The 142,329-nt window shown below is 48.6% G+C and overlaps 4 protein-coding genes across 6 annotated transcripts; all 4 read right to left on the bottom strand.

Annotated features, from left to right (window-relative positions):
- Positions 1-467: 467 nt before the first annotated feature.
- On the bottom strand, positions 468-13,635 carry RFX5 (regulatory factor X5). Its single transcript, XM_056853542.1, has 9 exons — positions 13,511-13,635; positions 12,908-12,941; positions 10,877-10,959; positions 9,065-9,184; positions 8,503-8,619; positions 7,622-7,703; positions 3,145-3,343; positions 2,508-2,602; positions 468-1,697 (listed from the first exon to the last, which is right to left on the bottom strand). The coding sequence occupies exons 1-9, from the start codon at positions 13,633-13,635 to the stop codon at positions 468-470; spliced, it is 2,085 nt and encodes a 694-aa protein (XP_056709520.1).
- Positions 13,636-24,917: 11,282 nt separating this feature from the next.
- On the bottom strand, positions 24,918-46,866 carry LOC130479981 (methanethiol oxidase-like). 2 transcript variants are annotated; one of them, XM_056852354.1, is made up of 11 exons: positions 46,836-46,866; positions 44,670-44,782; positions 43,168-43,353; positions 40,723-40,843; positions 36,332-36,514; positions 34,667-34,845; positions 32,452-32,530; positions 29,744-29,865; positions 26,201-26,293; positions 25,169-25,287; positions 24,918-25,080 (listed from the first exon to the last, which is right to left on the bottom strand). In XM_056852354.1, the coding sequence occupies exons 1-11, from the start codon at positions 46,840-46,842 to the stop codon at positions 24,918-24,920; spliced, it is 1,365 nt and encodes a 454-aa protein (XP_056708332.1). In that variant the 5' UTR covers positions 46,843-46,866. The 2 variants fall into 2 exon arrangements, with proteins under 2 accessions (XP_056708332.1, XP_056708331.1); XM_056852353.1 differs by lacking the exon at positions 43,168-43,353.
- Positions 46,867-58,044: 11,178 nt separating this feature from the next.
- Positions 58,045-88,151, bottom strand: LOC130479980 (methanethiol oxidase-like). 2 transcript variants are annotated; one of them, XM_056852350.1, is made up of 11 exons: positions 88,121-88,151; positions 86,593-86,705; positions 80,078-80,263; positions 71,840-71,960; positions 68,579-68,761; positions 65,483-65,661; positions 62,271-62,349; positions 61,897-62,018; positions 58,704-58,796; positions 58,296-58,414; positions 58,045-58,207 (listed from the first exon to the last, which is right to left on the bottom strand). In XM_056852350.1, exons 1-11 carry the CDS (start codon positions 88,125-88,127, stop codon positions 58,045-58,047), a joined length of 1,365 nt encoding a protein of 454 aa, XP_056708328.1. In that variant the 5' UTR covers positions 88,128-88,151. The 2 variants fall into 2 exon arrangements, with proteins under 2 accessions (XP_056708328.1, XP_056708327.1); XM_056852349.1 differs by lacking the exon at positions 80,078-80,263.
- Positions 88,152-110,493: 22,342 nt separating this feature from the next.
- On the bottom strand, positions 110,494-142,026 carry LOC130480184 (methanethiol oxidase-like). Its single transcript, XM_056852626.1, has 12 exons — positions 142,023-142,026; positions 130,437-130,490; positions 129,803-129,915; positions 124,595-124,780; positions 122,497-122,617; positions 121,596-121,778; positions 120,614-120,792; positions 116,731-116,809; positions 115,354-115,475; positions 114,325-114,417; positions 113,346-113,464; positions 110,494-110,666 (listed from the first exon to the last, which is right to left on the bottom strand). Exons 1-12 carry the CDS (start codon positions 142,024-142,026, stop codon positions 110,504-110,506), a joined length of 1,416 nt encoding a protein of 471 aa, XP_056708604.1. The 3' UTR covers positions 110,494-110,503.
- Positions 142,027-142,329: the final 303 nt, after the last annotated feature.

Below are 142,329 nucleotides of genomic sequence, written 5' to 3'. Positions count from 1 at the left end.
CTATGTTTTTCCCCCCAAACTTTCACATGAAAATTTACAATCTAAGACGCGAAAACTTTTCCCTCCTCCCAGACATCCGCACAGGCTCTCGAGAGGAAAATTCGATCACAAAGGCGGTGGCGCTGAACTCGAGTTCGGTCTTCCTTTCCTGCTCTCAGCGAATGCTCCCTGCCCTCTGTGCGGCGAGAGAAGTTTCGATATCTGCATCTGTTGGGAGCCGAGTCCACCAGCTCTGGAATATCAGGGGCCGGCCCCGCTTCTGAGTAGGACAAAAGGTAGGATCCAACTATTGAGCGTAAGTACACATCTATTCAGAAACAAATGACCCCGCAAGATGATGTCGGATGAAAAGTGGTTCGGCAGCCGAGAGTGTTTTGCGTTTTCCTTCTATGCGCGTGCATTAGCAAAGCCGAGACAAGGAGATGAAAAACTGGGCTCAGCTGAGCATGGGGTGTGGGACAGGAGCGTCACCGGCTCGGGGCGTGCCCGGAAGTCACTGGGGGGCTCGCCGTCCCCCCTTTGTCCTGCTCAGTGCTGTTCCGATGCAAACGCATGACAGATCCCCGCAAACCAGCGGCGTCCAAACGATCCTTAGGAGGCAGCAAGTCGGATTTACTGATGGACAGGTCTTGGGGCTCACATTCAGATCCTGGCAAGCTGTCTCTTTCTGACTGGACATCTTCAAGGACGCGGCGGGAGGCTGAGTCCCTGGTGAGGGTCGCTTTGGTCCTGCCCCCTAGTGCTGAAGGGCCTTTGCCCGATTGTGCAGACTTCTGCGAGTCACTTCCCGCTTCCTTTGACAGATGCTGTGTGCCGGATTTGTGGCCCTGGATGACACTCACCTGAGAAGGCAAGGCGGCAGTTTTTGTGGGGTTGCTAACCACGTGGCTGCTAGCCATGGAGGGACCCGCTCCACAGGTGTCCCTGGGGGACAATCCCTTGGGGTCTCCAACACAAGGCGCCTCCACTTCCGAAACCTCTTCTTGGGACCCCCGGTGGGTGGAGGGTGACGGCTTCTGGTCTCCGTACCCCACGGTGACCACAATGATGTTGGGGTCTTCCTTGGTGTCAGGCGCCTCCTCTTCAGCAGCGGCCTTCTCCGACGGGAAGGACTCCGGCTCGTCTGGCTTCTTCCGGGGTCGCCCACGCTTCCTCTTCACTGTTGCCGCGTCCGCGGGCGAGTCCGCGGGCCGCTTGCTGGGAGCTTTGGCTTTCTGCGGGTCGGGGAGACTCCACCTGGGCTCGCCGCTTGCCGGACCCCCGCCACCGGGCGGGTTCTTCGGCTTGGCCGGGATCTCAGTCACGGGGGGCACTGCCACGCCAGGAAGAATCATGTTGATGACTGGCACGGCGCTCTGTTGGCCAAGCAGTCCCCCGGGCCCGTTCACAGCAGGTGCCAAGTTCAGGGGCAGCGGGGATGAAGTGGGGCCCACGGAGAGAGCCATCTTGACTGTGCCCCCTATGGAAGGGGCTGTGAGCTTGGGCGCCAGGATGGGCGGGGAGGAGTGGACTGCTGCCACCCCCCCGGACACCACAAGCCGCTCGAGGGGCTGCATGCGAGGCAAGAGCAAAGGGAGGCGAGCCATCAAGGCGCTCACTTGGGGGGCACTGGCCGGCTTGGCTGAAGCTTCCGCGGGCTTCTTGGCCTCGCTCCGTGGAGGGGCCGCGGGAGGCTTGGAGGGATTCTCCTTTTTGGTCTGAAAAGCAAGGCTCATAGTTAAATTGTGGAACGCCCTGCTTCAGGATGTGGTAATGGCTGCCAACTTGGAATGCTTTAAGAGGGGAGTGGACATGTTCATGGAGGAGAGGAGTATTCACGGTCACTAGTCAAAATGAATACAAGTCAGGATGCATACCTATTCTCTCCAGTATGACAGGAGCAGGCCTATTATATCAAATGCTGTGGAACACAGGCAGGACAATGCTGCTGCAGTCGTCTTGCTTGTGGACTTCCTAGAGGCACCTGGTTGGCCACTGTGTGAACAGACTGATGGACTTGATGGGCCTGGGTCTGATCCAGCATGGCCTTTCTTATGTTCTTATGTTAACTTGGAAGGTTTTAAGAGGGGAGTGGACATGTTCACGGAAGAGAGGGCTATCCATGGCTACTAGTAAAAATGGATACTAGTCATGATGCATACCTATTCTCTCCAGGATCAGAGGAGCATTTCTATTATATTGGGTGCTGTGAAACACAGGCAGGATAAATGCTGCTGCAGTCGTCTTGCTTGTGGGCTTCCTAGAGGCACCTGGTTGGCCACTGTGTGAACAGACTGCTGGACTTGATGGGACTGGGTCTGATCCAGCAGGGCCTTTCTTCTGTTCTTATCTTTTGGGCCGTGTCAAAAAGGCACAGCTTCTGACGAGTTTGCATGCAGCAGCCACATCGTAGCAAACAGCCCTTTGGATGCCACCTGGCGCCAGCCCCGCCTGAGTCCGTGGGCTTTCCCCCCACCCCAAACAGCGGCTCCTTCCCTCTCCCAGCCCCTTTCTCAGCTGCCTCTCACCTGAGGCGGTGGTTTGGCTGCATTCTCCGGGGCCTCGGCCTCATTCTTCTTCAAGCTTGGTGGTGGTCGTTTCTCCTTGGGAGTTTCTGCCGTTTCTGCAACAAGAAAGGCTGGATCAAGAGAGGGACAAGGAGGTAAAGAGAGAGTAGAAATATGCAAGAGGGGCCCTGAAGGTGCCCTGGAAGGCTGCTTCTAATGCTCACAGCCACCAGAAGCGGGGTCAGTTGCCAGCTTATTCATTTTGTTCATTTCTACCCTGCCAATGGAGGCCCACAACAACTCACTTCTTTCTCCTCTCTTCCATTTTATCCTCGCGACACCGTTGCGAGGTAGGTCTTACTGACCACGTGACTGGCCTGAGATCACCCGGCAAGCTTCCACAACACGAGCGGCAATTCATGCCAGCGTGGTGTAGTGGTTAAGAGTGGTGGTTTGGAGTGGTGGACTCTAATCTGGAGAACTGGGTTTGTATGGGGGTCACTGGGGATGTGTGGGGGAGGAGGTAGTTGTGAATTTCCTGCATTTTGCAGGGGGTTGATGACCCTGGGGGTCCCTTCCAACTCTACGATTCTATGTCTCCGGCACCCTTGGCCTGGAGTCGGGCACCCAAAGGCCTGAGGGGGAAGGGTTCGCCCACCTGAGACTACCGTCGCCATGACCAGGTCGGCGTGGGCGGAGCGGGGGTTGATAATGTGCTGCTGGATGAGGAACTGGGCCACCTCCACGATGTTGTTGAACGTCCGTTTGAGGATCTTCTCCGCCCAGTCGCAGGTGAGGGCACAGGCCGCCTCCATCACTTCGTCGTTGTACGCCTGGACAAGGTCGGTCCTTTCGGCCTGCGCGAGACGGGAGAGCCAGGAAGGTCAGGACACTCTGAGAGAGCGGCTGGCTGTCCCTGACCAGTTTTAGCCAAATTCCCATACCACCCACTCGACTGGTAGGACCAGCCTTGACGAGTGGAAAACTTGGTTTAGGGTAGCAGATTCTACAAGAGGGTTCCGTATTTTTCTGCTTCAGTTCTCCATCAACCCCCAATAAGATGCGGTCGGAGCCACTGGCTTAGAAGACTTTAACGAGAGAGCATGAAATTTTATGGAGAAGGTTGACTCAGGGGGTTTCAGCAAGGACAACTAAATGGAACCTCCTGTTCACAAACAGTATACCTTTAAGCACCATGTCCTGGGAACAAGCAACTAAAAGCAGCCATCTCAATCAAGAGTGATATTCCAGAGGCGATGTTCATTTCCTCATTTCGGGAAACAGGTTCCTAGATTAGAAGGACCAGTGGCCGGCTTCTGCAAGGATCAGTTCTTGTACTCTTTGCTGGAGATATCCATAGCTATCAACTATCGTAGATAAGCACAGAGCTTCCACGATCAGAGGCAATATACCTCTGAATACCAGATGCAGGAGAGGGCTTTTGCCTTATTGACCAGCTGGGAGCCTTCAGTAAGAGGCCTCTGGTTGGCCACTGTGGGAAACAGGATGCTGGGATAGAACAGCTTTTGGCTCAATCCAAGAAAGCACTGCACACAATCTTAAACAGCAGATGAACCAGCAAGTTAAATCTGCATCAGGTTTCCAGTTGTCATGCACGTAAACGCATGAACAGAGATGACGAGTCACCATAGGGAGAGGAGAGGGGCTGTGGCTCAGTGGTAGAGCATCTGCCCAGCATGCACAAGGGCCCAGGTTCAACCCCCGGCATCACCCGCTAAAAGGATATGGTTGCCAGGGCCCCCCTTGCCATTGGTGGGAGCTTTGGGGGGGTCCATTTGTGAGTTCGCAGCGCCTGCACGCAATAATGTCTCTTCCGGGATAAACCTGTGTTACAGGCTTTGACATATTAGGGCATATAAACTATTGTATCAATGTTGTACATGTGAAGAATTGTTCAATGTAAAACCCTAATAGCTCATAAAAGCCCTTTTAAAAAGATACAAGCCTGTGCATTCTTGGCCAAGGACAAATGTGACAAGCCAGAACAATGATTGCACCTTATCCTTGAAAGACTTAAATGTCACCAAGCTCAATGCTCGTCCTTTATCCTTGAAGGACCTAGAATACTGTTAGCCTTCTACCCTTGAAGTGTCATGCAGGAATTCCACTTGTATTCCTGTACCAAAAGGACATCACCTTCACAAATGCCTGTCATACAACCTTGTATTTTGCTAACTAATGAACTGTAACATTTTAATATGATAAAATGATGGTAGAACCTTATAAATAGGTTCACTTTATTCATATTATCCAGGAGATGAGAATAATGGTAAAATTAAAAATATATAGAGAAAACATGACTCAAAACGGACTGTTTAAGGTTTAGCAAAATAGCCTGGTGGAAGGGGAAGTCCTCATATGGTAGTCTAAAGGGAAGCCACAGAGCATGTGCAGTACAACTGTATCCTGCTCGAGCTCAATGTTCAAGCCCATTGAAGGTGACTTAAACAGTATAAATAAAGGCACAGAAGGGCTAGAATCTCAGACCTCTCTCAGAGGGTCTCAGAACATTGGCTATTGGGTATGTATGTGTAACCCTGCCAATATTGTGGGCTTTAGGACCCAGGGGGGGCTCACTGAGCATGGGCAGTTAGGTAGGTTACTAACTGCAACTTCAGCATCTTCAGCAGCATGCATCGAGAATGTAAAGCAGTGGTTCCCAACCTTTTTTTGACCAGGGACCACTAGGACTTTTTTGTTCGTTGCAGGGACGCCAAGGTTCAAAATAAAAATTCCGAGAATTTGAAAATAAACTTTAATCATAACTGTTAGTTAAACATTAAACTTAGAATAATATTTGAATATATATTTTTATAATAGAGAACTTTTAATTGAAAATATTAATTTATTATGGGTTTATAACTTTGTTTCGCAGACCTTAATTTAGTTCTTGCGGACCCCTGGGGGTCCACGGACCCCTGGTTGGGAACCAGTGATGTAAAGGGAAGCAACAACCCTGCAGTTAAACTTTAAGTTGTGGACTTTTCTTTCTCTCCTTGTTATTGCACTTGGTGTTGTTTACCAATGTACAGCGTGCCCTTCCTGAAGGGCACTGAAGATGTTGTGTATTGTGGTTGTGTTTGTAATTGTTTGGTTACTTGAAGTTATATGTTGTGCTTGGGTGTTATGTATTGGTTGAATATGTTGTATTATGTGGGACAGAACGGAACACTAAGTAAGAGCCTGTCGGCCCGCCGTTGAGCCGCCCAATCACAAGAGTGGGGGGGAGAAAGAAGGCGGGCCTTCTGACAGTATATAAGCCAGGCGGGGAGCCGGTATTCTCAGTTCAATGCAGTTACAGTGCGTTACTGTTAATAAAGGAGTTATCTGTTAACTGAGCCTCTTCAAAAGTCACGGATTTCCTGGACAGAAGACGGCGGCGGACCTTCTTGTCACTAAGGCCGATAACCAGCTGGTCACGGAGCCTATCTTTCACATCGGGGAACGCGCAGTATTTCGCGGCCTGCCTTAAAACGGCGATGTACTCGGTGACCGTTTCTCCCGGCGCTTGGCGTCGTTCCTGGAGTTCGGCGCGTCTCGCCAGTTGAGACGGTTTAGGCGCGAAGCGTTCGTCCAGGGCCGTTATAATGTCGTCGTAAGTGGCCGCGTCGATATCAGCGGGCGTCAACAATCCCTGAGCTACCTCGAAGGTGTCTTGGCCACAGAGGCTTAGGAAAGCCGCTTTCTTTTTTCCCACTGATGTGAGGTCGTTCGTGACCATATGGCAACTCATCCTCATAGCATATGAGGCCCATTTCTCGGGAGTGGCTGGATTAAACGGCTCCATATTACCCTGGGCCCGGCTAGCCGTTATCGTGGCTCTGTCTGTACCTTGGTGTTTCGTTCAGTTCTTCCCACGCTGGTGGCCTACCAGCATCGGGATCCCATCCTCGTCGCCACTATTATGTATCGTGGGTAACACCAAGAGGCCAGAGGCTCAGTTAACAGATAACTCCTTTATTAACAGAAATGCACTGTAATTGTAACTGCATTGAACTGAGAATACCAGCTCCGCGCCTAGCTTATATACTGTCAGAAGGCCCGCCTTCTTTCTCCCCCCCACTCTTGTGATTGGGCGGCTCAACGGCGGGCCGACAGGCTCTTACTTAGTGTTCCATTCTGTCCCACATAATACAACATATTCAACCAATACATAACAGTGCTGTTATATTAAATGTTTTGCTATTCTATTGTAAGCAATTTCACATCTGTCCACAAGTAGTGCTGTCATTTTATTGAATTCAGAACCCCCCCCCCCTTTATCCTCTAGTGGGGATTTGTATCAACAGGGTTACATATGGATTTAAATATATTATTCTAGATATTGTGAATCAGAATTTTTGAACTAAATCAGACTTTTAACTGTTATAAGTATTGGATTTTAAAACTGAATAGTATGTAGAACTTGCTTGCTTTATAGTATACATTGTTACTGAATTTTAAGGCTTTGTAATACTTGCATATACACATATATACATTAAATTACATTGAAGCAATTCAATAAAAAGACTCATTTTTATGTGAGTAAAGTAGTTGAGTCCTGCTTAGTGGGTGACTAACTGAATAAGATAACTGAATAAGAATCTCAGGAAGTGGTCGATTCTAGGAGTATAGTCATCTGAAACACACTGACCCGCTTCACCTGGATGCGACAGTGACGCTCTAGCACATCCCTTTTAAAAACTCTATGGAAATCATAGTGCTTTGGGGAGGAATGTGCTAGAGCGTCCCCATCAAACACAGAACTGACAGGGATGCTCTAGCATATTCCTCCAAAAACTCTATGGTTTCCATAGAGTTGGGTTTTTTTTATGGGCGTGCTAGAGCATCCCCGTCGCTTCTGGGTTTAACTCAGAAGGGACGTTATTGTGCCACCCTTTAGCTGGCCTGTTTCCCCTGCCGGCCAGCTGAGGGTTGCCAGGTGCCAGGTGCCCACCCTTAACAGGCACTTGGCAACCCTATAAAAGGACCAGACATGAAGTGATGTGAAAGGCCTCGACCTGAGACACTGGAGAACCACTACCAGTCTGAGTAGACAATCCTGACCTTGATGCACCTTCTGATTCAGAAGAAGGCAGCCGCATGAGCGTGTTCAGCGCTTCCGTGGGACTTACCGTCTCAGTTTCTTTAAGATCTAGGCTGGGAAGAGGAGGCATGTGGACCACCGTCTTTCTCCGGATCCCGCTGTAGCAATACGTTGGAGTAGAGTTAAGGCGTTCATCCAAAACACTAATATTCCCTAATCACATTTGGACACCAAGAACCATGTTCAGACAGTGAGAAAGGAGCTTGGCATTTGGGTTGCCTTCTCGGGCACGTGCCAATTCTCCCAAATTAACAGGTTCAGGCATTAGAATCATAGAGTTAGAAGAGACCACCAGGGTCATCTAGTCCAACCCCCTGCACAATGCAGGAAATTCACAACTACCTCCCCCACACACCTCCAGTGACCCCTACTCCATGCCCAGAAGATGGCCAAGATGCCCTCCCTCTCATCATCTGCCTAAGGTCATAGAATCAGCATTGCTGACAGATTGCCATCTAGCCTCTGCTTAAAATCCTCCAGGGAAGGGGAGCTCACCACCTCCCGAGGAAGCCTGTTCCACTGACGAACCGTTCTAACTGTTAGAAAATTCTTCCTAATGTCTAGACAGGGAAACTCTTTCAATTTAATTTCAACCCGCTGGTTCTGGTCCGACCTTCTGGGGCAACAGAAAACAACTCGGCACCATCCTCCACATGACACCCCTTCAAGTACTTGAAGATGGTTATCATACGCTTGCCTTTAAATGATGCTTTAGTTCATTTCTAAAAGGAAAGAGACTGTTCCTTAAAAGTGTAAAAGCTGCCTTGGGACAGTTCAAGAAGAAGCCTGTGGGATCCAGTTCAAAAAATCTGTGAGGCAACACGTCGCCCCCTTTAAGCTGCCCCGCCCCCACGTTCCATCACAACACTTCCAGTCCCCCCTGCCTTGACTCCAAGCACGGAAGGATATTTCGACTGTCCGCGGCCGCCCAACCGCCTCGCTTTGATGTTTGGGAAGATCTCCCGGATGATCTTGCCGAAATTTGCCGCGCTCAAAGAGCGGCTGCAAAGGTTATCGCAGTACCGCCTGCAAGAGAGGCACACAAAAAGGTTCTCGTACACCCCGGACTTGGCCACACTCAAACACCCTGTCCCTAGAAAGTGGCCATTTCAGAAAGAAGAAGAGCTGGGTTTTATATGCTGACTTTCTCTACCACTTAAGGAAGAATCAAACCGGCTTACAATCACCTTCCCTTCCCCTCCCCACAACAGACACCCTGGGAGGTAGGTGGGGCTGAGAGAGCTCTTAGAGAGCTGTGATTAGCCCAAGGTCACCTAGCTGGCTTCATGTGTAGGAGCAGGGAAACAAATCCAGTTCACCAGATTAGCCTCCACCGCTCATGTGGAGGAGTGGGGAATCAAACCCAGTTTTCCAGATCAGAGTCCACTGCTCCAAACCATCGCTCTTAACCACTACACCACACTGGCTCTCCAGAAAGAAACACCCGCTGACTCCCCAAACACATACTCACTTGTAGGCATCGTACACATCCTGTTTTGGCAAGCAGGTGTCCGGGTACTCCTCCAGGTGATTCCGGATCCACGTGCAGGCATGCATGTGTTCGACCGAGCTCAGCGAAGCGAGATCCAGGCTGCCGGGCCTAAGAGGAGGGTTACTTAGCCTTGGGACCATCATAGAATCATAGAGTTGGAAGGGACCACCAGGGTCATCTAGTCCAACCGCCTGCACAATGCAGGAAATTCACAACTACCTCCCCCCTCACACCCCCAGTGACCCCCTACTCCATGCCCAGAAGACAGCCAAGTTGCCCTCCATCAGGATTCCCCCCCTTTTTTTGGGGGGGTATTCAATCTCGCCAGCATACTGAACCACAGAACGAACCACCGTGCTGCAAGAAGCAAGGCCCTCTTCTCATGTTGCTAAGGCAGAATGGCTCCTTTCTTTTTCGGGAAGTGTAATTAATCTTTATTGTACAGAACATCCAATAGCCTGTTGCATTAATTTGGATTAAAATCAGGACAACGTCCTTAGAACAACGTTCTTAACATGAAAATCAAATAACAGAACTAACTTCTTAGTTAGTTGGCCGCCATTTGAACAGACACAACTAACTTCTTGATGGGTCTTGGTCAGACTTGATGGGTCGTGGTCTGATCCAGCAGGGGCCTTTCTTATGTTCTTGTCCAGCAGTGATGTCAATTTATGAGACATCATTATACACGTTAAGTAGAATTTTTAAAATTTCCATCAATGTAAGCAACAGTTTAATTCTCCATGAAATACGCATCTCTATAAACATGTTATGTTCAATTAAAAAATGTAACAAATGCTTTTTTGCACTTAAAAAAGGTGAAGGTAGCCCCGTGCAAGCACCGGGTCATTACTGACCCATGGGGTGACGTCACATTCTGACTTATACTAGGCAGACTATGGTTTATGGGGTGGTTTGCCAGTGCCTTCCCCAGTCATCTAGCAAGGTGGGTGCTCATTTTACCGACCTCGGAAGGATGGAAGGCTGAGTCAACCTCGAGCCACCTACTTGAAACCAACTTCAGTCGGGATCGAACTCAGGTTGTGAGCGGAGCTCGGACTGCAGTACTGCAGCTCACCACTCTGGGCCACGGGGCTCCCACAGTTAGAAAGGGTTCACTAAACCACAGCTTGGAGCTGGTTTTATGAGTCACTGTTAGTCTTCATTATGGTTTCACGTCATGGAAGAAGAAGGAGGAGGAAGAGAAGGAAGAAGAGGAGGAGCAGGAGTTCGTTTTTATATGCCGACTTTCTCTACCACTTAAGGAAGAATCAAACCGGCTTACAATCGCCTTCCCCTCCCCACAACAGACACCCTGTGAGGTAGCTGGGGCTGAGAGTTCTGAGAGAGCTGTGACTAGCCCAAGGTCACCCAGCAGGCACTTTAGAAAGCTATAAAACAAGTAGGGTTTCCAGACAGATATAGGAATCTTCTGAAAAGTTTGATCGACCGGTTAAGACTGAGGATCACTTTTCATGTACATGTTTTGGACACATTTTACCAGAAACGTCTCCTGATTCCTGTGCGTCCCACTGAAATGACTGGGAGCCCCCCTCTTGCCTGTGCAACACGAGAAGCCCCTGAATCACATGACAAAGGGGCGGACCAAAGTAAGGCCCATCACCAAGTATCACGGCCACACCTGCTGACCGATTTCCACCATTATTCTACACTACAGGGGAGAAAAAAGATAATTTCCTTCCAGCCATGACCCCATCCACCCTCTCCCCATGTCGTCGTCCCCCACCATGGTAACCACTGGCAGCTTTGCAGCCAGACTCAATTACTCACTTTTTTTCTCCTGAACTCGGGCCGGAAGGCAGCTGCAGGTAGAGGTAAAGCTTGGCGTAGTCTGAAAACCTTTGGACATCTTGCTGTTACCGCCGAGCACGAGAGTCCCCCCCACCCCGGATAAAGAAAAAAAGTTACATCCCAAGTTTAATTCACAAACTGGAAAGCAAGAAGCCTGAGCTGTCAATCCTACCAAACAGACTTTAGAAGAAGAAGAGTTGGTTTTTATATGCCGATTTTGTCTACCTTTTTTAAGGAGACTCAAACCGGCTGACAATCACCTTCCCTTCCTCTCCCCACAACTGACACCTTGCGAGGTAGGTGGGGCTGAGAGAACTGAGACCAGCCCAAGGCTTCAGGTGGAGGAGTGGGGAATCAAACCTGGTTCTCCAGATTAGAGTCCGCCACTCATGTGGAGGAGCAGGGAATCAAACCGGGTTCACCAGATCAGAGTCTGCCGCTCTTAACCACTACACCACACTGGCTCTCCATAAACGCTGCCATCAATAAACCTCCAAGACCTGACTAGGGAGGGAAAGGAGAAACTCGATTTGGGGGACATGTGAACTTTCGCCAAGGAGGAAAGACGTCAAACGTCACCCAGAAGGAACGATGTAGCATGAAAGGCCGGAAGGCCAATCTGCTACTTTGGCTTATGATACAATCTGCCTGTCCGAAAATTTGTACTGCCAAGCTGGCCCACGGGGCAGACTTCACTTGTAAGGCGCAATCATTCAGCCGCGGGGCCCCATGCTCTCATACGTTGGCTCATCTAAACTGGGCCCCCATGGGCTGCTGCCCAGTTTAAACAAGCCCCACAGAAACCCAATAGTTTGCCCCATGGCTGAGTGTTTCACCCTCGCTAGCGGCACCCGGCATTCGACAAAGACTGATCCATGTAGGTAATGTTACAGCAGATATTTTAAGATAGTGATTACATTAATGAGCAGTTTTGTTTACAGAATATTATTTTAGGTTACAATGTTTTTGTATCAGTATTAAAATGAATAATATTAACCAGAAAATAGAAATTAAAAGCAGCAATAATCAATATTAGTAAAGCATTTGAGATTTCCTAGTACAGTATTTTTCAAATGGATTTTACTATCAGTATTTAAGAGGTTAGTAATTGATGATTTGATAGGTGTAGGCACACTTTTAAAAGGTAAAAGTCCCCTGTGCAAGCACTGGGTCATTCCTGACCCATGGGGTGACGTCACATCCCGACATTTACTAGGCAGACTTTATTTACAGGGTGGTTTGCCAGTGCCTTCCCCAGTCATCTACGCTTTACCCCCCGTATGTATGGGTTGTATGTATGCATGTGGTATCTGTTCTGCTGTTTTATGTTTAAATCATAATAACATTTATTTATTTTTAAAGACTGATCTGTGTTACTTTCCTAAATGTTTTTTTTAGATTAATTGATTTATTTAAACCCTTATTTACTAAGGAAATTACTTCAAACCCACGACTTATCCAAACAAAATTCTTGGTTTAACCGTGAGCGCAGATTCCTCAAATGAGCAATATCCAGGAAACACAGAGAACTCAAAAGGAGCAATACTATTTCAGTATTGAAGGAGCTGCGAACCATTAAAAAGAACTACAAGAATTTGGTAAATCGGAGGGAAAAAGAGGCCTTATTTAAAAATTGGAGGAGCTTGACTACAGCTATAAACAACGACTGATCTGTGTAGGGTTTATTCTTCCTTAATGGAATTTGGTCCAGGAGGGTTTTTTTGTGTGTGGTGTGTAACAAGTTGCCAACTCTTCAGATCGCCGTTGCTCCTCTGCCTTTCACAGCAGCCAGAGGCGCAGATGACAGGAAGAGGATAACGTTTCTCTCTCCAACCTAAAAGAACACACACATACACACACACACGTACCCAAAAACTGCCTGTGTTGCTTTTGTGAAAAGGAAAGCTACAGCAGCTGGTAGAAAAGCAAGGACTGTCTTGCGTGCCCAAGGGGGCATTTCAGTGGATCAGGCCCTTAAGCGCAGCAGTCAGCACTGTCTAGCCTACTCACCAAGATGTAGTCGACTTTGATCTGGATGGTTTTCCTGTTTGGGACAAGAGAAGAAAAAAAAGTTTGTCACTCTCATCAAAGATTCATTTCTTCCCTATCCCAATCGGGCCTCCGTTGGCACCCTTCTTTGCTTCTGCCCAGCAGAAGGGCTGTAGCTCAGTGGTAGAGCCTCTACTTGGCATGCAGAATGTCCCAGGTTCAATCCCCAGCATCTCCAGTTAAAGGGACCAGGCAAGTAGGTGATGTAAAAGACCTCTGCCTGAGATCCTGGGGAGCTAGAGGAGGGTCATGGCTCAGTGACAGACCATCTGCTTGGATGCAGAAGGTCCCAGGTTCAATTTCCGGCATCTCCAGTTAAAGGGACCAGGCAAGTAGGTGATGTGAAAGACCCTCAGCCTGAGACTCTGGAGAGCTGCTGCCAGTCTGAGTAGACAATACTGACTTTGATGGACCAAGGGCCTGATTCAGCATAAGGCAGCTTCATTTGTTCATGTGTTCAGGTGCTTGGACGCCCTGGATCCACCCCCCTCCCCGGCCACCCCGCAGCATTTCAAAAAGAGGAGAATGAGCAGCGCAGAAGCGAGACCCGAACCCGGCCCTTACGAGATGGCGCCTTTCAGCTTGTGCAGCAAAGTGCTGGGCTCGGCCGCGGCACCGTGGGAATCCACCTCCAAGGATTCACTTCCGTTTTCGGCGATCTCGGCTAGCAGCCCATTGTCGTCCGCCATGGCATCGAGGGCCCTGTGCCCCAAAACGAGAGACGAGCCCTGCCCGCTTACGCCACAAAACCTCCGAGGCAGGCAGGAAAAAGGCCCGATCGTTTCACCCTCGCTCGATGGGTCTCAACAAACCGACTCTGTTTGGGGTGGGAGATTCAAATACGGCATTTTAAGTAACCAGGAATAGTCTAGGAGTAACGTTAAAACTTAAGGTTCCAGCATATGTTTTTAAAAAAATCATTTTATTAAATTTATTATTAACAAAATTACAATAAACAAAATAAAGAGAAAGAGAAAAATGAAAACAAACGAACACAGAGACAAAAAGATGCTTCCATTTTCGTTCGTATCGAATATAAATCTAATTAAGAAATTACAACCTGTTCTCTAGCTATATAAATCTAATGAAGAAATTTATAAATCTATACATCTAATTAAGGAATTACAACCTGTTCCAGCATATGTTTTTCATAATATGACATCAGATTTTAATGAGGGGTGAGACAAAAGCAAAAGTTGATTCTGGGCACGGAGGTAACAAATGACATGTTAAAATCCCTGTTTTCCCTCTCTTTTTTCTATACCCCTTTTATTATAAAAAAAAATTAAAGTATTTTTTTAAAAAAAAACCCGACTCTGGGAGTGCGCAAACAACTACCAGCGTGGTTTAGTGGTTAAGAGCCAGCGTGGTGTAGTGGTTAAGAGCGGTGGGGGTAAACGGCATGTTCGGTATTATCCCCATGGTTCAGGAATGGATTCCCAGAAGAAACCCGGCAGCTCCAAACCTTGCGGCATTTTAGGACAGTCTGGCCATTTTTGCACGGGAATTAGCAGCGCGTCCCAAGCTGAATTGCCCCGCAGATTTTTTTGAATTTTGCACGCCGAACCGTCATTCCGGAAGTGACTGCGAAGCCGGCGCACCGTGCAAAACAACAGCGGCGCATTAGAAGTCGCATTTTAAAAAAGAGCTTTGAACGAGCATCAAAACAGACCATGCACAAATGGCCTCTGAAAAACCCCGTATGGCTCCGAAGACGTGCTCAGGAGGGGTGTGGTTTGTGGGGTGGGGTGTAAACAGGGAAATTTAAACACTGATCATTTTGTTTCGTGATAGCTAGTTGTAAATTCAAATATTGTTGCACTTTTTAAAAAATGTTCTGAGCGGCTCTGAGCTCTGGAAGAGTGGGATATTAATATTTTAAAAACAGTGGATGTGCCAGAACCAACCGAGTTTTACCTACACAGGACTTTGGAGCGGCTTTTGTAACAGATTTCAATTTGCAGTTTGGATCATTGTTCTTAAAACATTCACCCTTTTTGATTTTTAAAGAATTTTTAGGCACTGCTTGGAAGTTCAGCAGAAAGCAGTAGGTGAAGAACTGCAAACTCTCCTCCCTACGACTCCTGGTGTACGTATGTGGGCACTCTGTACATGCTCACAAAGGTTTCAGATTCTCCAACACTGGTGATTTAAATAGTTAACTCTTCGAAAAAGGATTGCCTCCCACCCCGTCCGACATTACTCTGGAAAAAATCATGGTACACTGATAGGGTTGCCAGCCTCCAGGTGGTGGCTGGAGATCTCCTGGGATTACAACTGATCTCTAGATGACAAAGATCAGTTCCCCAGGCGAAAATAGCAGCTTGGGAAGGTGGACACTATGGCATTATACTCCATTGAAGCACCTCCCTTCCCCAAACCCTGCCCTCCTTAGGCTCCATCCCTCAAAACTTAGGGTTGCCAGCTCCAGGTTGGGAAAAAACATGGAGATTGGGGGGGGGTGGAGCCTGAGGAGGGTGGGGTTTGGGGAAGGGAGGGGCTTCAATGCCATAGAGTCCACCTTCTATTTTCTCCAGGTGATCTGATCTCTGTCGTCTGGAGATCAGGTGTAATAGCAGGAGAGCGCCAGCTACCGCCTGGAGTTTAAGGAACTCAGTACAGGAGCGAATATGTTAGAAAATAGTTCTCCAAGAGGATACGATCGTTTCAAAGTCACGTCTTCATCAGTCCTTCATTAGAAAAGTCTCATAATTTCCTATGTCATCATCCATATCAGACAGTCCCTGTGGGGTAAACTTTTCAAGGTATTGCAATAATAAATATCCCAAACAGGGTAAAATACAGAGATCCTTCCACCAGGGAAGTTCTCTTGGAGAACTTTTGTCTGCTGACATCCTTACATCCATCAATACCTGCTTCTGTGGAAAAAGAATATAATAGAAGGACTATTAATTAAAGTGTACTCACCTTTACTTACCACTTATTTGTTGCTGTTGACACTAACTGTCTGTGTATGTTGATGGTCATTGAGACAATTGTATATAGTTGCAATGTATTTTGCTATTTTCTAACATATTCGCTCCTGTACTGAGTTCCTTATCCTCCAGATATTTGTACAGAGGTGTCTTTTTTCCTCCCCCACCACCTGGAGTTTGGCAACCCAACCAAAATTCCAGGTATTTCCCAACCTGGAGCTGGCAACCCTATGCACAGACAAAACTGTAGTCATATAACAGATAACAACGCTGCAAATAACTATTTAGAAGGTCCTGTGCAGCTCTCATTCATCCCAGAATGCTAACCGCAAACTCCCCAGTAGGTTGCCAATTTTCCTTCTCTGCCCAAGCTCCTGTGCCTTTTAAGAGACATTCGGCCCCTGATCTTTCGGGAGATATTGGGGGTCAGCTTTATCGGACAATTCTCTTAGTTATTGCATGGCACTTAACTATTAGAATTTTTTAAAAAAGCAAATCCTGCCAGGGAGCCAAACAAAGGCCGGCCGCGACCTGGACCAGGCACAGAACCGCATTTTCCCCGCCCCAGAGCCCCCAATCTCTCAATACATCCCCCTTTTTAAAGATCTCTTTGAAATTTGCTGGGAGACCTTGGCCACATGCTCAGCTTGATCTACCACACAGGGTCGTTGTGAAGCTAAAATGGAGGAGAGGAGAACGCCGCAAGCAACTTTGGGTCTATAAGGAGGGAGAAAAGGGGCTATTAATGAAGCAAATATATGAATACGATAATTTTGACTCTTAATTTGATTTCCCACACTATGGTTGCAATCCTAAAAAACACGGGGAGGGACTGTGGCTCAGGAGTAGGGCATCTGCTTGGAATGCAGAAGGTCCCAGGTTCAATCCCCGGCATCTCCCTTTGACTAGGCAAGTAGGGAGTTGGACTAGATGACCCTGGTGGTCCCTTCCAACCCTATGAGACAACAAGGTAGACTTCCCCTGACTATGGAAGATCCACCGATTTAGCAATTTGTAATAATCTCTTTTCCTTTCTGTAAATGTATTGAAATGTATTAGGACAGCAAGGGAATAGCTTGTTGCTGGGCAGGATATCTCTGTGCGTCTATGTCTGTAGTAATTGGGGCAAGAGTCACGGAGGGTTACAGTGAACCATAACAAGAACTGGGTGAAACTGTTACTTTACTGCCGCCTCTATGTCTGTAGTGCTTATCAGCTTTACCCTGAATGGTGATGGGTTGTCACATCTTGAAGTTGGATAAATATCTCTCCCTCGGTACAATCGGGACTCAGAGATTTCTGCCCATTAGGGCCCCTGGGTCGCAGCTGCCAGAATAAACTGTTTTCTTGAAATAACTATTCGGGGGCCCCCTGAACCCCCGTTTAACATGTGGAATTCAAGGCTAATCTGCATGGCTATTGTGGGCTGTAGTCTTTGTTAAGTCTGGAGGTTTTCAGGACAGGAAGCCAAGCCAATGTGGATTTCACACATTAACAGATCACTTCAGGATACAATGGTTCCACATTTACACACCACACCCTCATTAGCACATTATCTTGATACTTACAGGACCATGATGAGCACATTACCTTTGATACTTTTTGCAGGACAATGATTCAGCTCAAACCCAACCCCCTTCTGACTATATATTACTCTTCCTACACACTTGACACTGAGAGACACTGTCCTTCAGTGTTACTCCTCTGAAGATGCCTGCCACAGCTGCTGGCGAAACGTCAGTGAGACAGCAGGGTAGACTTCCCCTGCCTATGGAAGATCCACTGATTTAGCAATTTGCAATAATCTCTTTTCCTTTCTGTAAAATGTATTGAAATGTATTAGGGCAGCCAGGGAATAGCTTGTTGCTAGGCAGAATATCTCTGTATGTCTGTGTGCTAAGGAATTGGGGCAAGAGTCATGGAGGGTTACAGTAAACCATAACAAGAACTGGGTGAAACTGTTACTCTACTGCCGCCTCGATGTCTGGAGTGTTATCAGCTCTACCCTGAATGTTGATGGGTTGTCATATCTTGAATTTGGATAAATATCCCTTCCTCAGTATGATCGGGGCTCAGAGATTTTTACTCGCTAGAGTGCTCTGGGTAGCAGCTGCTCCAAATAAATAACTGTTTTCTTGTACACAACGGTTTTGGGTCTCCTTCTCCTCCACGAACCATTTTACCATATCATCAGGAAAGAAAATACCAAGACCACGATTACACAGCCCGGATAACCTACAAGAACCAATGAACTCTGACCGTGAAAGCCTTCGACAAAACTGTTTTTCTTGATAACGGTTTTGGGTCTCTCTCTCCCTCCACGAACCCCGGTTTCCGCTACAGTAGAGCATCTGCTTGGCATGCAGAAGGTCCCAGGTTCAATCCCGGGCATCTCCAGTTGAAGGGACCAGGCAAGGAGGTGATGTGAAAGACCCCTGCCTGAGACCCTGGAGAGCCGCTGCCGGCCTGAGCAGACAATACTGACTTTGGTGGACCGAGGGTCCGATTCAGTAGAAGGCAGCTTCATGGGTTCATGAGCAGGTCCCATGCATGGGGCTTACTTCCAAGTAGCCCTGCCTAGGATCGCCCCCTTAAAAGAGAGGGAAGCAGAGCAAGAAAATAAATCATATATAGTGATGGGGGTTTGTGGGGGGGAGAGAGAGACCCGAGATCATTATCAAGAAAAACAGTTTATTCCAGCTGGTCACCCAGTCGCTCCAGCAAGCAAAATCACTGGGCCCCGATTATACTGGGGCGCACACTTTTAACCAGGTGTCAACATTTCACGCCTATCAGGCTGTTTACAAAGACTGGAGCCTCTCGAGCTCAGGCAGTTAGTTCCAGTTCCAGTTCTTGTTATTGTTCACAGTAACTTTCCCCTGACATTTACCCTACTAACTTAGCACTAGCACACAGCTAGCTAGTATCCAGGCAGACATTCTTCCCCTGGTAACCCAACACACACACACCTAGAGTTATCCTGCCCAGCAACAAGCTAATCCCTTGCTGCCCTAATACATTTACAGAAAGGAAAAGAGATTATTGCAAATTGCTAAATCAGTGGATCTTCCATAGTCAGGGGAAGTCTACCTTGCTGTCTCAAGAGAGAACCTTTCTGCGTCTCTCTCTCTCTCTCTGGGCAGCCCAGTTGCTCTCTCCATGCGGGCGGATTTTGCAGCTGTCTGTTCCTGCAGCTTCGCCTGGCATACGTGCCCACCCCAGCCCTGGGGGGGGGGGGCGATCTACCTCTTGCAATGCACCCACACACACACACACATGCACGCACAAACACAGCCCACGCTCCCTCCCTCCTGCTTGGATGGGTGGGAGGAAATGCACGAAATGCCCACGGGGCAGCACCCAAGATTTGCATTGCACAGGGAGGGAAATTCAAACGCTCGCCGCCATCCCTGCAAATGCCCGAACTGCATGGTTGGGGTGGGGTGGGGTGGAGATTTGCTTCCGCTTTAAGATCCGATTTGAGCAATAAATACCTATAATTCTAACGATTCTAATTCCAGGCAGAAACGGCCTTTCTCAGGCCCCTGGCTTTTGACCGGTGCAACTGGCTCCAGCCAGAAACCGGTGACTTTAGGAAGCCCCTTTCCCGCGCAGAATTAGAACCCACCACTTTCTCCGACGTCTTTTTAAAAAAAACACGTTTGTCAAAGTTTTTTGCATTAGCCAGGGCTCAAATGCACTCAGAGATGCGTGCAGACAGAGAGAAAACTTGATTTCTTTTTTTCCCCCTGCATTTAATTTTTTTTCCTTAAGCAAAACAACTACTGATTTCCTTCCTGGCAAAATAAATACATGCATGCATTTTGCTTTCGGGCGTGTTTCGAAACAAGAGGCTTACCTTAGCAAGATTTGGGGCTCCTTCCGTTTCTTAAAAAAGTGGGGTTAAAAAAAACAAAAACAGGAAGGCAAATAACTCCGAACCTCAAAGAGTTAACAGATTCCCCCAATGCAGTCTTGCAATCCCTGGATCCTGTTGAGTTTTTGCTCCTTGACGTTGTTTTGGAAATCCGGCTGCCTTTGAGGGTTTGCCTTGCGAAAATTACAAAATAAAAGAGAAAAAGAAAGTAATCCCCCCTCCAAGGAGAAAAAAAAACACCCGCTTCTGTTTTTCTAGGGTTTTTTTTCTCTGATTGGTCCGCCCGGTCTCGATCTGCCCGGATACTCCGCCGTTCTTTAATGCAAATGGCTGCAGAATCTTTTTTTCCCACCCGGATACAGCCCGGGCTGGCCCTCCGATTGGCTGCGGCGCTTGCGAAGTCTGCCTAGCAACACGTCCCTCATTGGGGACGAGCCTGCCAGTTTCGAGGCGGACCGGGAAGGGACGGAGGGGGGGGGGGCGAGTCCGACCTGACTTTTCTCTGCTCGCAAAGCCCCAGGATCCTACCTTGCAGGGTTGTGGGGAAGCATAGTGAAATCGTGGAACTCCCTGCCCCAGGATGTGGTGGCGGCTGCCAACTTGGAAGGCTTGAAGAGGGGAGTGGACATGTTAATGGAGGAGAGGGCCATTCATGGCTACTGGTCAAAATGAATACTAGTCATAATGCATACCTGTTCTCTCCAGGATCATAAGAACACATGAAAGGCCCTGCTGGATCAGACCAAGGCCCATCAAGTCCAGCAGTCTGTTCACACGGTGGCCAACCAGGTGCCACCAGGAAGCCCCCAAACAAGACGGCTGCAGCAGCACCATCCTGCCCATCTTCTCAGATAATAGGCCTGCTCCTCTGACCCTGGAGAGAATAGGGATGCATCACGACTAGTATCCATTCTAACTAACAGCCATGGATACCCCTCTCCTCCATGAACACGTTCACTCCCTTCTTAAAGCCCTCCAAGCTGGCAGCCATCACCACATCCTGGGGCAGGGAGTTCCACAATTTAACTATGCATTGTGTGAAAAAAATACTTCCTTTTATCTGTTTTGAATCTCTCACCCTCCAGCTTCAACAGATGACCCCGTGTATTATGGGACAGAGAGAAAAATGTCTCCCTGTCCACTCTCTCCAAACCATGCATAATTTTATAGACCTTTATCATGTCTCCCCTCAGCTGCCTTCTTTCCAAGCTAAACAGCCCTAAGCGTCTTAGCCGCTCCCCATAGGACAGTTGCTCTAGTCCCCTGATCATTTTGGTTGATCTTTTCTGCACCTTCTCAAGCTCTGTAATATCCTTTTTTAGGTGTGGTGACCAGAACTGTACACAGTATTCCAAGTGTGGTCTCACCATAGATTTGTACAAGGGCAGTATGATATCAGCAGTTTTATTCTCTATTCCTCGTCTAATTATGGCCAGCATGGAATTTGCCTTTTTTTTACAGCAGCCGCACACTGGGTTGACATCTTCATTGAGCTATCCACTACCACCCCAAGTTCCCTTTCTTGGTCTGCCGCTGCCAGCACAGATCCCATCAGTGTATATGTGAAGTTGGGATTTTTTGTCCCAATATGCATCACATTACACTTACTCAGAGGAGCATGCCTGTTATCTTAGGTGCTGTGGGACACAGGCAGGATGGTGCTTCTGCAATCGTCTTGCTTTTGGGCTTCCTAGAGGCACCTGGTTGGCCACTGTGTGAATGAACTGCTGGACTTGATGGATAGGGTTGCCAACCTCCAGGTACCAGCTCCTGCTATTACAACTGATCTCCAGCCGATAGAGATCAGTTCCCCTGGAGAAAAGGGCAGCTTTGGCAATTGGAACCTACAGCATTGAAGTCCCTCCCTTCCCCAAACCCCGCCCTCCTCGGGCTCCACCCGAAAAATCTCCAGGTATTCCCCGACCTGGAGCTGCCAGCCCTATTGATGGACCTTGGTCTGATCCAGCAGGGCTTTTCTTATGTTCTTATGTTAAGATGGCTGGCTCTCTGGTCCCGGATTCTAAAATCCTGGCCAAAAGACCTTGGCATGATATTGCAGTTGGAAAATATGGAAGGGACGAGGCTGCTTCCTCCATAAGCTGGACTTAAATGCCCGAGAATGTCTGAAAAGCCATGCAGGATCAAACCCTAGTTACAATTTAAGAAAGATGTAGACAAGCTGGGACGTGTCCAGAGGAGGGCAACCAAGATGCTGGGGGGTCTGGAGACCAAGACCTATGAGGAAAGGTTGAAGGAGCTGGGTATGTTCAGCCTGGAGAGGAGAAGACTGAGACGGGATATGAGAACCATCTTCAAGTACTTGAAGGGCTGTCATAGAGAGGAGGGTGCCGAGTTGTTTTCTGTTGCCCCAGAAGATCAGACCAGAACCAACGGGCTGAAATTAAATCAAAAGAGTTTCCGTCTAGACATTAGGAAGAACTTCCTGACAGTTAGAGCAGCTCCTCAGTGGAACAGGCTTCCTCAGGAGGTGGTGAGCTCTCCTTCCCTGGAGGTTTTTAAGAAGAGGCTAGGTGGGAGGGGCTGTGGCTCAGTGGTAGAGCCTCTGCCTGGCATGCAGAAGGTCCCAGGGTCAATTCCCGGCATCTCCAGTTAAAGGGACTAGGCAAGGAGGTGATGTGAAAGACCCCTGCCTGAGACCCTGGAGTCTGAGACCCTGCTGCCAGTCTGAGTAGACAATACTGACTTTGATGGACCAAGGGTCTTGTTGCAGTAAAACAGGGGTTCGCGGGGGAGAGGGAGACCCAAGCTCGTTATCAAGAAAACAGTTTATTTGCAGCTGCTGACTCAGAGGCCCGAATGGGCAGAAATCTCTGCGTCCCGATTATACAGGGGAAGAGATATTTATCCAAATTCAAGTTATGACGATACATCAACAAGTTATGCATATCTGATTGTATTACAGACGGAAAGGCAACTCAGTACAGTTGCAGTTTCTCCTATCGTTGTTTATCGTTCACTCTGACGCTCCATGACTCTTAGCCCAGTGACCCAGTGCACAGAGCAGGCTTGTAGCTAGGCAGAAATTCCTTCCCTGGCAATCTGGAAGCCAATTATTACTGGGAGATCTCTGGGGTACTGTTACAGTCTGATTTGGTATTGTTGTGCCTAAAAAAACCCCGTTATCCCAGAGAGGTCTGATCAAGGATACCGCTCTGGAGATCAGGAGTTAGTTTTACAGCTATGCCGTTTAATGGTACCAATTTAAACGATACAAGCTGGGATCAAATCTCTCCAGCTGAAAAGCAAAAGGAAGAATCACACTTGCAGTTCAGAATTGATCACTTATATACACTTCTAACAATAATGACACTTTTCTTGAATCACCGAATGTCATTCTGAAAACAAACAGTCTCTGTAAAACCAGTGCAAAGCAGTTCTCTTGCGAAGGTCGGCAGCGTTTTGCAATGTTGCAGACTCAGGAATGTTTGTGTGCTTATGCAGACTAAGTGAAGAAGGAAAGCAAGAGAAGACAGGAAGGAGGGTGATTCTTGACATGCGTTTGTCTACACGGGTGTTCTGTCTAAAAAGGAGATTCCTGCACCTGTTCATGTACACACAGGCAGTTAATAGTGCCATAGGTAAAATACCTTTATTGTGGGCACTTCAGTATAAGGCAGCTTCATGTGTTCATGGCCATCTGTCAGCAATGCTGATTCCCTGGCCTTAAGCAGAGGATGAGAGGGAGGGCATCTTGACCATATTCTGGGCACGGAGTAGGGGTCCCTGGGCGTGTGTGTGTGTGTGGGAGGTAGTTGTGAATTTCCTGCATTGTGCAGGGGGTTGGACTAGATGACCCTGGTGGTCCCTTCCAACTCTATGACTCTATTCTATGATCTAGACCAACATCCCATGTTCCACAGGGACCAACCACAAGGCAACCAGCAGGGTCATGGAGGCCAAATCCTCTCCTTTGTGGTTGCTTTGATGCTACTAGTGTTCAGCTGTATACTGCCTCTAAATATGGGGGCTCTATTTAGCCATCACAGGTAACAGCCGTTGGTAGAACTCTTCCCTGAATTTGTCTCCTTCTCTTCTTTGCCGTGGGTGTCGAATGTTTGCTTTCATTATTCTTTATCAAATTATGAATCAGATTAGTGAAGGAAGATACATGCTGAAAAACAGACGTATGTGCATAGCAAAAGAGCCAGTGTGGTGTAGTGGTGGGCCTCCAGAGGAAATAGTTGGTCATTGTTGTGAGAGGATGCTGGACTAGATGGACCTCAGGTCTGATCCAGCAGGGCTTATGTTCTTATGCTATGGGGACTAAAGGAACCTCCATGTTCAGAGGCATTCAACAGGGGTCACTGGGGGAATGGGGGGGAGGTAGGTGTGAAGTTCCTGCGTTGTGCAGGGGGTTGGATTAGAGGACCCTGGAGATTTATCAAATTTATATCCTGCCCTCATCCCCAGCAGGCTCAGGGTGGGTAACAACAATCAGAACACAAAATATATAAAATGCATAAAACCATCAACATCATTAAAACCATGATCTCTATAATCATTTATACACAGATGGCCATAAATGTACGTAGGTGCAATAAAATATCACAGTGAAATAGAATATCAGCAGTTCAGCCCCCCACAGATTTCAAGAATGGGGGGTGGGATGGGGAAGCCAATAAAGATGGATCTTCTCGTGGCTGTCCTCAGTTATAGGTCTGGCAGAATAGCTCTGTTTTGCAGGCCCTGCGGAACGCCTTAAGATCCCGCAGGGCCCTGATGTCACCAGGAAGACTATTCCACCAGGCCAGGGCCGGAAAAAGCCCTGGCTCTTGTTGAGGGCAGCCGTACATTCTTTGGGCCAGGGACCACCAGCAGATTATTACCAGCACAAGCATGCATTTAAAAAAATGACCTGGTTCTTAAACCTTGCTATACTTTTAGAAATATTAATAGTTCTCGTGATATGTATTAATATTTTACATTTTAATAATATTGGACTTTTATCTAATTTTGTAATTTGTATTAGTTTTGCAGTTCTATTGAGTCAGATAATTTTATGTATTAACTTTTGGCTGGTCAAACAGACCATATCAATAAATCAATCAGATGACCTGGTGAGCAGACCGCCCCCCCCAAGCCGCTGCGCGCATGGCCTTCTCCACAACCCTCCCCGAAAGCCGGCGTAGGAGCAGGGCTACAGCCAAATATCCGAAGTGCAGTCTCCCCCAGGGTAGTGCATCTCGTGAGCCCGGGCAGGACCGCAGGGCTCCTTCCCAAAATCCACCAGGAAGTCCTCGTTCACGCGCAGACCGCCACGTTCCGTGTCCACGTCAATCTGCAGCATGACGGAGCCTTCCCTAAAGGTGGAAGGAAACGGAGGCCGGGTGAGCAAGCAATGGACGAGAGGGCAGAGGGCCAGATGCAGCAGGGTGGAAGGTTTCTTACCTGACCAATTCGGGGTAAAACTGCTTGTCCAAAGGAGTGTAGATACCATTGCTAACGTAAAGTCTCTTGCCGTCCAAGCTGAGCTGAAGCATTTGAGGTCCCCCGTAGACTCTCCTTCCCTGAAAGACAGAGGAAATGGGAGGCAGGTTGAGGAGAGGCAGAGAGCAAAAACAGGAGAGACGGCGTGGAACGTATTTGACTGTTAGGATCTGCCGGAGTTGCCGGTACTGTGAGGCTCAGAGATGCAGCCATCACAGGCAATGGATTTGGGGGCTCCTCGGGGAAGCAGAGCAGGGATTCCAAGGCACAAACCAGCCTTGGATGGAAAAACAGCCTATCGAGGAGGACGTGAAAATGAATTCTGAGGCAAGTTTCATGCCCGGGAACGAAGATCACTGGGATCTCTTGACTCTCCAATTGACCAAAGAAGCTTGTCTGGTGGGTACACGAGACAGGCCCTTTTCAGTGGCAGCCCCATAATTACAGAATACCCTCCCCAGGGAGGTGCACCTGGCCCCCTCACTCTTAACCTGATGGCATTTGATTTGTTTCCATTCTTCTGCCTACTGACAGCTTTAAATCTTTGGTTTTGATTGGTGGTTTTTAAGTATTTTATTGTTTTGTTGCTCTGTAAGCAGCCTTGAGTTCCAGTAAGGTACAAAGGCAACTAATAAATGTATTCAATAAATGAAGAGTCTTCAAAGATTCATAATCCATCCTCTTCTTCATCTGAGGTAGCTGAGACTCGGGGCCCTAAGAATGATCATGGTGGGAGTTTTGCCCACCCACTAGGGTTACCAGCCTCCAGGTGGGGCCTGGAGTTCTTCCAGAAGACAACTTGTCTCCACACTACAGAGATCAGTTTCTCTGGAGAAAACGGCTGGACTCTCTAGCATGATACCCCGCTGAAGTCCCTCCCCTCCCCAAGCCCCACCCTCCCCCAAGCTCCACCCCCAAATCTCCAGGAACTTCCCAAGCCAGAGTTGGTAACTCTACCACCCACACCCTCTCCCCCCATTGTGATTTACTCACCTGGATAATAAAAGGATCAGGTTGGCAATCCATTTCTGGATCTTCAAGGACGGTGACCACCCCGCCTTTTGGGATGCTGCCCCCCACAAACACCTGCGAGGATACAAAGCCCCCAAAGAGAGAGGATCAGTCAGATGCAAGAGTGGGAGGGTCAGGGGGGCTGTCTGTAAAAACGTCACAACTAGGGTTGTGCATATCGATAAACCAGAACTGAAAATAAACCCAAAATTAGCCATTTTGGTAATTTTCGGGATTCAGGTTTACCAAATACCAAAACCTGGTGGTGTGCCTGAAGCCGAATAGGCAATTCCCAAAAATGCCAAATAAATATTTGACTTTTTTGGGTTCGGCTATTCGCCTTTGCTCAGAGGCACGGCTCTGTGCTTCCTCCCTTTTTTCTTTCTTTCTTTGAATGGTTTTAAGGCCCCATAGTTGGGGCCCTTTTGAGGTAGGGGTCATGTAATCGGAACCAACTTGGTCTGACCAACTTTCCAGGTATATCACCCAACGTAAGACTTGGTCTGACCAACATCCAACCACGCAGCCATCTGTCTGTTACCATTCAGTGGGTTAATCTGGATCAAGCAGATTTTTTAAAAGGGATTTTTTATAAGGGATTTTTTTTAAAAACGGGGCTCACCCATTCCCATCCGGAGGGATATACCCTCCAACTAAAAAGTGCCAGCTACGACCGCTGCTATCACCAGGCTTCCGAAGGAAACTGCTCATCCGCGTGACTGAGCACTATCCTTCAGATAGCCCCCACGGTCAAGACTTCAGCTGGCTCCGATATCACCCTCTCCCAAAAAACTGTTGTGAAACTGAAGGTCGCCCCAAGTAGAGGCTTCGTTTCCCCGCACCGTGACCATCTCTTGTAATCAGATTTTTGATGACCATCATAAAGGACTGTTCACAGGATGTCATTTGCCACCAAAAGAAATGTTTTTCATGCCTTATTTCTCTTGCAATTAAGTATTTTTCCTCAGTCTGGAAGCTAATTTGCATGGACATCACGCTATGAGCCCCAGATACGAAGGGAGCCCCCCAGACTTTGAGGCGCCAGCCTGGCAATCAGCTTTTTCCGCCAGTCCTCGGCAACGCTGAACCTCTGAACCTAAAAATCGATGGATAGCTCAGCTCGCAAATGCCTGGAAGATGGGGGGCGAACCCCTTGCGGGCCCATAAAATTGGACCTGCTACCCCAAAGTTCACCAAACTTCGGTGACCATCCGAGGAGAGTCCCTTGCAGCCATTCTGCAAATTTGGGGACCCGACCTCCAAAAATATCCCCCAGGAGCTTCGAAAAAAATCCCCATAGTGTATAATGGGCTCGAATTTTTCAGTAAGCCTGGAAATAAGCCGAATACTGAAATGTACCTGTATGGGTATTCGGCTTATTCTGGGTTTATCCAAAAAACTGGGCCCAATAAACCCAAATCCAAAATTTACCCCCCCCCCCATTTTTTTTTTGCACAACCCTAGTTGTAACAACTGGAGACAGAAAAGAATCTTAAATGTCTCGCCACCTCTGTTCTAGTGGAAAGAAGGGGTTAAAAGGATGTTCCGAAGGACGTTGCGTTCGGCTGATAACAACTTGTTGGTTGTTTCCGGTCCAAAGACAAGAGCCAGGGCATTTTCGGTCCTGGCCCAGGCCTGGTAGAATGCTCTCCCTAGTAACATCAGGGCCCTGCGGGACCTTAAGGAGTTCCACAAGGCCTATAAAATCTCTTCCACCAAGCCTACAACTGAGGGCAGCCACAGCTGGTATATATGCTGGCCTCCCCCTCCCCACTCCTTTTACAACTGGGTGTATCTATGGGGGAATGCCCGCAGGCTTGGTTTTGACATCTACTATACAGCAGCAGGTACTATGTTAATTTTGTGTGCCATCTTTTTCTTAATAATTTATGAGTTGATATATTGTCGAAGGCTTTCATGGTCAGAGTTCATTGGTTCTTGTGGGTTATCCAGGCTGTGTAACCGTGGTCTTGGTATTTTCTTTCCTGACGTTTTGCCAGCAGCTGTGGCAGGCATCTTCAGAGGAGTAACACTGAAGGACAGTGTCTCTCAGTGTCAAGTGTGTAGGAAGAGTAATATATAGTCAGAAAGGGGTTGGGTTGAGCTGAATCATTGTCCTGCAAAAACTATCAAAGGTAATGTGCTCATCATTGTCCTGTAAGTATCAAGATAATGTGCTAATGAGGGTGTGGTATGTTAATATGGAACCATTGTATCCTTTAACAGATCACTTCAGGATACAATGGTGTTGGATCCAACAGATCCATGAACACGTGAAGTCAGTTTATACTGAATGAGACCTGGAGAGCAAGCCCTACGAGGAAAGGCAGAGGGACCTGGGAATGTTAAGTCTGGAGAAGAGGAGGTTGAGGGGGGACAGGATTGCTCTCTTGAAGTATCTGAAGGGCTGTCACTTGGAGGAGGGCAGGGAGCTGTTCCTGTTGGCACAGAGGAGAGGACCCACAATAAAGGGTTTAAATTATGGGCAGAAAGCTCATACCCTGCCAGAAATTTTGTTAATCTTTAAGGTGCTACTGGACTCTTGCTCTTTTCTACTGCTTTAGGTGTTATAAAAGGTAAAGGTCCCCTGTGCAAGCACTGGGTCATTCCTGACCCATGGGGTGACGTCACATCCCGACGTTTACTAGGCAGACTTTGTTTACGGGGTGGTTTGCCAGTGCCTTCCCCAGTCATCTCCCCTTTACCCCCAGGAAGCTGGGTACTCATTTTACCGACCTCAGAAGGATGGAAGGCTGAGTCAACCTTGAACCAGCTACCTGAAAACAACTTCTGTTGGGATCGAACTCAGGTCGTGAGCAGAGCTTGGACTGCAGTACTGCAGCTTACCTCTCTGCGCCACGGGGCTCCTTAGGTGTTATATACCATGCAAAATACATTTTATACATTTGACATTCTGTATGTTTAATTTCTTTTGACCATAAATTCTCCCACTATCTATGACAGCTCCAAGATTTTGCATCCATTTTATCATACAATCCTTTACTTGTTCTGTTTCAGTCTCATACTGTAATAATATTTTATAAATTTTCCCTGATGGGTGTCCCGAATCTTCCATTTTTTGATGCTCATAAGTTGTCCTTTCTCTTAAATATCCACCCTCCTTTTTCATCTGCTCTTTCATTATTGAAGCCATTTGATGACATAGTAGCCACTGAATATTCTTTCCTTCATCTTTATTTTTGCAAAGTTTTTACTTTACCCCCCTTATCCATCATATTTTCAAAAGGTAATGTGTTTATCTTTGTGTAGCATTATTTCAATATGCATCAACTGGTGGTATCAATGGTGAAATTGGGAGACTTATCCTATTTCTACATTGAAACCACGTTGTAAAGTAGTCCATCTCTTAAGATATGTTTTCCATCTTGCTTTCGGATTGTTTTTAATGATTTCTTGAGCCACAGGTAATTATGAACCAGAGGATTTTAACTTTGATGCACCACCTCATATGCCTGGCTGCCTCTCCCACCAGAGAGAGAAGGGCCCCCAAGTGAATGGGCTTACCTGGCCAACCTGCCTGGGGCAGAAAGGGTCAGTGATGTCATACTGACGGATATCACCATGTAGGACGTTGCTCGCATACAGGAACCGGTCGTCCAATGAAATGACAATGCTGGTGGTAAAGGCTGGAGGAAAAGAGAGAAGAAATATTTATTTCTCTTCCTTTATTCTAATTGCTAGCAGCTCTTCAAGGCAAGGTACAAAAACCCCACTGCATACTGGGTTTTGTAGTGAATCAGTGGGAAGTACAGCACTCAGCTGAGCTTCTTTTTAAAAATTAACTGTTCGATATTTAAATGCATGAATCTTTTTAACTTAAATAAACGAATTTTTAAAAAACAAGAAACAGCGGCCCTGATTCTCTGCTTTGAATGCATTGCTTCTGTGATAGAAATGGGGCTGCCAAAACCGAGTTAGGAAATTGTTGGAGATTTGGGGTTGGAGCCTGGGGACGGCTGGGTAGAGGAGAGACCACAGTGAGGTGTAATGCAGTAGAATCCACTCCCTCAAAGCAGCCATTTCCTCCAGATCTCTGTAGTCTGGGCTTCAGTTATAATTGCAGGAGATCTCCAGGCCCCACCTGGAGGTCAGCAACACTACAATGAAGAGATGTTCACAGTGGTGATGGAGCATCCAAATATAGGTCTCTTATGTTCTTTCCTCCCTGCATGGCTGCCATTCCTCCCCCTGCCACCAGAGGGCTGTCTTTTTAAAAAAATGCCAGCTGCTGAACTGCTATAGCATTATAATGCTATAGCAATACTGTAACTACCAATTCTCTTCAAAAGCCAGCCCAAAGAGCCAGTGTAGTGTAGTGGTTAAGAGCGGAGGTTTAGAGTGGTGGACTCTGATCTGGAGAACCGGGTTGGATTCCCCACTCCTCCACATGAGCGGCAGAGGCTAATCTGGTGAACTGGATTTGTTTCCCCACTCCTACACATGAAGCCCACTGGGTGACCTTGGGCTAGGCACACTCTCTCAGCCCCACCTACCTCACAGGGTGTCCATTGCGGGGAGGGGAGGGGAAGGTGACTGTAAGCCAGTTAATTCTTCATGTGGTAGAAAAAGTAAGCATATAAAAACCAACTTCTTCTTCTTCAAAGCCCTCTGGTGGCGCAGCAGGGGAAATGGTGGCCCCAGAGGGATGACAGAGAGCCAGCATTATATACCGTATATACTCGAGTATAAGCCGAGTTTTTTAGCCATGATTTTTGGCTTAAAAAACTCATCTCGGCTTATACTCGGGTTAATACGGTAATTCGCCTGCCAGGCCCTCTCCCAGCACGCTCCCGCCGGCCAGCTGATGGGCAGGCTGTCCCGCCTTCTCCCCCCACCCCACCCGATCGCGCCTTCTGTGCGGCGGCGGCGGTTTCTTCCCCCCCCCGATCGCGCCTTTTGCGCGATCGCACCTTCTGCTGGGTGGCAGCGGTTTCTTCCCCCCCACCTCCCCCACCCCCCCCACCTCACCCGGGCCGGTCCTCCCGCTTGCCAGCTGACCCTGCGGGGCCTCCTGCGTGCAGGGAGGGGACCGCCGCCACCGCCTGCCTGCGCGCCTGGAGCCCGGTCAGGTAAGCCTGGGGGGGGGTGCATTTCCCCCTCGGCTTATACGTGGGTGCCTAATTTTTCCCCATTTTTGGGGTGAAATTAGGCACCTCGGCTTATACTCGGGTCGGCTTATACCCGAGTATATACGGTAGCGGTTAAGAGTGGTGGATTTTAATCTGGAGAACCGGGTTCTATCCCCCACTCCTCCACATGATTCCTGCTGGGTGACCTTGCGCCAGTCACAGTTCTCTCAGAACTCTCTCAGCCCATGTGCAGGCAAGCAATGGCAAACCACCTCTGATCGTCTCTTGCCTTGAAAACCGTACAGGGATGCCGTAAGTCAGCAGTGACTTTACACAGACATAAAGGGATGACACCAGGAAAATGTTGCCGAGGTGGGCAGAAGGTTCGAAATGCATACTTCCCATCCAAGAGGCATGCAAAGGTGCTTGGACTACATTCTTGCCAGCAAGAGCATACCCAAGCAGGCATGGGAAAGATCGTAGCCCAGTGGGGGACCGCCTAGAACGTGGGCAGCTGGAGGACGACATCATGTGGATGGTCTGAAAAACACCACTTGAGTTGGGAAGCCGAAACCAAGCGCGAGCAAAACAGTGCCGTGGATGCAACCTGACCCCCGCGCATAGTGTGCGTTGCAAAGAGACCAAAGGCATGAACGACACAGGCCAGAGTATCTGCTCTTCCAGCGGGGGGCACAGCTGCCTGTCTCCTCCACCTGAGCCAGGTGTCCCCAACCTTTTTGAGCCTGTGGGCACATAGGAATTCTGACATGGCTGCCACAAAATGGCTGCTACAGGAGGTGGAGCCAGCCACAAAATGACTGCCGCAGCTTAATTTCAGTAATAAAGTGTAGATCCTTGTGTTGTGGTAGCAGCTGCTGCCAAAGCAATATTGTTTTAAAAATCTGCACAGCCAATCAAATCTCTAATGGCCAATCAGAAGCCTTGCTGGGCAAATGCCCTACTTGGCCCCGCCCACTTCCTAAAAACACTTAGTGGGCGCCAGAAAGGTGTTGGCAGGCACCACAGCGCCCATGGGCACTAATTTGGGGACCCCTGACCTAAACTAACAATTTTTTTTACTAAAACCAGTTGCAGGTTGCAAAGAGAAGGGATGGGGAAAAGGACTCCATCCTTTTTACTGACCTGGCATTTCGGGTAATAACCATCCTGACACTTTCTTGTTTGGAACCTGGATCACTTTCTCTGCAGTCCAACATCCATCCTGTGGAATAAATACATACAATTTGAAGTGAGGGGCTGCCAGATATAGGCCTTTTATGCATTCCTAGTTTCCCGTCATCTAACTTCCTGTTTCTTTGGGGGGGGTGTCAGTTCCGCACACGTTTGGCTCCCTCTGATGGTCGATTCAACATCACACAGCTTTGCATGAAGCGTTTCTCCCTGTAGTTTAAATCAGCAGTTTTTTTGTGCTTGATAAAAACTGGTGTTGTATTGAATTGACCACTAGAGGGAGCAAATTGCATGAGGAACTTGAACCCCCCCCCCCCAGAAGAAACAGGAAGTTACATGCCAGGAAACTGAGGTCATTTATGCATGGTTAGACCGTCTTTGGTGTATCCCATTTCTTGTCTCACACTTTTATATCCCAAGCTTGGAAAACCTTATGCACAGGTGTTGCTTGTTGCGAAGAAAGCCCTGGGAGTATCAGGAGTAAAACGTAATCACAAGCCAAAATCAGGAATCACCTGAGTCCCTGTCCCTTTAAACGCTGCTTTGTCGTTGGCAGTAGTGCTTACTCTGAGAAAAACGTTTTAAGCATGTTTGTATTTTAAATAAAAAATGAAGTGAAAATAATATCATTATTGTCTTTGCCTGTGTCTTCGATAAAATGTGTATTTCTGGTCCCTGGCATCATTTTTTTTAAAAAAAAATTAAACTGGGGTGAGGATAGCTGCCTTGGCTGGTGAGCCTGCAGCATACCCCCCAGTTCAGAAAGACAGGGAGAAAGAGAGAGAAAGATAAGAGAAACAAAATGAGGGAGAGAGGAGAAAGAGTGATGGGGAAGGGTGTTTGGCTAGGCTCGCGGGATGAGCGAGAAGGGACCTGGGGGATGCAGAAAAGCCCTCCACAGTTGCACACACAAACTTGCTGAAAGAAGCCTCCTTCTCTGGGGCCCCTCACCAGGTTTTTTAAAAAAATTCTGCTGCTCTGCTGTAATATCGATAGATCATCAAATACTAATCAGAATTGCAGAGAGAGCCAGTGGGAGGGGCCATGGCTCAGTGGCAGAGCATCTGCTTGGCATGCAGAAGGTCCCAGGTTCAATCCCTGGCATCTCCAGTTAAAGGGTCTAGGCAAGTAGGTGATGTGAAAGACCTCTACCTGAGACCCTGGAGAGCCGCTGCTGGTCTGAGTAGACAATACTGACTTTGATGGACCAGGGGTCTGATTCAGTATAAGGCAGCTTCATGAGTTTGTGTGTTAGGATAGTACACTTGCTCCCTCTCCCCTTGTTAAGTCATCTCCAAAATGTGGGAGGAAAGCGAATATATGATCCAAGCTTCCGCCACCTCTCTGTGATTTTGAATAATATTTTGAGTGATTTTATGATATATCGATATAACATCAGAGCAGTAGGAATTTTTTTTTTTAATGTGGCAAAGAGCCCAGACATCATGGCCGTCTCTATCCCCGATATGCCTTCCTGGGGCATTGCGGGGGGGATGGCAGAAGGAGGAGTTGGAGTTGGAGATTGGGGGCATGTCGGGACGTGGGAAGATCGACCCACGGCTGACCTATGCACCTACTCCCATCCAAGATAAACTCGGAACTTAACTTAATTTCGGGATAAAACCGGGATTGGAAAGCCCAGGGAAGTTGCAGGACGGAGGTGTCCTGAGCCTACAGCGAAGAAAGCAACACGCATAACCCCGACAGAGAACCCGGACTCTGGTGGAATTCTAACACAGCTTGGACCACAAAATGGCTTCCACGGGAGACTGAGCCAGCCACAAAACTGTCTCAGTCACACAGGCAAGATCCTTGGGCTGTGGTGGCAGCTCCTGTCAAAGCATTTTAAAAAAATCTGCACAGGCAATTAAATCACCAATGGCCAATCAGAAGCCTTGCTAGGCAAAAGCCCCACCTCGCCCCACCCACTTGGCAGGCATCAGAAAAGGTGTGGGTGCAGGCACTAAGGCACCCATGGGGACCCCGCTGGATACCCCTGCCCTACACGATTCAGGAACTCAGTCACAGGCTAAAGAGCAGCTAAAGACCAGCTCTGAAATCCTCATTGCTGGTGAACTCGGGTTACTGCGCCTGCCCACAACACTTTAGGCAAGAAAACACAGCCGGCCATTTTTACTGCAGTCCCAAAACAGCCGCCGCCGTTCACCTGTCTCTTGAAGACGTGAAAGATGCAGCCCTGAAGCGGGGAGCTAACCATCGCGTGAGCAGCGTCGGGATTGTGCAGGAACCGAACCTCTAAGGGGGCGGAATCCTCCCCTACATCAATCGACTCGAGAAGGCAGCGGGTGGTCCAGTCCCAGATGTACAGGTAACGGCCGTAGCGCCCTGATTGTGGACAGAGAAGAAAACCAAAGCCGTACAGCCGGATGAGCAGCTGTGGAGCAGCTGTGTGAGCACCTGAGGAAAACAGGCTTCTGGTCATGGCAAGACACGTGGTACAGACATCCTGGACCAGAATCCTCCTGGGCCCAGGTAGCAGCTGACCCTGATCGGCCAGTCCTTTGCCATGGTTTGCTCTAAAAACCAATGGCCATAAAGGACCAGACAGCCTTGAAGAAGCGGAAACTTAATCTGGATAAGGTGGAGGTACTGTTGATTAGGGACACAACCGATACAGGATTGTCCTGTGTTGAGCTCCCCCAATGTCATAAACTCACAATTTAGGGTGCTCCTGGATCTGGGTACTGGATTGAAATGTGGAATTCCCTGCCAGAGGATGTAGTGATGGCCCCAGGCATAGAAGGCTTTTAAAAAGGGATTAGACAGATTCATGGAGGAGAGGCACTGATTACCTGGATGTAGATCCAGAATCTCTACCTTATTGCCAGGTTCTGACCAGAGATCTTCTCATTTGGGAAGGTTTAACTTGCTGTAAGATCTTAGAAGCTAAGCAGGGTCGGCCCTGGTCAATACTGCAGTGGGAGACCACCAAGGAAGTCCAGGGTTGCTACGCAGAGGCAGGCAATGGCAAACCACCTCTGAACATCTCTTGCCTTGACCTGAATGTCCCAGGTTAGCTTGATCTTGGAAGCCAAGCAGATTCAGCCCTGGTTAGTCCTTGGATGGGAGACCACCAAGGAAGTCCAAGGTTGCCGTGCAGAGGCAGGCAATGGCAAAGCACCTGTGTTCATCTCTTGCCTTGCAAACCCTATGAGGGGCTGCTATAAATTGGTTGCGACTTGACAGCAGTTTCTACCACCACCACCACTAGAAATGAACATAAGTATTTCCCCTGCTGGGTCAGGCCATCTACTCTGTTCCCAACTAGGACCTCCCAGATGTCTCTGAGGCACCCACACACAAGACCTAAATGGGGTTGGAGTGAGGGAATTTTATATTTCCATTGAGCAATGTGTGAAGAAGAAGAGTTGGTTTTTATACCCTGCTTTTTCTCTATCTTTTAAAGAGTCTCAAAGCTTACAATCACCTTCCCTTCCTCTCCCCACACCTTGCGAGGTAGGTGGGGCTGAGAGGGTTTGGAGAGAACTGTGACTAGCCCAAGGTTACCCAGCAGGCTTCCTGTGGAGGAGTGGGGAAGCGAACCCACTTCTCCAGATTAGAACCCACCTGCTCTTAAGCACTATACCACGGTGGCTGTGAAGAAGGACCTTTATGCTTCTCCTGCAACCAATGCTAAATTAGTTGGGGGCAGAGCCTCAGCCTAACCCACCTCACAGGGTTGTTGTGTGGAGAAAACGGAGGAGAGGAGAACCATGTAAGCTGCTTTGGGTCTCCCCTGGGGAGAAAGGCGGGATATAAATAAAGCAGGTAAATATATAAATACATGTGTTCCCGGGGAGCGAGGACTCACCTTTCCCCAGATCCGCTGGGTTGAACCCGTCGACAAAGAACTTTGGCACCCCAAATTCGGAGCTGATCATGACGTTGTGCCTCGGCTGGTACCAGAAATCGTACCCTTGGGGGGTCGCTTGGGTGGGCCTCTCCCAGTTCCCCTTCACTTCGAAGGTCTCTGCATCCAGAAGGGCAAAGCTCCCTGACACAAAAACAAGATCCGTGCTCAAAAACATGCGCCTCACCCCGAACTCCTTGTCAAGGGGACGGGGTGAAAATGAAATCAAAGGAATCCCTTCCCCCCAAAATAGTTTTTTGTGCACAGGCAAATGTACAGATATCAAAGCTGCTACATTTAGGCAATTGATCGATGCGATGAATCCATTTAAAAGGCGCTCCCAGTGAACATCCCAATTAAAATGGTTAGTAACTTCAAATGAAGTAGCGAGCATGAATTAAGGAGTAGGGCTTTTCTGGAAGGAGGGCTGGCCTTTGTTCCTCACACCGGCATGCATCGATTTAAAAACAAAGATTGGACCTGACAACACCAGGGGTCCCCTGGCAATCTCCGGGGGTTGCGTAGTGACCCAATTATCCGTAGAGTCCAATGAAAGACAATTGAGAGGAGGTTTGGATGAACTAGCAGCTCTTTTATTTGGCCAAAGAATACAAGCTGGATGCACAGGCTCCGACCCAAGCACAGGGGGGAGACTGACACACACCCCGCCCAAGAGGCAAGCAGTTAGCTTTATAACTTTTAGGCTATTACGTATTTCATACGTACGAGTTTACAGTCATCATTGTTCAGCATTGTGATACATAACTTAGCCTTTCCGCTATATGGGGGAACAAAGCATTCTATTAGAATTCCTTATCTTCCGGAGCGGGGAAAGGAGGGAGGGAAAGTTTCGTCCTTGAAGAGGACAGTTTTATCGGATGATATGTGTGTGTGCGTGTCTGTGTGTTTCTGCTTTCAGGCACGGAAGTGAATGGAAGCGGGGGGTTGTGCTTATTGGTACACGTGTATGTATGAATGCTGGGGCATTTCCATGGGCACTTCAGCTGGGGGGGTCACTTAGGGCTGCAAACTTACTCCGAGGCCTCCCGCATTCAAAATGTGTCACCAACAACTATGGGAATTCTCTGGTATTTCAGCAAAACTCTGTGGTAGAAGCAATTTTTTACCATAGGGTTTTGCCCGGATAACAGAGTGTCCTGTGGCCATCAGCAATGTGATGACGTCACTTCCGGTGCACGTCACAAATGACGTCACCGCATTTAAATTGATCTAATCCCTTATTAATTGATCTAATCCCTTATTCATATTTTGGGTTAATTTTTATATTAGGTATTGATTTCATAATGTTGGATATGACAAGAACAGATAAATTAAAATAATATTGGGATTAGTCCTGTTAGCAAAAGATTATACAATTTAATTTTAGACGGAAGAGGGAGAGGGGGAAGTCATTTGATTGTTATATTAGAAAATATTTGTTTTTCTCTTTATTATTATTATTATTATGTTGTTTTTATGGATATATTAAATGAGGAAAAATTAAAAAATTATATAAAAAAAGAAATGACGTCACCGCATTTCGGATGCCGGAGGCCTCGGAGTACGTTTACAGCCCTACGTTCCCCCTCTGGCTTGCCAAATGGCACTGGGGGTGGGGTGCTGAAGCAGGGAATCCCCCGCTACCAGCACCGGGGTTGGCAACCTAACCACCAAACCTTTTTGAGACCCTTGGAATTCCCACCCAGCATGGTGGATGTAGCCACAAAATGGTTGCCACAGGAAGTTTTTTCTCTGTTTTCCTCCCCTCTCCCCCGATAAAACAAGTTAAGGAAAAAATCAAACAAAAATACAGTTGATCAACTGGTAGGGTTGCCAACCTTCAGGTACTGAATAACGTTAGTTAGAGATAATAGGCAGCACCACGGCTCACTTAATAATATGAACAAGAATAATATTAGTACAATTTTGAAGATTGATTTAAAATAAATATATTCAAATGCAAAAAAACAATATCATACACTTATGTAATACACAGAAAAAAACAACTCAATCAAGAACCATTGAGCAGAGTCCAAACAAGGACCATTGAGCAGAGTCCAAACATAAACAGGTTATATTCACCAAAAAGATGAGCGCAACATAAAATAAGTCCCAAAACTTAGAAGTCAGTCATGGAAAATCCAGGAAATATTGAAGAACAAAACGCCACATCCGGAGTTTGTGTACGTTTCGCAGGTGTGCTTCATCAGTTGTATATTTTGAAAGCACTTTTCCTTAAATATAGGAATCTCAACGTTGTAACCGGGTACAAAGACCTCTGCAAAAAATATTATCATCAGGAAAACAGTATTTACATGAGGAGCTCAACATAATTTCTGCGACAAGGAACAGGGATAAGTTCTGACTCACCAATATTTTGACCAGCGACCCACACGGGTATCAAACTTCTCTCTGGAGGCTGGTAACACAAAGATTCAACTTCCTCATTTTTACACATGTTCTGACCTAATCAGCTGAAACCAATCACACATTTACAAAAAGCTGGAAAGATCGAACTCATTGTTCAATCCTAAAGGGGAGAGTGTCTTAAAGAGATAGATGTATTTAAGTTCTTTCTGATGTAATATTTTCATAATATTCTCCTGGTGGAAACGTTTTGCTCGATACTGCCATAATGCAAAAAAGCGAATATCGTTTTCAGAATGGCCAAATTTAAGAAAATGTTCCGTGAGCGGGGCTTCCATTACCTTGGAGCGGATCCTCGTTCGGTGCTCATTAATGCGAATTTTTAATTGGCGTGTCGTGGAACCCACGTATAATTTCGAACACGGACAAAGGACCGCGTAGACCACGTTTTTTGATAAACAATTCGTAAAATTTTGAAGGGTAAACTTAAAGTTGTGTTGTGAAGAACTTATTTCCTTGATGGGTAGGCTTAAGGGACACAACGCGCATGCGCCACATCTAAAATGGCCCTTAATGTTAACTCTTGATTTGTCCGCTAGTCTGTCTGTTCTCACTAGATGGTTCCGTAAAGACTTAGTTTTCCTTAAGCCAAAAGTTGGCAACTCCGTACAGCCCGGAATACCATCCAAGATGTGCCAATGGCGGCGAATGATCCGTTGGATTTCATGTGTAAGGTGAGTAAATTGTAAAGATGCAAAAATGCCAGTAGATCGCTTATCCACCTTAACAGGTGGGTGGAGTAATGAATCTCTTTTTTGTTGATGTACTTTACACATAGCCATGGATATAATGGTTTCATCATAACCCCTCATTTTGAAATTAGCAGATAGATCCTGTGCTGCTGTCAAAAAATCATGCGCGTTGTGTTTCCACCAGGAGAATATTATGAAAATATTACATCAGAAAGAACTTAAATACATCTATCTCTTTAAGACACTCTCCCCTTTAGGATTGAACAATGAGTTCGATCTTTCCAGCTTTTTGTAAATGTGTGATTGGTTTCAGCTGATTAGGTCAGAACATGTGTAAAAATGAGGAAGTTGAATCTTTGTGTTACCAGCCTCCAGAGAGAAGTTTGATACCCGTGTGGGTCGCTGGTCAAAATATTGGTGAGTCAGAACTTATCCCTGTTCCTTGTCGCAGAAATTATGTTGAGCTCCTCATGTAAATACTGTTTTCCTGATGATAATATTTTTTGCAGAGGTCTTTGTACCCGGTTACAACGTTGAGATTCCTATATTTAAGGAAAAGTGCTTTCAAAATATACAACTGATGAAGCACACCTGCGAAACGTACACAAACTCCGGATGTGGCGTTTTGTTCTTCAATATTTCCTGGATTTTCCATGACTGACTTCTAAGTTTTGGGACTTATTTTATGTTGCGCTCATCTTTTTGGTGAATATAACCTGTTTATGTTTGGACTCTGCTCAATGGTCCTTGTTTGGACTCTGCTCAATGGTTCTTGATTGAGTTGTTTTTTTCTGTGTATTACATAAGTGTATGATATTGTTTTTTTGCATTTGAATATATTTATTTTAAATCAATCTTCAAAATTGTACTAATATTATTCTTGTTCATATTATTAAGTGAGCCGTGGTGCTGCCTATTATCTCTAACCTTCAGGTACTAGCTGGAGATCTCCCACTAATACAACCGATCTTCAGCCAATAGAGATTTGTTCACCAGGAGAAAATGGCCACTTTGGCCATTGGACTCTACAACATTGAAGTCACTCCACCTCCCCAAACCCCACCCTCCTCAGACTCCGCCCCAAAAACCTCCCGCTGGTGGTGAAGAGGTACCTGGCAACCCTATCAGCTGGGGGTTCTTGAACCGAGCAACAGATCTACAGGCCGAACTTTTGACCAAGGAATCTGATGTTTGTCTAGACCGCCCCAACCGGGAATCCTTTCCAGGAAATACCTTTTCCGTTGCCGTGAGGATCCCCAAGCGCGCTGATCATGACTTCCCCGCTGCCCAGGCAGTGAGGACTGTGTATGAAAGCCATGTTGCATTTCTGGAAAATTTCCTTCGGTTCAATCACCTGCGGAGGTAAGGGAACGAGAGTTTGCAATGCAGTTACACCTTCTTTCCTTGGGTTGATGCATGGTGTTTTTTTCTCATTATGATCTAGGGCAGCCACGGCACCGGAAAGCTCCCACTGGTGGAGATACAGGGCCTGGCAAGCCTACTGAGCATCTAAGACAGACATGGTCCTCCCTAGGGTTGCCAGCTCTGAAGGATATTCCTGGAGATTTGAGGGGCAGAGCCTGGGGGAAGGGGAGGTCTGGGGAGGGCAGGGACCTTAATGGGGCATGAATGCCATAGGGCAGCAATTCCGCCCGCCGACCACCTGAGCCTGGCTTTGGCTGGGGAGAGTGAGGTAACAAATGGAAATAAAATAAATAAATAAATATGGTGGGCAGCAGAAGCAATTGGCGGGCAATTGCTCACCATAACTGGGCATTTGAGAACCCTACTAATGTATGACGTAGACCAGGGGTGGGGAATGCCAGGCCCGGGGGCTGTTTAAGGCCTGCAAAATCATTTGGTCTGGCCCTTTGTGGGTCCTGGCAGATCTCTAGCTCAGAAGGATCTAAGATTGGCGATCCGCCCCCTCCCGCGGACAGGAATAGCCTCTATTCAAGGCGGATGTGAGTTTGTTTTGCCAATAAAAGGAACTTTTTTCCCCCCCTTGCAGAAGAGTTGTCAGCTATGGAGCTGCTAGGACCGCCCAAGAAACTGTGTTAACCCTTTGTCAACCGGGGGGGTGTCAACCGGGGCAGCTGCCTGCTTGGGGCTTGGTCAGCTAATTTTAAGTTGATAATTTTGTATGGCCCGCAAATGGTGTTATAAATATTCAAATGGCCCTTGACGCAAAAAAGGTTCCCCCCACCCCTGACGTAGACGATACTGTTTCTAGGGTTGGATCTTGGTTTCCAAACTGCAAAATTACAAAAGAGAGCGCCTGGAAGGCCGAGGGCCCGTAGCCCACTTTCAGAGGCTTCGCAACCCATTTGTCGTAGGCCAACCTGAGCTGCCCTCCTCCTCTGAGGAAGAGGAGGAGTGGGAACCTGGGCCCGTTCCTCCAAGGACTGCACTGGAACAGCAGGAACGGGCATCAGAGCCACCAAGGCCCATGGCAGGGGATGAGGGCTGCTCATTCTGGCAGCAAACAGAGCAGCAAGAAGAGCAGGACTCCTCGCCTGCAAGTTCTCCCAAGCCGGCTGAGAAGCAGAGAATCAGGGCCCGGCTTCAATTAAGGGAACGAAGGCAAAAGGCCAGGTGGGCCTTGAGAGATAGAGCAAAGACAATCAAGCCTAATCAGGGAGGAGTGGAAAATGCTGGAACCGCAAGGCTGATAAAAGGCCAGGCAGATTGCCAGAGTTCTTGTGGGTTCAACACATGTTGAAGGCCACTGACTGAAAGAAGCTCCAGCAACCGAAGTGCAAGCTGACGCCTGATCTGAGAGACAAGGAGATTGGACTGGTAAGTGCCTCTACTCCTTTACCTGCTAATTACCTTGGTCTAGCCCGGTCCACGGGAAGAGAAAAGCCTGCGTCAGGCTCTGGTCAACGCAGTACTCCCATTGCTGTTGTTGAAACCAGAGGCCAAGCCTTGGGCCTGGTTACTGCCTGCACACTACACTCCTGCCTGAGTACGACACCATTTTTGGAACCTGACCCACACGTTGGGAAACACTGCCATAAAGGCTACCCTCCAGAGTTGACATTTACTCCAGGTGGAACTGATCTCTGTGGTTCAGCTATAATTCCGGGAGATCTCCAGGCAGCACGTGGAGGTTGGCAAACCTGTCCCTCTCATGGCTTCTGGTGTTCGAACAATTTCGTCTTGACCTACTTCTTCCAGAGGAGCAACATTTGTGTCCAGTAGCACCTTAAAGCCCGACAAAAGCTTATAGCCTGGAAAATTTGGGGCCTTTCCTCATTCTCATTTTCCTTGCTTGCAAGTTCCTGTTTCTGGGGGAGGGAAGGGTTCAGTTCCGCATGTGCTTTGCTCCCCCTAGTGGTCATTTCGATATCACACAGCTTTAAAGCTAGCATAAAAACCTGCAGTTTAAATCAGCAGAGCGATACGGTGGATGTAAAGCCATGTATTATCGAATCAACCACTAGAGGGAGCAAAACATATGCGGATTTGAACCTGGGGTCTCCCAGACTCCAGCCCAATACTCAAACCACTGCACTGGCCCTAATGCCATTCCTTACTGCTACTAACAGCCCAATGCAGAATGTTCCACAGCACCCCGTAACCCTCTCCCCAAACCCCATGCCCACCTCATGCAAAATTTCAGCCCCCCCCCCCACATTCCCAGGGCTAGTTTGCATTTCTCCAATCAAGACGTACCTTGTGGAGCCTGGGGGCCCTCTGGTCAGTCCCAGTGTCCACCACATAAATGCGAGAGGAGCCAAAACAAGGAAGTACCAGTCTGTTCCGCTTCTTGGTGGTATCCCCGAAACAGCTGCTGCAGGCGTTCCACCCAAAACGATGAAGTTCGTCGTCGATGTAAGGCATGTTCAGGTGATGGATCACCTGTGGAGGAAAGCGGGAAATTGCTCCTCTCCAATCCAGGGTCCCCAATGTGGTGCCCATGGACGCAGTGACACCCGCCAACACCTTTCCTGGTACCTGCCAAGTGTTTTTAGAAAGTGGGTGGCACCAGGCAGAGATTTGGCCCAGCGCGGCTCCTGACTGGCAAATGGAGACTTAATGGGCTGTGCTAATTTTTGAAAACATTGCGTAACTGAAGGTCAGCGGTGGCAGCCATTTTGTGGCAGCCATTTTGTGGCTACGCCCCCCCTCCACTGTGTGGGAGGTATCAGGGACCTTCCACATGCAAAGCATGTTCTGCACCACTTCAGCACATCAAGTCCCTCAGACAACGGGCTATAAACAAGGATAGCTGTGGCCTACTTATACTTTATGCAGCCCTGGGCGGAGTCATGTTAATTTTCTTTCTCTCCTGATCTAATCCACTGACACAGCAGCTATCAAAACACCCAAACTGGCATTGCGAGTTTGGATGACTCTTGGAAAGTTTGGGATTGTTTCTGGGTATGGCACACTTCTCAGACTGAAGCGCCAGCGACGCTATCTGTACCTTTAGGGGGTTCAACTTTTTGAAGGGTTCATTAAGGTGAAGAGGGACCTAGCAACCCTACTGTGTTCCTAGTAAGGACTTCCAGGCATTGAGTGCAGCTCACACTGACCCCTTTTAGCCCTTATTTGTGGGTAGGGTTGCCAACCTCCATGTACTAGATGGAGATGTCCTGCTAGTACAACTGATCTCCAGCCAATAGAGATCAGTTCACCTGGAGAAAATGGCCGCTTTGGCAATTGGACTTTATGGCATTGAAGTCCCTCCCCTCCCCAAACCCTGCCCTCCTCAGGCTCCGCCCCAAAAACCAGCCACTGGTGGCAAAGAGGGACCTGGCAACCCTATGTGTGGGTGCCTCAGAGACATCTGTAAGGTCCTCTTTGGGAACAGAGTAGATGACCTGACCCAGCAGGAGAAATTCTTATGCTCATTTCTGGTGGTGGTGGAAACTACCGTCAAGTCACAACCGACATGGTGACCCCTCATAGGATTTGCAAGGCAAGAGATGAACACAGGCGTTTTGCCACTGCCTGCCTCTGAGTGGCAACCCTGGACTTCCTTGGTGGTCTCCCATCCAAGTCCTAACCAGGGCCGACCCTGCTTAGCTTCTGATATCTGACGAGATCAGGCCAGCCGGGGCCATCCAGGTCAGGGCATGTTCATTTCGACCCTGTCTTAATCCACCCCTGGAACCTGAGGTGAGGAATGGCAAAGGAAAGCATTCCCAACTGAGAAGACCTCTGGTCAGAACCTTGCAATAAGATGGAGATTCTGGATCGACATCCACTGTAGCCAGGTAATCCGGTTCTTGGGTGCCGGTGCCGGTTAAGATGCAGGTAATGTAGATGATTGTCTCTCTGGGACCTGGGAAAACAAAGATGATATTTAAGAATCAAGCAATGGGGACGTTTAAAAAGCCGCTATGGTTTTCTTTATTCAAGCCCCTTAATCTGATCAGTAGGGCTGCCATTGCCAACCTCCAGGTGGTGGCTGGAGATCTCCTGCTATTACAACTGATCTCTAGGCGACAGAGATCAGTTCCCCTGGAGAAAAGGGCCGCTCTGGCAATTGGGCTCTATGGCATTGAAGTCCCTCTCCCCGCCCTCCTCAGGCTCTGTCCCAAAATGTCCAGGTATTTCCCAATGTGGAGCTGGCAACCCTACTGATGAGCAGGTTTTTGCTTTCAACCAAAGATTCGTTTCATCTCAGAATGTCTCATCTGTCTGACTTGCGAGAAATATTCCAATTATGAGTAAATACAGGGTATTTTTATTTCTTTAAAATGTTTCTATGCCATCTTTCCACCCAAATAGGGGCTCCCAAGGTGGCCACAATCAATACATTTCAACATTAAGACACCATTTAAAATTAAGGATAGATAAAATAATCTAACAATTCAATAAAAAGCGCACAGCCGTACTTGCTAGAGAAATACAAAGCTTTGGATTTTTCAAGGAAACTAGGGTGGTCAGCTCTTGGCTGGGAAATACCTGGAAGTTTTAGGGGTGGAGCCTGAGGAGGGCGGGGTATAGGGAGAGGAAGGACTTCAATGGGGTTATAATGCCACAGAGTCCATCTTCCAAAGCGGCCATTTTTTCCTGGTGAACTCCTCTCTGTCGCCTGGAGATCAGTTGTAATAGCGGGAGATCTCCACCCACCACCTGGAGGTTGGCAACCCTGTCGGCAAGGGATAATGCCATAGAGTCTATCTTCCAAAGCATCCCTTTTCTCCAGGGGAAGTGATCTCTGTAGTCTGGAGATGAGCTGTAATTCCGGGGGATCCCCAGGTCCCACCAGGAGGCTGCTGGCATCCCTAAAACATCTTGTTGGTCTCTAAGGTACCATGTGTGTAAGTCACAGCTGACTTACGGCGACCCCATAGGGTTTTCAAGGCAAGTGATTAAGCAGATGGTTTCAGAGGGTTGCTGTGCTGGTCTGCAGTAGAACGGCTAGGCTCGTGTCCACCTTTGAGGCCAACAAGATTTTCGGGGCATGAGCTTTTGAGAGCTTTGTCAGAGCGCTGACGAAGGGATCTCTGACTCTCAAAAGCTCAGACCCCAAACACCTTGTTGGCCTCTAAGGAGCTACTGGGCTGCCAGTGGTTTGACCCAGAATGTCACAGAAGTCTTTCTGGCAAGTAACCGAAGCGCCAGGAATCCTGACCGCGTGATTATTTTACATAAGCCAGCAGAGAAGAATCAGCATTTGGCTCCAGAATCCTTTGATGTTTTCATGACCCCACCCCTACCCCCAAGCAAGTGGTGAATGAAATATCAGCTCGATTTGGCTATGTGGTCGGGGAGAGAAGACAGAAAGTTCCCAGAGGAGCCAATGCCGGAGAAAAGCTTTCCTGTACCTGCTCCAGAACAGTGTGGTGCCCATGGGTGCCAGGGCATCCCTAATGCCCACCAAGTGTTTTTAGAAAATGGGCAGGGCCAGAATGGGCTTCTAATTGTCCCCTGGAGATTTCATTGGGCTTAGAGTTTTTATATATATATATATATATATATATATATATATATATATATATATATATATATATATATAATTTTTATTAAATTTTTAACAAAACATACAATATATTGGGCTTAGAGTTTTAAAAGCGTTGTTTCCGCAGCAGCTGCCACCACAGCACAAGGATCTTTACTGTGTGATTCCAGGTAAGCTGCAGCAGCTATTTTGTGATTGGCCCCACCTCCAGCTGCAGCCGTTTTATGGCCGGCTCCACCCCCTGGTGCAGCCATTTTGTGGTGGCGCCCACTGCCTTGTGTCAGATTGCCAAAGGGGCCGGCAAGCTCAAATGGGTTGGGGGACCCCTGCTCTAGAAAGCAGCCTTTGGGTGAGGCTCAAGGGAACTCGGGGGTCTTGCAGCTCAAAAGGGGTCTTCGCTTCTGGGGGCAGAGTCAAGGGGGCTTACCTTTCATAGCATCCAGAGGGGTTGCATAGCCAGGCCCGGTCCCGCATCCACAGTCCCCTGTGCCGTTTTAAGGGAGAAGGAGAGAAAAAGAGAGAGACTTGTCTTATTTCCAAAAGCATAAGAACGGCTGCACTGAGTCACACCATCCAGCCCCACCTGGAGGTGGGAAGCCCTCTAAATGCCCTTTTTGACCCGACAGCAAATGTCACCGTCTCTTCCTGCCACAGACGGGCATTCCCACCAGGACTGCTAATAACACATCCATGCCTGGCATTAGGTCAGACCCATATCTTATCTATAGGGTTGCCAGTTCTGAGTTGGGAAATACCTGGAGATTTGGGGAAGGGGGGAGCCTAAGGAGGGGGGGGGTTTGGGTAGGAGAGGGACTTCAATGGGGTATAATGCCATAGAATCCACCTTCCAAAGGGGCCATTTTATCCTGGTGAATTGATCTCTGTCACCTGGAGATTGGTTATAATAGCAGTTATAATAGTGACATTCACCCCCGCACACACACACACTACTTTGGGGCTTCTTTTCATTATGCACGTCTTTCCCGACTTTTAGAAGTCACTTCGCTCTCTCCCTGCATTTTCCCTGCATTGCCTAGATCAGTGGTTCCCAACCTTTTTTTGACCAGGGACCACAAGGACTTTTTTGTTCAGTGCAGGCACCCCAAGGTTCAAAATAAAAATTCCGAGAATTTAAAAATAAACTTTAATCATAACTGTTAGTTAAACATTAAGCTTAGAATAATATTTGAAAATATATTTTTATAATAGAGAACTTTTAATTGAAAATATTAATTTATTATGGGTTTATAACTTTGTTTCGCGGACCCTGGTTGGGAACCAGTGGCCTAGATGAAGGTTCAGATCAGCCTCTGTTGCTGGTTTCCCTTCCCCCTCCCCCGGCCCTTGTAAGATGGACCCTTTCTTACCTTTACTTGACACCTCCGGATCTGATCCCTTCGCTGTCTCCTGACGTTGAGACATCTCTGCAGTCTTGGCTTCTATGCCTGGTCTTGTATACGTGATGTGGGAGGGAGGAAGAGAGAAAGTGTGGCTCCTGGTTTGGTTTTTAAGAAAAAACACCAACACTTATGGACGGATGCTCTACAGAATAACATCAGAAAGGCCCTGCTGGATCAGACCCAGGCCCATCCAGTCCAGCAGTCTGTTCACACAGGGGCCAACCAGGGGGGTTACCGCACTTTGTATTCCCAGCGATGTATTAAGAGTTTGAAAATGTTGTAAAAAACATCGCTTTAAAAGAGTTTTTGGACACCACGGCTTATAAATGGTTGGAAGACGTCTTCACAGCTAAAGGGGCCAAACAAAGTGCGGACAGTATTTTTTATAACGTTTTCAAACTCTTAATACATTGCTGGGAATACAAGTGCGGTAACCCCCCAGGTCTCTCTAGGAAGCCCCCAAGCAAGACGACTGCAGCAGCGGCATCCTGCCTGTGTTTCACAGCACCCAAGATAATAGGTGGAAGCAACACCTCTATCTCCTCCTGGCAATGGCTGTGAACTGTTTTGCTCTGTCTGGGCCTCGGCTTCAACCCTTGGACTTGGCTTTTGGGTTACCTTTGGACTTGCCCCTGTGACTGTTCGGTGCGTGCGTGTGCCGGAGGAATCGTGCCAGGTTTACTCACTTAGTTAACTTTCATACGGTTAAGCTGAGCTTACACAAAGCACGGTTACATTCTTACCGTCGTCTATATTATGTATCGTGGGTAATCTAACAATCTATAATGGTGTACCAACGGACTTAAATACACATGCTTAGTGTAGTAAGATAAGAGAGCGGACAGACGGTCAGAGAGATAAGAAACTGACATGAGTGCAAAACAGCGGCGTTGTAGCCATCAGCCACACCTCCCCGAGTGCTTTGCTCTCTCGCGCTCTCCCTCCATGCACTTCACTGGTGGAATGATTTTGTACTTTGTTATGAAAGTTCAATGAATCATTGGTTTATTAAGTCATAGGAAAATTGTTACATTATAACCTATAGGCCCTTTGCCCTCATGCTGGCGGCGTTATTTCTACTGTGTTGAATAACAGCCTAATCTGATGCCAATGGTCAACAACACCTCCCCGAATGCTTTGCTCCTCTCTTCCCTCCGGTAGATTCAAGAATCAGCGTTCTAATGCAAGGCTCCCCATCCCAATACCCGCCATGCACATGCCCACTCCCCTCTTCAAGCCTTCCAAGTTGGGAGCCATCACCCCATCCTGGGGCAAGGAGTTCCACCATTTAACCACGCGCTGTGTGAAGAAAGACTGCCTTTTATCCGTTTTGAATCTCTCGCCCTCCAGCTTCAGCAGATGACCCCGCGTTCTGGTCTTACGAGAGAGGGAGAAAAGCTTCTCCCTGTCCACTCTCTCCATCCCATGCATAATTTTATAGACCTCTATCAGGTCTCCCCTTAACCGCCTTCTTTCCGAGCTAAAAAGCCCCAAGCATTTTAACCGCTCCTTACAGGGGGGTTGCTCTAGTCCCCTGATCATTGTGGTTGCTCTTTTCTGCACCTTCTCAAGCTCTGCAATATCCTTTTTTTTTTAGGCGTGACCAGAACTGTACACAGTATTCCAAGTGTGGTCTCACCATAGATTTGTACAAAGGCAATATGATAGCAGCAGTTTTATTCTCTATTCCTTGTCTAATTATGGCCAGCATGGTTGCCAGCCTCCAGGTGGTGGCTGGAAATCTCCTGGGATTACAACTGATCTCTCAGTGACAAAGATCAGTTCCCCTGGTGAAAATAGCCACTTGGGAAGGTGGCATTATACCCCACTGACATCCTTCCCCTTCCCTGCCTTCCTCAGGCTCCAACCCCCAAAACTTAGGGTTGCCAGCCCCAGGTTGGGAAATACCTGGAGATTTTGGGGGCGGAGCCTGAGGAGGGCAGGTTTTGGGGAGGGGAGGGACTTCAATGCTGTAGAGTCCACCTTCCAAAATGGCCATTTTCTCCAGGTGAACTGATCTCTGTCGCCTGGAGATCAGTTGGAATAGCAGGAGAGCTCCAGCTACCACCTGGAGGTTGGCAACCCTACCAAAACTCCAGGTATTTCCCAACCTGGAGCTGGTAACCCGATACACAGACAAAACTGTAATAATATAACAGATAATAACACTGCAAATAACTGTTTAGAAGGTTCTGTGCCGCTCTCATTCATCCTAAAATGCTAAACCCCAAACTCCCCATTAAGTTGCCAATTTTCCTTTTCTGCCCAAGCTCCTGTGCCTTTTAAGAGACATTCAGTCCCTGATCTTTTGGGAGATACTGGGGGTCAGCTTTATCTCACAATTCTCTTGGTTATTGAACGGCATTTAATTATTAGAAATATGTATATTTTTTAAAATCCTGCCAGGGAGCTAAATGAAGGCCAGCCACGACCTGGCCCGAGCACAAAACTGCTTTCTCCCCGCCCCAGGGCTCCCAGTCTCTCAATACGCCCCCCTTTTAAAGTTCTCATGGAAACTCGTCGGGTGACCGTGGCCACATGCTCAGCCTGATCTACCCCACAGAGTTTTTGTGAAGCTAAAATGGGGGAGAGGAGAACGCCGCAAGCAACTTTGCGTCCACATGGAGGGAGAAAAGGGGCTATTAATGAAGTAAATAGGAGCCCCGTGGTGCAGAGTGTTAAGCTGCAGTACTGCAGTCAAAAGCTCTGCTCACGACCTGAGTTCGATCCCGACAAAAGTCGGTTTCAGGTAGCCGGCTCGAGGTTGACTCAGCCTTCCATCCTTCCGAGGTCGGTGAAATGAGTACCCAGCTTGCTGGGGGTAAAGGAAAGATGACTGGGGAAGGCACTGGCAAACCACCCCGCAAACAAAGTCTGCCTTGGAAATGTCGGGATGTGACGTCACCCCATGGGTCAGGAATGACCCGGTGCTTGGCATGCAGAAGATCCCAGGTTCAATCCCCGGCATTTCCCTTTGACTAGGCAAGTAGGGAGTTGGACTAGATGACCCTGGTGGTCCCTTCCAACTCTATGATTCTACATAGATGATGTGAAAGGCCTCTGCCTGAGACCCAGGAGAGCCGCTGCTGGTCTGAGTAGACAATACTGACTTTGATGGACAAGGGTGGGAAGGAGTGTGGCTCAGTGGTAGAGCCTCTGCTTGGCATGCAGAAGGTCCCAGGTTCAACCCCCAGCATCTCCCGTTAAAAAGGACTAGGCGAGTAGGTGATGTGAAAGACCTCCGCCTGAGACCTTGGAGAGCCGCTGCCGGTCTGAGTAGACAATACTGACTTTGATGGACAAGGGTGGGAAGGAGTGTGGCTCAGTGGCAGAGCCTCTGCTTGGCATGCAGAAGGTCCCAGGTTCAACCCCCAGCATCTCCAGTTAAAAAGGACTAGGCGAGTAGGTGATGTGAAAGACCTCAGCCTGAGACCTTGGAGAGCCGCTGCCAGTCTGAGTAGACAATACTGACTTTGATGGACAAGGGTGGGAAGGAGTGTGGCTCAGTGGCAGAGCATCTGCTTGGCATGCAGAAGGTCCCAGGTTCAACCCCCAGCATCTCCAGTTAAAAAGGACTAGGCGAGTAGGTGATGTCAAAGACCTCAGCCTGAGACCTTGGAGAGCCGCTGCCAGTCTGAGTAGACAATTCTGACTTTGATGGACCAAAGCAAGGGTCTGAAATATCAGCCCACCCCAACCGTGGGGGGGAGGGATCTACCTCTTGCAATGCACCCCCCTCTCCAGACACACACACCACACTCCTTCCCTCCTGCTTGGGTGGAAAGAATGCATGAAATACCCACGGGGAGAGAAATTCCCAAGGTTTGCACCCAAGGTTTGCATCGCGCGGGGAGGGAAATGCAAATGCCCGAATTAAGTCGTAGGGAAGGGGAGAATATTTGCTTCAGCTTTAAGACCCGAAAGGTTCTTAAAGCGGATCTGATATATACTTCTCATATTAAAATAATACTAAGAACGCTCATTCTAATTCTGCGCGGAAACGGGCCCCGGTCAGAAACCAGAGGCTTCAGAAACCCCATTTCCGCGCAGAATCAGAACCCACGACTTTCTCCAATGTCTTTAAAAAATACGCTTGTCAAAGTTCTTGGCAGCAGCCAGGACTCAAACGTACCGAGAGAGAGAGGGAGGAAAGAAAATAACTCCAAACCTTTAAAACTTAACAGATTCCCCCAATGCAGTCTTGCAATCCCTGGATCCTGTTGAGTTGTGATAGTTGGCGTTGTTTTTAAAATCCAGTTGAGCTGAGCGCTTGCCCTGCAAAATTACATAATTAAACACCAAGAAAAAAAGAAACTTCTGTTTTTCTAGTAGGCTTTTTCTTTCTGATTGGTCAGCCCGGTTTGGATCCGCCCAGATTACTCCGCGGTTCTTTCATGCTGCTGGCTGTCGGGCTTGCGAAGTCTGCCTAGCAACGCGTCCCTCATTGGCAGACCGGGAAGGGAGGGGAGGAAGAGGGCAACTGGGTCCGACAGGACTTTCTCTGCTCGCAAAGCCCCAGGATCCTACCTTGCAGGGTTGTGAGGAAGCATTGTGAAATTGTGGAACTCCCTGCCCCAGGATGTGGTGATGGCTGCCAACCTGGAAGACTTGAAGAGGGGAGTGAACATGTCCATGGAGGAGAGGGCTATTCATGGCCACTAGTTAAAGTGGATACTAGTCATGATGCATCTCTATTCTCTCCAGGATCAGAGGAGCATGCCTACTATATTAGGTGCTGTAGAGCACAGGCAGGATGGTACTGCTGCAGTCGTCTTGCGAAAGGTGAAGTGGATCACCTTTGGAGTACCTGATATTTAACTTCCTGACAGTGAGAGTAGTTCCTCAATGGAGCAGGCTTACTCTGGAGGTGGTGGGCTCTCCTTCTTTGGAGGTTTTTAAGCAGAGGCTAGACGACCATCTGACAGCAAGGCTGATCCTGTGAATGTGGGCAGATCATGAGAGGGAGGGCAGGAAGGAACGAGTCAGTGCTTAGCTCTCATGACCTTTTCTTACACATCACCTACTTTCCTGGTCCCTTTAACTGGAGACGCTGGGGATTGAACCTGGGACCTTGTGCATGCCAATCAGATGCTCTTCCACTGAGCCACAGCCCCTCCCCACTAAATAGGGAAGAATTGCTGCCATTAAAATTAATGTATTACCAAGAACAAATTTATTATTTTAGATGCTGCCTATTTATATAGAAAAGAAGACAATAGATGGATGGCAAAGACAAGTCAACAAATTTGTGTGGGGTGGTAAAAAACCAAGAATTAAGTTCAAGGTTATGCAAGATGAGAAAAGAAGAGGCGGATTAGCTTTACCGAATTTGAAGCTTTATTATCAAGCGGCGGGGTTACTCTGGATTGCTGCCTGGATTAAAGACCCAGAACAGAAAATACTGAAACTTGAAAGAGGAGAATGGAAACAAGCCCTGCATTACTATTTATGGAAGGCTAAAAAGAAAGAAATATTTGAACACCGACATGTGCTTATAGAAGGGGTGATGAAGATCTGGATCTAATCCAGATCCCTCCTCTGTCCAGTCCACACCTTCCCTGGGCTCCACCCCAAATCTCAAGGAATTTCCCATCCTGGATCTGGCAATCCTATTTCTTCATCACTTAACACTTGAGTGGAATCTTGCTCACTCGGTCTTCCCTATGGCTGCTTAGATAAAAGGTGGTGATCTTTAACTGGAGCTGAAAATTCAGAGGGGGTCTTGAATGCCTCAGAGAGGACTAAGAGACTTTAGGGTTGCCAATTCCAGGCTGGGAAATTCCTGGAGATTTGGGAGTGGAGCCTGGCGACATAACACCAAACAGCCATTCGCGAATGCTGCAAACAGAAAGAACCCGGTCAAATCCTTTCAAAAGACCCTGCCAGTTCCAACTGAAGATGCCCCGGCTCCAAAAACATTTGGCTGTTGCTCTGAGAATTGGCCTAGATCCATGAGGGCTTGTGACGGAGTCTGGCATTCACCACATTCTTTGGAAATACAAAGCAGTCCCATTCATTTTCCCTCCATGCAACATCTGCACTATAGCCCCATTTCTTGGTGCCTAAAGAAGGGGAAACTTGACCGGCCAGAATGGAAAACTTGTTTTGTTCTTCTCAACAGAAAAGGGCTGATATCACAAGTTTTCTAACTCAAGAGGGAGGGGAAGGAGGGTAGGAAAAGAGAGCAGTGGGGTCCCTCAGGGATCTGTGTTGGGACCCGTGCTTTCCAACCTATCCATCAACGACCTGGAGTTGGGGGTGAATAGCGAAGTGGCTAAGTTTGCAGATGACACCAAATTATTTAGGGTGGTTAAAACAAAACCGAAGTGTGAAGAGCTCCCAAAGGATCTCTTCAAACCGGAGGAATGGGCATTAACATGGCAAATGAGATTCAATGTGATGGGATCTGTGCTGGCAGTGACAGACCTAGAAAGGGATCTTGGTAGTGGATCGCTTGATGAAGATGTCAACCCAGTGTGCGGCTGCTGTGAAGAAGGCAAATTCCATGCAGGCCATAATTAGACGAGGAATTAAGAATAAAACTGCTGCTATCATACTGCCCTTGTACAAATCTAAGGTGAGACCACACTTGGAATACTGTGTACAGTTCTGGTCACCACACCTAAACAGGAATATTGCGGAGCTTGAGAAGGTGCGGAAAAGAGCAACCAAAATGATCAGGGGAGCTAGAGCAACTGCCCTGCGAGAAGACACACCTTCTGTCTTCCTCCCTCCCACATCATTATGTATATAAGATCCCTTTGCATATAAGCAGATGACAAACAGCATCCTCACATTGCCAGACACAGAAGCCAAGACTGCAGGGATGTCTAGACATCTGGAGATGCTGAAGGGATCAGATCCGGAGGTGTCAAGTAAAGGTAAGAAAGGGTCCACCTTACAAGGGCGAGAGGGGAATTCGAACCTGGGTTTCCCAGATTCCAGTCCAACACCTTAACCACTACCCCACGCTGGCTCTCGAACACTGCGTTTGTGTGAATTGTACTTTGTTTGGGGTGACAAAATCTCTTCAACCGTCTCCAGTACTGAGTGCATCTCAAGACAGACAACCCCCCCATCCCTATGTTTCATTATTTGCCCCCCCCCCCCATTTCCTTCTGCCTCTGATTCCTGCAAAAAGCCATTGTGGGCACTGAGAGGCAGAGTGGTGTAGAGTTTAGAGCGTGGGACCAGAATCTGGGAGAAGCTTGCTGGGTGACCTTGGGATGTTCACACACTTTCAGCCTCACCTCACAGGATTGTTGTTGTTGTTGTTGTGAAGAAGAAGAAGAAGAGTTGGTTTTTATATGCCAACTTTCTCTACCACTTAAGGGAGACTCAAACCGGCTTACAATCACCTTCCCTTCCCCCCACCACAACAGACACCCTGTGAGGTTGGTGGGGCTGAGAGAGCTGTGACTAGCCCAAGGTCACCCAGCTGGCTTCATGTGGAGGAGTGGGGAAACCAACCCAGTTCACCAGATTAGCCTCCGCTGCTCATGTTGGAGGAAAGGCAGCTAGCTGTTAGCAAAACAAATGCCCTGAATTTGACCCGATCGCTTCCATTTCTCGGTGCGGGGCTGACAGGTGAGCGGAATCACTTCCCAGGACTCCCTTTGCAAATAAGAAATGGGCACCCACATGCAGGTTAAGGTGGGGGTTATCCCCCCCCATGCTCAGCTGTAGAGCATCTGCTTGGCACTTATTTATTTATTTCTGTTATTGAATGTGTACTCTGCTCTCTGTCCCTGCCAAGGATGGGAAGAGGCTCTTTACTGCGTTGGCTTGGAGCCCTCATACCATCTCCTCAGGCCAGCTTTTTCTTCTTGTTGCTTGAGAAGGCTTTCTTAATAGGTGTCTGGCTTCTCCCAAAGCACCCCTCCCGGGACAGGTTAGTCAAGGGAGTGATCCGAGGGCCGCAAGCGACAACCTGGCTGACAGCCGCTTGTCTACTTAAGTTTTAAACCCGGGGAGCTGGGAGTGGCTGGTGTGAAAAGGGAAAAAATGGAAGGGATGCCGTAAAAGGCAAGAAGCCTTTCTTGGGAAAGCGGAAGGCTTGTTCACCTGAGGTTAGGGTTGCAGGCCTCCAGCGTGGGGTTTGATTCCCCACTCCCTCACATGAGCTGCAGAGACTAATCTGGTAAACTGGATTTGTTTCCCCACACCTCCACATGAAGCCAGCTGGGTGACCTTGGCCTAGTCATACTCTCTCGGCCCCACCTACCTCACAGGGTGTCTGTTATGGGGAGGGGAAGGGAAGGTGATTGTAAGCCAGTTTGATTCTCCCTTAAGTGGTAGAGAAAGTCAGCATATAAAAACCAACTCCAACTCCTCCAACTCCTACTCTTCCTCTTCTTCTTCTCCTCCTCCTCCTCCACCTCCTCCTCCAGGTGGGATCTGGAGATCTCCTGGACTTGCAACCGATCTCCAGACCACAGAGATTAGTTGCCCTGGAGAAAATGGCTGCTTTGGAGGGTGGACTCTAAGGCATTATAGCCCATTGAGGTCCCTCCCCTTGGTTGATTGCAGTCTACCTTTTTGGTTGAAGATGCAGAAAGGTGGGGGTATAAATGAAGTAAATACAAATACATGAAGGATCTGGCTATAGGGGATATTAAAGACCTTAACCTGAGACCGTGGGAGCTGCTGCCAATCTGAGTAGACAATAGTAGAAGGAGAGTTCACCACCTCCAGAGGAAGCCTGTCCCACTGAAGAACCGCTCTAACTGTTGGAAAATTCTTCCTAATGTCTAGACGGAAACTCTAGTCCATCACTGGCAGCTAGCCATGGTGAGATAAGGGAACCTCCACATCCAGAGGCAGTCAGCCTCTGAATCCCAGTGCCAGGAGGTCACATCAGGGGCAGGCCTCGGCCTCTCTGCCCTGTTGTTGGACCTCCAGAGAAACAGGGTTGGCCACTGTGTGAGATGGATGCTGGACTGGATGGACCCCTGGTTTCATCCAGCAGGGCTCATGTTCTTGAACTGAGACTGACTCTTCTTGGGTAGAGGTTTTAGGGTTACCTCCTGTGCAGGCGTCAGTCATTAGAGTTGGCAGAACTGGCCAAGGCTGCCTGCTAAGCAGGTACTCGGCAGCAGGGGACGAACGGGATTTTACTGCCGCATTATGTGCAAAAGAGGCCATAAGAGTGAGTCTGTTGAATTGCAATGGAAATTGAGAAAGACGCAGAGATCCAGCCGGTGTGAAGAAAACGTTTTTATTGCCCTGTTTTTGCATGCTTCAATGCTGCGACTCGAGACCCTTTTTTCTGGATCCAAGGAAGCCACATTTGAATTGTGTGAAGCCCGGCGTGCAAAAGACCAAGAGCCCTTGACAGCGAGAGGGGAAAGTGTTGTCTTTCAGCTACCTCCAGACAACTTCGGTGCTGCTTAAGTCCAAGGCCTTCCCCGTGTCAGGGAGAAAAACTGAGTTCTTCCCCTTCCCAGGATTTCAGGAGGAGCAGCGAAAGGTGAAGCCGACCACCTTTGGCTAAATGGCCATCTGGCAGCAATTCTGATTCTGTGAACATAGGCAGATCATGAGAGGGAGGGCAGGAAGGGGTGCGTCAGTGTTTGGCTCTCGATTGGCCCAGGGTAATGCAGATCAATCGCCACTTTGGGGTCAGGAAGGAATTTTTCTCCAGGCCAGATTGGCCCTGGGATGCTGGAGGTTTTTTGCCTTCCTCTGGGTACAGAGCAGGGTTCACTGGGGGAATTGGCGAGGGGGAGCTAGGTGTGAATTTCCTTCATTGTGCAGAGGGTTGGACTAGATGACCCTTGAGATCCTTTCCAGCTCTATGTTTCTATGTTCAAAGGAGGGAAAGTGCAGCCAAATCTTCACAAAATTTTGCTCTGGGTTCAGAAATACCTGGAGATTTGGGGATGGAGCCTGGAGAAGGCGGGCTTTGGGGAGGGGAGGGACCCCAGCATTATATAATGTCATAGCGTCCACCCTCCAAAGCGGGCATTTTCTCCAGGGGCACTATTCTTGGTTGTCTGGAGACCAACTGCAGTAGCAGGAGATCTCCAGGTGCCACCTGGTGGTTGGAACGTAGTCAGTCGACTCCACTGAGAAACCCTGTGCCAGAGGAGACAGCTTCCACACCAGGAATCAGCACAAGCGTACATTTAAAAAAACAACCTGGTGTGCAGAGAAGACCCGCAAGCCACTGCGCGCATGGCCTTCTCCACAACCCCCCCGAAAGCCGGCATAGGAGCAGGCCCGCGTGCTCCCCGGCTACAGCCAGATATCCGAAGTGCAGTCTCCCCCAGGGTAGCGCATCTCATGAGCCCGAGCAGGACCGCAGGGCTCCTTCCCAAAATCCACCAGGAAATCCTCATTCAAGCACAGACCGCCATGTTCCGTGTCCACGTCAATCTGCAGCATGACGGAGCCTTCCCTAAAGGTGGAAGGAAACGGAGACCGGGTGAGCAAGCCGTGGACGAGAGGGCAGAGGGCCAGATGCAGCAGGGTGGGAGGTTTCTTACCTGACCAATTCGGGGTAAAACTGCTTGTCCCAAGGAGTGTACAGACTATTACTGACGTAAAGTCTCTTGCCGTCCAAGCTGAGCTGAAGCATTTGGGGTCCCCCGTAGACTCTCCTTCCCTGAAAGACAGAGAAAACGGGAGGCAGGTTGAGGAGAGGCAGAGAGCAAAAACAGGAGAGACGGCGTGGGGCCTGGAGTTCTCCCAGGAGACAACTTGTCTCCACGCTACAGTTCCTCCGGAGAAAATGGCTGAATTCTCTGGCATGATACCCCGCTGAAGTCCCTCCCCTCCCCAAGCCCCACCCTCCCCCAAGCTCCACCCCCAAATCTCCAGGAACTTCCCAAGCCAGAGTTGGTAACCCTCCCACGCACCCCCACACTCTCTCCCCCTGTCTGTGAATTACTCACTTGGATCATAAAAGGATCAGGTTGGCCATCCAACTCTGGATCTTCAAGGACGGTGACCACCCCGCCTTTTGGGATGCTGCCCCCCAGAAACACCTGCAAGGATACAAAGCCCCCAAAGAGAGAAGATCGTTCAGATGCAAGAGCCAGAGGGTCAAAGGGGCTGTCACAACAAAACGTCACAACAATCGGAGGCAGAACAGCATCTTAAACGTCTCGCCACCTCTGTTCCAGTGGAAAGAAGGGGCTAAAAGGATTTAAATCAAGCCCACGTGTTGGATCCGGCAGATCCATTCTTCTAACAGTGGTGTTTCCCCCAGAGTGAGAATCTTCCTGACACCAGAAGGATCTTTTGTGTTGGAGGAAAGGCAGCTAGCTGTTAGCAAAACAAATGCCCTGAATTTGACCCGATCGCTTCCATTTCTCGGTGCGGGGCTGACAGGTGAGCCGGAATCACTTCCCAGGACTCCCTTTGCAAGTAAGAAATGGGCACCCACATGCAGGTTAAGGTGGGGGTTATCCCCCCCATGCTCAGCGGTAGAGCATCTGCTTGGCACTTATTTATTTATTTCTGTTATTGAATGTGTACTCTGCTCTCTGTCCCTGCCAAGGATGGACTTAGAGTGGCTCACATTCACTAAAATGCAGTCCAAACACGTAATGCATAAACGGTCCAATACAACTTTAACAATAAACTAAAATTTAACAGTAAAACCAATTGGCGCCTGTTTCTAGCGCACTGGTCCACTGAGAGCTATGGGAAAGGAGGTCGGGATCCCACTCAGAAGTCAATAGGATGGAGCAAGAAAGTGGGGGGCGTGTATGGAGGAGGGAGGCCAGCTATGTTCCACCCTGTTGCTGCCCTCAACCATATGCCTGGCAGAACATCTTGGTCTTACAGGCCTTGTGGAACTGTGATAGATCCCGCAGGGCCTTGGTCTCACTAGAGAAAAAGCCCTGGCCCTAGTTGAGGATAGCTGGACACTCTTCGGGCTGAGGACTACTAGTAAGTTGTTCTGTCTTGGCTCTCCTGCATACCAGGAGAGACAGCCCTGTAGGTACGGTGGAAGGAAGAAGATCCCAGATTCAATCCCTGCTGGGTTCTACAGCTTAAAAAGACCCAAGTATCTGGTGATGTGAAAGACCTCTACCTGAGAACCTGGAGAGCTGCTGCTAGTCTGAGTAGACAATACTGACCCTAGACAATGATTGGTGGATCGAGGGTCTGATTCAATAGAAGGCATCTTCCTCTGTCCATGGTATCAAGGTGAACACACGCATGAACATGTGAAGCCACCTTATGCTGAATAAGACCTGGAGAGCAAGCCCTACGAGGAAAGGCTGAGGGACCTGGGAATGTTCAGTCTGGAGAAGAGGAGGTTGAGGGGGGGACAGGATTGCTCTCTTGAAGTATCTGGAGGGCTGTCACTTAGAGGAGAGCAGGGAGCTCTTCCTGTTGGCAGCAGAGGATAGGATTCGCAATAATGGGTTTAAATTATGAGCAGAAAGGTACCGGCTAGATATTAGAAAAAAAATTTTTATAGTAAGAGTAGTTAGGCAGAGGAATGGGCTGCCTACAGAGGTGGTGAGCTCCTCCTTTCTGGGAGTCTTTAAGGAGCGGCTGGGCAAACACTTGTCAGTGTCAGACTCCAGGACCTCGTTGCATCTCAGGAATAATAAACTTCGCTCCAGACGTTGCAGAGAGTTTAAGAATTTTATTAAGAAAGCAAACGAGTTCAGTGGTCTATACAACTTAAGGTCAGAATAAAGATGGAGAAACTACAGGTCATTTTTATAGGGGACACACACTAGAATTGATTACACGTAATGGCTTTGAAATGCAAAACATCAGAGTTCTTTCAAACTTCAAGAGATGCCAGGGTTCCGGCAGAATAACACCTTGAGAACAGATAGCAGATTTACAATAGGAAGGCTTGCTTTGAAGTGGAAGCATCTGTCCCTCAAGCCTTAACACCTTCCTCCCAAACTGAAGATACTTTCCCACGAGACCGGGAGGGGGGGGGAGAACATGAAGCTTGCTATCCGGGACCTGACTGGGAGCCCTCGCTGACACTCCCTGGCCCCATGCGCACCTCCACCCGCCGCCCCTGCAGCCCACCGCCCGCCTCCGCCCCGCCGCTGCCACCTCGCCGAAGAGGTCCCGCGAAAAGCACTCCAGCAGCGTGCGCGGCGGCGGCTCCCCGGCCCGCTGCTTGGCCACCAGCAGCAGCTGCTGCCGCCCCCCTGCGCGTGCCACCAGCACCTCCAGCTCCCGCAGCGCTGCTGCCTCCGGCTCCATGCGCACTCCCCGCCCCACGGCCGCCGCCACTTTTCTGGCCGGGGGAGGCACCAGGAAGTCCTGGGAAGTCCCGACGAACAGCTGATGGGAGGGGGGTATTTGTGGCAGAGCCGCACTCAAGGGGCCCAAGAGCCGCATGTGGCTCGCGAGCCACGGTTTGCCGACCACTGCGTAGGCTGATCCTGCATTGAGCAGGGGGTTGGACTAGATGGCCTCTATGGTCCCTTCCAACTCTATGATTCTATGATTCCAAGGCCTTTTCAGTATTGTCTACTCAGACTGGAAGCGGCTTTCTGAGATCTCAGGCTGAGGTCTTTCACATCACTTACTGCCTGGTTCTTTTAACTGGAGATGCCAGGGATTGAACCTGGAACCTTCTGCATGCAAAACAGGTGCTTTGCCACTGACCCACAGGCCCTCCCCGAACATGAACACACATGAAGCTGCCTTATACTACATCAAACCATTGGTCCATCAAGGTCAGTCTTGTCCAATCAGACTGGCACCAAGGTCTTAGGGAGAGAAAGGTCTTTCACATCACCTACTGCCATTTTATGAATGGTTGACACCTGAACATACGTGAAGCTGTCTTCTACTGAACCAGACCCTTGGTCCATCAAGGTCGATATTGTCTACTCAGACTAGCAGCTGCTCTCCAGGATCTCAGGCAGAGGTCCTTCGCATCACCTACTGCCTGGTCCTTTTAACTGGAGATGCTGGGGGTTGAACCTGGCCTGGGACCTTCTGCGTGCCAAGCAGATGCTCTACCACTGAGCCGTTGGTCTTCCCCTGGTGTTGTCATCTGATCCCAGAGGACTTTAATTCTGATGCACAACCTCATATGCCTGGCTGCCTCTCCCACCAGAGAGAGAAGGGCCCCCAAATAAATGAGCTTACCTGGCCAACCAGCCTGGGAGAGAAAGGGTCAGTGATGTCATACTGACGGATGTCGCCATGTATGAAGTTGCTTGCATACAGGAACCGGTCATCCAATGAAATGACAATGTCGGTGGTAAAAGCTGGAGGAAAAGAGAGAAGGAATATTTATTTATCTTCCTTTATTCTAATTGCTAGCAGTTTTTCAAGGGCAGGTACAGAAACCCCACTGCATGCTGGGTTTTGCAGTGAATCAGTGAGCACCACATTGGGGACCCCTGACCTAAACCAACAAAAGGATTTACTAAAACCAGTTGCAGATTGCAAAGAGCAGGGATGGGGGAAAGTATATAGAACATATATCATGAATATAAGACTCTGTCCTTTTTACTGACCTGGCATTTCAGGTAATAACCATCCTGACACTTTCTTGCTTGGAACCTGGATCACTTTCTGTGCCGTCCAACATCCATCCTGCGGAATAAATGTATATAATTTGAAGTGAGGAACTGCCTGATATAGGCCTTTTATGCCTTCTCAGGTTCCTGGCGTCTAACTTCCTGCTTCTTCGGGGTGGGAGGTTCAGTTCTGCACACATATTGCTCTGTCTGATGGTTGATTCGACATCACACAGCTTTACATGAAGCGTTTCTCCCTATAGTTTAAATCAGCAGCTTTTTGTGCTCGATAAAAACTGGCGTTATATCGAATTGACCACTAGAGGGAGCAAAACATCTGCAGAACTGGAACAATCACACACATCGAAGAAACAAAGTTAGATGCCAGGAAGGGCTGTTGTTTTCTGTTGCTCCAGAAGGTCGGACCAGAACCAACGGGTTGAAATTAAATCAAAAGAGTTTAACTCTAGACATCAGGAAGAATTTTCTAACAGTTAGAGCAGTTCCTCAGTAGGCTTCCTCGGGAGGTGGTGAGCTCTCCTTCCCTGGAGGTTTTTTAAGCAGAGGCTAGATGGCCATCTGTCAGCAATGCTGATTCTATGACCTTAGGCAGTTCATGAGAAGGAGGCCATCTTGGCCATCTTCTGGGCATGGAGTAGGGGTCACTGGGGTGGGGAGGAGGTGGTTGTGAATTTCCTGCATTGTGCAGGGGGTTGGACCAGATGGCCCTGGTGGTCCCTTCCAACTCTATGATTCTATGCAACTGAGAATGAATAAAAACCCATAGAGTCAGGTCGTTGCCACATTTCATCGAGACTGGCAGCAGCATTCTGGAATTGATCCCTGCCTTCCAGCCCCGGAAATGTCGGGAAGAATTAAAGGTGGGACTGAACATGCTTTGCTATGAAGCTGAAAGACCGTCCATCAGTAGGGTTGCCAGGTCCCCACTCTCCTCCGGTGGGAGCTTTTGGGGGTGAGGATCACTTGCTGCAACCACGAGCAACACAGTCCCATCAGTTCCAGTTTGCTTCCGGAAGCGCCACAGCAGTACGGAACAATTTACCATTCAAACCCCCATCACGCGGCACCTTTCTGTAAGTAAACCGGAAGGGACGGGATCACTTTGCTTACAGCCGCGCGCATGCGCGATCCTTGCTGCCAGCCAGCAGATGGATTGCCCGCCATTCCAAGCCACCTGGCAACTCTATCCATTATCCTTGGCAACAAAACTGCGCAGGCCATAGCCGCCGAATTTATGTTGCTGTCTCTTTAGGCTGATGAGCCGATTTAAGTCTCCACTGTGCTATTGGACTCTCCACATTTTAATCATACCTTCATTGCCCCATTTGCTTTTAATGCAGCCAGAGTCTTGCAGAGGAGCTGAGGGTGTACGAGGAGGTAACTTTGGAACTAGCAGCTCAGGTTTTGCAAAGCCCTTTGTTCTTATTTGGTTTAATGGGATTTGCAGCTGAGCCCAGGACAGCTGCGATACAGCAAGGCCTCTTCTTGGATAAAGTACGTTAAATTACCTACCCTTTTGGAAGTTGCTCAAGGAAGGGCAAGATTTCCGGAGTGTGGGCATAGGGGGCATCAATAGGGTTGCCAAGAGGGTGGTTTTAACGGGCAATTGCCCATCCATCCACCAGACTGCTCCCAAGCGGAGATTGCACACATGTGCAGCCACGCACAATACAATTGCATCACTTCCAGGTTTACCCCAGGAAGCGCTGCATTGCCACGGCCGCTTTAGCACTCAAACCCGAAATGCTGGCGTTTGGGGAATTTGTGCGCTAAAACAGCCACAGTGATGCGGTGCCTCTGGGGGCAAACCCGGAAATGATGTGATTGCATTGTGTGCAGATGAACATGCGTGCAATCGCCCCAGCCCCGCCCCCCTAAACCTCCCGCTGATAGAGAGGGGGACCCTCTCTGGCAACCCTAGGCATTGATTATGTTTTATAGCAGCTGGAGGAAGCATGCCCTTAACACCGCGGTTAGTTTCAGAGGCTAGCCATGTTGGTCTGCAGTAGAAGAGCTCAATTCAAGTCTAGTAACACCTTGGAGACCAACAAGATTTCCAGAGTATGAGTGTTTGAGAGTCTTAGCTCCCTTTGAAGCTACATGCTCCAAAAAAGATCCATGGGTTAGATCCTGCATGTCCATTCTGCCAATGGCAGTGAGAGAGTCTTACATCAGGGAGGAATCCTTTGCACAGTGGGAAAGCACTGGCCACTTGTGAAATGGATCTGTGGATTCCAACCACGTATGTCATGCTGAGAGCCAGCGTGGTGTAGCGGTTAAGAGCGGCAGACTCTCGTCTGGAGAACCGGGTTATATTCTTCCTCATGAAATCTGCTGCGTGACCTTGGGCCAGTCACGGTTCTCTCAGAACTCTGTTGGCCTGCCTTAAAAACCCTACGGGGTCACCATAAAGTCAGCTGTGACTTGACTGTGCACGCACACACACAAACACACACATGTGTCATGCTACATCCAAAATGCTACACTCAAGCACTGTATCGGGGTCCCCAACCTTTTTGAGGCTGCACACGCTGTTGGAATCCTGACACAGTGTGGGCCACAAAATGGCTGCCACAGGAGGCGAAGCCAGCCACAAAACCTGCGGCTGAACTATGCACTGACTCACATCCGAGATAAACTCAGACTTTAACTTAATTTTGGGATAAAACCGCGATTGGAAAACCTAGGGAAGTTGCGGGGCGGAAGTGAGCTGAGCCTATAGGGAGGAGAACATAATGCAAAACCCCGACAGAGAACCAGGACTCTGTTGGAATTCTGATGTCACACAGTGGCACACAAAACTGTCTTGGTCACACAGGTAAGATCCTTGGGCTGTGGTGGCAGCACCTTTCAAAGCAGAATTTTTAAAAATCTGGCCAGCCAATTAAATCGCCAGTGGCCAATCAGAAGAATTGCTAGGCAAAAGCCCCACCTCTCCCCACCCACTTCCTCAAAATGCTTGGCAGGCGTCAGAAAAGGTGTGGGTGCAGGCTCCCAGGCACCCATGAGCACTACATTGGATACCCCTGCTTTACAGGATTTACGATCTCTGTTACAAGCTAAAAGATCAGCAGTGAAATGCTCAATGCTGGTGAACTGCGCCTGTCCACAGCCCTCTCCACATTGGGCAAGAAAACTCAGCTGGCAGCCATTTTTATCACAGTCCAGAAACAGCCACGGACATTCACCTGTGTCTTGAAGATATGAAAGATGGCACTTGGAACTGCGCAGCACACCATCGCATGCGCGGCGTTGGGATTGTGCAGGAACCGGATCTCAAAAGGGGTGGAATCCTCCCCTAAATCAATCGACTGGACGAGGCAGCGGGTGGTCCAGTCCCAGACGTTCAGGCGACGGCCGTAGCGCCCTGAGGGTGGACAGAGAAGGAAACCAAAGCTGTAAGGCCGGGTGAGCAGCTGTGGATCCACCTGAGGAAAGCAGGCTTCTGGTCATGGCGAGTCACATGGTGCAGACATCCTGGACCAGAATCCTCCTGGGCCCAGGTAGCAGCTGACCCTGATCGGCCAATCCTTTGCCACGGTTTGCTCTAAGAACCAACGGCCATAAAGGACCAGACAGGCTTGAAGAAACTGAAGCTTAACCTGGATAAGGTGGAGGTACTGTTGATTTGGGACACAATCGATCAAGGATTGTCCTGTGTTGGGCTCCCCTAGAGTTATAGAGTTCATGGTGCTCCTGGATCTGGGTACTGGACCTCCCAGATGTCTTTGAGGCACCTACAAACAAGGCCTAAATGTGAGGGGATTTTATATTTCCATTATGCAACGTGTGAAGATTAAGAGTTGGTTTTTATACCCTGCTTTTTCTCTAGCTATTAAAGAATCTCAGAGCTTACAATCGCCTTCCCCTCCCCACACCTTGTGAGGTAGGTGGGGTTGAGAGAGTTCGGAGAGAATTGTGACTAGCCCAAGGCCACCCAGCAGGCTTCATGCAGAGGAGTGGGGAAACCAACCCGGTTCACCAGATTAGAGTCCACTGCTCATGTGGAGGAGTGGGGAATCAGACCCTGTTCTCCAGATTAGAGTCCACCGCTCTTAACCACTACACCACAGTGGCTCTGAGGAAGGATGTTTGTGCTTCTTCTGCAACCAGTGCCAAATTAATTGGGGACAAAGCCTGGGGAGGGCAGAGTTTGCGGGGTGAGGGAGCTCAGCAGGGACGTGATGCCCTAGAACCCGCCCTCCAAAGCGGACCCTACTGAGCTTCTGAGATCTGATTAAATCAGGCTAGCCTGTGCCATCCAGGTTAGGGCTGTTGATAGACTGCTCACTCCTAATTTCCATCCAGAGCAAACACGGCAGTTGCCATTCTTAGCCCAATGCTAGTCGGAGAGGAAGCAATGCTGAATAAGATGTGACCAGCATAGGAAGAGCCAACTAGTGTAGTGATTAAAGCGTCACACTCGGATTAGGGCTGTTGAAAAAAAAATTCGGTAAAATTCGGATTCGGCAAAATTTGGCCTGTTTTTATTCAGGAAATGCCGAAGTCCGAACTCCCCCGCTTCGGGTCTGTGCAATTCGGCATGAGATCCGGAGTTCGGGGAAACATTCGGCCGAATAAAGCCATTAAAAACATAATAGCGCCTTTCCGCGGCTCCGGGGGGGCATTTTTGGGGGTAGAGGTCTCAAACTTTCAGCGTAGCTTGAGGGGACCCTTCTTGCAAGAACCCCCAAGTTTTATGAAGATTGGATCGGGGGTGAGATATGGGCCCCGAAAGGGGTCCCCCCCTCCTTAATGTGCATCTCTGACAATGGGGGGTTGCAATTAGCAGAGCTTGCCTCCCACTCCTGAAGCTCCCAGCCCCGACAAACAGCTGAGCTGGGGGGAGCAAGGGCAGGGCAGGTGTGAAGAAGTTTGCAAACCATGCAAAGCAACACATTTGCAACCATGCAAACCATGCAGACCATGCAAAGCAACACATTTGCAACCATGAAAAGCAACACGTGACGCCTGGGAGTTTGCAAACCATGGAAAGGGACAGAGGCACGCTAGCTATGCATAAGGAGCAGGAGGGGGTGGAATTTCCCCTTTTGCATCGGACTCAGGACCAGGCAAATGCATTCTTTAAGTCACAATTTGAAAATCAGTTTTGAGCAAGCATCAAAATAGACCTAACCGATCTTATGAATGAGGGAAAACCTGAGGACACACAACTGAAGCCCCCCCCTCAAAGCAGGGAGAGAGAGACTCGAGGGGACACACACCCCCAGGCTGAACGGGCAAAAGCCCCCTTTGGCTTCCCCCACCCACCCACAGAAACTGCTCCCTCCCCACACACACACAGACTCTGCTCCCCCCCACCCACAGGAGAAAAATTATAGAGAAAAGCCCCAAAACGGGTCTTACTGTGGATGTCTTCTGTTCCATCTTCTTCGCACCTGCCCCGCCCTTGCTCCCCGCAGCTCAGCTGTTTGTCGGGGCTGGGAGCTTTGGGCGTGGGAGGCAAGCTCTGCTAATTGCAAACCCCCATTGTCAGAGATGCACATTAAGGGTGGGGGGACCCATTCCTGGCCCCATATTTCGGCCACCCCTGATCCAATCTTTACAAAACTTGGGGGTTATTGCAAGAAGGGTCCTCTGAAGCTATGCTGAAATTTTGGGGGCTCTACCCCCAAAAATGCGCCCCCTGCAGCCACAGAATGGCTTGAATGTGCACACGCACCCCCCCAAGGGGGATCGCTCTCACACACAAACAGATACTCTCTCTTTCTCTCCCTGGGCCGCGCAGCAGCTGGGCTCATGCACTCAATCGTGACTGATTGGCCAGAAGAAGACCCAGCTTGGCCACCGATTGGCCGCAGGAGAATGCTGCTTACTAACTGACGGTTATGCTGCTGCGCCGAACCCCGAATTTGCCGAATTTATTCACCTAACATCGCGAACTCGCTGAATTCGGCTCCCCGTTTTCCCGCCTTTTTTGAGTTCGGTTCCATCCGAACTAAAAATTGCCGAATCAAGGGAAATTCGGCTGTTTTTCGGTTCAGGATGAACCGAATCGACAGCCCTAACTCGGATCTGGGAAACTCAGGTTCAAATCCCCACTTGTGCCCTGGAAGCCCGCTGGGTGACCTTGGGCCGGTCACAACCCTCTCAGCCTAACCTAGCTCACAGGGTCATTGTGTGGATAAAATGGAGGAGAGGAGAATGATGTAAGCCGCTTTGGGGAGAAAGGCGAATATAAATAAAGCAGGTAAATATAAATAAATAAATAAATAAACAAATAAATAAATAAATAAATGTGTTCCCGCAGAGCAAGGTCTTACCTTTCCCCAGGTCTGCTGGGTTGAACCCATTGACAAAGAACTTCGGCACCCCCCATTCGGTGCTGATCATGACGTTGTGCCTTGGCTGGTACCAGAAATCGTACCCTTGGGGGGCTGCTTGCGTGGGCCTCTCCCAGTTCCCCTTCACTTCAAAGGTCTCTGCATCTAGAAGGGCAAAGCCCCCTGCCAGAAAAACAAGATCCGTGCTCAAAAACATGTGCCCCACCCCGAACTCCTTGTCAAGGGGCGGGATGAAAATGAAATCAAAGGAATCCCTCCCCCCCAATAGTTTTTTTTTTTGCACATGCAAATGTATTGATAGCAAAGCCGCTTCATTTAGGCAATTGATCGATGCAATGAATCCATTTAAAAGGCGCTGCCAGTGAACATCCCAGTTTAAATGTTCAGTAATTTCAAATGAAGTAGCGAGCATGAATTAAGGAGCAAAAATGAATTGAGAGTAGCAAGTGCTTTTCTGGAAGAAGGGCGGCCTTTGTTTCCTCTCACCAGCATGCATCGTTTTAAAACCAAATATTGGACCTGACGACACCAGGGGTCCCAAATAGAGTTGCCGGGTACCACCTGGAAATCAGCAGAGCTTAGGGGTTGGTGGGGGGACTTAGGCAAGCAAACTTACTCCGAGGCCTCTGGCGCCCAAAACACGTCACCAACGACCATGGGGACGCTCTGGTATTTGGGCAAAAGTCTGTGGTAGAAGTAGGGTTGCCAGGTCCCTCTTCGCCACCAGCGAGAGGTTTTTGGGGTGGAGCCCGAGGAGGGCGGGGTTTGGGGAGCGGAGAGACTTCAATGCCATAGGGTCCAATGGCCAAAGCAGCCATTTTCTCCAGTGGAACTGATCTCTATCGGCTGGAAATGAGTTGCAACTGCAGGAGATCTCCAGCTAGTGCCTGGAGGTTGGGAGCCCTAGGTAGAAGCCATTTTTACCACAAAGTTTGGCCCAAATACCAGAGCATCGTCAACGATGCAATGATGTCATTTCTTGGTCATCAACGATGCAATGATGTCAGAAATGATGTCACTGCATGTCGGATGCCGGAGGTCTCAGAGTAAGTTTGCTGCCCCCCGTTCCCCCTCTGGAGCGCTGTATGGTGCTGGGGGGGCTGGGCGCTAAAGCAGGGCACCCCCCGCTACCAGCGGGGGGGGGGCTGGCAACCCTACTCCCCAACCTTTTTGAGACGGTGGGTACCCTTTAATTCTGACACAGCATGGCAGACGCAGCCACAAAATGGCTGCCATAGGAGGTGGAGCCAGTCACAAAATGGCTGCAGCGGCTTTCCTTCAGTCGCTCAACGAAGTTCCTTGGGTTGTGGTGGCAGCTGCTGCCAAGGCAACGTTTTAAAAAATCGGTATAGCTAATTTAGGCTTGCGAGGCAATCACCGAGGAACACAATCCTGTTGGATTTAACGCTGGGGCCTAGTTTGACTGGCAGGGGGCTCTGCGCTCCTGTGGAGTCGGCCCCTCCCTCCAGGTGGCAGTTGCTTCTAACCGACGCTTCCAACTGTCATTCGCTCCGATTCACTCAGCACTCAGTCCCCGAAGTTTTCAGTCAGAAGTCTCTCTAAGTATCACTCTGTTTGCTCTCTGCCTCACACTATCAAGAAGTAACAATAGCCAAAAAGAAGTGAGCTGTGGCTCACAAAAGCTCATACCCTACCAGAAAATATTTTTGTTAGTCTTTAAGGTGCTACTGGACTCTTGCCCTTTTCTACTACAGCAGACAGACTAACACGGCTACCCACTGTGAATTATCTTCAAAGAAGTAACAATGTTTCAGATAATATAAGAAAAGTAATACAAACCTCTTAAGGAGAAAATGTTGTTTATTTACAGAACCTTATAATCTTTTATTAAATACAGTTTTCTAGATCCTAAATACGTGTGCTGTTAATATTCCTCCACATAGCTTTTGGCTGTTTTTAACTCTGCTGATTCACACAAGTGGTATATCCTGCAGCAAGTTAGTGCTGGGATATTGACCCACATAAGGGATTGGATTAATTTCCATTTCCCCCCCTACAGATCCCCACTCCAGGGCCCCTCCCTCTTGGCACCAATCAGCTGCCCAGCAGGGGACTTACGAGGAGGAGGAGGAGGAGGAAGAGGAAGAGGAAGAAGAAGCAGCAGCAGCAGCAGCAGTTTGGCAGCTACAAAGATGATTTGGAAAGGGAACGAAAGAGGAGTTTGTGCTTGTAATGTCTTTCGAAAGGCCTTTGAAAAGTCACTTCTGGCTTGGTTGAATGGTGGTTGAGCTAAGAACAGGAGATGGACACTAGGATATAGAAGAAAAGTTGGTTTTTATATTTTTTTTATATGCCGACTTTCTCTACCACTTACAATCGCCTTCCCACAACAGACACCATGTGAGGTAGGTGGGGCTGAGAGAGCTCTAAGAGAGCTGTGACTAGCCCAAGGTCACCCAGCTGGCTTCACATAGAGGAGTGGGGAATCAAACCCGGTTTTCCAGATCAGGAAAGCTCTGGCTCAAGGGCAAAAACCCGACGGTAAAAATAACTTCTACCATAGAGTTTCCGTCCAAATACCAGAGCGTCCCCTCATCGCCCACTACATGATAATGTCGTTTCCAGTGCACACCTGAAGTGACGTCACCGCATTGCTGGCGCCACCACCCTTTGAATTCTGACACCAATTGCGGGGGGGAATCAAATAAAAATACAATTTATCAACTGGGGTTTCTTGAATTGAGCAACAGATCTACAGGCCAAACCTTTGACCAAGTAATTTGCTGTTTGTCTAGACTAGTGGTTCCCAAACTTTTCGGGCCACCACCCCCTTGGTTCCACAAACTCAAACCCAGCGCCCCCTACCCTATCCCATAAAAAGCATTATTCAAAATAGGGGTTTGTATGACGCACTAAAGAAGATAATAACAATAAATTTCAAAACAGTAACAATTAATTGCACATCTATTCAAAATCAAATTAAAACTTTTTAGCTGAAATTTATTCGACAACACTGCTGAACTTGATCCAGCGGCACCAGCTCTTCAAAGTCTGGGGGGGGGGGGATTCGGATAGTTCCCACCAAATTTGCCAGCATGGTGCCATAGCTTGGTCTATTTTAAATTAGTGAACAACACAGTTGAAGGGTCCCCACCTCTAGCGACCCCCTGCTGCCCTCTTGCCTCTTAGTGCCCCCCTAGGTAATCCCACCACCCCACAGGGGGTGGTACTGCCCACTTTGGGAACAACTGGTTTAAACCGCCCCCAACCGGGAAATACCTTTTCCGTTGCCGCGAGGGTCCCCGATCGCGCTGATCATGACTTCCCCGCTGCCCAGGCAGTGAGAGGTGTGTACAAAAGCCAAGCCGCATTTCTGGAAAATTTCCCTTGGTTCAATCACCTGCGGAGGCAAGGGAAAGGGACAGTTTGCAATGCAGTTTACTCCTTTCCTTGGGTTGATGCTGTCAGCCCTTGTCCCACAGAACCAGAAATCACCACAAAGTCATATAGAGTCCAAACAGATGGCTTTTACTGGTCAAATAGGCATACAGTGCAAACGAATAAAATGACAGCTATGAGAGACTCACTAGCTGGGAGATAATATAAAGCAGAAAAGGCGGGAGATTACAAGCATAGGCTGAACACAGTTTCCCAGGAGCTGAGTTCCCAGCTCCTGAGTTCTCAAGGTATGTGACCTTGAGGGCCAGACAGTACAGCGCAGAGACAGAGGCAATAACGAAACCGAGATAGCAACCTGACATTCTGCTCCCCTCAAGGCCCCCTCCCAGTGCGCAAGGGGGCTGGCTTATCCGGGTAAGCAATGTGAAAGGCGTTGACGAGATCGGGGGCGGAGACATCCCGTGCGCGCACCCATTCGTCATAGGCAGGGGGGAAATGTTTCCAACGGACTAAATACTGTAGGTTGCCATGGTGAATACGGGAGTCAAGGATCTTGGAGACTTCGAAGTGCTCCTCCCCCCCCACCATGATGGGTTGCGCAGGAGGTGGATCCGGATGCCACTGTGGAGAGGCAACATGGGGCTTGAGGAGGCTGATGTGGAAAACAGGATGCACACGCCTCAAGGATTTGGGGAGAGCCAGTTCCACCGTGACAGGGTTGATGACCCGGGTGATGGGGAAAGGGCCAATGAATTTAGCATTGAGCTTATGGCACGGACGGGTAGAACGGAGATTTTTGGTAGAAAGGTAAACCAAAGCACCCACTTGCAGATCACCCCCGGGGGAGCGATGTTTGTCCGCTTGTGCTTTGTATTTAAGCTTGGCCCGGTCGAGGTTGCTAATGAGCCAGGGCCAAGTGGTACGGAGGGCGTGTGCCCAGGAGGCAATGTCGGGGCTCCCCTCCCCCTCTACATCATCTGCAGGAGCAATAGGACTGAAATCTTGTCCATACACAGCAAAAAATGGGCTAAAACCTGTGGATTGATGCATGGCATTATTGTAGGCATATTCTGCTAAAGGTAACAGGTCCACCCAGTCATCCTGGTGGTAGTTAACATAACAGCGTAAATAACATTCAAGTACAGCATTGACACGTTCAGTTTGACCATCAGTTTGGGGATGGTATGCACTAGACAACCCTTGTTCCACTCCCACCAACTTGAGGAAAGCTTTCCAAAACTTAGAAACGAAACCACTTCCGCGGTCACAAATTATCTTACGCGGAAACGAATGTAAACGAAAGATATGCGTCACGAAGAGGCGGGCCAGTTTCTGAGCAGAGGGGATCCCTGCGCATGGAATCAAATGTATTTGTTTAGAAAACAAATCAGTAACAACCCACAACACAGTTTTACCCCCACTGAGAGGGAGATCAGTCATAAAGTCCATAGCAATCACTTCCCAAGGTTTGCTGGGCGTTGCAAGAGGTTGTAGCAGTGCCGGGGGTTTGCCCTGCGATCGTTTCGCAGCGGCACAAACGGGACAGCTGCGGATGAAAGAGTCAATGTCGGAACGCATTCCCCCCCACCAGAACTGTCTGCGCAATAAGTGAAGGGTTTTCAGAAACCCAAAGTGCCCAGCTGTTTTGGCTCCATGAGCTAAATGCAAAACGTCCTTCCGGAGAGCTTTGGGCACATACAATTTCGAGTCCTTGTACCAGGACCCTCCCTGTTCCAAAACCCCAGGAGGTAGGGTATGAGCGGAGCGTTCTAAAAGGCACTGGTCCCAAAGGACATTTAAAAAGGACTCGGAGATGGGGATTTTGGAGGGGGCCCCCCCGTCGGTCATGGTGATCTTAGAAACAGTTATGGGGCTAGTGCTTACGTGCGGCGGCACGCAGACTGCAGGCGGCTGGGCGGCCGGAGGGGTAGGAAGGGCGGGAACGCCGGTCTGTTGCGGTGGCGGCTGGGCAGCCGGTTGGGCTGGCGGAGCTTGTAAGTTGGGTACGGCGTGCTGATGCTGGGATCGAGTTTGCACAGCCAGCACGGGTAGGGCCCCACGTTGCATAGGGGTGAACAGAGAGTTGGTGGGTCTATCGAGTTTTACCGGATATTGTGGTAAACGGGAGAGGGCATCCGCGAGAACGTTCTGCTTCCCAGGGATGTGCTTCAGGGTGAAACGGAACTGAGCAAAGAACTCCGCCCACCGTTGTTGTTTCGCCGACAGTTTATGGGACCCCGTGAGGGCAGCTAGATTTTTGTGATCGGTCCAAACCTCAAAGGGGACTTTAGACCCTTCCAAGAATTGCCGCCACAGAGTCAGTGCATGATGAACCGCTGAGGCCTCCTTCTCCCAGATGGGCCAGTTTAATTGAGCGTGCGCAAATTTTTTTGAAAAGTAAGCGCAAGGGTGAAGAAGACCATCCGGTCCTTGCTGGAGGAGGGCCCCTCCCATGGCTACATCGGAAGCATCGACTTGCACAATGAACATTTGATTTGGGTCTGGGTGCCGTAGCACCGGCTCCGAAGTGAAGAGGCGTTTGAGGGCTAGAAAAGCGGCCTGGCATTGCTCAGTCCACAGGATTTTTGCGGAGGGCAAGGCAGCCGAGCTGACTTTTCCCTTAGTTTTCAGTAGGTCCGTAATGGGTAGAGCCACCTGGGCGAAGTTAGGGATGAATCCCCGATAGAAGTTTGCAAATCCTAGAAATTGCTGTACTTGCTGACGGTTGGTGGGGGGAGTCCAATCGAGGACGGCTTGGACTTTGGCGGGGTCCATGCGAAGACCTTGGTGGGAGATGATGTATCCCAAAAACGTGAGTTTGCTTTGATGAAATTCGCATTTAGCTAGTTTTGCGAAAAGTTGATGGTCACGCAGGCGTTGCAGAACTTCCCGGACCAGAGCTACATGCTCGTTCATAGTTTTCGAATAAATGAGAATGTCATCCAAATAGACCACCACCCCACGATATAGAAGGTCATGTAGGATTTCATTGATGAGTTGCATGAAGACCCCCGGGGCCCCTTTTAATCCGAACGGCATTACAAGGAATTCATACATTCCGAAACAGCTAGAGAAGGCAGTGAGGTGCTCATCCCCTTCACGGATACGGACTCGGTAGTAGGCTTCCACCAAGTCTAACTTAGAGAACACACGGCCTTCCTGTAATTGTCCCAAAATATCCGATATTAATGGGATAGGATAGGCGTTGGTCTGGGTAACCGCATTGAGCTTTCTGAAGTCAATGCACAGGCGAAGGTCGCCCTCTTTTTTCCGGACGAAAAACGCGGGGGCCGAGTTTGGGGCATTCGAAGGGCGAATGAACCCTCTGGCGAGGTTTTTGTCCAAAAAGTCCCGGAGGACAGTGCGCTCGGAAGCGCTCATAGGGTAAATCTTACTCTTGGTTAATGTGCAGTCCTTTACCACTTCAATCGCACAGTCTGAGGCCCGGTGGAGGGGTAAGGCATCACATTCCCTAAGGTCGAAGACATCTTCAAAGTCCCGGTACACAGCAGGTAGAACCGGTGGTGCTGGGGCAGTAGAGGTTAATGCTGGAACGGGCGGATATAGCAGAGCAAAGTTCTGCCGATGCTGGTCACAGGTGGGACTAGCGAAGGAGATAGTGTTTGTTTCCCAATCAATACTGGGACTATGTCCTTTAATCCAGTTAATTCCCAAGACCACTTCGAATCGAATAGGGGCTATAGTAAAGTCTATTTGTTCCCAGTGGGAACCAATTCCCATCGCTACCCCTACGGTTCGGTGATCAACTGGACCCCCCTGGAAATCGCTCCCGTCCATTTGGGCAAATTGGACAGGGTTTGGCAAAGCCTCAGATTCGGCTTTGAGAGCAGCAAAAGTGGCCTCGTTTATGAGAGTGCGACAACAACCGGAGTCAATGAGTGCTTTGACGAGCAATTGGGGACCACCTTTATGGTGTTGTAGAACTGCGTCCACGTAGACAGTGGTGTCCACGTCCTTGATTTTAGTGGGAGCATTCGGTTTAGCAGGGGAATCTGCAGAGGTCTGTGGAGACGCTCCATTCACCACAGACCGAAGCCGTTTTTTGACAAGTCGAGGGGAGATTCTAGGTTTAAGGCTGGAGAATTCCATGGGTCTCCTTCATCCGAGGAAGGATTGTCCCCCAACGGGGCACTTGTAATCCGAGACCCGGCAGGGTCGTCAGTAGCAGGCAGGGAGGTCGGGTCTCCAACGTGAAGTGCAGAGGGTGTGGGTCTTCCCGGCGCTGCGCTGCGGGTGGCCGCGGTGCCTCTGCGTGGTGGACGACCTCTGGCTCGGGTTGTCGTGCTGGGGCGAGATGCTTCCGGGCGATACGGGCAGACCGCTGCAAAGTGACCCATTCCTCCGCAGTTAAGACAGGCCCCCCTCAGAAATCGGTCTTCCCGTTCCTGGGGCGGGCGTGCGGGATTCCGTGGAATGGGTGGTGGCGCCTTGGGCTGAGGCTTCTGGGTGCCTTTTTCCCTGTGCTTTTGGCGGACAAGGGAAATATAGCGTCGGCGGCTTTCCACTTCCTCGGCTAATAGGATCCATCCCTCCAGAGTATCAGGATCCCCTCGCATGTATGACCAGTTCAGAATATCAGGGTGTAGGGATTCCCTGAAATGGTGAATTAGGGTGGCCTCGGGCCAACCCACAATTTTACTTGCCAGTCTCTGAAACTCATCGGCAAACTCTCGAACCGGAGTGGAGCCTTGCCTGAGTTGTAACAGTTCCGCTTTGGCTCGTTCCCCCAGAAAGGGGTCCTCAAACCTCCTTCGCAAAGCAGTCATAAAGTTGTTGAGGGTGCGGATAGAGCGGGAACGGGTGTCGAATTGGAGGACCATCCATTCTGCTGCTTTACCCGTTAGAAGGGAAGCCACGTAGCGCACCCTGCTATCCTCTGTGGGGAATAATTGTCCTTGTTCCCGCATATAGCTGTCCACTTGATGCAAAAAACAAGGTAGAGTCTCGAGGGACCCGTCATAAGTAGTTCTCAATTTGAGTTGCTTCCAAGGCCCGGGTGCAGGCTGAACTGGTTGAACAGGCGGTCCGGGTGGCGGTACAACGGGAGCTCCGGGAGGTGGAGGCAGAACAGGTACATTAGCGGGTGGCTGGCCGGGAACCCCTGGCCCCGGGAGAGGAGCGGGCTGCACCTGGGCCAAGAGAGCTTGTTGTAACTGTCTATTGTCCTGAAGCATACGCTCCATTAGTTCTTGGAGCTGATCGACACGGTCGGAGAGCTCCCGGTTTTGGGCACGTAAGAGGTAAACGTCCTCACCTGGGCCGCCAGTGCGTTGAGGTTTACTTGTCCGAAAACTCGTGGCCCATTGAGAGGTGTCTTCGTAAAGGTTCTCTTCCTCAGACTCCTCTGGGTCCTGACGTCGGTCAGCAAGACGGCGTGCGCGTTGGGTTGTGCGCGACGGAGCAAAAATTGGGGAAAAAGAGAGACCTAATGGGCCCCCTGTTCTGTCTTTAGGACGGGTGTCCATTAGTGCCCGTTCCCTAGCCCTGGCAGCCTGAGCCTCGGCCTCCGCCTTAGCTGCTGCAGCAGCGTCCTTTTCCGCAAGGACCTTGGCATCCTCAAGTCTCTGGGCTATAGCTGCAGTAACGCGCGGCAATAGCTCCGCTTCCAGGAGTGTAAGTATGGGATCGGGTTCCCCGCCCAGTAGTGGCTGTAGCCGAACTGCAATTGCGGGCGCGTCTGCCTCGAATGTTGAAGTCAAAAGTTGGGCCAAGGTGGCCACCGGGGTGTCCTTTTTACAGTCCACAAGGAGGAGAGCCGTGTGAACGGCAAGCCGCTTGGCTTCAGCCTGACAATCGGCTGCATTAGGTACCAGGGAAGAACCTGCCGGCGCGGCTCCTGCCATCGTAGCTCTCCTGAATGGGAGAGACTCCCGAGAGATGAGATTGTCCAAAAGTCCGGTCAGTACTTGTAAATCCTCGGTTGCCAACCGGGCATCATCCAGTAATTGATCAAAATCCTGAAGGTCCAAACGAGTATTAGTACCCTCCGAAGTTAACATCCAGAGAACCCCCTTGAGAGACTGCCACTGGGTCTGCACCAGTTCCCGCAAGCGGCAAACCTCTAGGGTAGTCCGAAAAAGTTCAGCGATTATGTCCTGTAACAGAGTAGGATCCTCAGAGAAGGGCTCCAGGGTAGTAGATCACCTGGAGAGCTGCGCAGCTCCCATCCAAGTGGCAGGCGAACCCTCCTGGGCTCCAGCCTGGCTAGTAGAATGGTGAAGAGATAGCTGTCATAATGTCAGCCCTTGTCCCACAGAACCAGAAATCACACACAAAGTCATATAGAGTCCAAACAGATGGCTTTTACTGGTCAAATAGGCATACAGTGCAAACGAATAAAATGACAGCTATGAGAGACTCACTAGCTGGGAGATAATATAAAGCAGAAAAGGCGGGAGATTACAAGCATAGGCTGAACACAGTTTCCCAGGAGCTGAGTTCCCAGCTCCTGAGTTCTCAAGGTATGTGACCTTGAGGGCCAGACAGTACAGCGCAGAGACAGAGGCAATAACGAAACCGAGATAGCAACCTGACAGATGCACGGTATTTTGTTTTTCTTACGATCTAGGAGTCCGAAACTATAAACTGAACGTTGAGGCTGTCATGGTTCCAGGGGTCCCCAGCATGGCACCCACTGGTACCTTCCTTGCCTCAGTGGGAGGGGGGCTCCCATGGCATCCTCACATGTTCTCTGCTCTTTGATGTGGGCCCTGCACCTCGCTTGTAATTCTCATTAGTGCCATCTTGAATATCAGCTGCTGTTAACCTGTAGATTTTCCAATAAATCAACTCTCTTTTGGACTATTCGTCTGTGGATGTTGTTTATGGGATTGTCACGGGGCAAGTGCTTACAGGTGCCCGCTAAGTGTTTTTAGAAAGTTGGTAGGGTGGAGTGAGGCTTTTACCTGGCAGGTATGTGCTAATTTTTAGAAATGTTGCTTTGGCAACAGCTGCCACCACAGCACGAGGATCTTCCCTGTGTGACTGAAGGCAAGCTGCGGCAACCATTTTGTGGCTGGCACCACCTCCTGCGGCAGCTATTTTGTGGCTCCGCCCACCACACTGTCAGGATCCCAAAGGCGGCTGCAGGCTCAAAAAGGTTGGCGACCCCTGAATATTCTGTTGCCAGAGGTGGAGAAGTGAAATGTCACCGCACAGAGGCACACGGGGTAGCACGCCCCATTCGTTTCTGTGGAGTTCCCAGTGGACCCTGTGAACAAAAAGCTTATACGCTGGAAAATTCTGGCCCTTTCCTCATTCTCATTTTCCTCGCTTGTAAGTTCCTGTTTCGTGGGAGGGGGGGTGTTTGTTCAGTTCCGCACGTGCTTTGCTCCCTCTAGTGCTCGATACGACATCACACAGCTTTAAATCTAGCATAAAAACCTGCAGTCTAAATCTGCAGGGTGATACGCTGTACGTAAAGATGTACCACTAGAGGGAGCAAAACACATGTGGAAGGGAACTCTCCCCCCCCCCAAAAAAAACCAGGAACTTACAAGCGAGGAAAATGAGAATGCGGAAAAGCCCTTTGTTGGTCTTTATTGGGCTAACAGGGCTACCTACCTGAAACTGTCTTCTTCCAGAGCGGTACCTGTGTTAGTCCGTTGCAGCAAAAATAAAATGGGGATGCGATGGCACCTTAAAGAGTCACAAGATCTATACCAGCAGGAACCAATCATGAGCCAGAGTTCTCCTCATCAGATGCTCGGAGTGTGTATATCCACGGCAGATATATTTTTACTTGATATTAAAAGTAACAAGCACCGGCTTGTATCATTCCCCTCTCCTCCACATTATTCTCACAACAACCCTGTGAAGTAGGTGAGGCTGAGAGGGTGTGACTGGCTCGAGGTCACCCAATGAATTTCCATGGCACAGTGGGGATCTGAATCTGGGGTCTCCCAGACCCTAGCCCAGTACTCGAACCACTACACTAGCTCTAGATGCCATTCCTTACTGCTTCTAACAGCCCAATGCAGAACTCTCCACCGTACCCCATAACCCCCTTCCCAAACCCCATGTCCGCCTCGTGCAAAATTTCAGCTCTCCCCGCCCCCATTCCCAGGGCTAGTTTGCACCTCTCCAGTAAAGACATACCGTGTGTAGCCTGGGGGCCCTCTGGTCAGTCCCAGTGTCCACCACATAGATGCGAGAGGAGCCGAGACAAGGAAGTACCAGTCTGTTCCGCTTCTTGGTGGTATCCCCGAAACAGCTGCTGCAGGCGTTCCACCCAGAGTGGTGGAGTTCGTCGTCAATGTAAGGCATGTGCACGCGGTGGATCACCTGTGGAGGAAAGCGGGAAGTTGCTATTCTCCAACCCAGGGGCTCCAACGTGCTGCCCATGGGCACCGTGGCACCCGCCAACACCTTTACTGGGGCCCGCCAAGTGTTTTTTAGGGAGTGGGTGGCACCAGGTAGAGATTTGGCCCAGCCCTCCCGATAGTTAAACTGTGCAACTCCTTGCCCCAGGATGTGGTGATGGCTGCCAACTTGGAAGGCTTTAAGAGGGGAGCGGACATGTTCATGGAGGAAAGGGCTATCCATGGCTACCAGTCAAAATGGCTACTAGTCATGATGCATACCTACCCTCCCCAGGATCAGAGGAGCAGGCCTATTATATAAGCTCAGGGCTGTTTAGCTTGGAAAGAAGGTGGTTAAGGGAAGACATGATAGAGGTCTATAAAATTATGCATGGTATGGAGAGAGTGGACAGGGAGAAGCTTTTCTCCCTCTGTCATAATACCAGAACGCGGGGTCATCTGCTGAAGCTGGAGGGTGAGAGATCCAAAACAGATAACAGGAAGTATTTCTTCACACAATGCACTTTTAAACTGTGGAACTCCCTGCCCCAGGATGTGTTGATGGCTGCCAACTTGGAAGGCTTGAAGAGGGGAAGTGGACGTGTTCATGGAGGAGAGGGCTATTCATGGCCACTAGTCAAAATCACTAGCCATGATGCATACCTATTCTCTCCAGGATCAGAGGAGCAGGCCTATTATATCTTGGAGCTATGGAACGCAGGCAGGACAATGCTGCTGCATTCTTGCTTGAGGGCTTCCTAGAGGTACCTGGTTGGCCGCTGCTGGACGATGAGCCTTGGTCTGATCCAGCAGGGCTTTCCTTACGTTCTAATGTTCTTGACTGGCCAATGGAGATGTAATTAGCTGTGCAGATTTTGGAAAACATTGCATGACTAAAGGTCAGCGTTGTGGCTGTGCCCCCCCCCCCCACTGTGTGGGAGGTATCAGGGACCTTCCACATGCAAAGCATGTTCTATGCCATTTCAGCACATCTGCACATCCCTCAAACAACGGGCTACAAACATGAATAGCAGTGACCTATTGGGTTTCCAACCTCCAGGTCCTAGCTGGAGATCTCCTGCTATTACAACTGACCTCCAGCCGATAGAGATCAGTTCCCCTGGAGAAAATGGCCGCTTTGGCAATTGGACTGTATGCCATTGAAGTCCCTCCCCGCCCCAAACCCTGCCCCCGTCAGGCTCTGCCCCAAAAACCTCCCGCCGGTGGCAAAGAGGGACCTGGCAACCCTACCTACTTACTGTATGCAGCCCTGGGCGGAGTCATGTTAATTTTCTTTCTCGATCTAATCCACTGACACAGCAGCTATCAAAACACCCTAACTGGCGTTGCAAGTTTGGATGATTCTTGACAAGTTTGGGATTGTTTCTGGGTATGTCACACTTCTCAGACTGCAGAGCCAGCGACGCTACCTGTACCTTTAGGGGGTTCATCTTTTGGAAGGGCTGCTGCTGCCCAAAATCTTACTAAGCACTTCACAAACATGAAAGTTGCCCCTGGGGGGTTATAAGTATGCAAACGCAGCCCAGCTGGACAATTTTCTCAACTTAATTGACTGATCCAGCTTCCCCAGAGATGGCTTGCGGTGTGGGGATGGGTTTGGTCGATTCTTAGAAATGACTTTTCCTCTCCTCCTCTGAAAGTTACTCATGGGCTACAGAGCGTGGACATCAGCCCCAAATCAAATCGACATCCTGAAATTGTGGCTTTTTTCATTCAGTGTGAGTGTAAAGTGATGCGCCCTGGACCGAAAAAATCTCTTGAGCCCAGAACATAAAACCAGCAATAACTGGGTTGTGCCGACTTCCAAAATGTTCTGGTCTCAAGAGATTTTTCGGTCCAGGGCGCATGACTTTGCACTCACACTGAACCTCATTGGCCACACTATTGCCCAACCCCACAATTCAGAAAAACCCTTCTGTCTCTCTTTACAATCCACCTTGGTTTTCACCTTCCTGAATAATTTGGTATCACCTACAAACTTGGCCACTACACTGCTTACCCCAAGTTTCCAGATCATTAATGAACTAATTTCCCTGGAACAGATGTTAGGCTGACAGGCCGGTTATTTCCAGGATTGCCTTTGGACTCCTTTTCAAAAAGCGCTGTGGCATTTATTACTCAGGGACAGAGGCCAATTTGAGTGACAACTGACGTTTCATGGCTAGCCGATCAACCATTTCACAACTGAGTTCCTTAAGAACTGTCATGTGTTTGCCCTTTGAGACTGGAGACTAATTAATTTTCAATTTGCCTACCGCTCCTAGGACTTTATATCTTGTCACCATAGTTGGGCTCCACTCTTCTGATGCCTCACCTCAAAACACAAAACGGATGCCAATGATGAATTCAGTTTCTTTGCCATCTTCTCATCTTCCTTTAGCAACCTTTTTAGGGTTCCCAACTCTGGGTTGGGAAATTGCTGGAGATCTGGGGTGGAAACCTGGGAAGGGGGGAGTTGGGGAGTAGGGTTGCCAACCTCCAGGTAGTAGCTGGAGATCTCCTGCTATTACAACTGATCTACAGCCGATAGAGATCAGTTCACCTGGAGAAAGTGGCTGCTTTGGCCATTGGACTCTATGGCATTGAATCATAGAATCATAGACTCACAGATTCTATGAAGTCCCTTCCCTCTGCAAACCCCACCCTCCTCAGGCTCCACCCAAAAAACCTCCCACTGGTGGTGAAGAGGGACCTGGCAACCCTATGTGGGGGGGACGGACCTCAGCAGGGTATAATGCCATGAAGCCCATCCTCCAAAACAACCATTTTCTCCAGGAAAACTTAACTCTGTTGTCTGGAGATCAGTTCCAATCCTGGGAGATCTCCAGTTCCCACCTGGAGGTTGGCAGCACTACAAGTTTCGCTCCTTTATCTTCCCCGGCCCCCACCACCTCCCTATAGGGTCGCCAGCTCCGGGTTGGGAAATACTTGGAGATTTTGGGGGTGGAGCCTGAGGGGGTGGATTTTGGGGAGGGGAGGGACTTCAATGCCATAGAGTCCAATGGCCAACTTAGTCATTTTCTCCAGGTGAACTGATCTCTTTCGGCTGGAGATCAGTTGTAATAGTGGGAGATCTCCAGCCACCACCTGGAGGTTGGCAACCCTGCCACCCTAGCTGGTATTCTGATCTATTTAAAGAAATTCATGGTGTTTTTATGGCGGGAATGCAGCAGAGTGGTAGAATATTGGAAGATTATTGCTATGGTGATCTCACAAGGTATAACCTGTCCCCTCAGGTTTTCTCGTTGAATTACGTGGATTCTCTTCCGAAAGTCCATGAATTTGTGCTTAATGCAGTAACATCAGCAAGGTTAATACTTGCCCAAAACTGGAAGAAAAACATAATACCCAAGGAAGGAGGAGTGGTGGGAGAAGCTGTCAAGAGTATATCTGTCTGAGTAAACTAACCTGTCTTTTACACGGCCAAAAGTCCAAAAAGTGTGAAAAATTGAGGGGTTTTTTTGTCTAGAATGTGTAGTTTGTGCTCGTATGTTTGGTTGTTGATATTTTAGCAATTTCTGTTCTAGACTCTTGTATTGTGCTTTATTTGGTTTTATTTAAAATAAAGTAAATTACAATTTAAAAAGAAGAAATCCGTGATGTTATTGTTAACACTTTTACCAATCTGCTCCTCGTATTTTCATTTTGCCCCCATTTATTGGACCAGAGTCTTTTCTCCTCCAGATTCCACCAACACCAGGATAGGAAATTCCTGGAGATTTGGGGGTGGAGTCTGAAAAGGGCAGGATTTAGGGAAGGGGAGGGACCTCAATGGGGTATACTGCCATAGAGTCCACCCTCCAAAGCAGCCATTCCCAAGAGATAGGGTTGCCAACCTCCAGGTAGTAGCTGGAGATCTCCTGCTATTACAACTGATCTTCAGCCAATAGAGATCAGTTCCCCTGGAGAAAACAGCCGTTTTGGCAATTGGACTCTACGGCATTGAAGTCCCTCCCCGAACCCCGCCCTCCTCAGGCTCCACCACAAAAACCTCTCGCCGGTGGCAAAGAGGGACCTGGCAACCCTACCAAGGGAACTGATTTCTGTAGTCTAGAGATCTGCTTCAATTCCAGGAGATCTCCAGATCCCACCTGGAGGTTGGCAACCCTAACCTCATGTGAACAAACTTTCCGCTTTTCCAAGAAAGGCTTCTTGCCTTTTAGGGCATCCTGGCATATTTTTTGCTTTTCATACCAGCCGCTCCCAGCTCCCCGGGCTTAAAACTTAACTAGACAAGCGGCTGTCAGCCAGGTTGCCTGTTGCGGCCCTCGGATCACTCTCTTGTCTAACCTGTCCCGGTAGGTCCGCCTTGGGAGAAGCCAGACACCTATTAAGAAAGCCTTCGCGAGCAACTAGAACAAAAGGCTGGCCTGAGGAGACGGTATGAGGGCTCCAAGCCAATGCAATAAAGAGCCTCTTCCCAGAGACTTGGAGCTCCGATGGGAATCCTCAGAGTCACAAGGATTCACACTCATCTGGGGAACCCAAGGGTCTGTTACGTCCTGACAAATCTGCCCACATCTGGAAGAGAGTAAAAGGGCAGTGAACATAAGAACGTCAGAGGAGCCCTACTGGATTAGACCAGGGGTCCATCCAGTCCAGCATCCTGTCTCACACAGCGGCCGACCAGTTCCTTAGGAGGTCCGACAACAGGGCATAGAGGCCGAGGCCTTTCCCCTGATGCTGCCTCCTGGCGCTGGGGTTCAGCAGTGGACTGCCTCTGACTGTGGAGGTTCCCTTTAGTCGCCATGGCTAGCAGTCACTGACCAACCTCTCCTCCATGAATGGAATGGTTCTTCCTGTCTTCATAGTTCTGTCCCCTCACTGACACCAAAAGGTTAAATGGCCTTCCCTAAGAAGCAAGGTTTAAAAGTCTGGGGGGTTTATTAGTGCTGGAGAAAAGATGAAATGGAGGGAGGACCACGAGAAAGACTCAGAAAATCGGTGAATAGTGGGACAAAAATGGGAAAATTGTATCCCTCTTGCATTACACTAGAACGTTGGGTGCCCTCTAAGGTTGCCAACCTCCAGGTGGTGGCTGGAGATCCCCCAGAATTACAACTGATCTCCAGTAGTAGAAGATTTCTGGCAGGGTGGGAGCTTTTCAACCATGCCAGAAATTTTGTTAGTCTTTAAGCTGCTTCTGGATTCTCGCTCTTTTCTACTGCTACAGACAGACTAGCACGGCTACCCATCATGAAATGATCTCCAGACTACAAAGATCATTTTCCCAGGAGGAAAGGGAAGCTTTGGTGGGCAGGCTCTAGGGCATCACGTCCCTGCTGAGCTCCCTCTCCCCCTACCCAAACTCTGCACTTCCCTGGCTCTGCCCCCAAATCTCCAGGAATTTCCCAACCTAGAGTTGGCAACCCTAGTTGCCCCCAATTAATTTGGCATTGGTTGCAGGAGAGTCACACAGTGCACAATGGAAATATAAAATTCACTCCTAGAGCCCACATGTGGGGTTGGCTTTCGTGGCTTTGAAAAGATGAGTCAATCAATGGGGATTGGGGCTGTCAATGGCAATCAGCTCTGGTCGCTCAACAGAACCTCCGGGTTCCCAGTAAGGACTTCCAGACACTGAGGGCAGCTCACACCGACCCCATTTAGGCCTTGTTTGTGGGTGCCTCAGACATCTGGGAGGTCCTCGTTGGGAACAGAGTAGATGGCCTGACCTAGCAGGGGAAATTCTTATGCTCATTTTTGGTGGTGGTGGTGGAAACTGCTGTCAAGTTTGCAAGGCAAGAGATGTCCAGAGGTGGTTTGTCATTGCCTGCCTCTGCATAGCAACCCTGGACTTCCTTGGTGGTCTCCCATGCAAGGACTAACCAGGGCTGAATCTGCTTGGCTTCCGAGATCAAGCTAACCTGGGACATTCAGGTCAAGGTAAGAGATGTTCAGAGGTGGTTTGCCATTGCCTGCCTCTGCATAGCAACCCTGGACTTCCTTGGTGGTCTCCCATCCAAGTACGAACCAGGGCCGAATCTGCTTAGCTTCCAAGATCTGACAAGACTTGGCTAGCCTGGTCTATCCAGGTCAGGGCAGGCGAACAGAGGTGCCTTGGCATTGCCTGCCTCTGCGTAGCAACCCTGGACCTCCTTGGTGGTCTCTCATCCAAGTCCTAACCAGAGCCGACCCTGCTTAGCTTCTGAGATCTGACGAGATCAGGCCAGCCTGGGCCATCCAGGTCAGGGCATGTTCATTTCTACCCTCTCTTAATCCACCCCTGGAACCTGAGGTGAGGAATGGCAAAGGAAAACATTCCCAAATGAGAAGACCTCTGGTCATAACCTTGCAATAAGATGGAGATTCAGGATCTACATCCACTGTAGCAAGGTAATCGGGTGCTTGGGTGCCAGAGCCGGTTAAGATGCAGGGAATGTAGATGATCCTCTCTCTGGGACCTGGGAAAACAAAGACGACATTTAGGAATGAAGCAACTACGGCTTTCTTTATTCAAGGCCCTTTATCTGCTGAGCAGGTTTTTTCTTTCAATCAAAGATTCGTTTAATCTCAGAATGTCTCAGCTGTCTGACTTGTGAGAAATATTTTGATTATGAGTTAATACACTGGGTGTTCTTTAAAACATTTCCACACCACTTTTTGGCCCAAGTAAGGGGCCACAATCAAAACATTTCAACATTAAAACACCATTTAAAATTAAGGATAGGGTATATGAGCTTTTGAGAGCTTTGTCAGAGCTTTGACTAAAGGATCTTTGACTCTCAAAAACTTATACCCCGAAAATCTTGTTAGTCTCTAAGGAGCTACTGGGCTCAAATCTGGCTGATTAAGCAGAGGGGGTCAGCTATTGCATTCCTCTGCAGAGTCTTCCTCGGGGGTCTCCCATCCAAGAACTGACCCTGCTTAGCTTCTGAGATCTGATGGGATCAGGCTATTCCTCTCTAAGGAACGACTGGACTCTAATCTAGTTGTACTTCAGTATAGTTTCCCTAACCAAAACTGAGGATCATTTGCTGGTCATTAGGCCTTTAGGCGAATAAAAGACCCGCACCTTTCTTTTGCCGATCTAAACTGGTTGAAACTGCATGGCTGAAACAGCTCTTTGGAAATTGCTGGGAAGATCTGCCAGCGTTTTGACCCAGAATGTCGTAGAAGTCTTTCTGGCAAGTAACCAAAGCGCCAGGAATCCTGACCACGTGATCCTTTTCCATAAGCCAGCAGAGAAGAATCTGCTTTTGGTTCCAGAATACTTTGATGTTTTCATGAACCCCCCGGCAGGTGGTGAATGAAATATCAGCTTGATTTGGCTATCGCCCTTGATTTGACTACATCCTCGGGGCGAGAAGACAGTAAATTCCCAGAGTAGCTGATGCCAGAGAAAAGCTTTCCTGTACCCACTCCAGAACAGCTACATTGTGGGAATGAGGGCACTCTCTAGAACAGGGGTCCCCAATGTGTAGGGTTGCCAACCTCCAGGTACTAGCTGGAGATCTACTGCTATTACAACTGATCTCCAGCCGATAGAGATCAGATCACCTGGAGAAAATGGCCGCTTTGGCCATTGGACTCTATGGCATTGAAGTCCCTCCCTTCCCCAATCCCCGCACAAGGATCTTTACTGTGTGATTGAAGGTAAGCTGTGGAAGCCATTTTTTGGCTGGCTCCTCCCCTTGGTGCAGCCATTTTGTGGCTGCGCCCACTGCCTTGTGTCAGATTGCCAAAGGGGCCGGAAAGGTCAATAAGGTTGGGGCCCCCTGCTCTAGAAAGCACCCTTTGGCTTGGGCTCAAGGGAACTCGGGGGTCTTGCAGCTCAAAAGGGGTCTTTGCTTCTGGGGGCAGAGTCAAGAGGGCTTACCTTTCATAGCATCCAGAGGGGTTGCATAGCCAGGCCCGGTCCCACATCCACAGTCCCCTGTGCCGTCTTAAGGGAGAAGGAGAGAAAAAGAGAGAGACTCGTCTTATTTCCAACAGCATAAGAACGGCTGCACTGAGTCACACCGTCCAGCCCCACCTGGAGGACTGAAACCCTCTATATTAGTATAGTTTTCAGCTGAACATTAAGAGGACCTTCTGAATTAGGGTTGCCAACCTCCAGTACCCGGGAGGTTGGTGATTAGAGCCAAGATTAGAGCTGATGCACAGGAGAGATCTAATTTGTTTGTTAATAAAGCCAGACCCAATTATGAGGGCATTGTATCATCCCTCCAGCAGTGAACTAACAATACACCTTGAAGTCCAATGGCCAAAGCAGCCATTTTCTCCAGGTGAACTGATGTATATCGGCTGGAGATCGGCTTGTAATAGCTTTGGCCATTGGTCTCTATGGCATTGAAGCCCCTCCCCTCCCCAAACCCCGCCCTCCTCAGGCTCCGCCCCCAAAACCTCCTGCTGGTGGCCAAGAGGGACCTGGCAACCCTAGCCCTGCGGGATTTGGCTCAGTTCCACAGGGCCTGTAAGACGGAGAAGTCCCACCAGGTTGAGGCAGCAACGGTTCAGTAAATCAGCTGGCCTCCCTCCCTAACCATGACTAACCCTGCTTAGCTTCCAAGACCTGACGAGGGATCAGGCTAGCCTGAGTCACCCAGGTCAAGGGAAGAGACAAATGGAGGTGGTCTCCCATTGCCTTCCTCTGTGTAGCAACTGTGGACGTCCTTGGTGGTCTCCCATCCAAGTGCTAACCAAGGCTGACCCTGCTTAGCTTCTCAGATCTGAAGAGATTCGTCCAGCTTGGGTCATCCAGGTCAAGGCAAGAGATGAGCAGAGATGGTTTGCCATCGCCTGCCTCTGTGTAGCAACCCTGGACTTCCTCAGTGGCCTCCCTTCCAAGTACTAACCAGGGCCGACCCTGCTTAGCTTCTGAGATCTGATGAGATCAGGCCAGCCTGGGCCATCCCGGTCAAGACAAGAGACGAACAGAGGTGATTTGTCATTGCCTATCTCTGTGTAGCAACCCTGGCCTTCCTCGGTGGCCTCCCATCCAAGTACTAACCAAGCTGACCCTGCTTATCTTCTGAGATCTGATGAGATAGGGCCAACCTGATCCATCCATTAATTAATGGTGGTTACCCATTAATCAATTCATTGCAGAAGGGATGCCAGAATGGGAACACCCATCTCCACTCACCTGTATGACACATTCCCAGCCACTATTTATTTTTATTTCTTTATCCGTGTTTGTTATCTGCCTGCCGTGAATGCAAAGACAGACCTCGGCAGCGACCCAGTGGCCTCGTCTGACCTAACCTTTTCTTAATCCGAAAGCAGGAAAAACAATGTGCCCATTAGTATTTCAAGAGATAAATGTGAGGGATTTGGGGCTGCCTTCCTTTTATCGGCCTGGCATTTCCTCCACAGCTCCTTGGCTTATGACAGAAGGGAACCAGTTCGACCGGGTGCCTCAGCCTCTTTCGGATCACCTGGCAGCGTGTGTTGAAAGATAAAGGTCCGATATTGGGAGAAAATGAGCCGGCAAGCAGACTTCCTGAAGGAGGCGTCTTTAAGCTATTGATTACGGGAAATGGGGAGTGCCCCACTAGTCCAAGTGGGACCTCCCATAATTGAGGACACCACCACCCAATACTGAGAGAGGCTATTATGGTAGATCAGGTATTGGTCTGACCTCATACTAAGCACGGAAGTGTTATTTGCAGTCCTTGCAGGAATGCCCAGCTGTTCCCGATAACGTGGCAGGAAGAGGCGGTGGAATTTGCAGTCGGGTCAAGAAGGGAACGGCCTCCTCTCCTCCCTGATCATCTCTGCAACGCTTCCTCTTTGCAAAGGAGTCTCGCACTTAGACAGAAGCCAACTCCATCTTGAAAAGTTCCTGGAGATTTGAGGGCAGTGCCCAGGGAGACACTTCTGTCTCTCCTAGACTCTATGGTGTACCATAGAGTTAGAGTTGCCAACCTCCAGGTATTAAGCAAAGTAATAGTACTAGGCTCTTGGTATAATAACTCAAGTTCAAACAAATATGTGTCAAAAATCACGTTTAACTATACATAACAACAACCAACAGTACGTATGAACAGTGTGAAAAGACAACTTATATACAGGTAAACACTAAGACAATACAATAAAGACAAATGTGAGATCGAAGGTAAGTGTGAATACACTTCTTTCTTTGTACTTAATTATTTCTTCTTTGTTACAGGTATTTTCAATTAATCACAGCTTATTCAATATCCGTCTCAAGACTTTCCGACATGGAACATGGAACAAGAAGGGAACGCTGTCCGGATTAACTATCACGCGTCATGAGATGCAGAGAAGGAATGAACAGCCGCAGAGGCGCTTTGAGATTTCCAAATAATCTTGGACAAATCTATGAAAAAATTCATTAATTTGAAGTTTGAAAGTACACTGAGTTGGAACCTTGGCTGATGAAGCTACGCTATAGTAGCGAAAGTGTGATAGTTACTCCGGACACCGTTCCCTTCTTGTTCCATGTTCCATGGATGCCCCCAGAAAAAAGCTGGTAGGATCCAACCTGGTGTAAACCAACCTCCCCCAAGGCCCATCAAGTCCAGCAGTCTGTTCACACAGTGGCCAACCAGGTGAGTCTAGGAAGCCCGCAAGCAAGACGACTGCAGCAGCAGCAGCATCCTCCCTGTGTTCCACAGCACCTAAGATAACAGGTATGCTCCTCTGAACCTGGTCAGAATAGGTATGCATCATGACTAGTGTTCATTTTGACTTATAGCCACGAATACCCCTCTCCTCCATGCACATGCCCACTCCCCTCTTAAAGCCTTCCAAGTTGGCAGCCATCACCACATCCTGGGGCAGGGAGTTCCACAATTTAACTATGCGTTTTGTGAAGAAATACCTCCTTTAGACCCCCATTCTGGGTTGCAATCCTTCTGAAGCAGGCAACCATTCAGATCGCACAATTAACACACGCACAACCAGTTAAAGGAGAGACAGAAATACCAAGGAAGCACCCCCTACTTACTTCTAATCTAAGTAGAAAATACTGACCTTGACGGACCAAAGGTCTAATTCAGTATAAGGCAGGTTCATGCATGTTCATGTTTGGGGAGCCATGGTTCAATGGTAGAGCATATGCTTTGCATGCAGAAGGTCCCAGGTACTACCCCTGGCATCTCCAATTAAAAGCACCAGGCAGTAGGTAATGTGAAAGACCTCCCTGGAGAGCTGCTTCCAGTCTGAGTAGACAATACTGACCTTGATGGACCAAGGGTCTGATTCAGTATAAAGCAGATTCATGCGTGTTCATGTGAGTTCAACCACCTCACTGGCCATACACAATGGCAAATATTTCCCTTTTTAATAGGGTTCCCAGGTCCCTCTTCGCCACCGGCAGGAGGTTTTTGAGGTGGAGCCTGAGGAGGGCGTGGTTTGGGGAGGGGAGGCACTTCAATGCCATAGAGTCCAATAGCCAAAGCGGCCATTTTCTCCAGGGGAATTGATCTCTGTCGGCTGGAGATCAGTTGTAATAGCAGGAGATCTCCAGCTAGTACCTGGAGGTTAGTCAATCATATGCAGCCATAGTGACTGCATATGATTGACTAACTAACTTTTTTGCGGTCCAAGTTTATATATTGTAGTACCTGGAGGTTGGCAACCCTGCTTTTTTATGTCGATGTTTTTGTATCTTGCGCTCAAGACAACCTGCTTGTTCTTTCAACTTTAAAACAAGAAGAATCGCTTTATAACAGAACAGAACCTGGGCAGAGTTCTTCAAACCTCTGTATCATTCTGCTTGGAGCAAACGTGTGCTTTCAAGCTCTGGGTGTGTCAGCGTGTCGTGAAACACACAGATGTGATCTGTGCAGTGACATTTTTACCAGCCCGTTCTTTACTGGAATTTGGCTGGGGGTAATGAATACACCCCGGATGCAACTTGTGGCAGTTTCCCCCATAACTCCGCCGCTGGAGCCCTTAGCTAGCAGGAGAAAGCAGGCTGGTTGCCTTCTCATTCAGCAATTAGCTATTCTGCAATCATCGACACCACAATAAATCTGTCAGTCTTTGTGGTGCCATAAAACGCCTCTTTGTTTACGAGGTAAGAGAAGGATTGTAAGGCCCGTTCAAAAAGGATCCCTTGCAAAGAACGGCAAGGGAGCTAAACAGAAGAGAAAATCCCATCCTTTTTCCATTTTCCATGAACTCAAGTGGTGCTGTTCAAGTGTTCATTTATTGTTTTTTATAGGGTTGCCAACCTCCAGGTTCTGGCTGGAGAACTCCTGCTGTTACAACTGATCTCCAGCTGATAGAGATCAGTTCACCTCGAGAAAATGGCCGGTTTGACCGTTGGACTCTATGACATTGAAGTCCCTCCTCTCACCAAACCCGGCCTTCCTCAGGCTCTGCCCCAAAAACCTCCTCCTGGTGGCAAAGAGGGACCTGGCAACCCTATTCATTTATTGGCTTCATTTCTACCCCCTCTTTCTCCCACATGGGGCCCCAAAGCAGTTTACATCCTCCTCCTCTCCTCCGCTTTATCCTTGCAACAACCCTGCGAGGTAGGTAAGGAAGACAGCATGTGACTGGCTGTAGGTCACCCAGCAAGCATCAAATGGCAGAGGGGAGATTTGAACCTGGGTCTCCCAGGTCCTAGTCCGACACTCTAAGGACTACACCACACTGCCTCTCAAGAAGAAGAAGAAGAGTTGGTTTTTATATGCTGACTTTCTCTCCCACTTAAGGAAGAATCAAAGTAGGGTTGCCAACCTCCAGGTAACAGCTGGAGAGCTCCTGCTATTACAACTGATCTCCAGCCGTTAGAGATCAGTTCACTTGGAGAAAATGGCCGCCTTTGGCCATTGGACTTTATGGCATTTAAGTCCCTCCCTCCCCAAACCCCACCCTCCTCAAGCTGTGCCCCAAAAATCTCCCGCTGATAGCAAAGAGGGACCTGGCAACCCTAAATCAAAGTGGCTTACATTCGCCTACCCTTTCTCTCCCCACAACAGACACCCTGTGAGGTAGGTGGGGCTGAGACAGTTCGGAGAACTGTGACTAGCCCAAGGTCACCCAACAGGCTTTATGTGGAGGAGTGGGGAATCGAACCCAGCTCTCCAGATTAGAGTCCAGATTAGAGTCCATCGCCCTTAACCACTACTCCACGCTGGCTCTACACTACACATGAAGCTGCCTTATACTGAACGTAGGGTTGCCAGGTCCCCCTTCGCCCCCAGCAGGAGGTTTTTGGGGCGAAGCCTGAGGAGGGCGGGGTTTGGGAAGGGGAGGGACTTCAATGCCATAGAGTCCAATTGTCAAAGTGGACTCAGTGGAGGAGAAGGGATGGTGATTGTAAGCCAGTTTGATTCTTCCTTAAGTGGGAGAGAAAGTCGGTATATAAAAACCAACTCTTCTTCTTCATCATCTATCTATCTATCTATCTATCTATCTATCTATCTATCTATCTATCTATCTATCTATCTATCATCCATCCATCCATCCATCCATCCATCCATCCATCCATCCATCCATCCACCTTGTTGCCCATAATCCCTTTCTCGTGCCACAGTCTGTCCATCACATGTTCAAAAGCCAAGAGGGTGTGTGTTCTTTCGGTTGAGTATATATACCATAAAAACCCGATTGTCCCATAAAGTGCCGCTGACCATTCAAACCACACCTCAGCAGCTGCAGCGTATGAAACCAGTAGCTTTGCGTTCACCCAGAAGACGAGGAGCGTCCTTCCCCATCAGCGCACTGAGATTTAACATCTAGAAATCCGTGGGAAAGGGGGCAGCCCAAAGAATGGGCATATTTCCACACGCTAGTAAATCTTTTCAAAGGCATCCCGCGCCCCAGATCTCTTCAATAGGTATAATCATTTTCATCCAAAGAGGTCAGAGTGACGCATATAATTATCCTTTTCCCCTTCTGATGGAGAGCCAGAGTGGTGTAGAGGTTAAAAGCGGTGGTTTGGAGTGGTGGACTCTAATCTGGAGAACCGGGTTTGATCCCCCACTCCTCCACATGAGCAGCAGAGCAGACGCTAATCTGGACGCTATCTATCTATCTATCTATCTGAAATATTTATTAGCTGCCTTTCTTCCTTACAGCGCTCAAAGCAGCTTGTGTATGTATGTTAAGTGCCATTAAGTTGCTTCCGACTTATGGCTTATTATGAATCACAGTCTTGCTCAAGTCTTGCAAGCTGAGAGCCATGGCTTCCTTGACTGAGTCGATCCATCTCATGTTGGGTCGTCCTCTTTTCCTGCTGCCTTCAACTTTTCCTAATATTATTGTCCTTTCCGATGACTCTTCTCTTCTCATAATGTGACCAAAGTGCGACAGACTCAGCTTAGTCATTTTAGCTTCTAGAACCTTAGATATTATTCATAGATAGGAGCGCTGCACTCAACTGGAACCAACTTGTATATGTCCAGCTGTCCTTGGCCAGGGCCTTTTTAGCACTGGCCCCAGCCTGTTGGAACTCTCTATCAAATGATACCCGGGCCCAGTGGGGCTTGGCTCAGTTCTGTAGGGCCTGCAAGATGGAGCTGTTCCACCAGGCCTATCAGTTCACCTGGAGAAAATGGCTGCTTTGGCAATTGGACTCTATGGCATTGATGTCCCTCCCCAAACCCCACCCTCCAGCTTGTACCTGGAGGTTGGCAACCCTAACCATAGAGTCTAGGAGAGGCGGAAGTGTCTCCTTGGGCACCGCCCTCAAATCTCCAGGAACTTTTCAAACTGACAACCCTTTAAGTGCAAGACTCCTTTGCAAAGAAGAAGAGTTGCAGAGAAGATCAGGAAGGAGAGGAGGAAAATGGCCAAAAAAAAAATCCTCCAGGATCCCTGGCCAATCTGGCCTGGAGGAAAATTGCTTCCTGACCCCAAAGTGGTGATCAAGTGGCATTTCCCTGGGCATGCAAGAAAGGGCCACAAGCCAAACACTGACGCAACCCTTCCTGCCCTCCCTCTCATGATCTGCCTAAGGTCCTAGAATCAGCCTTGCTGACAGATGGCCATCTAGCCTCTGCTTCAAAACCTCCGGGGAAGGAGAGCTCACCACCTCCCGAGTTCACTTGCTTGGTTCCTTTATACTCAGCTTTTCTTCCCAATGGGGACCCAAAATGGTGTACGTTGCTCCTCTTTCCTCCGTTTTATCCTCACAAAAACAACCCTGTGAGGTGAGGCTGAAAGTGTGTGAACATCCTAAGTGTCACCCAGCAAGCTTCTCCCAGATCTTGGTCCCACGCTCTAAACACTACACCACACTACCACTCAGTGCCCACAATGGCTTTTTGCAGGAATCAGAGGCAGAAGGAAATGGGGGGGGGGGGAATAATGAAAGATAGGAAATGGGGGGGGGGTGTCTTGAGATGCACTCAATAGCAGAGATGGTTGAAGAGATTTTATCACCCCAAACAAAGTACAATTCACGCACACACAATGTTTGAGAGCCAGCGTGGTGTAACGGTTAAAGTGCTGGATTAGGATCTGGGAAACCCAGGTTCAAATTCCCCCTCTGCCCTGGAAGTTTGATGGGTGACTTTGAGCCAGTCATACCCACCTCACAAGGTTGTTGTGAGTATAAGACAAGAGGAGAATGATGTGAACCGCTTTGGGGCAGGATATAAGGAGAGCAATGAAATAAATATGCCCATTTTCAAGATGTGAAGGCTGGACCAGATGAGGGGCTCAAATCAATGAGATGAGCTTCCCCTGTTGCCAGAGCCAAGCCTCCGGCCCTCCAGCCTCTTGGGCGTCTCTCTAAGGACAGCAAAAGAAGAATGAGGAGGGTTGGCTTTTATACCCCACTTTTCTTTACTGAAAAAAGTCTCAAAGCGACTTACAGTCTCCTTCCCTTCCTCTCCCCACAACAGACACCTTGTGAGGTCGGTGGGGCTGAGAGAGTTTGGAGAGAACTGTGACTAGCCCAAGGTCACCCAGCAGGCTTCATGTGGAAGGGGGGGAAACAAACCTGGTTCTCCAGATTAGAGTCCACCACATGTGGAGGGGAAATCGATCCTGGTTCTCTAGATTAGAACCCGCCACTTATGTGGAGGACTGGGGAATCGAACCCGGTTCTGGAACAGCCCAGGTACATCAGGCAAAGGGTCCACCCGTGCCAACAATGGCCAGGCAGAGCCTCTGAGAAGCTCTCTCCAACACAGTCTGAAGGTTCAGATCTGCCTCTACTGCTGGTTCTCCCCATCTCACCCTTGTAAGGTGGACCCTTTCTTACCTTTACTTGGCATCTCTGGATCTGATCCCTTCGCCGTCTCCTGATGTTTAGACATCTCTGCGGTCTTGCCTTCTATGTCTGGCAGTGTGAAGATGCTGTTTATCACCTGCTTATATGCAAAGGGATCTTATATACATAATGATGTGGGAGGGAGGAAGAGGGAAGGTGTGGCTCCTGTCTTTTTTTTTTGTCTTTTTTTTTTCAAGAAAAAACTCAGGCTCTGAAAGAAAGAGCTGACTCCAACAATCGTGGACGGATGCTGTATTTTCCAGTCCTCCATCCCCTCCCTGTGAGCAGAGGTGGGTGCTCACACGCCCTCTTGAGATAGAAAACTTGAGATAATAAGGACTTTTCTGTTGAGAAGATCAAAACAAAATTTCCATTCTGGCCGGTCAAGTTTTCCACTTCTTTAGACACCAAGAAATGGGGCTATAGGAGGAGGAGGAGGAGTTGGTTTTTATATACTGACTTTCTCTACCACTTAAGGAAGAAGAGCTGTGGCTCAGTGGTAGAGCATCTGCTTGGCATGCAGAAGGTCCCAGGTTCAATCTCTGGCATCTCCAGTTAAAGGGACTAGGCAAGGAAGTGATGTGAAAGACCTCTGCCTGAGACCCTGGAAAGCCACTGCCGGTCTGAGTAGACAATACTGACTTTGATGGACCGAGGGTCTGATTCAGTATGAGGCAGCTTCACGTGTTCAAGAAGAACAAGAAGAGTTGGTTTTTATATGTTGGCTTTCTCTAACTTTTTTTAAAAAGGAGACTAAAACGGGCTTACAATCTCCTTCCCTTCCTCTCCCCACAACAGACACCTTGTGAGGTAGGTCGGACTGAGAGAGTTCAGAGAGAACTGTGACTAGCCCAAGGTCACCCAGCAGACTAAGGTCTTAAATATCACCTATAGCCAGATCCTTCATTTATTTCTATTTACTTCATGTATACCCCCACCTTTCTGCATCATCAACCAAAAGGTAGACAGCAGCCACAAAATCAGAAGGAGACTGAGTCTGGGAAGGACATCTATGAAGGAGCTAGAAAAGGTTGTGACATACCAGGATGTGTTGCTGGTGACCAAGATCAAGTTTATTCATGCCATAGTATTCCCCATTACAATGTATGGGTGTGAATTTGGACAGTGAAGAAATGCCCAACCTGAGATGGACTGACTCAGTCAAGGAAGCCCCGGCCCTCGGTTTGCAAGACCTGAGCAAGGCTGTTAATGGCAGGGTGTTTGGGAGGACATTAATTCACAGGGTCGCCATAAATCAGCAAGGACTTGAGGGCATTTCATACCAGCGCGCACACACAAATGCTTTAGAAAAGAGGAAGAGTCCGGTAGCACCTTAAAGACTAACAACATTTCTGGCAGGGTAGGAGCTTTTGTGAGCCACTGCTCACTTCTTCAGATACGGCTAGAATGTGAATCCATCTATCCTTAAGTAGAGAAGAGTGAATTTGACACACAATGGCAATGTAAATGTCAAAAGCAAGTAAATGACATTAGCAGGTGTTATTGGATTAGGTGTGATTTGATATGCAGAGGAGTGGTAGGTATGGAGAAATTAAGCATTGGTATTGAGACAGGAATTCTAGATCTCTATTCAGTCCAGGAGAATGCATAATCTTGAGCTTCATTATTAGTTGTAATTCCGCATTTGCTTGTCAGTCATCCCATTGGCTTTGCCTTTACTTTCCTTCACTGGCAGCACACAACAGAAGGCAGGAACATGTTTCCTCATAGGGGTGCCAACCTCCAGAAATTAGCATTGGCATTGAGACAGAAATCCCAGATCTCTATTCAGTCCAGGAGAATGCATAATCTTGAGCTTCATTATTAGTTGTAATTCCGCATTTGCTTGTCAGTCATCCCATTGGCTTTGCCTTTACTTTCCTTCACTGGCAGCACACAACAGAAGGCAGGAACATGTTTCCTCATAGGGGTGCCAACCTCCAGAAATTAGCATTGGCATTGAGACAGAAATCCCAGATCTCTATTCAGTCCAGGAGAATGCATAATCTTGAGCTTCATTATTAGTTGCAATTCTGCATATGCTTGTCAGTCATCCCATTGGCTTTGCCTTTACTGTCCTTCACTAGCAGCACAAAATGGAAGGCAGGAACATGTTCCCTCATAGGGGTGCCAACCTCCAGGCAGAGCCTGGAAATCTTCCAGAATTACAGCTAATCTCCAGGCTACAGAGGTCAGTTCCCCTGGAGAAAATGGCTGCTTTGAAGGGTGGACTCTAAGGCATTATATTTCCCAGATCCCTCCTCTCTCCAGTCCGCACCTTCCCCAGGCTCCACCCCCAAATCTCAGGAATTTCCCATTCTTGGGCTGGAGACCCTATTTCTCTGTCGCTGAACACTTGAGTGGAATCTTGCTTACGTGGTCTTCCCTCCGGCTCCTAAGATAAAAGGTGGGTGATCTTTAATAAAATTCGGAGAGGGTCTTGAATGCCTAAGAGAGGAGCAAGAGTCTTTAGGATTGCCAATTCCAGGCTGGGAAATTCCTGGAAATTTGGGAGTGGAGCCTGAGGACAGAACATCAAACAGCCGTTTGCAAATGCTGCAAACAGAAAGAACCTGGTCAAATCCCTCCAAAAGACCCTGCTAGTTCCAACTGAAGATGTCCCAGCTCCCCCAAAACATTTTTAGCCTTTGCTCTGAGAATTAAGCTAGATCCATGAGGGCTTATGATGGATTGAAAATGCAAAATGGACCCAACTGTTTCCCCTCTGTGCAATGTCTGTATTATAGCCAGCTGGGTGACCTTGGGCTAGTCACAGCTCTTAGAGCGCTCTTAGCCCCACCTACCTCACAGGGGAAGATTGTGGGGAGGGGAAGGGAAGGTGACTGTAAGCCGGTTTGATTCTTCCATAAGTGGCAGAGAAAGTTGGCATATAAAAACCAACTCTTCTTCTTCTTCATCATCATCATCATCTTCTTCTTCTTCTTCTTCTTCTTCTTCTTCTTCTTCTTCTTCTTCTTCTCAAGACTTAATTTTGGCTGGGGGGAGACTATAGGAGTGGTCAGGGTTTCGAAAGAAGAGTCAGAAAAATGGATGCTGTTGTAAGTTTTTCATCCAAGGTTCGTGGCCCAAGGTAAAATTATGTTTCTCATGGGGACCACTAGGTTTTCATGAAGACTTTCCTGTTCTCCAAGAAAAAAAGATCACAGGCGATTCCTTGCCTCTTCCTCCGAGGCTTGTCTTTATGATGGCTCCTTCTGTGGTGTAACGTGGTAGCCCAGATTCCTGAAGGCAGCAGGCACCAGGCTATTCCTCCCATAAGTGGCGCAGAGGCAGAAAAAGGATTAAATGAAACGTCTCCTCCTTGGTGAGTCAACATGACCCGGCAGATGTTTCCTCCCGCTCTGGGGCTGACTAGCTAAAAACTGGGGCTGTGGGCCAAAGGGCCGAGAGGCAGGCTCCAAAGCCCCTTCTCGCTGCATGGGGCTGGACAAATTTCGGAATCCGCCAGGCTGATCTGAGGAGAGCACCCTTCTTCTGAGCACCAGAAAAATCCAGATACCTAGTTACCCCTGCGGTATATCTTTCCCACTTGGAATTTATCAATTATAGAACGTCCTACACCCTAGCCAGATGTCAAGCTCTGCCTTTGGCTATTTTAGAAGGAAAATATAAGATGATTCCAAGAGCAGAAAGGCTGTGCCCTTGGAGGACAGGGGACCTTGAAACCAGCTGTCCATTTTTATCATGAGGCTTGTATTAAATTCATTTCTCTCCTGATCAGGAGATTCCCCGACAAGCCAGTTGAGTTCCTGACCAAGAAGCTCCTGAAGGGTGAAACTCCATATTATTCGCTCCCAGCTGCCAAATGTTGCGCTATTGCAATTAAAATACGCAAAATTAGGACGGAAAAAAATTGTTAAACCTTCTTATGTTTTTAGAAATATTAAGAGGAAAAGTGTAATGTAACCACACGATATGTACTAATATCTCATATTTTAATAATATTTAATAATATTATATCGTTATTAAACATTGTAATTTGTATTAGCTTTACAGTTTTATTAAGTTGAAAATTTATTGTATCAACTTTTGGCCGGTCAAATAGACCATATCAATAAATTCAATTCAATTCAATTCGAGTTCCGGAATGACTGCCTTTCGCTCCGGATGCTATTTTAGCGAGAATCCAGAAAACGCAAGCGAAGCACACAGAAATGTGCAGGAAGAGCGAGCCAACTTCTGAAGGTCGGGAAAGGCATGCATAGTCAAAAGGAAGCCCCGAAGCAGTCAGCGGGGGTGACAGCAGGGAAACGACCCTGCATAAATGGCGTACGTGAACTGTGCTGCAGAACTTCACGTGTTGCTACCACCTACTGGCAAACGACTCACAAATTGGAGGGTTAATCCCAGTTAGATTTAGATGTTTAAAGCTACTGTATATATGGTCCAGGGGAAGCAACCCGCGCATAGTGGGTCAGTAGCGTTGCCAGGTCCCTCTTGGCCACCGGCGGAAGGTTTTGGGGGCAGTGCCTGAGGAGGGGAGGTTTGGGGGAGGGGAGGGACTTTAATGCCATAGAGTCCAATGGCCCAAGCAGCCATTTTCTCCCGGAGATCAGTTCGAATAGCAGGAGATCTCCAGCTAGTACCTGGAGGTTTGGGATAACAACAGCACAAAGGCTCATGATCTAACACACATTTACTGAAAAGTCAATTGCATCTTCAAGAATGACAACATGGAAAATAATAGAAAATAGTACAAATCATAAGTATCTCATGTATAGAGGAATGTCTTCAATCCAGACAACCAGGTAAGTAGAAAATATAACGTTTCCCCTTTTTTATGTTACAGGAGATTAATGCCAGGTTACTTCACCAATCAGGCGCAGTTCCAAGAAGAGTTCCATGTAATGCAATAGTCCAGTATTCAACACAAACAAAACGACACTTCCAGATCAGTGCACGTTTCGCAATAAACTTGCTTCATCAGTTGTTCTTCTGTATTATTTCATGCAGATTGCATAGAAAGTTTACAGTAAAGGGTACAAAGACCTCTGAAAGAAACATGGAACATATAACCTTTTATACAAAGCGAAAAGAAAATATTTTAATATTTAACATACTTAAAAATTCATCCAGGCTTACCATGTAGTGACCAGCAGACCCTCAAGGTGCTTCTGTCTATCTGATGGCTGGTATGAGCTATAGGTTTTCCATAGTTTAAATTCATTAAACAGGCAGTCAGTCAGCTGAAACTAATCTAAGTGAGGTAGTCTCTTAAAGGAAAAAATGTTTTCAGAGAAAACAAACTAAATCAAATTCATTATTGAGACCTGCAGGGGACATAGTTTTAAAGAGATAGACAAATCTCATTTCTTGTCTACGAATATTTTAACAACGTCCTCACGACAGTAAGGACGTGGCTTATATTGCCATAAGGCAAAAAATAACAAATCATTATCTAAGTGTCCTTTTTGCAGGGTGTTCCGAATTACCACTTTTTGGTCTGAGAAAAACTTGATCGTTTCGGAATTATTTGGTTAAGACCAATTCTGCAACAAGTAAGCAAGGAGTTAATATTAGCAGCCATCATAAGTGTGGCGTATGCTCCGTTTGTGCTTACAGCTTACAGATCAAGGAAGTTAGCTCTTCTAGCTCCAATTTTAAGTTTAAGCTTCAACAATTTACTAACTGTCTATCACAAAATGTTGTTTATGCCATCTTATGCCCGTGTTTTTTAATGTACATTGGTTCAACATCTAGACAATTAAAACTACGCATTGGTGAACATAGGCGCGAATACGCTCTAGAAATTTGGATGTGCCTTTAACTAGCCATTTCCTGCAAAAAGGACACTTAGATAATGATTTGTTATTTTTTGCCTTATGGCAATATAAGCCACGTCCTTACTGTCGTGAGGACGTTGTTAAAAAATTGCGTAGACAAGAAATGAGATTTGTCTATCTCTTTAAAACTATGTCCCCTGCAATAATGAATTTGATTGTCTCAATAATAAATTTGATTTAGCTTGTTTTCTCTGAAAAAATTTTTTCCTTTAAGAGACTACCTCACTTAGATTAGTTTCAGCTGACTGACTGCCTGTTTAATGAATTTAAACTATGGAAAACCTATAGCTCATACCAGCCATCAGATAGACAGAAGCACCTTGAGGGTCTGCTGGTCACTACATGGTAAGCCTGGATGAATGTTTAAGTATGTTAAATATTAAAATATTTTCCTTTTGCTTTGTATAAAAGGTTCCATGTTCCTTTCAGAGGTCTTTGTACCCTTTACTGTAAACTTTCTATGCAATCTGCATGAAATAATACAGAAGAACAACTGATGAAGCAAGTTTATTGCGAAACGTGCACTGATCTGGAAGTGTCGTTTTGTTTGTGTTGAATACTGGACTATTGCATTACATGGAACTCTTCTTGGAACTGTGCCTGATTGGTGAAGTAACCTGGCATTAATCTCCTGTAACATAAAAAAGGGGAAACGTTATATTTTCTACTTACCTGGTTGTCTGGATTGAAGACATTCCTCTATACATGAGAAACTTATGATTTGTACTATTTTGTATTATTTTCCATGTTGTCATTCTTGAAGATGCAACTGACTTTTCAGTAAATGTGTGTTAGATTATGAGCCTTTGTGCTGTTGTCATCCCAAACTAGTGTTTTGTTCAGCATAAGTGTTTATTTTCATTAGTACCTGGAGGTTGGCAGCCCTGCTCCTCCACCGTAGCTGCTCCTAATCCAAGATCTTGTAACAATTCCCCTTAAGATTTATACACAGAGATGCCGCAGACCTCTTTTAAAAAGATTTATTGCCACAGGTTTCATGTAATTTCTGCGTTAGCTGCTGGGCTCCATTTCAAATTATTCCTTTTGGAATCATCCAGTCTGAATCGCCAAGAGTATATTTTAGGCAAGAGACGACTCAGTGCCCTATTATCGAGCAATATGTTCAAAATTACTCAAACGGGCTCTTAATATTCCTTACATTAGATTTAATAAAAGTTATTAATTGTGAATGCTGGGACCATTACTCATTCACTGTTTCCAGAACTCCACCAGCAGACAGCTTTTGGTTTATGTTATCTGCAAGTCTCTGAAATCCACAGGAGAGTTGTCGCCACGGTTGCCAACTCCAGGTTGGGAAATTCCTGGAGGGTTGGTGGTGGCGCCTGGGTAGGGTTGCCAACCACCAGGTAGCAGCTGGAGATTTCCTGCTATTACAACTGATCTCCGGCCAACAGTTCACCTTGAGCAAATGGCCATTTGGGCAATGGTACTCTATGGCATTGAAGTCCCTCTCCTCCCTGAACCCCGCCCTCCTCAGACTCCACCCCAAAAACCTCCCACCGGTGGCAAAGAGGGATGGTGGGGTTTGGGGAGAAGAATAACCTCAGCAGAGAAGTGATACCATAGAGTCCACCCTCCAAAGCTGCCCTTTCCAGACGGAGTGGCTTTTGCCTGGAGATCAGTTTTAATAGGGGGAGATTTCCTGCCCCTGCCTGGAGATTGGCAACCCTATTAGAACTGCTGGGCTATTATGTTATATAGATGTAACTGCTGCTGCGTCAGCGAGGGGGCCTGTTTTATGGTTGTACTGATGTAATTATTTACTGTTTTTAAATTGTTTTAAAAAGCTGTGAGCAGCTCTGAGCCTGGCTTGGCCAGGAAAGGGCGGCCTAAACATCAAATAAATTTGGGGTGATAATGGATTGCTTGATGAAGATGTCAACCCAGTGTGCGGCTGCTGCGAAAAAAGCAAATTCCATGCTGTCCATTATTAGACAAAGAATAGAGAATAAAACTGCTGCTGTCATACTGCCCTTGTACAGATCTATGGTGAGACCACACTTGGAATACTGTGTACAGTTCTGGTCACCACCTCTATATATAAAAAAAAGGATATTGCAGAGCTTGAGAAGGTGCAGAAAAGAGCAACCGAAATGATCAGGGGACAGGAGCAACTGCCCTATGAGGAGTGGTTGACACGCTTAGGGTTGTTTAGCTTGGAAAGAAGGCGGCTGAGGGGAGACATGATAGAGGTCTATACAATTATGCATGGTTTGGAGAGAGTGGACAGGGAGAAGCTTTTCTCCCTCTCTCATAAGGCCAGAACACGGGGTCATCTGCTGAAGCTGGAGGATGAGAGATTCAAAACAGACAAAAGGAAGTCTTTCTTCACACAATGCATAGAGAAATTGTGGAACTCCCCGCCCCAGGATGTGGTGATGGCTGCCAACTTGGAAGGCTTCAAGAGGGGAGTTGGCATGTTCATGGAAGAGAGGGGTATTCATGGCTACTAGTCAAAATGGATACTCGTCATGATGCATGCCTATTCTCTCCATAGGATCAGAGGAGCATACCCTATTATCTTGGGTGCTGTGGAACACAAGCAGGACAATGCTGCTGCTTGTGGGCTTCCTAGAGGCCCCTGGTTGGCCACTGTGTGAACAGACTGCTGGACTTGATGGACCTTGGTCTGATCCAGCAGGGCCTTTCTGATGTTCTTATGTTCTAAATCAAATCAAATATCCCGGCCTGTTCCCAGAAAGCTAGCAAGCAAGGTCCGGTGGAGACCTCTATTCTCTTGTTGATCTGTCTCTGTCCCTTGGAGAGCATCTCAGGACACAGGGGTGCCACCTGTATAGCCCAACACCTGCTGATGCCCACACAGGCTTACTGGAGCTTGCTTGGCATCATAAGCACCTGTGGCAACACCTTCCACCCCTGCATGACTCACCAAACAAGGGACACTGACATATTCCCCAACCTCATTGTCGAAGCGATGGCTTATACTCGTACCTTAATGATGCGTCTTCCGAGATAATTACGCACCCGCTCTGCCGGGTAGTTAACCAAACACGTGGGTGGTGGAATCTACAGATTCCGGGCAAGGAATTTCTGCTGCCGCTGGTAGGGTTGCCAGGGCCCTCTTTGCCACCGGTGGGAGGTTTTAGGGGTGGACCCTGAGGAGGGCGGGGTTTGGGGAGGGGAGGGACTTCAATGCCATAGAGTCCAATGGCCAAAGCGGCCATTTTCTCCAGGGGAACCGATCTCTGTCGGCTGGAGATCAGTTGTAATAGCAGATCTCCGGCTAGTACCTGGAGGTTAAGGAGAAAAAGGACACCTCTGTACTATTATCAGGAGGATGAGAAAACCAGTACAGGAGCAATGCTGCTAACAATGCCAATATATTATAGCTACATATACACTATACAGTATGTGGTAATGAAACCACCAACAACACATACATTCAGTACAACAGTGGATGTACAAAATTTCCACAGCTCATTTGAGTTCCATCTGGTAAGTATCAAATAAGTCCTTTAAAGTAATTGTCTTAGTCTTTTCTCAAAACAGATGCTGCAAGATGAACAGTCAAGGAGAATACGATCGTTTCGGAGCACAAGGGCTCAGTTCTTCATCAGTTCTTCAAAAGATGCAATGCATGCAATCCTATATCAACATCCATGATATCAGGTTTCAAAGAATAACCTTTTCCAGAATAAAGTGCATAATACTTCCCCAGAGGGGTAAGATGCTGAGTTCCTTCCACTCCTGGTAAGGACTCAAGTGGCGTTATTCACATAGCATATTCACACAGCATCTGTTTTGAGAAAAGACTAAGACTATTACTTTAAAGGACTTATTTGATACTTACCAGATGGAATTCAAAGTACCTGGAGGTTGGCAACCCTAGCCGTTAGACACGACGCAATTTGTTTGTTTGCCTCTGATTTCTGCATTTCGCATGGGCCTTTTATGCATGGCTGTTTCCTTTGCAGTCACCCCTCTGACGACGTCGGGTCTTTGTGTTGATTATGCGAACCGTTTCCGACCGTCAGAGGTCGCCTCGCTCTCCCCCTGCCTTTCCCTGCGTTTTGCCCGCGTTTTCAAATTCGAGATACAACAGGTTTCTGAAAACGCGAGCAAAATGCGGGGGAACGTGGGGAGAGAACAAGACGACCTCTGACGGTCGGAAGCAGCATGCATAATATTTTTTTAAAAGACCCAAAGTCGTCGGAGGGGTGATGGTGAGGGAAAGAGCCATGCATGAAAGGCTGGGCTTAAATTCCTCTATGTGGATTTATTAGCAATTAATCAGGCTGCAACAGATGGCTCCCAGGAAGGATGATTGATCCTGCATAGGCTTGTTTGGCTTCTCAGGAAAAAGTATTGACATTTTCATCTCCTATTTCTTCTTCCTTTCATCCAGTTCATGCTTCCTCAACAGCAAACCGCTGTTTTTGTTCATAAATTGTGATTCAATCTGAAGATTAGTTGATACAAGTGAGGGGCCCAGCAGGATTTGCCCATAATTTCTTCTTTCCCTTCCCTGGCAGCCCCGATAGCCTCTCCTTTTTCTGCTTCCTTTTCTCCTTCCACCCACCAACCAGTCTACTTATGTCTGTCCCCCCACCTTCAATTTTCCCTACTTGCCTCCTCATGGCGCCCTCTCCCTGGGAAAACTCTGACCTCAGTTGCATCATGGGGAACTCACAAGGACTTGCGGGGGGGCACCTCATTTCCCCCTGTCCCTTTCTCCACCATATTTCTACTTTCCCTCCTCCTGGCAGCCCTGCATCCTCAACTTTCCCTGCTCCCTCCTTTCCACCCACCAACCAACCTGTGTTTTATCTTAACTGCCCTGTATCTTCAACTATATGTTTTATTTGTTTATACCCCACCTTTCTTCACAGTGGGGACCCAAAGCAGCTTGCATCGTTCCCCTCTCCTCCATTTTATCTTCACACCAACCCTGTGAAGTAGGTTAGGCTGAGAATCTGTGACTGGTCCAAGATCACTCAGTGAGCTTCCACAGCAGAGTGGGGATTCGAACCTGTGTCTCTCAGGTCCTAGTCTGGCATGCTAATCATTACACCACAGTGGCTTTTGTGGGGTGGCTGCTGTTGAGCAGCCAGGCCTGAGTGAGTCTTGCAAATCATGTGGTACTAAGTGATTTAGTGGTTGCCGCCAGGCCTATACTGATGAGTCCTCTCTCAAAGACCAAAACAGCCCTTGAAAGGGCCCTTTTCCCTGATCTTTACGTAGCAGTTCTTATGGTTTTATTGCAATGGCAGAGCACACCCTCATTGCTTATAATATTGTCATAACGATTTCTGGGTCTCATCTCTGGATATATACTGTCCAAAGTCTACTGACTGTATAGTGACCTAATGACCTCAGTGGAGCAATCTTAAAGGGATTAGCTTAATCCACACATTGCAAGGTGCTAGACAGCCAGATGTTTGCTCTAAGGAGGATGACTCCAGGAGATAGAATATATCATTGTCTTCGCTATGCCTTGATCTTGTTAATCATTAATCGTGGTATGCCTTGCCTAAATTCCATTGTCTAAACTATTGATCAACCTTGCTATTCATTATGTGTCTTTCTTAATAAAAACCTGAGAGCTCCACTCAGATGGCAGAGCTGGTTCTCTCACCAATCAAGATACACTTGTGTGTGTTTTCCCTTCATCTTTATAAACAGAAACCAAGGCTTGAAGTCTGGCAATACCGGTGTAGTTGCCCAGCAACCCCCACAATGGCTGCTTTGTTTCTTAAAGCTACAAATGCTGTTTCTATAATTTTGGGAGTTTTTAAAAAAGTATATTTTTCTTTTAGATTTTTTATTTTTCTGCAAACATTTTCCCCCCGGGTTTGTCAACAGACCTGTCTTGTCCGTTTATGTCTGCAGTCTTTAGATTTAAGCATCCACAGATCACATTGAGAACTAGACGTATTAGATATATTAATAATACTTCCCCTGATCGAAATTACAACACAGAAGCACATTAGAGAATAAAAACGGAAAGAAGATCAATAGGTAGCAGAGGTTTTTTTTTTATTAGGAAGCAGGTTTGCTTCATGGAGAGTACTGAACTCCAAAAGCACAGATTGATTTTTCAGGTTACAAGTAAACCTGTGTTGTAATACACTGGGAAGAATGCCAGGGATCCATTCCTCTAATAGTGACGCTTTCCACCCTAACGCAAAAGGAAGCTTACATTCATTGAGGGAGAAGGAAGTCCATTAGCAAATTGGAATCTAAGACGAAAGATTTGATACACTCAAAAGTGATTTCCATCAGTCTCCCCTGCCCCTCGGCCATACAAATTCCTTTTTGTCAGGTCCCCATTCTGGAGAGCCAGAGCAAAGTTTGGCTGCGTCTCTCATCAACTCAACCCGATGGTTTAAAAAGCAAAGGAAGAAAAGCCTTGAGCCCGTAAAGCCCCAAGGGTCGTCTTTGCTCAAATGTTTAAAATGAGTCTGAAACCTCTACACCAACATGGTGTAGTGGTTAAGAGCGGTGGTTTGGAGCAGCGGACTCTGATCCGGAGAACCGGGTTTGATTCCCCCACTCCTCCATATGACCGGCGGACATTAATCCGGTGAACGGGGTTGGTTTTCCCACTCCTACTCATGAAGCCAGCTGGATGACCTTGGGCTAGTCACAATTCTCTTAGAGCTCTCTCAGCCCCACCTACCTCACAGGGTGTCTGTTTGGGGAGGGGAAGGGAAGGCGATTGTAAGCCGGTTTGAGTCTCCCTTAAGTGGTAGAGAAAGTCGGCATATAAAAACCAACTCTTCTTCTCTCACACCTTCTCTGGGGTTCTCTAGGAAGACTACAGAATGACACGTGAACACATGAAGCTGCCTTATACTGAATCAGACCCTCGGTCCATCAGAGTCAGCATTGTCTGCTCAGACCGGCAGCAGCTCTCCAGGGTCTCAGGCGGAGGTCTTTCCCATCACCTACTTGCCTAGATCCCTTTAACTGGAGATGCGGGGGATTGAACCTGGGACCTTCTGCATGCCAAGCAGATGCTCGACCACTGAGCCATGGCCCCTCCTCACCCTTGGTCCATCAAAGTCAGTATTGTCGACTCAGACTGGCAGCGGTTCTCCAGGGTCTCAGGCAGAGGTCTTTCACATCACCTACTTGCCTGGTCCCTTTAGCTGGAGATGCCGGGGATTGAACCTGGGACCTTCTGCATGCAAAGCAGAGGCTCTACCACTGAGCCACAGCCCCTCCCCAAATGACAATTGCTAATGTTTGGTTAGGAGTCAAACTGGTTTGAATTTGGGAGTGCAGACGCAGCAAGCATCTCAGGTCAAGCGTGCGCCACTACAAACTGATTTTCCTGCCACGACTTGCCCATGAGGCAGGCCGACAGTGACCCCCTGTGGTGGAACGGGGCAGCCGCCACCGTTAAGTCTCTCTGCTAAAGCCAATGTGTCGCGCCTAATTGTGAGAGGAAACAAACCATCACTTCTCAACATTACATGCTCACAAGGTTGCTGATTTTGGCCCCTGGAAAGAAAGGACACGCGCAAGATTGCTCAGAGGGGGAAGGTCGTCGTCAGTAGGGAAAAATCAGAGTTATCAGAGAGAAAGCGGGGCTTGACCCTTCTGTCCAACTCCCAAGGTTTCTATATGCAGGGAGTTCTTTAGCTTGAAGGAGGACCTTTTGACATGCACAAGATTGCTCAGAGGAGGAAGGTCGTCGTCAGTAGGGGAAAATCAGAGTTATCAGAGAGAAAGCGGGGCTTGACCCTTCTGTCCAACTCCCAAGGTTTCTATATGCAGGAAGTTCTTTTGCTTGAAGGAGGAGCTTTTTAATGTGCGACTCCCTCACACACCCCTGCAGCCAAAAGCGGTGCCGACCTGGAAAAGATTAATCACTCTAGTCCGCCGAAATATAAAACTGACTCTCTGGGTTGGGCGAGCAGGGTTAAAGAACATAAGAATATCAGAAAGGCCCTGCTGGATCAGACCCAGGCCCATCAAGTCCAGCAGTCTGTTCACACAGTGGCCAACCAGGTGCCTCCAGGAGGCCCACAAACAAGACGGCTGCAGCAGCATTTATCCTGCCTGTGTTCCACCGCACCCAAAATAATAGGCATGCTTGTACTCCAAGCCAGGGGAAATCTGAAATGGATTCAGTGTGAACTAAATTGACACCACACCTGCATTCACCTGTCACGCCTGGAGTCAGGAAAGGAGATAGAGAGAGAGACACACACACCAACAACCACCCCTCCCCAACCCACACCCTGGATGCTTCCACCGAGGCCTTCGTTTAGATCCAGATGTCAGAGGTTGTGTCTCCACCCGGGTAGCGGATCTCGTGGGCGAGGGCTGGCCCGTGCGGCTCCTTCCCGAAATCCACGAGGAACTTCTCGTTCACTTTCAAGCCGCCTTTCTCCGTGTCCACGTCGACTTGCAACATGACAGAACCTTCCCTGGACGGAGAGGAGGAAACAGGGAGTTTAACTATAGAGTTTTGCCTAAACGCTAGAGCATCGCACGAACACATGAAGCTGCCGTATATTGAATCAGACCCTCGGTCCATCAAAGTCAGTATTGTCTACTCAGACCGGCAGCCGCTCTCCAGGGTCTCAGGCAGGGGTCTTTCATGTCATCTGCTTGCCTGGTCCCCTTAACTGGAGATGTCGGGGATTGAACCTGGGACCTTCTGCATGCCAAGCAGATGCTCTTACCACTGAGCCATGGCCCCTGCCTGGTGTCCCCCTGGTGACACACTGAAGTCACTTCCGGGCGCATAAGGAGTAACATCAGCACATCGATGCCCACCCCCCACAGTTTACTGGCATTTGCCCCCCCCCCCAGCCACCAGCATTATGCTCTTCTATTAACAACTTCTTGTTGGTTCCCAGCCCAAAGAGTGTTCGGCTGTCCTCAAGTAGAGCCAGGGCCTTTTCAGTCCTGGCCCCAGCCTGGTGGAACTCCTTGCCACATGAGATCAGGGACCTTAAAGAGTTCTGCAGGGCCTGAAGAACAGAGTTATCCCACCAGGCCTACAGTTGAGGACAGCTACGGTTTCCATCCGAGCTGGCCTCCCTACCCCCCCCCTTTCTTTCTTTGGCAACTGGTTAACAACTTTCTATGGAGGGGATAGGGTTGCCAACCTCCAGGTACTGTGGAAAAAACGAAGGCTCAGTGCTGTAAAAGTATTGGAGAACCAAAACAGCACAGAAACAATATAAGAAATGCTTAATTATGGATAATTGAGGGCTTAGCTTTTTTTTGGAATTATTGTACTAAATAAATTGTATTAAATATGTTATTAAATGGATTTTATTGTACACAGATACATGTAGCTGACGAAGCCATATGCGAAACGTGATTGATTATGATCTAGACAACACGTCCTGTCATCCTGTATTGTGGCTTTGCAAATGTTGCTTGATTTCCAGCGTACTGAAATATAGTCTGAAAAGACATACAACTGCTCCCTATAAAGGAAATATTCTTCCTGTATAACTACTGGATTTATTGGACTTACATCCGAATGGACTTGAGAGGTTTCCAAGTCCTTGACATGCTGGATTGAGATATATTACTTACCTGTATCTTGTTGTATAATATTGTATATATTTATTGTCACTTTTGCACTTTACTCACTTATAAAATTAAGCATTTCTTATATTGTTTCTGTGCTGTTTTGGTTCTCCAACCTCCAGGTACTAGCTGGAGATCTCCTGTTATTACAACTGATCTCCAGCTGATAGAGATCAGTTCGCCTGGAGAAAATGGCCACTTTGGCCATTTGACTCTATGGCATCTAAGTCTCCCCAGCAATGTTGGGTCTCAAGAATTTAACCGACAATATTCCCCATTATTTTCATATTTTGGACATCCCATCCCTCCACAGAGCCTTCTCTCTCTTTAGGGTTAATGCCTTTCCTTCAAGGATGCTATATGGAAGGTATCAACAAATACCAATCAAGGAAAGGATTTGTCCCTGTAATACCTATTCCCTGGATTCAATTGATCATATTCTGTTTGTCTGCCCTCTATACAAAACACCCCGTGGGAAATAGCTAAAAAATTGGCTTCTTTCCAAATATCACCTACCTACCCAAATAAAACGTCAATTTTTATTGAATGATTCCGATCCGGAGGTTACTGTAGATGTTGCCAATTTTCTAGTGGATGTGATGGAAGTTCAAAAAGCCCAAAGTTTGTAATTTTTATTATTGGAATTTACTGGCCTATGTTTTTATCTTAATGACTGCATATTTTATGAACCTTCTGTAACAATGGTAATATTACTTATGCCATTAAAGGTTTTTTAAGTTTAAGTTTAATGATCTAAGTCCCTCCCCTCCCCAAACCCTGCCCTCCTCAGGCATTGCCCCCAAAACCTCCTGCCTGTGGCAAAGAGGGACCTGGCAACCCTAGGAAGGAGTCCTGATTACCTGGCGGCGCCATGTGACTGTGGCTATGTTTTAGTATTGATCGCAATTTTTAGATATTTGATACTTACTAATTTTGTTTGATGATGTTTTTAGAATTTTAACTGTATATTGTATTTTACTGTTACTGGACAGTATGTTAATATTTGTTGGTAGCCGGCCTGAACCCGGCTTAGGCAAGGGATGAGGGCGGGATAAAAGTCCCAAAAATAAATAAAATAATTAAATAAAGATCGGATCAGGTGGACTCTGATCTGGAGAACCGGGTTGAATTCCCCGGTTCCTCCACATGAGCGGCGGAGGCTAATCTGGGGACCAGGGTTTCTTTCCCCACTCCTCCACATGAAGCCAGCTGGGTGACCTTGGGCTAGTCACAGTTGTCTTAGAGCTCTCTGAGTCCCACCTACCTCACAGGGTGTCTGTTGCGGGGAGGGAAAGGGAAGGTGATTGTAAGCCAGTTTGATTCTTCCTTAAGTGGTAGAGAAAGTCGGCATATAAAAACCAACTCTTCTTCTATATCCTAGTGTCCATCTCCTGTTCTTAGCTCAACCACCATTCAACCAAGCCAGAAGTGACTTTTCAAAGGCTTTTCGAAAGACATTACAAGCACAAACTCCTCTTTTGTTCCCTTTGTAGCTGCCAAACAGTTTTAAGTTGTTTAAAAATCTGAGAAACATCCAGAAAGAGAAAAGGGCATCTTACTTGACCATTTCGGGGTAGAACTGCTTGTCCCAGCCGCTGAAAAGGGAGGTGGACACGTACAGCCGCTGGCCGTCCAGGCTTAGCTGGATCATTTGCGGACCGCCTTTAATCCGCTTTCCCTGGAGGGCAAGAGAAACACGCGTCACCTCTGGTGCGCACATCGGAGGCGGAGCCAAGGATCCCATGCACGCCTGCGCGTCTGCACAAAGTAGAGCGATGCTTTGGTGCATGAGGGGGGACTCAAAGAGGTTGGGGGATTTGGAACGGCACAGTCTAGCCCGATCAAGTCAGATCTCGGAAGCTAAGCAGGTTCTGTTCCTGGAAAGGAGACCACCAAGGAAGACGCTGCAGAAGAAGGCGATGGCAAACCACCTCTGCTTCTCACTTGCCTTGAAACCCTGCTGCTAGGGTCGCCGTAAGTCTAAGCTAAGCAGGGTCAGTACTTGGATGGGAGACCACCAAGGAAGGCTCTGCAGAGGAAATCAATGGCAAACCACCTCTGCTTCTCACTTGCCTTGAAAGCCCCTTGCTGGGGTCACCAGCATGGTGTAATGATTAAGAGCGGTGGTTAGGAGCGGCGGAGGCTAATCTGGAGAACCGGGTTCGATCCCCCACTCTTCCACATGAGCAGCAGACTCTAATCCGGTGAACCGGGTTGGTTTCCCCACTCCTCCACATGAAGCCAGCTGGGTGACCTTGGGCCTGTCACAGGTTTTTTTTTTTGGCCATCTTCTGGGCGTGGAATAGGGGTCACTGGGGTGTGCGTGGGGGTGGGGGAGGTAGTTGTGAATATCCTGCATTGTGCAAGGGGCTGGACTAGATGATCCTGGGGGTCCTTTCCAACTCTGCGACTCTATTATTCGTCTCCATCAGCACCAAGGCACCGAAAATGAAAACAATTCTGTAAGACGGGCTTGTTCGGACACGATACCGAGAACCTAAAGCGCTTCTGAGATAAACCGCAGCTTCCGGGAGTCACCTGGATCACAAAGGGGTCGGGCTGGCAATCCAGCTCCTGGTCCTGAATCACGGTGACCGGCCCTCCTTTTGCGATGCTGCCTCCCACAAAAACCTGCAACACGAGAAAGCCAAAGTCGGGGAGGGATTTCATTTATTTGTTTCATTTAGAAACATTCCCGAGCCCCCTTTCATCCTTACGGAGCTCAAGCCAGCTTCCAATCCAGATAAAGGGAATAAAAGAAAAGACCTAAAATGTTTTCAAATGTTGGTTTGGCAGTAGCTGCCACCACTGCCCAAGAATCTTCACTGCGTGGCTGAAGGAAAACCGCAGCAATAGGGTTGCCAACCTCCAGGTACTTGGCAAACAAAAAACAGCAACGATGTGCGAAAGATACAAGTGGTATTAATTTATCATATCCACTGTTTGCATAAGAAAATAATTCTGTAGAAAGGCAAACTTGCCCATTACCAAAATTAATACAAAAATTGATACAATTATGATTGTTCAAAAAATACACTGTGCATAGTAGCATGTGTAGCTCATCACTTTGTCCAAGAGGAGTGTAGCAGCTGATAGAGATCAGTCCCCCTGGAGAAAATGGGCGCTTTGGCCATTGGACTCTATGGCATCGAAGTCCCTCCCCTCCCCAAACCCCACCCTCCTCAAGCTCCACACAAAGACCTCCCACCGGTGGCAAAGAGGGACCGGGCAACCCTACGCAGCAACCATTTTGTGCCTGCATACCCCACACTGTCGAAATGGTTGGGGACCCCTATTCTGTGCTGATCTAATGAACACCTTGACAATGAACAAGAAGTTGATAGGTCTGGCAGAAATACTATAAATGCTAAACCAAACAAGCAAGATAGAGCATTCCTGCTCCTAGGAATTCTCTCCTGCAGCCAGTTTTTTAAAAATATATATTTTATAAAAGGAGAGGTACAGAAGGGAAAGGGGGGAAATAAGAGTATCCACTGTACAATTAAAAGGACTAAAATGCAGAAATACATCAAACAGATAGCATCGCCACCTGCGGCCAGTTTTTACCTGGCCGACCAGTTTGGGCTTCCGGGGGTTGCTGATATCATACTGCCGAATGTCTCCATGGAGCCAGTTGCTGAAATATAAGTACTTGTCGTCCAGGGATATCAGGATGTCCGTGATGAGACCTGGGGGAGGATATTGCAGAGGGTTAGGAAACAAGGCCATTTATGGTAATTAGCAGCGCGTTCCGGGCTGAAGTGCCCCTCATATTTATTTAGTTTTAGTTTTTCACGCTGAACCGTCATTCAGGAAGTGACTGCGAAGCCGGCGCATACCTGCTTCGCATTTCTTAAAAGCCCCTTTAACGTGACCTTTTGTGTTTGCTCCGTCCCCGCATCGAAGAACCCCCTCAAGGAAGCATGCAAAATCACAGCCGCGCGTTAGCTATGCAAACGGCTGTTACTATTGGAAGGATTTTAAAAAAGAGCTTTGAGCGAGCATCAAAATTGACCCTGTATAAACAGCCCAAGCCACAGAAGCATACACTGAACCTGTGGGAAATGGCTGAGAGTCACCCATTCGGTGAGCTAAACAAAAATCCCCTATATGTTTTGAATAAAGGGAAAAGGTTCTTTTTTTTTTTTTTTTTTTTTTTATTGCAAGGGAACAGGTTCTTGTAGGTTATCCGGGCTGTGTGACCGTGGTCTTGGTATTTTCTTTCCTGACGTTTCGCCAGCAGCTGTGGCCGGCATCTTCAGAGGAGTAACACTGAAGGACACTGTTGCAATAGATTGACTATAGATGATTGACTCCAGCTGAGCATCAGTGGGAAAAGGTTACAATTGGGCTGGAGGTACGGTTGCCAACCTCCAGGTACTAGCTGGAGATCTTCTATTGCAACTGATCTCCAGCCGATAGAGATCAGTTTCCCTGGAGAAAATGGCTTCTTTGGCAATTGGACTCTATGGCATTGAAGTCCCACCCATCCCCTAACCCCACCCTCCTCAGGCTCCACCCCAAAAACCTCCTGTTGGTGGTTAAGAGGCACCCGGCAACCCTAGCTGGATGTGTCCCACCATAAGCAGGCAAACAGGTACCCTACTTCTATTCCATTTTCTGCATCGTTTATGATGCGCAATTCTCTTCTTTCAAAGCGCCTGACAAAGATCTAAAGCCGAACTCAATAAAAACCAACATTATTTTTAGATTTGGGGCTATCGCTGCCTATCTGTCAGTAGTCTTGCTTCCTACCTGCTCAACCTGTATATGCAAAAAATAAAAGCGAACTTTTCTTAGCTCAAAGAAGAACAAAAGTTAAAAGAAGAAAAGTTAAGGCATCAGGCATCACAGATATTCGCTCTTCACGAGGTGATTAGCTCAGTTGAGCTGCTCCAGAACTTCCTGCCACGCAACGGGTGTGAAGGTCCTCGAACTCGTTACCTGGCATGTCATCAAGAAGCCACCCTTTCACCTTCTTCTTGGGCACCTCGATCACCTTCTCTGCTGCCCACGTCCCATTCTGTAGGAAAAGCCACAAGAGAGGAGGCCGATTGCAGCCATGAACTATGTCCACCCCCTCTACATACAACAAGTTCTGAAACAACGGAGGACTCGAATCCAACACAAATATAAACACAACCGCAGAACTGGAATTGAAGCAACACACAAAAAAAAAACAGTGAACTAAAATCAGCAGCACAGCTAGGGTTGCCAACTCCAGGCTACAAAATTCCTGGATATTTTGGGGGTGGAGCATGGGGAGGGAGGGGCTTAGGAAGGGAAGGACCTCAGTGAGGTATAATACTATATGGTCCACCCTCCATAGCAGCCATTTTCTCCAGGAGAACAGATCTCGGTTGCCTGGTGATCAGTTGTAATTCTAGGAGACCTCTAGGCCGCCCCGGAGGTTGGCAACCCTAGCCTAAATCAAACTTTACAAAATACCAAGGAAAAATCCATCACTTTTTTAACCTGACACCTTAATCAGAGCTGGTGCTGGGTGAACAGACCTGAGGAGAGCATTCCACACATGAGGAACCACCACAGAGAAGTCCCTGGTAGACCTCAGAAGATGGGGGTGCCAAGGAAGATCTCAAATGCCGGGCAGGAATGTATTGGGAAGAGGCTATCTCCAGCTCCACATTTCCTAAAACCAATGGGTCGGGTCCAGTAGATCTCTGCTTCTAACAGCAGCACTTTCCCTTGGTGCAAGGGAAAGGCTCCTCATTAGAAGAACAGATCCTCCACATCCAACGTATGTAGCATACCTTGGAAGGACCATCTAATCTGGCGTCTTCTTTCCCAACCTAATGGCTCTCGTTGATATTCACCGGCAGGCAACGGCCTTTCCCTGTACTTTAACCGCAGGGTCTGGTATTCATAGAATCATAGAACTGGAAGGGACCTCCAGGGTCATCTAGTCCAACCCCCTTCACAATGCAGGAAATTCACAACTACCTCCCCTCCCCCCCACCCCCAGTGACCCCTACTCCATGCCCAGAAAATTGTTCAAAAAAAAAAAAAACTCCAGGATCCCTGGCCAATTTGGCCTGGAGGAAAATTGCTTCCTGACCCCAAAGTGGCAATCGGCATTACCCTGGGCATGTAAAAATGGGCCCAAGGAAATCTGCAATCTGGATTCAGTGGCACCGTGCTTCATTTCAGAGAATCAGAGAATCATAGAGTTGGAAGGGACCACCATGGGTCACCTAGTGTACAGGGTTCTTTAAGAGGTAGAGAAAGTCGACATAGAAAAACCAACTCTTCTTCCTCCTCCTCCTCTTCTTCTTCTTCCTCTTCTTCTTCTTCTCTTGATGCAAACATTCATGAATAAATTTTCAGCTATACAGGTTGAGTATCACTTCTCCGGACTGCTCAGGACCACAAGTGGTCCGTATTTTGGATCTTTCCATATATTGGATATTTTGGCATTTTTGCATACACGTAATGAGATATTTTGGGGATGGGACCCAAATTCATTTATGCTTTGTATACACTTTATACACATAGCCTGAATGAAATTTTAAACAATATTTTTAAATAATTTTGTGCACATTGAACTATCAGAAAGCAAAGGTGTCACTATCTCACCAGAATACCTGCTATCAGCTGTTAAAGAAGAGCATCAACAAACTAACTAACAACGGCAGGCTTTCAGTCTCCACCTACGATGCAGTGTACACTATATTTCATTTTTTTAGGTGAGAGGAAGCATCGAAAGCAGGCAGTGCAGATCTGCCTGCATGCCTGCTCGAAGGGTCCGGATATGGGATGTCCGGATAAGGGATACTCTACCTGTAAATTCTTGGTTGCGATAAGTTAAATATTGCTTTTCACTTTGTAGGCAAAGGCACTACTCATTTTCTCCTTAATTTTTAAACAAGCTAACTTTTGTAACAGTGCTATTACAATAATTAAAACAAACAAGAGTACCTTAGCATGGAAAAGGGAAAAGCCACACTTATACCACCACCACCCCAATCCTAAGAATGAATAATTAACAATCTGTTGATGTACAATGAGGTTGGCCCTGGGGTAGAACAGGATATGATTTATTAAGCTGAGAGCAGAAGGAAGAGAGGGGACATTTAAACAGGCAGCAGCCCCGTGAAATCCTCAATCGAACTTTGAATGTAGGTGCTGTAACAGACTGGTGCTGAAATTTCATTTTTGTTTTTAAATCTGCACAAATCAGGTCTGGAACAAAGATAAGCAGACAGCAGGGGAAACAGTGGAACGCTAAAGATTGCTGTCAGCATGGTCTGAGGAAGGAGGAAGAGGCTAGAGAGGAAGCCACCTGGGGTGGGAAAAGCCTTGCCCTGATACTTTGGAGAATCTCTGACAGTCCTAGATTACAACAACCAGAGCTGACTCGGACAGCATCTGTCTACAAGGACTAGTGGTCCAACTTAGTATAAAGTAGCTTTATATGTCTTATATACACCACCTTTTATATCTTGCCATAGGAGTGACCTACTACATTTTGCAAAACGTTGCTTGCTCATCTTGGGACTGCGTGTATAAAAGGCAGCATTTAATCAGGCAACAGGTTTTTAAAAGTCATTTTTTTAATGCAGCCACTTACCAAAACGGTATGTGACCTGCACTGTTTGGGCTGTTCATGGTGATACTCTCTCCCTACTGATATTCAGCAAAGACTTCCTCCCAGCCTTAGGGAAGGGCCCCGCAATATGAAGCAGCGTGCCGCTGTCGAGTACACACCGGTTCTCATGCACACCGTCTTTTATAGAGAGCCATAAACAAAACCTTTACTCCTAGCATGCCTATTATCTTAGGTGCGGTGGGACACAGGCAGGATGGTGCTGCTGCAATCGTCTTGCTTGTGGGCTTCCTGGAGGCACCTGGTTGGCCACTGTGGGAACAGACTGCTGTATTTGATGGGCCTGGGTTTGATCCAGCAGGGCTTTCCTTATGTTCTTATGTTCTTTAGGCGCAAGTTATGTGCAGCTACGTTTTCTCACACCTTTTCCTTCCAGCACCTTTCTGTTGAGCTGGTAGATTTTCACCCTGCCTTTCCACCAGGCAGCTCAGGATGGCATATGCGGTTCTTCGCCTCCTTCATTTTAGTCTCACAACAACCCTGCGAGGTGGTGTGTGTGTGTGTGTGTGTGTGTGTGTGTGTGTAAAGTGCCATCAAGTCGCAGCCGACTTATGGTGACCCCTTATGGGGTTTTCATGGCAAGAGACTATCAGAGGTGGTTTGCCAGTGCCTTCCTCTGTGAGGTTAGGCTGCGAGAAAAGGACTGTACCCCCGGCCACTCAAGTAGCTTTGTGGCTGAGTTGGGGCTGAACCAGTCTGTAGTCTGTTCCCTTTCCCCTCTGAACTGATAGCGTAAGCTCCCTGGGGGCAGAGATCTAACCCCTTTTCTGCTTTATTTTTGCCATCGAGTCACATCTGACTTATGGCAACCCCTGGCGAGGGTTAACAGCTTCCCCCTGGGAACAGTGACTGAGTGTGGAAGCCGCCTCAGAACACATGAACACGTGAAGCTGCCTTATACTGAATCAGAGCCTTGGTCCATCCAAGGAAGTATTGCCTACTCAGACCGTAAGCGGCTCTCCAGGGTCTCAGGTTGAGGGTCTTTTGCATCACCTACTAGCCTAGTCCCTTGAACTGGAGATGCTGGGGATTGAACCTGGGACCTTCTGAATTCCAGGCAGAGGCTCCACCACTGAGAGAAACTAGGGGGAGATGCCCACCATGGGCTCTGAGCTCGTCTGCAACCAAAGCAAATGCATGATTCCTTTTCTCCATCCCTTTCCCAACAATCAGTAAAAAGTTCAGGAATACTAAAGTTACTACCTCAGTCTTGTAGAAACGATGGACCGCGCTGCTGAGGGCGCAGCCGACGAACCCATGCGAAGCATCCGGATCGTGGAGGAAGCGGATTTCGAGTGGGATGGAGTTCTTCCCCACATCGACGGACTGGATGAGCTCATGGGTGGTCCAGTCCCACACATGAATTTTACCACCGTAGCAGCCTGAAAATAACAGAGGAATGCTTTTACAAAAATTAAAGAGCTACGCTTAGATATGTGTCAATTTTTTCTCCACCCACCACCACCCAGCCAAGCGTGCCAGCAAAATTATCCAGACCAAGGGTGTCCGACTCATTTGTTACGAGGGCCGGCGGTGGCCTTTTATGCGGGGACGTTTTCCCCACGGTCACCCCCGCTGACTGTTTCGGGGCTTCCCTTTGATTATGCATGCCTTTTCTCGCCTCGCTCTCCCCGCGCATTTTGCCTGCATTTTCCAGATGCTGTTTTAGCCAGAATCTGGAAAATGTGGGCAAAACATGCGGGGAGAGCGAGGCAACCTCTGACGGACAGAAAAGGCACGCACAATCAAAGGGAAGCCCCAAAGCAGTTGGCGGGGGTGACCGCGGGGAAACGTCTCTGCCTAAAAGGCCATAGACATAAATGTCACTTTGTTGGGCCAGGACATGCGTACCATAAAATTTAATGCCAGGTACCAAAGATACAAACTTTATAGAAGACACAGGCAAAGCCAATTCATGATAATATTTTTACGTTATTTTTTTACTTAAAATACAAACATGTTTAACACAATAACAGTCTTATGGTACTTTCTTTTATTTTTGATCACTGACACATCGGGACTGGGGGGCAGGGGGCTGCCTCGGCTGGCTCACAGGTCGGACAAGAGCTCTCAAGGGGCCAGATCCCCTACACTGCCCCCCCAAAATTAGGAGGAAAATGATTCTTTGCTGGTTTATCCTTAAAGGCAGAGAAGGCGGCAGGTGTACGGAGGAGGGGCCTCTCACCTTTCTCCAAGTCGGCCGGATTAAACCCATGTGCCAGGCGTTTGGGCACTCCCCATTCGGTGCTCATCAGGACGTTGTGTCTTGGCTGGTACCAGAAGTCGTAGCCGAGCGGGGGAACCTGGGGGCCTTTTTCCCAGTTGCCCTTGACCTCGAAGGTCTCCCCGTCCAACAGGACAAAGCCACCTGGATATACAAAAAAAATAATTGCAATTGCTCATCTCGCGTATTTTCCACAAAGCAGAATTTTGCCCATGTCACTGATTCATGGGGGCGACGCAAATGTTCTTCCCTCAGAATCTTGTTTTTTTTACGGACAGGTGAAGTTTCTAGCCCTCATGATTACAAAGATGAAGAAGAAGAGTTGTTTTTTATATGGCGACTTTCTCTACCACTTAAGGAAGACTCAAACCGGCTTACAATCACCTTCCCTTCCCCTCCCCACAACAACAGACACCCTGTGAGGTGTTGGAGGAGAGTGTGACGGATACCGAGGACTGCGGAAAAAAAACAAATCAGTGGGTTCGAGATCAAATCAAGCTGAACTGACCCTAGAAGCCAAATGACTAAACTGAGGCTGTCAGAGAGATGGATGGACTCAATAAAGGAAGCCACAGCCTTCAATTTGCAAGATCTGAGCAAGGCTGTCAAAGATAGGACATTTTGGAGGACTTTCATTCATAGGGTCACCATGAGTCGGAAGTGACTTGACACACACACACAGACACACACACACACACACACACACGGTAATGAAGTCCCTCCCCTCTCCAAACCCCGCACTCCTCAGGCTCCGCCCCCCCCCCAAATCTCCAGGTATTTCCCAACCCAGAGCTGGCAAACCTACTCAAAAAGTTTGGGCCCCCCTGACTAGATTGCTCATCCAGCTTTTCCGAGTTGCTACCTTTCCCGTTGCCTGAAGGGTCTCCCATGGCGCTGATCATGATTTCGCCACTGCCCAAGCAATGACTGGTGTGTGGATTGGCCAGGTTGCAGTTCCAGTATAAATCCACGGGCTCGATTACCTAAGGGAAGGTTGATGTCAAAGGTCAGGCTCCCTGTAGCGCCCCGATGGAAGGTCTCCCATAGTCCAAGAGCTGCTCATGCAGAATCAGAGAATCACAGAGTTGGAAGGGACCACCAAGGTCATCCAGTCCAACCCCTTTCACAATGAAGGAAATTCACAGCCACCTCCCCCCCCCATACCCTGAGTGACCCCCCTACTCCATGCCCAGAAGATGGCAACAAAAACCCTCCAGGATCCTTGGCCCATCTGGCCTGGAGGAAAATTGCTTCCTGACCCCAAATCAAACCCGGTTCCCCAGATTAGAGTCCACCGCTTATGTGGAGGAGTGGGGAATCAAACCTGGTTCTCCAGAATAGAGTCCACTGCTCCTAACCACTACACCACGCTGGCTCCCTGAGATGCCACCTGGGTTGCGGCGTGACGGACATAAGACAGACAACCTATCCCTTCCTGATGGCCAAATGCTGAACCTTGCAAAGCCAAACCAAACTCGCAAGGATGTAGAAGATTTGAAGAAGAGATTCTTCTTTCTCTTCCTCTACCATGGAGGGAAAACATTTCCCAGGGATAAGAGCTCCATCAGGGAGTGGGATGGGAGAGAGAACCTGGAGACGTCTGTATGAAAGGTGGTGAGATAACCAGATTGTGAAAGATCAAAAAGCAAGAAATGAATGGCCATGGGGTGGCATAGTCTCCAGTTTTATCAGAAGCATTCCCACCTTTCTGCTCTCTAGCCAGTGTGGTGCAGTCGGTGATTAGAGTATCAAACCAAGATGAGCACATGAAGCTGCCTTTTACTGAACCAGACCCTTGGTCCATCAAGGTCAGTATTGTCTACTCAGACTGGCAGTGACTCTCCAAAGTCCCAGGCGGATGTTCTTTCACATCACCTCCTGCTGGTCCTTTGAGCTGGAGATGCCAAAGATCGAACCAGGGACCTTCAGCACGCCAAGCCGATGCTCCACGGCCGACTTTCTCTACCACTTAAGGAAGAATCAAACCGGCTTACAATCTCCTTCCCTCCCCCTCCCCACAACAGACACCCTGTGAGGTAGGTGGGGCTGAGAGAGCTCCAAGAGAACTGTGACTAGCCCAAGGGCACCAAGCTGGTTTCATGTCGAGGAGCGGGGTTTTTATATGTCAACTTTCTCTACCCTTACAATCACCTTCCCTTCCTCTCCCCACAACAGACACCTTGCGAGGTAGGCAGGGCTGAGAGAGTTCAGAGAGAACTGGGACTGGCCCAAGGTCACCCAGCAGGCTTCATGTGGAGGAGTGGGGAAACCAACCTGGTTCGCCAGATTAGAGTCACAAGGTGCCTGTTGTGGGGAGGGAAAGGGAAGGCAATTATAAGCTACTCTGAGACTTCTTAAAGGCAGAGAAAAACAGGGTATAAAAACAAACTCGTCTTCGTCTTCCCACAACAGACATCCAGTTTGCTGATGATGCTGTCCCTTGGGGCCTGCTGGTCCCCAGGAAAAACAGAAGAAGAGTTGGTTTTTATATGCCGACTTTCTCTACCACTTAAGGGAGACTCAGACCGTCTTACAATCACCTTCCCTTCCCCACAACAGACACCCTGTGAGGTAGGTGGGGCTGAGAAGGTGTGACTAGCCCAAGGTCCCCCAGCTGGCTTCGTGTGCAGGAGTGGGGAATCAAACCCAGTTCACCAGATTAGCCTCCGCTGCTCATGTGGAGGAGTGGGGAATCAGACCCAATTCTCAGATCAGACTCCACCGCTCCAAACCACTGCTCTTAACCAGTACATCATGCTGGCTCTCCAGTCCTCAGCGAAGCTCCCTCTTTCCCACACACCACGAATCAGCCCAATCCCCAATCTGAATGAGGCCCCTGGGCATCCGGAAAGCAAGTTTCAACACGGAGCAACCAGGATACACCTGGACCCATAAGCAGCGTAACGTGTAAGTAGGCCCGTAGGCTTCTAGGAAGGTAAGAGCACCGGGGAAGCCCATACCTTATGGAGCCTGGGAGCTCGCAGGTCGGTGCCCGTGTCCACCACATAGATCCGGGAAGAGATCAGGCAGGGGAGGATGAGTCGGTTCCGCTTCTTGGTGGTGTCCCCGAAGCAACTGCTGCAGGCGTTCCACCCGGTGTGATGGAGCTCATCGTTGACGTTGGGCATAGGCAAGCGATGGATGACCTGCAACATGAGAAAGGTGAATGGAACCTCCATGCTCCAAGGCAGTATACCACTGCCTGTTGCTGTCATGCCCTGCTTGGATGCTTCCCCAAGGAGGCTTCGGTTGGCCATGGCTGGGAAACAAAATCCTGGACTAGATCTGGTCTGATCCTGCAGGGCTTATCTTATTGCATCACCCCAAGTGACAGGAAGCAGTGACCGCACATGAAATTGCCTTACACTGAATCAGACCTTTGGTCCATCAAGGTCAGTATTGTCTACTCAGACCGGCAGCGGCTCTCCAGGGTCTCAGGCAGGGGTCTTTCACATCACCTCCTGCCTGGTCCTTTTTTAACTAGAGATGCCAAGGATTGAACCCGGGACCTTCTGCATACCAAACAATGGCCCTAGCACTGAAACACAGCCCTTCCCCATGGATCTAGACACATGAAGCTGCCTTATACTGAATCAGACCTTCGGTTCCTCAAGATCAGTATTGTCTACTCAAGACTGGCAGCGGCTCTCCGGGGTCTCAGGCAGTGGTCTTTCACATCACCTACTTGCCTGGTCCTTTTTATAATATTTTTTTTATTTTCATAATAAGGATACAGAAATAGAAAAGGAAGGGGGAAAGCAAAGGAAATAAGACACAATATAACAGTGCTCAGGCCCATCCCATTCATCATAGCCCCTGATTACTTGAAATAGTCAATTTAACTTCATCACCCTAAATAACAATTAGATATAGATATTGATGTAAAAATTATGAATTATGAGCAGCTGCTGTCTAAAAAGGATTAATCATATTTGACTACTATAGCTTACTTCCATTATACTAAATTCACTTTTATTTGTCTACTATATAAGTCTCCCTGCCGTAACATCTTACTGTAACTTTACCAGTTTAAAATCAAACACACATCACATCTTAACAATATGCAACTGGAAATATTAATTCTAAAGCAAAAACACTGACTGTTCCCAAGTTGATGCCAGGGACTGAACCCGGGACCTTCTGCATGCAAAGTAGAGGCTTCTCCACAGAGTCATAGCCCCTGCAGTATTAGAATTCATGATTTCTTGGCAAATAACCCTATCATTATTACTCATATTTTTGAGTAATAATGATAGGGTTATTTGCCAAGAAATCATGAAAAGTGAAATGGGGAGGGGGGAATAGTTTGATGAGAACCGAGCATATTCACTGCCCTCCCCAAGCCAGAGAACATTTCGGGCAGCTGAGCATCTGTTAAGGGGAGGGGAATATTTGCAGCCCTAGAACTTGGTACACGATTAGAATTCCCATCATAGAACCCTGCTGCAGCGTTTATGTTTCATTCCCTGAAAGTTTGGACAACAGAGGGTAATCTACCCTACATGGACGTTTAATCCCATTTCCTGACATCGTTTCTGACGCTTGCTTTGTTTATAGATAAGTCTGGACCCCTTTGGTGCAGAGGTACCAAAACAGCATCTATTTGAAAGAACGATCCTTTTAAGTCAACGTTAAAAGAACATGGGAAGGAGTAGGGCCCAAACTTTCTTTTGTTTTGTTCTTTTAAAGCAAATTTCTGTTTCTTATTTTGGAAAATCTATGCACAATGCTGGCTGAAATCCCTGAAGCCAAGCTGAAGGATGAAGGAGGAGGAGGAGGAGAAAAGGAGGAGAATAAGGAAGAGAAGGAGAATAAGGAGGAGGAGGGGGAGGAGGAGAAGGAGTGATGGAAGAAGAAGAAACAGTGAAAACGGTACACTGGAAATCTTCTTGGTCTCTGAGGTTCCACTGGACAGGTCTTTATATTATCTAGCAGGTCTTTATATTATTTACCCCTTTGGAAAGCTGCATCCGAAACATTAACACCATCCTTAAGGTTGCCAGCCTCCAGGTGGTGGCTGGAGATCTCCCGCTAGTACAACTGATCTCCAGGAGGTAGAGATAGTCCACCTGGAGAAAATGGCCCCTTTGGTAGGTTGTCTCTATGGGATGATACCCCAATGAGGTCCCTTTCCTCCCCAAACCCCACCCACCACAGGCTCCACCCCCAAAAGCTCCAGGTATTTCCCAACCCAGAGCTGACAACCCTAACCATAAGAACATAAGAAAGGGCCTGCTGGATCAGACCCAGGCCCATCAAATCCAGGAGTCTGTTCACACAGTGGCCAACCAGGTGCCTCTAGGAAGCCACTAACAAGACGAGTGCAGCAGCACCATCCTGCCTGTGTTCCACCGCACCCAAAATAATAGGCATGCTCCTCTGATACTAGAGAGAATTGGTATGCAGCATGACCAGTATCCATTCTAACTAATAACCATGAATACCCCTCTCCTCCATGAATATGTCCACTCCCCTCTTAAAGCCCTCCAAGCTGGTAGCCATCACCACATCCTGGGGCAGGGAGTTCCACAATTTAACTATGCGTTGTGTGAAAAAAATACTTCCTTTTATCTGTTTTGAATCTCTCACCCTCCAGCTTTAGCAGATGACCCCGTGTTCTAGTATTATGGGAGAGGGAGAAAAACGTCTCCCTGTCCCCTCTCTCCAAACCATGCCTAATTCTATAGACCTCTATCATGTCTCCCCTTAACTGCCTTCTTTCCACGCTAAACAGCCCTAAGCGTCTTAACCGCTCCTCATAGGGCAGCTGCTGTAGTCTCCTAACCATCCCTCATCTAATACCACTGGATACCAGTGTGAGATTATAGGAGGTTTTGCAAGGTTTAGTTGATTCAATTTGAGTGGCATTTACCATTCAAAGTCTTTTGTGGCCGTTATACAAAAGGGTCAGGTTTGACCAGACAGCTTGCCGAACCCGATCAGCAGGCCCCGAAGTCTGCAGCGGCTGGTTTACAAACGCAAACAAGTGATTTAGAAATATGAGCCACTCACCTGTTTAGTGGGGACATGTTTTGGGGGGTGGGGGATCATTTCGCAATGAAGCATTCTTTGGATTTAAAATGTGAAGTTACGCCAGATTACTGGAACAGCTGTCTGAACCAGCTGGGCTCTGCTCCTTGAACACTTTTTTAAAAAAAATCCCTGATGGGGAATGTATCAGTTTTTATAGAGAGTCCAAATTTAAGACCATCCTTCCTGTCGGAAAGTAAACACGAGCACAGATATGTAAATTGCCGAGGCCTGGTCCCAGCCAGCATTCCCACCCGATGATAATGCAGAAAAAGAAATCTTGTAAACAGACAGAAAAGATCTCTGCCTGCTGATATTCCTCCTTCCCTGAACATGAATCTTAGCCCAAAGGAATCTTGGGATCTCCCATGCACATGGCTGCACATGATGCAGCAGTGTGATGCAGTAGCTAAAAAGGCAAATGTGATTTTGAAGACGAGTTAGTTTTTATATGCCAACTTTCTCTCCCACTTAAGGCAGAATAAAACCGGCTAACAATCTCCTTCCAGCGTGGTATGGTGGTTAAGAGTGGTAGTTTGGGGCGGTGGCGTCTGATCTGGAGAACCGGGCTTGATTCCCCACTCCTCCACATGAGCGGCGGAGGCTAATCTGGTGAACCGGGTTGGTTTCCCCACTCCTCCACATGCAGCCAGCTGGGTGACCTTGGGCTAGTCACAGCTCTCTCAGCCCAACCCACCTCACAGAGTGTCTGTTGTGGGGAGGGGAAGGAAAGGTGATTGTAAGCCGGTTTGAGTCTCCCTTAAATGGTAGAGAAAGTCGGTATATAAAAACCAACTCTTCTTCTTCTTCTTCCTTTCCCCTCCCCACAACAGACACCCTGTGAGGTAGGCAGAGGTTAAGAGAGTTCTAAGAGAGCTGTGACTAGCTCAAGGTCACTCAGCTGGCTTCTCATGGAGGAGTGGGGAAACCAACCTGGATCACCAGATTAGTGTCCGCCATTCAGGTGGAGGAGTGGGGAATCGAACCCGGTTCTCCAGATCAGAGTCCACCGCTCCAAACCACTGCTCTTAACCACTACACCACATTGGCTCTTTTGGGCCGCATCAACAGCAGTTTAGTGTCCAGATCAAGGGAAGGGGTAGTATTGCTTTACTCAGCTCTGGTTAGACCTCACCTAGAGAACTGTGTTCAGTTTTGGGCACCACAGTTTAAGAAAGACGCAGACAAGCTGGAACGTGTCCAGAGGAGGGTAACAAAGATGGTGAGGGGTCTGGAGACCAAGTCCTGTGAGGAAAGGCTGAAAGAGCTCGGTAGTTTATCCTGGAGTGTTGTGTGGACCTGACAGCCACTGGTCCTGATCCAACTTTCTGGGGCAACAGAAAACAACTCAAAAAACTCTGTCTCAGGCTGAGGTCTTTCACATCAACTACTGCCTGGTCCTTTTGAACTGGAGATGCCCGGGACTGAACCTGGGACCTTCTGCAATCCAAGCAGATGATCTTCCACTGAGCCACAGTCCATCCCCTCATGCTTAATGCTTTCCCCGGAAGATTTTTCCGCAGCAGTGATCCCATAAGGTAGTCAAATGGTTTGTGTTTTACTTTCCTACAACTTTCTTGAATGGCATCGGAAGGATGTCACCTCTACTGTTCCAGATTTGGGTACCAAAAGAGGCTGCCAACAATTGGTTCTGTTACCTCATCGGGGTACATGTACAGACCAATCCTCAGTCTCACTGAGTGAACAACCCGCATTTTTGGACCAGAAAGAGTCCTGAGAAAGGATGGCCAGCAGGTGCAGTCGAGAGAATGGCAACTTGCAGAGTTGGCTTGTTTGTGGGCTTCCTAGAGGCACCTAGGGGTTGGCCACTGTGTGAACAGACTGCTGGACTTGATGGACCTTGGTCTGATCCAGCAGGGCCTTTCTTCTGTTCTTCTGTGCATGCCTATTATATCAGGTGCTGTGGGACACAGGCAGGACAATGCTGCTGCAGTTGTCTTGTTTGTGGGCTTCCTAGAGGCACCTGGTTGGCCACTGTGTGAACAGAATGCTGGGCTTGATGGACCTTGGTCTGATCCAGCAGGACTTTCTTATGTTCTTATGGCTTTGCCATCGTTGGACAGCAGAGAGAAGCTCCTGAACTCAGAACCGCAGCCTGAGGATGGAACGAACCCTACCTGGCAGTAGGTTGGAGACTTGGGGTCCACGTCAACCGTGGCTAAGTAGTCCGGCTTCTGGATTCCAGTGGTCCTGTAGATACAGGGCAGGTACACAATCTCTTCCCTGGGACCTGTCCAAAAACAAAGATCTGGCATAAGCAGTCAAGAAAGCCAGTGTGGTGTAGTGGTTAGCATGTCAGACTAGGATCTGGGAGGCCCAGATTCGAATCCCCCCCTGCGCCATCTAAGCTTGCTAGGTGACCGTAGGCCAGTCACACACTGTCAGCCTGACATACCTCGCAGAGTTGTTGTCAAGGGCAAAATTGGAAGAGAGGACAATGATGTAAGCTGTGCATAGGGTTGCCAGGTCCCTCTTCACAACCCATGGGAGGTTCTTGGGGCGGAGCCTGAGGAGGACGGGGTTTTGGGAGGGGAGGGGCTTCAATGTCATAGAGTCCAATGGCCAAAGCAGTCGTTTTCTCCAGGGGAACTGATCTCTATCGATTGGAGATCAGTTGTAATAGCCGGAGATCTCCAGCTAGTAGCTGGAGGTTGGCAACCCTATCTGTGTGCCTTGAACATGTTGAGAACAATGCAGTTGGAATAAAGGAAGTCAGAGCCCATGATTTCAGAATCAGAGGAGACCCCTTACCTTTCATCGCCTCCAGGGGAGTTTTGTACCCGGGACCGCACGCTCCGCATTTCGCTGCAAATTAAAAAGATGGAGAGAGGTTAAAGATCTGCAGGGGATGGTATCTGGGCCTGTCTCGGCTACATATGGCACACTTTTATGGACTATATCCCTCCTCATTTTGATTAAACGCATGTGCCCCAGGAAAAGCGCTTAGTGTGGGGTTGCCAGCTCTGGGTTGGGAAATACCTGGAGAATTTTTGGGTCGGAGCCTGAGGAGGGCGGGGGAGGGACTAGGGTTGCCAGGTCCCCCTTCACCACCGACAGGAGGTTTTGGGGGCGGAGCCTGGGGAGGGCGGGGTTTGGGGAGGGGAGGAACTTCGATGCCATAGAGTCCAATGGCCAAAGCGGCCATTTTCTCCAGGGGAACTGATCTCTATCGGCTGGAGATCAGTTGTAATAGCGGGAGATCTCCAGCTACTACCTGGAGGTTGGTAAACAAAGACAGCAGTACAAGAAGAGATTAAAGTGAATTATATTCAATTGCCTTGTTCTTACTCTATACTTATTCTACAACAAACAACATACATACAGTACAAAATATATGCATCAAAGCATTTACATTGTCTTATAGTATATAAATAACATGCATGAAGGTGCGCGTATATAAGTTGGTAATTGACAAGAAAGTTCTTGTGGTTATGTCGCTCTGTTAACTTCACAGGCGAATTGAGGCTCAGTTCCGAAGCGTCTTGTGTAGTGATTCTTAAAGATGTCACTTTCTTCAGCTTCAGCTACATGCACTTGAGTAGCTCGCAATGTCATACATATGACGTGGCCAAAGATTTTTGAGATTTTTGTACAGGGGTCTGGTTAATTGCCCTGTTTCCGTGTCCACCACATAGATCTGGGAAGAGATCCGGCAGGGGAGGATGAGTCAATTCCGCTTCTTGGTGGTGTCCCCGAAGCAACTGCTGCAGGCGTTCCACCCGTTTAACAGAAACTAGCTAGTCACATTCAAGTAAGGACTTCATTGCCTATTCAACATAGGAACTTGTTACATAACAGCCAAAGTTGGCTTCTGATGAAGACCCTTGTGGTCGAAACAGAGCAATTAAACGGACTCCTGTACAACAATCTCAAAACAATCTCCCCCAGTACCTGGAGGCTGGCAACCCTGGCTGAGTGGGACACCAGGCTGACCATTTTCTCTTGTTTGCTTTTTTAAAAAATAAGCACGTTTCTAGTCCTAATGGGCCCCGAGATAGCCTTCCAAGTATGTAGGGAACGTCTGCTGAAACCTCAAAATCCAAGATGGGAGCTGGATAGGATCTCCAGGAAGGGCTTCAAGGCCCGACATAACACACAGCTAGCAGAGGTTAAATAAATGTAATATAAAAAAAATTAAGGTTGCAGAATCCAGCTGTTTTTTGGCATGGAATTTGGATTGCTTCAGTGAATAATTTATCTTCCTTGTGAGCCCAATCCTGATTGTGGATTAGTGGCTGGATTTTTAAAATGGAGACGAATAGGGTTGCCTGGTCTCTCTTTGCAACCTGCAGGAGGTTTTTGGGGCGGAGCCTGAGGAGGGTGGGATTTTGGAAGGGGGGGACTTCAATGCCATCGAGTCCGATTGCCAAACGGCCCTTTTCTCCAGGGAAACTGATCTCTATCGGCTGGAGATCAGTTGTAATAGCGGGAGATCTCCAGCTGGTACCTGGAGGTTGGAGATCCTAGAGACAAACATCTTACTCAACACACTAAAAACATGAATCAAGACAATAAAAAAATATTGTATCCACAGAAATATAGAGCTGGAAGGGACCTCAAGGGTCACCTAATCCCACCCCTGGCACAACGCAGGAAATTTACAACTACCTCCATCTCATTCCCTCGGTGACCCACTATGCCCAGAGGAAGGCACTTATGCAATCCTGTCTGCCCTCCCTCTCCTGATCTACCTAAGTTCACAAAATCAGCCTTGCTGACAGAAGGCCATCCAGCCTCTGCTTAAATACCCCCAAAGGAGGAGAGTCCACCCCCTGCGGGTGCAGAGGAGAGCAACGAGGATGATCAGGGGCCTGGAGACTAAGTCCTATGAGGAAAGGCTGAGGGACGTGGGAATGATCGGTCTGGAGAAGAGGAGGCTGAAGGGGGACATGATTGTTCTCTTTACATCTTTGAAGGGCTGTCGCTTAGAGGAGGACAGGGATCTGTTCCTGTTTGCAGCAGAGGAGAGGACTCGCAGTAAATGGGTTTAAATTATGGGCTGAAAGGTACCAGTTGGATATTAGGAAAAACATTTTTACAGTAAGAGTTGTTCGACAGTGGAATCGGCTGCCTAGGGAGGTGGTGAGCTCCCCCTCACTGGCAGTCTTTAAGCGGAGGCTGGACAAGCACTTCTCAGGGATGCTCTAGGCTGATCCTGCACTAAACAGGGGGTTGGACTAGATGGCCTTTATGGAAAGAAGGCGGCTAAGGGGAGACATAATAGAGGTCTATAAAATTATGCATGGTTTGGGGAGAGTGGACAGGGAGAGGTTTTTCTCCCTCTCCCATAATACTAGGGTCATCTGCTAAAGCTGGAGAGCGAGAGATTCAAAACAGATAAAAGGGAATATTTTTTCACACAACGCATAGTTAAATTGTGGCACTCCCTGCCCCAGGATGTGGTGATGGCTGCCAGCTTGGAAGGCTTTAAGAGGGGAGTGGACATATTCATGGAGGAGAGGGGTATTCATGGTTATTAGTTAGAATGGATACTGGTCATGCTGCATACCTATTTTCTCCAGGGTCAGAGGAGCATGCCGAATATGTTAGGTGCTGTGGAGCACAGGCAGGATCAATGCTGCTGCAGTCCTCTTGCTTGGGGGCTTCCTGGAGGCACCTGGTTGGCCACTGTGGGAACAGACTGCTGGACTTGATGGGCCTGGGTCTGATCCAGCAGGGCCTTTCTTATGTTCTTATGTAACAGCTCCGACACAGTTGAACAGAAGTGCCGCAATCCTAAGAGACGGTGTGCATGCTGGAAGGGTAGATGGCTCCCGCCTGCCCCGGGAAAACTTGGAACAGCAGTAAATCCCATGATATCCTTCTGAATGACCCTCTAACCACCTGGCATGTCCGATGAGGAAGAACAGTGAATCGCCAGGCTGGAGACGCACAACTACACCACAACCGCTCCCCTCTCGCGTTTAAAATTTCTTGCACACGGAGTTAGGCCGACACACAGCTGCCGTCCAAAACAGCTGTCCTGCGTTGAATTTTCCACATACACCCCTGTCATATGGGAATCCAACACCCCCCCCCCCCAAAGTATTACAGGACCATTTTAGACAGAAGAAGGAGAAGAAGAGTTGGTTTTTATATGCCGACTTTATTACTTAGGGGAGAATCAAATCGGCTTACAATCACCTTCCCTTCCTTTCCCCGCAACAGACACCCTGCGAGGTAGGTGGGACAGAGAGAGCTCTAACAGCTGTAACTTGCCCAAGCTGGCTTCATGTATAGGAGTGGGGAAACCAACCCAGTTCACCAGATTAGCCTCCGCTGCTCATGTGGAGGAGGGGGGAATCAAACCCGGTTCTCCAGATCAGACTCCACCGCTCCAAACCACTGCTCTTAACCACTATACCACGCTGGCTCCCAGAATTATGTGATTTTATAAATATTCCCAGCTGTGGAGCGCTTCCAGAGCAGAAAGGGAATTTTGGCACCTGACATCCACCAGGAGCAGATTGCGGTTATTTGTGCGAATCCCGCCAGGTTGTAACTTTTATACCTGACCCCATTCCGATACTAAAGGAGAAAGATTGCCCTATAAAACCTGGAGGAGGCAGCCGCTGACACGCAAGCCCTTGGTGAGGTTATAACGGTCAAACATTCTAGGACCGTGCTGTTCCAGACTCCACAGAACATCTTCCCAAATGTCTCTTTAGCAAAGGAACCCCTCCAGCATTTTTATGGATCTCCAGTGTGTGGCATGGGGCATTGGGTTGCCAGCTTCCAGGTAGTAGCTGGAGATCTCCTGCTGTTACAACCGATCTCCAGCCGATACGAGATCAGTTCCCCTGGAGAAAACGGCGGCTTTAGCAATTGGACTCTGTGGCATTGAAGTCCCTCCCCTCCCCAAACCCCGCCCTCCTCAGGCCCTGCCCCCAAAATCTCCAGGTATTTTCCAACCCGGAGTTGGCGACCTTACAGGGGACCCTGGAAATGACCTAGGAATCCTCGGGGTTGGAAAGGAAAATGGGTCAGGGAAACCAGCCTGTCTTTTGTAGAAGCTTACCTGCCTACAGATTGTTGATAAGCTAGATTCAAGTCAGGTAGCAAAGAAGGAGGAAGAGGAGGAGAAAAAGAAGAGGAGGAGGAGGGAGAGGGAGGGAAGGAGGGAATGAGCTAAGGGGGCTAGTGGTGGGCATCAGAGGGGGGGCTGGGTACTTTCTTTCCAGGGCCCCCCAAAACCTGGTACTGGCTCAGCTTCTGTCAGCAATGCTGATTCTATGACCTTGGGCAGAACATGAGAGGGAGGGCATCTTGGGCATCTTCTGGGCATGGAGGAGGGGTCACTGGGGGTGTGGAGGGGAGGTAGTTGTAAATTTCCTGCATTGTGCAGGGGGACTAGATGACCCTGGTGGTCCCTTCCAACTCTATGATTCTATGAATCTATTATTCCCTTACTTGGGTTTATTCAGAATGCAGTTTTGCAAACCTCGATTGCTATCATTGTCTCTTTCTCTCTCTTTAAGAAGAAGAAGAGTTGGTTTTTATATGCCAATTTTATCTACCTTTTAAGGAGAATCAAACTAGTTTACAATCTCCTTCCCTTCCTCTCCCCACAACCTTGTGAGGTCAGTGGAGCTCAGGGAGTTTAAAGAGAACTGTGACTAGCCCAAGGTCACCCAGCAGGCTTCACATGGAGGAGTGAGAAATCAAACCCAGTTCTCCAGATTAGAGTCCACCGCTCTTAACTATAACACCACGCTGGCATTCTTAAAAAAAAAAAGATCCACGCACATTTGCTTCCAGCATAACAGGCCTGAGATCCAGCATGGTGTAGTGGTTAAGAGGGGCAGACTCTAATCCGGAGAACCAGGTTCAATTCCCCACTCCTCCACTTGAAGCCTGCTGGGTGACCTTGGGCCAGTCACAGTTCTCTCTGAACTCTCTCAGCCCACACGGAGGCAGGCAATGGCAAACTGCCTCCGAATGTCTCTTGCCTTGAAAACCCTGTGGGGTCACCTAAGTCAGCTGTGAGTTGGGGGCACTTTCACCCACCACAATACTCCTGCTTATCCGTGTCCGCTTGCAGGCATTTATGTGCAGCTGCCTCCCAAGACCCTTTATCTGTTGCGCAAAATAAGCAAGCAGGCTGGGGCTTATCTGGGAGCACTGAAGGTGCCCATAAGGCGCGATCGGTTTTGCCACAACAGGCTCGTGTGTACAGCCGCCCGTACAAAATGTGGGCAGCCCATGAGCCACAGTAGCGTGTTTGACTTAATAAGTAATGTATTGGAGGAGACAGGAGACTCAAATGGCTTCGGCAACTGCAAGGAGCGGAGCTAAACTGTGTGAAGGGCCATGTCCCAACAATGGTTGCGTCATAAACTCACTTGCTCGATCAGCAATACTTGAATTGTCAGCAAAAGAAGCAGGGTGGGTCGCGGGAGGGAAGGTTACCATAGGGAACGCACATTCCCTCGACTATCCCAAAAAATTGAAATATCCAGGGAACACATCTGCCCGGTGATGGTTTTCCATGTTCCCTCTGTTGGCCCCGCAAATGCTTAGAACATAAGAACATAAGGAAAGCCCTGCTGGATCAGACCCAGGCCCATCTAGTCCAGACATCTGTTCACACAGTGGCCAATCAGGGGCCTCCAGGAAGCAAGACGGCTGCAGCAGCATTTATCCTGCCTGTGATCCAAAGCACCAGATATAATAGGCATGCTCCTCTGAAACTGGAGAGAATAGGTACGCATCATGACTAGTAGCCATGAATACCTCTCTCCTCCATGAACATGTCCACTCTGCTCTTAAAGCCTTCCAAGTTGGCAGCCATCACCACATCCTGGGGCAGGGAGTTCCACAATTTAACTCTGCATTGTGTGAAAAAATACTTCCTTTTATCTGTTTTTAATCTCTCACCCTCCATCTTCAGCAGATGATCCCGCATTCTGGTATTATAGAATCATAGCATCATAGAGTTGGAAGGGACCACCAGGGCCATCAAGTCCAACCCTCTGAACAATGGATGTTCACAACTACCTCCCCCCTCCAGTGACCAGAAGTTGGCCAAGATGCCCTCCCTCTCATCATCTGCCTAAGAGAGGAAGCTTTTCTCCCTGTTTATGGAAGGGACCTAGTGACCAGAAGTTGGCCAAGATGCCCTCCCTCTCATCATCTGCCTAAGAGAGGAAGCTTTTCTCCCTGTTTATGGAAGGGAGCATTCCACATGATAGTTTCCCATACAATTTATTTGCCCCCACCTGCCTGCAGTGCCGTTGGGGGGTTGTTTCAGGCTTTTACAAAAATAGGTAATCAACATGATAGCATTATGCTGCAGTGGTTTGTCAATTGCCGGATATAAATTATAGCAATATGTCAATTACATTTTGGCAGCTTAAACTTTTTTTTTTTTTTTGCCATCAAGTCACAGCTGACTTATGGTGACCCCGTAGGGTTCTCAAGGCAAACGATGTTCAGAGGTGTTTTGCCAGTGCCTTCCTCTGCAGAGCAACCCTGGACTTCCTTGGTGGTCTCCCATCCAAATACTCACCAGGGCCGACTCTGCTTAGCTTAGCTTCTGAGATCTGATGAGATGGGACCAGGCCAGGCCACCCATGTAAGAGCAGAGACAAACAGAGGCGGTTTGCCATTACCTGCCTCTGCGTAGCAACCTTGGACTTCCTTGGTGGTCTTCCATCCAAGTACCAACCAGGGATGAACCTACTTAGCTTCCAAGATCTGATGAGATTGGGCTAGCTTAGGCCATCCAGGTCAGGGCTGAATGAGGTGCTTTGCCATTACTTGCCTCTGCGCAGTGCCGGATTTATGTATAAGCTAAACAAGCTATAGCGTAGGGCCCCACTCTCTTGGGCCCCCCAAAAAATTTAAAGGAAATAATAATTATTTTACTATTAATATACTTCTTCTTAATTGTATTTCAGTTCAACAATTACTTTGATAAAATACATATTTTGTTATGTGCAAATAGCTTTAGATACCTATTAGGTCCATAAATTACCATATAGCATATATGCAACACAAAAAACAGCGACAGTTTGTTGTTGACAAAGGACAGCTGGACATATAAAGGGCCCCATTACCTTCAATAGCTAAGGACCTCATCAAACCTAAATCCGGCCCTGCCTCTGCGTAACAACCCTGGCTTTCCTTGGTGGTCTCCCATCCAAGTACTATCCAGGGCTAACCCTGCCTAGCTTCTGAGATCTGATGAGATCTGGCTAGCCTGGGGCTATTCAGGTCAGGGCTCAGGGTACGTAGGCATCCACAAAAACCAGTGAACGTTCTAATACAAAATTGATATGACTAATAACTTCTTCTCAGAAAAAAGGAATAACTGGACACACCCAGAACATCTGTTTGAGGGACGCACCCGGTGAGTTGCAACACCGATTAGACACTTTACTCAATCCTTTGCTAAAGAGTCGCCGTGGTGTCCAGTATATCTTGACAATCATTTTTTTGCTGAATAAGTCTCAATTTAAGATCCATGGAGAGAGCAGGTATAAACTTAAGGCCATATCTCATTGCTTTGGCAAAATAGAAGAAGAGTGGGTTTTATACCCCACTTTTCTCTACCTTTAAGGAGTCTCAAAGCAGCTTACAATCTCCTTCCCTTCCTCTCCCCACAACAGACACTTTGTGAGGTAGGTGGGGCTGAAGGAGTTTGGAGAAAACTGTGACTGGCCCAAGGTCACCCAGCAGGCTTCATGTGGAGGAGTGGGGAATCAAACCCAGTTCACCAGATTAGAGTCCACCGCTCATGTGGTGGAGTGGGGCATCAAACCCGGTTCTCCAGATCAGACTCCACCACTCTTAACCACTACACCACGCTGGCTCTCCAGGTCCTTATGCCATTCATTCCTGAGACCCTACATATCTTATTTATTAATCGACATCAGATATTTATAGACAAATTTGGCAGGTTTTGTTTTCTGCCTTGATTGAATTAAGAGTTTCCAGGAGCAAAGAGGACTCGGAGGCACTTAATGCCGCAGGGCCATAATACCGTACATCTAGCCTGGGCCATTCAGGTCAGGGCCCTACCGTCTAGGCCAGCCGATTTTAATGACTGGAGTATCTCGGAACAAGACGGCCTTCTAAAAGGTGTCAGGGCTGCTTTTACAAGCCAGCTTCTCCTAACCGTGTGACGTGAAAATATTCTTGGCTGCGGTGAAGAGAAAAGTCAGGCCCAGGAGTGGCTGGGTATTCATGACTAAACCCGTCCCTTTCCTTTCAGCAGGACTGAAGTGTGACCCTGGCCCCGATCCAATGCACACTTGCTTGAGAATAATCCCTTACTGAACCTGGGCTGAACTTTTCTCTGGATCAGGTCCAATACGCTCTGGAGCCTTCCTCCCCTTTTCATTGTGTGAGTGTACAGCAGGGGTGGGGAACGTCAGGCCCGGGGGCCGTTTAAGGCCCACGAAATCATTTGGTCTGGCCCTTCATGGGTCCTGGCAGATCTCTAGCTCAGAAGGATCTAAGACTGGCAATCTGCCCACTCCTGCAGACAGAAATAGCCTCTATTCAAGGCGGAACCTTCTTTCCCCCTTGCAGAAGAGTCGTTAGCTATGGAGCTGCTAGGACTGCCCAAGAAACTGGGTTAACCCTTTCCCACCTGGGCTGTGGAGAAACATATTCCTTCTGTACTACAAGAGGGCTGGGGGCGGAAGTGGCGACAATGGAGGGGTTAAAGGCCAGAATGTGCGGCCCGCAAATGATGTTATAAATATCTAAATGGCCCTTGGCAGAAAAAAGGTTCCCCACCCCTGGTGTACAGGGAAGGGGGAGGCTTGGCTTCACCTGCTTTGGTCGCTGCCCGTGCAATCCTATGCAAGGACAGTCTAGTCCAGTGGTTCCCAAAGTGGGCAGTACCACCCCCTGGGGGGGTGGGATTACCTAGGGGGGCACAAAGAGGCAAGAGAGCAGCAGGGTGGGGCGCTAGAGGTGGACCCCTTCAACTGTGTTGTTCACTAATTCACAATCGATCAAGCTACGGCACCATGCTGGCAAATTTGGTGGAAACTATCAGAATTTTTCCCCCAGGCTTGGAAGAGCTGGTAGCACTGGATCGAGTCCATCAGTTTGGTTGAATAAATTTCAACTAAAAAGTTTTCATTTGATTTGGAATAGACGTGCAACTAATTGTTATTGTTTTGAAATTTTATTATTATTTTCTTTAGTGAGTCATGCAAACCCCTGTTTTGAATAACGCTTTTTATAGGGTAGGGTAGGGTAGGGTAGGGTAGAGAAGGGGGCGCTGGGGTTGAGTTTGTGGAACCAAGGGGGGGGCGGCCCGAAAAGCAGAGGCTCCCCCACTGAGCCCCAGCCCCTCCCCAGGGCTCTCCAGGGTCTCAGGCGGAGGTCTTTCCCATCACCTCCTTGCCTGGCCCCTCGAACCGGAGATGCTGCCGGGGGTGGCACCTGGGACCTCCCGCATGCCAAGCAGGGGCTCCCCCACTGAGCCCCAGCCCCTCTCCAGGGTCTCAGGCGGAGGTCTTTCCCATCACCTCCTTGCCTGGCCCCTCTAACCGGAGATGCTGCCGGGGGTGGCACCTGGGACCTCCTGCATGCCAAGCAGGGGCTCCCCCACTGAGCCCCAGCCCCTCTCCAGGGTCTCAGGAGGAGGTCTTTCCCATCACCTCCTTGCCTGGCCCCTCTAACTGGAGATGCTGCCGGGGATGGCACCTGGGACCTCCCGCATGCCAAGCAGGGGCTCCCCCACTGAGCCCCAGCCCCTCTCCAGGGTCTCAGGCGGAGGTCTTTCCCATCACCTCCTTGCCTGGCCCCTCTAACTGGAGATGCTGCCGGGGATGGCACCTGGGACCTCCTGCATGCCAAGCAGGGGCTCCCCCACTGAGCCCCAGCCCCTCTCCAGGGTCTCAGGCGGAGGTCTTTCCCATCACCTCCTTGCCTGGCCCCTCTAACTGGAGATGCTGCCGGGGATGGCACCTGGGACCTCCCGCATGCCAAGCAGGGGCTCCCCCACTGAGCCCCAGCCCCTCTCCAGGGTCTCAGGCGGAGGTCTTTCCCATCACCTCCTTGCCTGGCCCCTCTAACTGGAGATGCTGCCGGGGATGGCACCTGGGACCTCCCGCATGCCAAGCAGGGGCTCCCCCACTGAGCCCCAGCCCCTCTCCAGGGTCTCAGGCGGAGGTCTTTCCCATCACCTCCTTGCCTGGCCCCTCTAACTGGAGATGCTGCCGGGGATGGCACCTGGGACCTCCTGCATGCCAAGCAGGGGCTCCCCCACTGAGCCCCAGCCCCTCTCCAGGGTCTCAGGCGGAGGTCTTTCCCATCACCTCCTTGCCTGGCCCCTCTAACCGGAGATGCTGCCGGGGGTGGCACCTGGGACCTCCTGCATGCCAAGCAGGGGCTCCCCCACTGAGCCCCAGCCCCTCTCCAGGGTCTCAGGAGGAGGTCTTTCCCATCACCTCCTTGCCTGGCCCCTCTAACTGGAGATGCTGCCGGGGATGGCACCTGGGACCTCCCGCATGCCAAGCAGGGGCTCCCCCACTGAGCCCCAGCCCCTCTCCAGGGTCTCAGGCGGAGGTCTTTCCCATCACCTCCTTGCCTGGCCCCTCTAACTGGAGATGCTGCCGGGGATGGCACCTGGGACCTCCTGCATGCCAAGCAGGGGCTCCCCCACTGAGCCCCAGCCCCTCTCCAGGGTCTCAGGCGGAGGTCTTTCCCATCACCTCCTTGCCTGGCCCCTCTAACTGGAGATGCTGCCGGGGATGGCACCTGGGACCTCCCGCATGCCAAGCAGGGGCTCCCCCACTGAGCCCCAGCCCCTCTCCAGGGTCTCAGGCGGAGGTCTTTCCCATCACCTCCTTGCCTGGCCCCTCTAACTGGAGATGCTGCCGGGGATGGCACCTGGGACCTCCCGCATGCCAAGCAGGGGCTCCCCCACTGAGCCCCAGCCCCTCTCCAGGGTCTCAGGCGGAGGTCTTTCCCATCACCTCCTTGCCTGGCCCCTCTAACCGGAGATGCTGCCGGGGATGGCACCTGGGACCTTCTGCATGCCAAGCAGGGGCTCCCCCACTGAGCCCCAGCCCCTCTCCAGGGTCTCAGGCGGAGGTCTTTCCCATCACCTCCTTGCCTGGCCCCTCTAACCGGAGATGCTGCCGGGGGTGGCACCTGGGACCTCCCGCATGCCAAGCAGGGGTTCCCCCACTGAGCCACGGCCCCGGATCGCGCGCAGCTGGGTTTTTCCAGGGAAACGTCTCTGGTTTCCAGGAGGAAGGGGGTTTGTGGGCTGCAGGTCCGCCAGATCACCCCCCACCCCACCCCACCCACCCCAGATTCAGGCAAGGGGCTTTTCCAGCCGCGGGCAGCGCTGGCCGGCGTGCGGCTTACCCATCCCGCCGGGCTCGGTCCCTTCCAGTCTCCTCGGGAGGAGGGAGCGTCTCTCGCCCAGCAACTCGGAGGGGTCATCGGTGCCAGCTGCGGGGAGGAGCGGAGGCGGGCTTGGGGGGCGGGGGGGAGGGAGGGGTCCCGGCGGCCAGTCCCTGCCCGGGAAGCAGAGGAGGGAAGGCTCTTCTTTGCTTGGCAGCACGCCTGGGCTGCTCCCCTTGCCAAAAAACCCCAAACCCTCCCACTTGTCCACCAGAGCAGCATTTCCCAGAGGTGCAAAAAATATTGGTTCTTGCAGGTTATCCGGGCA

The sequence above is a fragment of the Euleptes europaea genome, chromosome 7, assembly GCF_029931775.1.
Source record: "Euleptes europaea isolate rEulEur1 chromosome 7, rEulEur1.hap1, whole genome shotgun sequence".
In the NCBI taxonomy this organism is placed as follows: Eukaryota; Metazoa; Chordata; class Lepidosauria; order Squamata; family Sphaerodactylidae; genus Euleptes; species Euleptes europaea.
This window is presented reverse-complemented; position numbering and strand designations above follow the sequence as displayed.

Bases quoted from the DNA above. Each gene is read 5' to 3' on its own strand.
- LOC130479980 (XM_056852350.1), bottom strand. The intron at 65,662-68,578 runs GTAAGACCTTGC...GTCCACCCTCAG, and splicing joins CCCAGCAGACCTGGGGAAAG to GGCGCTACGGCCGTCGCCTG. The intron at 62,350-65,482 runs GTGAATGTCCGT...TTTATTCCGCAG, and splicing joins TTCATATCTTCAAGACACAG to GATGGATGTTGGACGGCACA.
- RFX5 (XM_056853542.1), bottom strand. From the start codon at position 13,635: ATGGCGGACGACAATGGGCTGCTAGCCGAGATCGCCGAAAACGGAAGT. The intron at 7,704-8,502 runs ATATCCTTCCGT...CTCTACTCCAAC, and splicing joins GGCGGCCGCGGACAGTCGAA to GTATTGCTACAGCGGGATCC. The intron at 1,698-2,507 runs GTGAGAGGCAGC...CTTGCTTTTCAG, and splicing joins CAGCCAAACCACCGCCTCAG to ACCAAAAAGGAGAATCCCTC.
- LOC130480184 (XM_056852626.1), bottom strand. The intron at 124,781-129,802 runs GTAGGGTTCGTT...CTCATGTTGCAG, and splicing joins AGTCTCCAACCTACTGCCAG to GTCATCCATCGCTTGCCTAT. The intron at 114,418-115,353 runs GTAAAAACTGGC...CTCGTGTTGCAG, and splicing joins AGCCCAAACTGGTCGGCCAG to GTTTTTGTGGGAGGCAGCAT.
- LOC130479981 (XM_056852354.1), bottom strand. The intron at 34,846-36,331 runs GTGAGTCCTCGC...GTCCACAATCAG, and splicing joins CCCAGCGGATCTGGGGAAAG to GGCGCTACGGCCGTTACCTG. The intron at 26,294-29,743 runs GTAAGCCCATTC...GTATCCTCGCAG, and splicing joins GCCCCAGGCAGGTTGGCCAG to GTGTTTGTGGGGGGCAGCAT.